At 41.9% G+C, this 144179-nt stretch overlaps 1 protein-coding gene across 1 annotated transcript; it reads right to left on the reverse strand.

Annotated features, from left to right (window-relative positions):
* Positions 1 to 29827: 29827 nt before the first annotated feature.
* BASP1 (brain abundant membrane attached signal protein 1) lies at positions 29828 to 105670 on the reverse strand. Its single transcript, XM_038770309.1, has 2 exons — positions 105551 to 105670; positions 29828 to 31480 (listed from the first exon to the last, which is right to left on the reverse strand). The coding sequence occupies exon 2, from the start codon at positions 31468 to 31470 to the stop codon at positions 30745 to 30747; it is 726 nt and encodes a 241-aa protein (XP_038626237.1). The 5' UTR covers positions 31471 to 31480; positions 105551 to 105670; the 3' UTR covers positions 29828 to 30744.
* Between the last annotated feature and the right edge of the window lie 38509 nt (positions 105671 to 144179).

A 144179-nucleotide genomic window follows, 5' to 3' on the forward strand; every position in this document is an offset into this window, starting at 1 on the left:
CCATAATCTTGTTGTAATCCTTGACTCCTCTCTCTCTCATTCAACCACATGTTTAATCCACCACTAAATCTTGTCGGTCCCACTGTCACAACAGTGTTAAAATCCGCCCTTTATTCTCCATCCAAGCTGCTACCATGTTAATACAATCACTCATCCTACCCCACCTGGATTACTGAATCAGCCTCTTTGCTGACCTCCCCGCCTCCTGTCTCTCCCCACTCCAGTCCATACTTAACTCTGCCGCTCAGATCATTTTTCTGCAAAAGTGTTCAGGATATGTTTCCCCACACCTCAAAAAAATTCCAGTGGGTGCCCATCCACCTCTGCATCAAACAAAAACGCCTCAGCATTGGTTTTAAAACACTCAATCATCTTGCCCCCTCCTAACTCACCTCCCTAGTCTCTTCAAAGCCTTACTGAAGGCTCATCTCCTCGAAGAGGCCTTCCCTGACTAAAACCCCCTTTTCTCTTCTCCCACTCCCTTCTGTGTTGCCCCGACTTGCTCCCTTTATTCATCCCCCTTCCCAGCCCCACAACACTTATGTGCTTATTTGTAGTTTATTTATTTATATTATTCTTTGTCACCCTGCTTCTAGACTTTAAGCTTGTTGTGGGCAAGAAATGTATGTGTTAACTGTTGTATTTTACTCTACCAAACAGTACAGTACACTGGATATGGTAAATGTTCAATGAATATGATTGAATGAATGAATGAAAAAAGAAAATACAAGTGAGGCTACACAAACCACTACCACTGCTATCAGTTCCTGAGGGTGGGTTCTTGAACTTCCCTCCTACTTAGACTGTGAGCTCTCTGTGGGACAGGGACTGTTTCCAACCTGATTACCTTTTATCTACCCCAGCACTTAGTACAGTATGGGGCACATGGTACTTGTGAAGTACTGATTTCACTGTCTTCATATATACCATTTCTTCATCCCACCCTGAGGAGCCAAAACAGACTGAAGACAAAGATTGTGTCTTTTACCTCTCTGTAGAACTCTCTTTACCTCCAATGCATGCTGCAAACAGTTGGTGTTCAGTCAATGCCATTGATTGTTTCAAATATTTACTAAAATGGGGGCTTTGACGAGAAAGGAAGACTGAAAAGAGACTCAGGGCACCTGGATCACGTAATCTAATGAGTGTGTGAGTATGGTTTTGTGTATTTGTGTGTGTGTGTGTATGTGTGTGTCTTTTGTAAACCCTGAGTTTATTAAACTGGTTGAAACATCAGCTCCTTATTCCATGGATGACCGAGCCCAAATACTGTGTTCCAATACTATTGCTGTGGGTGTCAAATGTGAATTTGTTTCAATCTTGGTAGGAGAGTATCCTGAGCTTTTATTTCTAAGGGTATTCCGCATGAGAAATAATCTATCACTCCACCACACCCAAGGACATCTCTGAAGAGACCATGAATCCTATTTTGCACTAGTGACAGGGTTTCAGAAAAACCAACATGGAAATTTGGTCTTTGTCCAGTCTCCAAAGAGAGGGCCAGAAAGAGGAATAGCTTAAGAATTTTCATGTATTTCTTTGCCCCTGCAAAATAATGCCTTTGGATGGAAAACATTCACTTTAATCCATCTTTTTTCAAGAATGTTCACTAAGAGCTAGACTTGAAACCTTATTTGTGAGTATCTTTAAATAGCTTATAGCTTAGCATGCAATATGTTCAACTGAATGAGAAGAGCATAGCAGCTGTTACTTTGTAAAGTGCATTTAAACTGTTATGGCCATAGGACATATCAGAAAGAAGAGGATATAGTTAGTGTCTTTCTCAGATCAAACAAATCAAAACTTGCATTCTTGAAAGGATTTATTTCAATATATTGCTCTCTCAACAAGCAGATCATCATTATTATTTATAGCTCACGTAATTAGGGGTGGACTATTAGCATCCAAATGCTAATGTTTTCTTCCCAAAGTTTCCAGGTTGAAATGATCCGGAGAGAATCTGAATTTAATTACTTATCAGATTAAATTACTTTGGGATTCAGGGACCTAGTGGGAGAATTTTTCATATGTTTTTCCCTTGAACCTGTGTCACCCTAGTTTCTCACAGTCATTCACCATTTAAAGCTCTGATTGTTTAGATTAATTGGAGTAGTGTGTTTACATCCATGCAGAGTAACACTAAACAAAAGGAGATTTGTTGGAAAGCTTTTGAAAGGAAAAAAGAAATCAAACAGACACCAACTCTAAAGTATCTTGTATTACCAGAAACAGCCGTGGTATATCAGTGAGAATCAGTCAATAGTATTTACTGAGTATCTACTGTGTGCTAAGCACTGAATCAAACTCTTGGGAAAGTACAAAAGAAAAATGGGGATTAAGACTGCTAGCCCCATGTGGGACAGGTACTGTGCACAACCTGATTATCTTATGTCCACACCAGCTCTTAGAACAGTGTCTGGCACATAGTAAGCACTTAACAAACACCATAATAAAAAGAACAGGTACCGAATCCCCGTTGAGGAAACTGAGGCACAGAGAAGTTAAGAGTTTGCCCAAGGTCACCCAGCAGACCAGTGGCAGAGCCAGAATTAGAACCCAGAATCTCTAACTTCCAAGCCCATGTTTTTTTCCATTAGGTCTCTCTGCTTCCCTGTGGGCTCCTTGTGTGAAGGGAGTGTGTCTGTTTGTTGTTGTATTGTACGCTCCCAAGCACTTACTACAGTGCTTTGCATACAGTAAGTGCTCAGTAAATACGAATGAATGAATGAATGAATGAATGAATGAGTGAATGAATCACCATTGCTGTAAGCTTGTTATGGGCAGGGAACTTGTCTGCTAATTCTGTTCTATTATATTCTCCTAAGCAATTAGTACAGTCTTCTGCACCTAACAAATGCTCAATGGATACAAATGAATGAATGATTACTCTGTCACAACAGAAAATTAAGTTTAAAACAATGCAGCAATCACAGTGCATGTTGAAGCTATTTGATCATCTCATTGTTCAAAGATGTCCTTGTCACTTGAGTTTAGTTTGGAACAGAAAATCCCTACAGTAAAAACTGGTTCATTCGCTTGGTTGCCTCCCTTAAAATGGTTTCCAAAACACAGCTGTAACTAAAGCAACTTCAACAGAAAATCAATATCAGAGAACTGAAAGGCCTAATTGGCAGTCTGTCTTCTAGTGGGTTCTCTGGAAAAGGAAGCTAAATTTGCACTACCTGTGTGTCTGCTGTCTTCACAGCCTGTGAAAAGCCAAAAAGCAGCTAGTTTTGCAAATTCTAAATATCATTTAAAAAAAAATGATTGCCAAATGAGGTCATGGCATGGAACGTAAACAGTGGGAGGTGAAAGGAAAAACCCGTGTATGAAAGCAAATAGTAAAATTAAAGGAAGCCACAGAACTCGAGCCATGGTCCAAAACTAAACAAACATAAATTCACGTTGAAGATTTTATACGGGGCCTCCAACCTGGACCCAATGTTTAAGTCATGAGGGAAATCACATAACTTCATTTAGTACTTTGAAGTTAGAAGGCCAAATACCTGGGGGAAACCAGGGCTGTGATATACAGTGAAATCAACCTACAGCACATAGAAAGGAAATTGTGTGAAGGGTCAAGTACATTACACAAAAATCACTTTATATGGAACGAATGGACAAACAAGAAAGAACAACAGTTTTTAATATATCATAAATAAATGATCCTCTTCAATTGTGTCATTTTTCCAAGACAATTTGTCAGTTTTACTATGATAATATTATATTTAGTTTTTCTCCCTTCAACTTTAAAAAGAACATATATTTTAAGTTATACTGGATTTACCACAGGCTACAAGATATTAAGAGTTTTCCCGATATTATGGGCATGTTACCATTTTGGTCACTTTTCTGGAGAAACAATTTTGATCTTCATTATTGGCAATTGAAATCCATGAGCAAATTTTGCTCATCACCATTTCATTCAAGGCCACAAGTTCTGAGACATGCAGCTTTCCTGCATTCTTTTTCATCTCCACCAGCTTCTGCTTTTGATGACTTTTGTCTCAGCTGGAGCTCCAAGGATGAGGCCCAAATTCTCCTCAAAATATTTAGGTTTCTTAATTCTCAGTTCAAAAGAATCCAGAGACCACTTTGTGTAAAGTAGCTTGGCACCAAACATTATTTTTTCCAATCACAAAGCTACATGTAGCAGCATTTTTACAGTTATCCACAGCGGGAAAAAAATAGCATGAACCTCAAGCTCAAGCTCAGCTTTCCAAACTCAGTGGTGGTCTCCTAGATGCTACACGATAAAAGGAGAAGAAGGAGAAGGAGAAGGAGGAGAAGGAGAAGGAGAAGGAGAAGGAGAAGAAGAAGAAGAAGAAGAAGAAGAAGAAGAAGAAGAAGAAGAAGAAGAAGAAGAAGAAGAAGAAGAAGAAGAATCTGTATGCTTCTGCCCTTTGATCAGTCAGAGATGAAATTAGCAGGTGGAAAATTTCTTCAAATGGTCTGGTTTAGCCAACAACATTGCTCAAATGAATCTCTCCTGCTTATGGACCTTGGGACATTCCCTGGTCCCCAATTTCTAGCTGAGAGCCTTTATCTGATGTTAAGAAAAGGCCTCCTTCAGAGACTTCCAAGAAATTTGCTGGGGCACTTTGTCACAGGACTGACTAGTTGTAACATCAAAAGTAGCTGAAGCAACTCAGGAACTTCAGATGTTAAAGCTAGTGCAATTACCCAGAGTTTACCAATACCTCTGGCCCATTATGTGACATAGGGCAAGCCACCCTGTGTCTCAACTGCCTAATTTGGAAGATACAGAATAAGATACCTGGTTTATCTTTCTATTAGACTGGGAGTCCTGAATGGAACAGGAACTATTTCCAATCTGACTTTATTGTGTCTATCCCACTTAGTGACTCTTTAATAAATATCATAATAAAGAATAAAGACTCTGAAACCCAAATATTTCTGGTCATTAACTTATTTTTGATCCAGGACAACTGGAGATTGCTGATGGGTTCACACTGGGGACTAATCACGGAAGGCTTGATGGAGGAGGTAGGATTTTTTGGAGGGCATTCAATGTGGAGAAGGTTGTGGTCTGTCCTATTCAGCAAATTAGCTGAATAGCCCCCTGTTGTAGATTAAATTTGAAGCTGCTTCCATTTGATCCATCATGAAACACACCATTTCGGGTATTTCATTTCAACAGGGCATTTGTTTGACTCTAAACAGACATCAACCAAAAAAGACCTACAGTTCATGTTTTTAAAGTATTAAAACTGCCTCAACTGCATTTCTCAAACTCAGGACCTCGCCCCCTCAGCTGCTGGGTGCCACAGCGACCAACAAAACCCTTGCGCGGTGGTTAATTTGTTTCATAACAATCTACTGGGCCCAGTAAAATGTGATAACAAGAAAGCCTCGGTGTGAGGCAAAAACAAAAGGTCTAAACTACGATTAAAGCAAATCACATACTAAAGGAAGAAAAGCCAGGATTAAAGCAGTTGATCCTAGGTTATGAAGTCTGATTGGATAGGAGCAGGGTATTTGGATAGAAACTATTTGAAATATTTGGTGAGCTAAAAGAGTTGCTTATCATAGCATTACTAAACATAAATGCAGTTCTAGAAAACAAGCTGAGGGCCAAACACAAAAAGAATTTAAGAGGCATGGCCTAGTGGATAGAGCACGGGCCTGGGAAATCAGAAGGACCTGGGTTCTAATCCCAGCTCTGCCACATGCCTGCTGTGTGACCTTGGGAAAGTCACTTAACTTCTCTGTGCCTCAGTTCCCTCTTCTGTAAAATGGGGATTAAGTCTGTGAGACCCAGTAGAACAAGGATTATGTCCAACCTAAGGAACTTGTATATACCGCAGTGCTTAGTACAGTGCCTAGTACATCGAAAGCACTTAACAAATACCATTTTTTTTAAAAAGCTTCCTTATGTTCAACACGGTTAAGAAAAACACTTATTCTATGAGGTGTAATCAGTTTCTCTCAAGCATTAATTGTTCTGCCTAGAATATACAATTTAAAAGGTGAACAGCTCTGAAAGTAACATAAAGCCGCACAAGGGTGGGAGTTGGAGAACGGATTGGCTTGATTTCCCAACTCTCATCCAAAGTGGGTTAACCCAAAGAAAGTTTCAAAAGAAAGGAATTTCACTTCAGAAGATACTAAATCACCCTTCGAGAAAGCAGCGGAGTCTTAGAATAGGCCACAAAGAGGGGGAGGTGCTGAGAGCCATATGGTCATCATTTAGAAAATAAAGCTTGTTCCTTTGCTACTAGAGACAGGAAATATTTGGCAGTGGCATCTAACGGTTTGTATTGTGGATGGCAAAAGACCACTTCAAGAGTTGCTGCTGATTTGGAAAACCAATTTGGTGAATGACAGCACAACTATTTTTTCTGTGCTCACTCTGAACTCCACTCATGCGGCAGACTTCAAACTTCAGGAGGAGTTCAATTATTGGGGAGGGTCTGGCCTGTGTGGGTTGAGTCACTGGGGATTTTCAGTCACTGGGGGTTTTCTCAAAGAAGGGAAACCAGAGTAGACTGAAAACTCCTCATGGGCAGGGAGCATATGGGCTAACTCTGTTATAGTGTGCTCTCCCCAACACCTAGTACAGTGCTCTGCACATAGTAAGTGCTCAATAAATACCATTGATTGACAGATTAAAAGCATGTTTTTCTGAGGCCTAATAGATAAACAAAGATAGCAAAGAAATAAATCAAACAAACAAAAGCCCAACATTACCTTAAGCCTGCAGGAATCTATGGGTAGTCACTGAATAATGCAACATACTCTTCCTGAACCATGTTTTGAATTTTATATTCTACCTCTTATGGGGCTCATATCCAAAGCCTCACTCAATCCTAGAACTTTATCCCCCTTCAGATATGACAGAACACCATTCTCCTCACCTTCAAAGCCTTATTAAAATCATTATCTACCCCAAGAGGTCTTCCCGATCAAGTCCCATTTTCCCTACTCCCTCTCTCTTTCTTGTCACCCATGCATCTGGATCTGTATTCTTTAAGTATTTGATATTCACCTCACTCTCTTCTCCCCAGCACTGATGTGTATATCCATAATTTATTTTAAGGTCCTGTCTGCACCTCTGGACTATAAATTCCTTATAGAAAGGGAATGTGCCTACTAAATCTGTTGTTTTGTACTCCCTCAAGATCTTAGTACAGTGCTCTGAATGCAGTAAGTGCTCAATAAAAACCACTGATTGATTAATGGTTTCATGCCATTTAGGACACTCTACATTATCACTGTTTCACTAAGTGGCTGGGTTTCTTTTTCGTCACCAAACCAAATCAATTTTTCTGAAAGGAAGACTCTGGAGCCAAAAGGAAAGAGGGCTTCTGAATCAGTCAGGCATCTTGAGGAGAAGTAAAACCCACAGTCTTGCTGAAGTAGAAATGACTTCTATTAATAATTTTGACATCCAACACTACTTACTGTGGGCAAAAGTCTGGGGACAACAGAATTTGTAGTTTTGAAGAGAGCCAATTTCCCTGTGCAGAGAGAACTTGTTTCAAGAAGAGATTCATTTAAAAAAATCTTACCCAATGCTCTCTGATACCCAAGGCACCAAGTGAGTCTAGGTTGGCAAATTTGCCATTGTTTTCCTTTTCTTTTTTCCTGAAAAGAAAACGAGCGCAGGCAGTCCTGAATGGCTACATTACACTATTTCACATTTTCAATCTCCCATCAGTAGGATGACAAAGGAGCCACAGTGAGAATCAGCATGTCCTAGTGTATAAAGCACTGCCCTGGGATCAGAAGGACTTGGGTTCTAGTCCCATTTCTACTGCTTATCTGCTGTGTGACCTTGAGCAAGTCACTTTACTTCTCTGTGCCTCAGCTACTTCCTATGTACAGCAAAGAAATACAGGAAAAAGACTTTTCCTGGATTGATTGATTGAGACTGTGAGCCCCATGGGGAATATGGACTGTGTCCAACGTAATTGTCTTAGATATTCCCCAGCACTTAGTACAGTGCCTGGCTTAACAAATACCATTTAAAAAAAAGGAAGAATAATCAGTATTTTCACCCTTCATTATCCTTCCCCTATCAGGCCTACATTAAAGAAGTTTAGGGTCCAATCCCTTTACCTTCTCCCCTCTAGTGATTCTCTTTTCAAGGAAGTGGTGTGGCTTAGTGGAAAGAGCACGGGCTGGGGAGTCAGAGGTCATGGGTTCTAATCCTGGCTCTGCTATATGTCTGCTGTGTGACTTTGGGCAAGTCACTTAATTTCTCTGTGCCTCAGTTACCTCATCTGGAAAATGGGGATTAAGACTGTGAGCCCCATGTGGGACAACAACCTAATTACCTTGTATCTACCCCAGGGCTTAGAACAGGGCTTGGCACATAGTAAGTGCTTAACAAATACTATTATTATTATTATTATTATTATTATTATTATTATTATTATTATTATTATTGTTATTGAAACCCTAAATTTCTTGTGTCCAGAATCCTCCTGGATATTCCCCAGTTGAAAATGCCAGACTATACCATTATTCCTCCCTGCCTCTCCCTCCTAATCAACCTAATTTGTACATGGCTCCACAAAATTTACAGCTAGTCAGACAGCTTCATTTTATTATTCTATGATAGGGGGAACTAAGCCACAAGGAATATTTTATAATAAATATTTTACCTCCAGGAGGCCTGAAGTAAAGTAAATGCATCAGTTAGTCTTACATGACAGGCTTTCAAGATTAATGAATTCCAAATTAAAGCCAGGCCTGCAGTTTTCCAAAACCATAAGGCCCACAAAATGTCTGCTCAAATCACTATTTGTTCGTCAGCTCTACCTGCATTTACCACTGGCATTTCTAACTACTCCTATTGCTTCCTGTCTCATTAACCTAAAAGTCATGGGCCTGTTCCTCAGATGGTGAGCTCTTAGAGGTCAGTGACTCTGTCTCAGACTCAGTCGTACACTCCCATGTGTTCTTCTTACTCTCGGGGATTAGTTCAGTCACCTCACAATCTCTACTAGGGCTGCTTTTACCTCAAAGTTAATCTCATCTTCCTCTGACTCCTGTAAATGTTTTCTGTATTGTGGATATTTAAAAGAATTCATAGCCAACCTAGAAAAAGTGAATACCATCTCTGAATCCAGTGAATTACTATGACTCAGAGACCTGGGCAAGTCACTTAACTTCTCTGTGCCTCAGTTACCTCATGTGGAACAACCTGATTACCTTGTGGTTCCCCTCAGCGCTTAGAACAGTGCTTGGCATATAATAAGCACTTAACAAATGCCATCATTATTATTATCATTATTATTCATCTGAAAAATGGGTATTAAGACTGTGAGCTCCAGGTGGGTCAGAGATTGTGTCCAACCTGATGATCTATCTACCCCTGTGCTTAGTAGTGACTGGCATATTATAAGCACTTGAAAAATAACATAAAAAAGAGAGAGCATGGCAAGGACTCATGGTACTTTGAAAATCATACAAGCAAAGAAGTTTGAGACCAATTTCATGGCCACAACTCTCCAAGGCTTAGAGCAGGTAAATCAGCATATTCTTAAAGAAGCAGGTAGGGCACTGCCCCTAAGATCTTCTGAGGAAATTTCAATAAAAATGTTTATTAATAAGCAACCTTTATTTGCAATATTCTTTTATGCCCTTAAAGTAAATATAGTGCTTTATCTGATTTGAATTACATCCAAATATTGTCAAGTGTAGGAGATAATACTATGATGAAAGATATGGTTTCGGGAAAGAACGTTGAACTTCTCCTCGCTTCACAATATTTAAAGGAAAGGGCTTAACTTGTAAAATGCCAGGCTAAGTTACTGGCCAGTGGGCCTGAGACCAGCAGACCGAAGGAGCATTGGTGGTTCATCAATATCGACAGAGAAAGGAGCTCTGCTCCAAAATGCAATCTGTGATTCCACAAACCAGCAAACAGAGGTCCTGCTGGCTTCAAAGGCCAACCTTGGAATAATACTTGTAACAGCTGTGGTCATTTTTAAGCATTTATTAGGGGCCAAGTACTGTACTAAGTGCTGGGGATATATAAGATAATTGGGCCAGACACAATCCCTGTCCCACAGTCTGAGCAGAAGGGAGTAGGAATTAATCCCCATTTTTCAGATGAGGAAACTGAGGCACAGAGAAGTTAAGTGACTTGCCCAAGGTCATACAGCAGGCAGGTGGCAGAGTCAGGATTAGAACCATCATCCTCTGATTCCCAGTCCCTTGCTCTTTCCACTAGGCCAAGCGACTTAGGACTCTGAGGAGGGATAAGAAGTGGTCCCTGAATAGCAAATAGCCTTTACAGTATAAGTATGTGAAATATTTAGAAAAGCTAGGCACAGGAAGTCATTTACCCATTCTAGAACGTGTTGTTCATGCAGCTAAATTCCTAAAACTTGGGATAGCACAGAGTCTTTGAATAATACAGATGCCCAGGCGAGGGTTTCTTGTCTGGGAGGCCAATTAAACATTTAGGGAATGCACATTTACACATGCAGATTTGTCTTGAAAGCATAAAAGGCCTTTAATCACTTTGGCATAAAACCTTGCCTGGCTAGACTACCTTTCCAGAAAACACTCAATTCACTACCTCCACTTAAGCAATAAATACCTAAGGGTTCCTCAAGTAATGGGTAATCTAATTACAGGAAATGCTGATGAGCCCTTCCTTTCTCTTTCTTCGGCCATTAATCAACTGCCAGAACACGCACTAGAATTTTAAAACATTCAAAAAAGCTCAGCCAGTCAGCATCCACCATTTCAATCACACACTAGCCCATGGATTCTCAGTTCTAAGACCCCATAAATAAAACATTCAGATGCGGGTAGGAAGCAAAATGAGATTGCAGCTGTAAATATACAATGAAAGTCACACGGGTCTAAAGGAAACAATAAACAGGTTTGTTTAATTGATCCCCGTGGCTGACTTCATGAGACATCTAGGACAGACACAATCTGCTGGAAAATTAATTATGAAACAATGGGTTCAAGATTTTGCATTCCTTTTACCCAAAAATTAACATTAATAATAATAATGTTCTTTTCTTTGTCACCTGCCACCTCCGTGTCTTAGTTAATTAAGGCTGGGAAAGGATTTTCAGCCCCTAAGCCGACCAGGGCAGTGTGCACTGTTGCCTTTTGTATTTAGAGATGTTGTATCTGACAGCTTTTATTTCCCTGATGGGCCTGCGGACCTGAAGCAGATGATGCGGATCTGGCAACCCTGGTGTGTAGGTTCTATGTACAATTTGTCCTTTGGTGTGCAGCGGCTCATCATTTTTGCAACTTTGAAAATGAAACACTGGAGGTAGCTTTCTAAGAGTTTCCCACTCTATCTCACATCAGCCTATGACATACTTCTCCAACCCCCGCCCACTAAGCCACATTGATACCCTTCCCCAAATCATTACAGATAGAGAGCAAACTTGCTTTTTTCACGGATCTTCTTCTTTCAGGTCAAGAATTTGCTGAACTATGCCCCCAACCTAGTGATGCTGTTTGTTTAGCCCAAATCGATTCCCCAGTGACTGGCAACTCCCACTCCGAAAGGGGATGCCAGGGTCCCCAGTTTCACTAGCCATAGCAGAGTCCAAGACCCTCTGCTGTCATAATGTCACTAACTGCAACACAGTCCACAGTGGAGGAAGGAATGCTTGTTATTTGTTGTTGTTTATTTGTTTGAGTGGTCCTTATATCTCCAATATCTCCAATATCGGTCCAATGGTCCAATATCTGTATATTGTCTGGATAAGATAGGGGTAGGCAAGGGACAACCATAAGATACCCAAAGAGCTACTGTGTCAGAAATTAAATCTGGGAAACTGAAAACAGGAGCACAGAGAAAACATTTTAAAGACCCAGGAAAGCGGTGGCTCAGAAAATCCCGCTTTGAAAACTGGGAGGCAATTGCTACAGAGAGAAAAGCCTGTTGCAGTGCAATCAGGAAAGGAGAGTGCAGGGTGCATTCTGGATGTGGGTCCCGCATTGTCCTTAATAATAATAGTGGTATTTGTTAAGCTCTTATTGTGCCTGGGGTGGATACAAGCAAATTGGCTTGGACATAGTCCCTATCCTAAATGGGGCTCACAGTCTCAATCGCCATTTTGCAGATGAGGGAACTGACACAGAGGATTGAAGTGGCTTCCCCAAGGTCACACAGCAGACAAGTAGTGGAGCTAGGATTACAACCACCATCTTCTAACTCCCAGGCCCATGCTCTACACAGACACCCGCCCACTCTCCTAGGTGAATTTCACTTTCAGGAGCATCTTCTTTGAGCATAAAAACAGCTATTGGTATGCAGTCACCCTTTTCAACATTCCACTGTGATACTGCTGCTGCTCCCCACTAAATGTCTCCTAATGGTTTGGAAAGTAATAAGCCATTCTAAGCATCCAACCTACTCTCAAGTTGGAATATGGCCCTGGGAAGATTGGCTCAATATTTCCACCTTGGAACAACCCTGGGGGATAGGCAATGTCTGTGAGAAGGAATGGGAACTTTTCATTCTGGGATTATTGACTTTTCTCTATGGCATTTATTTAGCACTTCCATGTGCCAGAAGTGGGGTGGTGATGCCAGGACTCTACAGGAGGGGGAAGTTCTAGTCTGTGCTCCATCTCTGGGCTGCAGGTTGCTCCTTTGCCAGTGGCCGAGAGAGGGAGAAAGTCAGGTGTGGAGGCCCAAAATAATTTGATCCGACACAGCCCCTGTCCCAAAAGGAACTTAGAATCTAAGAGGTAAGAAGAGCAGGTATCATCCCCATTTTACAGATGAGGAAACAATGCACCAGGAGGTTAACCGACCTGCCCAAAGTCACACAGCAGGCCAGGGTCAGAGCTGGGACTAAAATGCAGGTCTCCTGACTACTAGTTCTGTGCTTGTTCCACTGGGCCATGTTGCCATCCTTCTTATGAAAATTAAATTATTACCAGGCATCAAGGATTTATCAATCAGTCAATTAGTTCCATGTTTGTTCCACTGGGCCATGCTGTCATCCTATTTATGAAAACTAAATTATTGCCAAGCATTGAGGATTTATCAATCAGAGACATTTATTGAGCCCTTAGTGTATGCAGAACACTGTACTAAGTGTTTTAGCAAACTAGAAAAGCTAATTAGACACAAGAGCTCATGGGGACCATAATGATCAAGGGGACAAAAGGGAAGTAGAAGTTTTAGCAAGCCACCATTTCTAGTCTTCAAACTCCCAGGAATGGGCTGTCTTGGAGACACCTATTCCAGGTGGTTTTAGCCAGGGGCCTTCCAGCAAGGAGGCCGGAATTTCTCCCTGCTTTTCTCACAGCAGATGTACCATCATCCCTGTTCCCACCATAGCCCCAATCCTCCCAGCAGGGAATTGGGAAGCCTTGCATTACTCTCATCAAATTGAAGGTAAAAAAATCCCTCTGGAGCACAGGTCCACTCCTCTCTCCTCCACCTTTTGATTCCTCCTCCTCCCCCTTTCCCTATTTCATTCAAAGTTGAGGATATAACTCCAACTAAAGGGTAGCAGAGGCAAATAATGGGGTACAACTCCACAGGGCTCCAAACCATCGGCTCCACCAAATCAGGAAAGTTTTGCAAACTGCCAGAATTCTCAAAACAACTGGGTCTGCTGACAATTTCAAGCTTTGAGTCTCAGTTCTGACAAGTATTGGGAAAACAAAAAATGTCTATGTTTTCCCTTACTAGACTGTAAGGTCCTTGTGGGCAAGAATTGTATCTACCAACTCTATTCTATTCTCCCTAGTGCTTAGTACAATGCTCTGAGCACAGTAAGCAAAGAGTAAGTGCCACTGATTGACTGATCAATTTTCCCGGGTGACACAATGGGAATGATCCTATCAAATCAGCTAAGACAATCTCCCAGTCCCTCCCTCTCCTTTTCCCTGACCACCCTGCACCATAGACTAACCACAAACATGGAAGTGACAGCTAAAGGAGAACATTTTTTAGAAAGTTATGAGCAAGTGGATGTGGAGGTTTTTAATGCAAGTGACATTACAGCCTTAACAAGAGCTTTGCAACCATAAGAAGACTAATCCAGATAGACAGGCAGTTTGGGAAGTGTCCTCTTCTGGGAATCTTGGGGATCCGGAGGTGAAAGTTAGTTTGCGAATGTCATCTATTTGACTTGGCCATTCAGTCATCTCCCTCAACTCAGCACAGGAAATTCAAGTTCTTTAACATGAACTAAGTACCAAGTCCTATTGAGTGACCCATAGAAGAAGAACAGTGCTCCGTGTTGTAAAGTATTAGACTCTGGAAGGAAGGAAACTTTCCTGGGTGAAGTCCATGAAGCTGCAAATCACACTGCTGAGAGTTCTGGCTCTGGCTTCCCTTTCCCTAACATTATCGATCAATCATAGAATGTATTGTGTGTCTCATGGGTATAGAGCACTGTGCTAAGTGTTGGGAAGTAGAGTTGTAAAACATGATCCTTTCCCTCGGGAAATTTAAAGTCTAGTAGGAGAGATGAGCATAAAATAGTTTACAGATAAGAGGAAAGAGAATGGAAAGGTGCTGTAAGAAAATGGGGTAGGCAGGTTGCTATGTACTGGAGTGCTATGGGTGGTTGTGCTGGATGTGGCATGGTCTAGGAGAAAGAGTATGGGCCTGGGGATCAGAGGACCTTGGGCAGATCACTTCACTTCTCTGTGCCTCCATTTCCTTATATGTAAAATGTGGATTCAATAACTGTTCTCTATCCCCATTAGACTGTGAACCCCGTGTGGAACCTGATTATCTTGGTACAGTGTTTGGCACATAGTAAATACTTAAAAGTAACAATAACAATAATATTAATATCTGTCCCCCCATCTAGACTGCAAGCTCATTTTGAGCACAGAACGTGTCTCCAAACCCTAGTACAGTGCTCTGCGCAAAGTAAGTGCTCAATAAATACCACTGTTAAAGATGATGATGATGAATACTTATTTGCAGAACCTTCTTCCTTACCATATTTCAACTTCTTGAAGGAATAAAATAATATTAAAAACCTACTCTTACGTATTTTGGACTGAGTCAAGATCTTTCTGTTTCTATCACAAAGAAATTTTCAGCTACGGAACATAGTGTCAAATGTGCATAGTGCCTTGGCTAAATAAGCTAATGTCTTAATACTTTATCCATGCTTCCTGATCACAGCAGCCAGAGTTCTAAATCAGGACCTGAAAGGAACCTCTAAGTAAGATTATGATAAGAGAGAGGGATTTCAGAGTTGGTGAGGGTGGACACAGTGCAGAGGCAGGAGATGATGAGGTCGAGGGTATGACCAAGTTGGTGAGTGGGTGAGGTGGGGTGGAGAAAGAGGTTGGCAGCATCAAGGAGAGATAGAAGGCGGGCAGCAGAGGAGTCATCAGGGATATCCATGTGGATGTTGAAATCTCCAAGGATCAGAGTGGGCACGGAAAAGGAGAGAAGGAAGGTGAGGAAGGGGTCAAAATCATTAAAGAAGTTAGAGGTGGGGCCGTGGGAGTGGTAGATGACGGCTTGTGCGTAGCACCATGTTTGGCACAAGGTATGTATTTCATAAATACCACAATCATTATAAAGGAGCTCATTAATTTATGAGGAGTACATTTTTGAAGTTATGGTGCTGTCAAATAAAAATAAAGCCTGCTGTGTTGCAGTTCCCTTCAGGGGTCAAAAAATAATTTTACCCAGTTGGCCAGGACCAACTTAGGCTATTTTCATTATATTCCTTTCTATTCTTGAACTTAAAAAAATATAGGAGAGAGCCCTCAGGAAGCAGGATCTGGAAATCAACAGGCCAATAATCTGATGTAGAATGGCACCTGCCAAAGTCCCTGAAGTACAGGCTTTGATATCCGTAGAGGACAGTTCTCAGCCAAAGACCTCCAGGAAGAATCCTGAACCGGGTGAGCAGAAACAGCATCTTTTTGTGGGCCAGTGCTCAAACTCAGTCTATTAAAATCGATTGCAAAATCCAAACATAGAGACAATCTTACCCCTTGACTCTAAATCAGGAATGGGGGCTACAGATCAGGGATGAGCAGTGCTCTTTTAGATGAACCCTAGTGAATTTCACTTTCAATTTGAAATCCTTGAAATCCATGGACCCATTCAAAACCACTGGATAGAATAGAAATAAATACTTTTCATTGGAATAAATTGCCTTGCTCTATCATACAAAGATAAATATTCAAGAGCTTATCCTTTGCTATATTTCCTCAGAGTTGCAGGAGACTTATAAAAATCTACAGGGCAATCTCGCATCCTTCAAGCAGCCCCAAATTCAACCCAAACCCGGGGGAAAATAGAGAGACAACTTCCTATAATAACCCACTCTGACTCTCAAAATTTAAGGAGCGCTCTGGAATAAAGAGGTCCATCTGAAAAGCCATCTTACCCCACCAGATGGTTAAATCCTTGGGGATGAGGATCACCGATACTAATTTCCCAATCACTTAGTACAATGTTCTGCAGAGAGTAGGGTCTCAATGCTATCGCTTGATTACACCATAGTCTCTTCTACAGGGCCATTCATTCCACTGTTTTTATGAACAAACTAGACAATCCTACGGTTTAAATTTTCCTTTCCTCACAGGTTCTATTTGCACAGCTTTCATCAACCTTGAATTTCCTCTGAGCTGCCTCTGAAAATTCTCTGCACCCTCTTCAGTGGTGGAGTTTGTCTCAGGAGAAAGCTCTCTGTAGTTTGAACCACTGCATTCCATCCCAAGATTAGATAAATGAAGAAAACGTTTGTAAAATTCACTTTCCATTATCTGGGCTTCTGGTTCTCTTAAGACTGCCATAAAATCATTCCCGCCTGTGGTATTCTGAGAAAACCAGTTCAGATTAAATATAATGCAATACAAACCTCCAATTAATGCTGAAACCAAATCCAAAAGCATTTGAAATGAAATTCCTCACTGCTCATTCATTCTTCATTTTCTTGATGTACTCCAGATCAGACAACAGGAAAGAAAAGAAGAATGGCATAGTGGATAGAGCACGGGCGTTGGAGTCAGAAGGGCCTGGGTTCTAATCCCAACGCAGCCACTTGTCTGTTGTATGACCTTGGACAAGTCACTTCACTTCTCTAGGCCTCAGTTACTTCATCTGAAAAATGGGGATTAGGACCATCCTGATGAACATGTATCTACCCCAGAGCTTGGTAGAGTATCTGGCACCTAGTAAGACTTAACAAATGCCATTAAAAAGAGAGTATGGTATTCTGATGACCTTTAAGCATGACTCAAAAGAAAATGTCTTACTTCCTTTGGTCTCTTTTCACATATGTATGACACACACATTAAGGGCTCAGTAAATGCAACAGATTGATTTGTTTTCCCCTCACTTTAAATCATTGAACCCAACTTAAGTAAAATCGATGAACGTAGTATTATAGTATAATATGCCCAGAATTTCAGTTCAAAATCAACTCTATAGATTATTGATGTACACACCAGAGAATAAATTATCTGCAAAAAAATAATTAATTATGAAGATACTGGAATTTTGTCAATCGAACTGGTGTTAAAAATCAATTTCAAACCATTTTTTTTAAAGGCTGTGCTAAATAAAATCCTGGATCCACCATTTTACTTTTAATTCCCAGGTCTCTAAATGTCCCCAGCACCTTTACCCAACCTGCTCTGGTTGCTTCTGGCTATTTAGTTATGTTTATTCTTCTAAGTCAGATGCACTAGTAATGGTAGTACTGGTATTTATGAGCACCCAGTGGATGCAGTGAACTTTAGTAATTTAGGAGAATGCAGCAGAAGCCCAAGGTCATTGCACTACCTTCAATAAGCTTACACTTCTATATGCATTTACAAAAAGTAGGATAGGAATAAAGACCTAATGTACAATTGGATATACCTATGCATGCAGATTTACATATATTTACAACCATACACACACACACACACACACACACACACACACACTGAGTAAACTGTTTTGTCAAATAATTGAACCTATGCACCCAACCTCCATTGGTTCAACACTCAAAACCTGTCAAAGCTCTGTGGTTCTAACATGGGCAAAATCAAATCTCATTTTCCTTGGGAACTCCTGACAAACACCTAATTTCATTAGATATTTCATTCCATTATTTGCAGGCTGAAAATGAATTTACACATTAAATACAGCTGCTATTCAGCTGTTCCAGGGAATTTTTCTTTGTGGTTTCTGATGGACCAGAATAATAATGATGCCTTTTCCAAACTGATAAAGATGGTGAATTCACTCTGATGATTATCTGTCAGGCTCTGAAGGAACTGACAAGAATATGCTAAATAAATAGGACATGCTCAAGGTTCTAATGTGTGATTAGACCTGAAACATAAACTAACTTTAAGGGCCTATTTTGGCTGTCAGTTCCTTTGTATAGAGCAACAACCTCATGCCAGAATGCTGAGCTATTAGGAAAGAAGGAAACTGAACCCTTTTGTGTCTCATGCTCAACCTTAATCCATTCTGACAGGTGGGTTTATTGTAACTAGGGCAAAAATAAAAGATCATGCTCGGAATTGGGTGGGCATGTGTGAATTGTCCATTTTTCAGACTTTCTCCCTTTAATGGAAAACAGTTTCTATAAGACATAAAAAAGTATATGTCTATAAAAAGCCTGAGGAAATAAATGGATAAAATTGACGATGTTGTGGACCAAGTTAGAGATAGAGTGGTAGAATTCCATGTAGCAGCAACTCTACAAGGAACCCTGGACATCACTTTGTACTCTGAAAGAATCTGAGTCCAAGTCGGTTGAATGGCAGTTAAGAAGAAGAGGGTTGTCTGGTCAAAGGCAGAGTTATTCCTCTTTTATTATTATTATTCTAATGGTGTCTGTTAAGCACTTACTATGTGCCAGGTAATATTCTGAACGCTGGGATAGAAGCAAGCTAATCGGGTTGGGAACTGGGGTTCACAGTCTTAATCACAATTTTACAAATGAGGTAACTGAGGCACAAAGTTAAGTGACTTGCCTAAGGCCACACAGCAGGCAAGTGGAGGATCCGAGATTAGAACCCAGGTCCTCTAACTCTCAGGGCCATACTCTTTCCACTAGTCCATGCTGCTTCTCCCGTTTTTTTGTAATGGTATTTGTTAAAGCACTTGCTATGTGTCAAACACTGTTCTAAGCCCTGGGCTAGGTACAAGTCAATTTAGTCAGACACAGCCCCGTCCCTCATGGGACTCACAGAAAAATGTGGGGGTAACAGGAATGACAGTACACAAAAATCAAGGAAATCTGTCGTCTCCAAAAGACGGCCATGTGGTGCCTCCTCAAATTGGAGGATACTCAGTTCTTCTTGAACATGACCACACTGCTGCCCTTCACAAAGTTGGTTCTATTTGTTCTGACGATTTTGACACCTATTTACTTATTTTGTTTTGTTTTCTCTCTCCCCCTTCTAGACTGTGAGCCCGTTATTGGGTAGGGACCGTCTCTATACATTGCCTACTTGTACTTCCCAAGTGTTTAGTACAATGCTCTGCACACCATAAGCGCTCAATAAATACAATTGAATGAATGAATGAATGGTGTCTGATGAGCTTTTTAAAAAAATAGTTACTGCACAGCTTCTCTCAAACATAGCCACGTCACTGCCCTTCTCAAAGATGGGTAACTGCTCAGCCTCTCTTAAAAATGGCCACACTCCTGCTTTCTCATTAGCTGATGTAATGGATGAAGAGGGAATGTTTAAAATGTATTCATAAAGGGGGCTAGTTTTGAAGTCAGATCAAAATATTATGACCTCCATATTTGGTCATCTTGGCTAAAAGTCTCACTTTGTTACAACTGACAGGCTTTCAGGGCCCTCAACTAACTGCTCTGCCTTGAGAAATATTTCATTTCAATAATTTTGGCTATTTCCCAGCTTGCCCATTTCCCCTCCATAACATTCCACTTTGAGTCATCCGTCATCACCATCAACAACAACAAGTATTGGCTCCAAGTCTTCAGGGTCCACTGTACTCGACTCAGCATTAAGCTTTGAAAATGTTTCTGATGCCCAAAGTTTCCTATCCTCCAGCTTGACTAATTTCCACAATATATTTTCTAAGATAGGAAAAGGGAAATTTCACTTTTACAGATGAAATGTCACAGACGTCTGCTCTATAATCTGGCAAATGTTCTTCAGAAGGTTGTCTCTGTGTGGTTATTTCACAGATCTACTCTGAGAAATTTGGAGAATCTGGGTGTGAAACAAAAGCAGGCCAAATGTGTAATAGTAGTAATAATAACAGTATTGATTGAGTGTGCACTGGATACAAAGTACCACACTAAGTGCTTGAGAGAGAGTAACAAAAAGAATTGTCAAATTAGGGGCTTACATTGTAATGGGGAGACATGGATGGGTCAACACCAGAAAATTAATAATAAAAATAATAACAATAATAATAATAACTGTGGTATGTGTTAAGCACTTACTATGTACGAGAAACTGTACCAAGCACTGGGGTGGATACAAGCAAATTGGGTTGGCACCATCCCCATCCCACATAGGGCTCATAGTCTTAATCCCCATTTTCCAGATGAGATAACTGAAGCCCAGAGAAGTTAAGTGACTTGCCCAAGGATACACAGCAGGCAAGTGGCAGAGCTGAGATTAGAACCCAGGTCCTTCTGACTCCCAGGCCTGTGGTCCATGCATTAGGCCACGCTTGGGCCCTACTTGGTCTCTTGATTCCTTTTTCAATATCTCTGTTTATGATGTTGAACGATGGATATCACTGTTAGTAAATTCCCTGCACTGAGAACCTTTAGGAAATGGTCTGGGCAAGACAAATTAAGCAGAGCAGCAGTGTGGCCTAGTGGCTAGAGTACTGGCCTAGGCATCAGAAAGACCTGGATTCTAATACTGGTTCTGCCAAGTGTCTGCTGTGTGACCTTGGGCAAGTCACTTAACTTCTCTGGGTCTCCACTACTTCATCTGTAAAATGGGGGTTAAGACTGTGAGCCCTATGTGGGACATGAACTGTGTCCAATCTGATTAGCTTGTATCTACCCCAGTGCTTAGTACAGTGCCTGGCACATAGTAAGCACTTAAGAAATGCCATTAAAAAAAAAGATGAGTTCAGCTTGGGCCACCATCACCATCACTGCTGTTCACAATGCATCCAGTCTGAATGGAGGCAGTGATGTTGCCGGCTGAAGATGATGGTGAACTGGCCAGCCTGTCACATCCTGTCTTCTTCTTCTCTGTCTCCCCACTTTTCCATTCCCTCTCTTTTTCCTCCCAACCCTTCCTCTTCCTTCTTTCTTTATCCTTTTTTTCTTTGCTTTATGTCTTCGTTTACCCTTCTCAATGTCTCTCTGCTTCTCTTCTCCATTCATCTGGCTGTCATCTCCTCCATCTCCACTGTCAGCAGATTTCCCCCAGTGACCTGTCCATCACCCATTCTACTGCCACTCACTCCTCCTCTGTCCCCTCTCTGCTTTCGGCTGTGGTGGTGATTGGGTGACCTCTGTCACCTACCCCTTCTTCTATCTTCACCATTGGTCTTTCTCTCCTCCCACCTTGAGCGCCAAACACCTGAGGAACTGCGGAAGAAAGGCAGATCTGTAGCCTGTCAGTGGGCCGGTGGATAAAAAGTCCCTAAATCCCTGCTTTCTGAGAGAGTGATATGGAAAGGCAATTTTCCCACAAGGAAAATAACATTTTGTTTCACTGTCAAGCCAAATAAGTTCCTCCTTAAGCCTGAGTCTTCAGTAGGGTGGAATTTCATAACTGCTAAGCCCAAGCAAGCTTCAGCAGAGTTGGAAGCCATTCTTTTTCTGCTTTCAACTTTCACCTCAAGAATTTTGACTTCATACTTGGTGACTTTTAATTCATAATTGATTATTGTATGCTAAGATATAATTTTCTTTAATTCTGACTTTACTTCCACTTTCCAATTAACCCTTAGCTGATATCATATGTCAAGCATTTATTTGGCCAACTTTATTCAATCTATTCTCCTTTAGAAAAAACTGAATTTAGATGAAAAGTTACTGCCTTGAAAAGATACCTTGTAATAATAACAATAATAATGATAATAATAATGATTTGTGGTATTTGTTAAGCTCTTACTACGTGTCAGGCACTTTGTAAAGCACTGGGGTGAATACAAATGAATTGGGTTGGACACAGTCACTGAACTTTCCTAGACTTTCATTTCCAATTTTAAGCTTCAAGTACAAAAAAACTCTGCCATTCTCCACCTTTGCCTTAGTCATCCTGTAAGAATAGAGCTACAGATAAATGTATTTCCCACTGTATTAGAGAATAAATCATTTTCATCAGTCTCCCCCTTCAAATTTTAAACACCTTTTCCCATTATGTGAGCTGTTTGCCTAATACTCTCCTACACACTTAGTATATTACTTAGTATAGCCCACCTAGGAAAAACCTTGAGAGCAAGTTCCAATTTTATGGTCAGGAATGGTTTTTTTCTAATCCATGGTGGTGTTCCATTTTGGAGCAGTAAGAGCTTATATAGATCAGGTTTAGACTACCAAGTTATCCAGAAAACTCAAGCCCAATATATTAATGAGATTAGAGTCTTGAAATATCCAGAGAGTTAATCCCAAAATGGGTTTTGAATTTGGACTACCCAGATTAATTAGCTAATAAAGTCCACAAAACCCTGTGAGATTTTGAATGCTTTTCTTGAAGCAGAAACCAAGGTTTAAAAATGCTCCCCAGAGCTAAGTGGGCTGAATATTTGCAGAACACATTATTTCCTCCTTGGTATGCAGAGTTTGAGGTCTCATTATCAGTGACAAAATGCCCATGGGTTTTTGGATCAGCTCAAGGAGGTGTTCAAAAGCTAGGTTTCCTTCCATTTCTTTGATCTCTGAACAAAGTTGGCACTTCACAGAAACATATTGTTTTTGTTAAACACATAATCAAGTTAAATACATTTCCTAAAAATATGTCCTTTAATGAATACATTCTGCTAGTTAACTCTGAAATTCTTTTGGAATTCACAGACTGGTATACCAATTTGTTTTCATGTCTAAATAAGGTTTTTTCTGAAAAGCTAATAGCCATTTAACTGGCTAAGTGTTCATATACAAGATATTTTTGTCTTGAGAAGTAAAATTTGTAGTTCCAATTTGTGTGAAGCTGACTAGACCCCCAGTCACATACAAAATACAGTTTATTTTTTATGTGACAAGAGTTACCACCTTGTTGGAAGCAAGGTTGAAGTTCATTATAATTTGTCAAGTTCAGAATGCTTAGGAACTTTTCAACACCAGTTCTCTCAATTCTTTCTATATCTGCATTAGTATTATAATCATCATCATCATCGTGCTACAATCATTAAACCTAGGACACACAAGAGACAACCATTTTGTGGACACAATGTGGTCAGGACTGTGGATTCCACGTTGATCTTTTCAGCCACACATGCAATCACAGATAAATTTAACTACCAGTAATGTCTTTTACACATGCAGTTACAGATAAATTTCACCACCGGTAATGTCTTTTAGGAATACAAAGGACAGCTCTCTCTCTATACAAACTATTATCCATGATTTTCATTATTTTGGATTTAAATCTAGGCTTATTTAAATGCAGAAATAGCAACAAAATGCAGTCCCTCGGTTCCTAAATATAAGAGCTTTTGCATAGCTAACTTGGAAGCTGGTTCATCTTTTGAAAGGCCACTCTAATGATCTGCAATGTCTTTTCTTATCTGTCTTGGGAAAAAACTTCAACATTACCCCACTACATATGCTATGATTCCTCAAATCACCCAGGCAGATTGGCAAGCCTGACATAAATAAACCTTCTCCATATTAAGATTCCATGTGAGGCAAATACTTGCCGTGGTACCAAACCTCGCTTAAAAATGCAAAATTGCCATTACTGAACATTGCCGAAAGAACATGGTTGTTTTGTTTTGAGTGAGCAAAAGGGGCTAAGTAATATTGCAGCAGTTGTAAGAGACAAAGCTGTAACACTCATCCCTCAAGTACCATTAGGCTTCTCTTCTCTGTCAGCCATCTGAAAACCAAGGGTTTGGGAGATGTAGGAAAAGCACTGGAGTTGAGGCATTTAAGAGCTAAACTCTTGGAGATTTTCAATGAATCTTCACATACTGGCACCAGGTTTGGTGTGAGAAGCAGACACCGAAGGTGGTTCTGTGTTTGTGTGTGTGCGTGCGTGTATGTATGGGTGTGTTTTCTGAGGACAAGGAAGAGTGAGCCACCACTGAAATTACTTAGTCCATCAAGGCAACCGAAGAGAAAATGTGACTTTCAGTAGAGAAAAGACTAAAAAAGGACAGGTAAAAGAGATAAAGGAAGTTTTGTAGGGACTTTTAAATAAGTACACGAACAGTAGCATTTTGGGATTTGGTTTTAAGGAGGGTACTTTGAAAGTTACAATGTTATCTGAAACAACCATGGACTACTGAAGAGGAAACAGAAGAAAAAGATAGCACAAAAAAGTATCTTCTCAGTCTCTCAAGTGGTCCAAAAAATGGTTTTAATATTTAGACATGAGGGAGCTCGGGTGGGCGGTTCTGGCTGAGAATCAACTCTATGCCAGTATTCTATGTCCAGACCAACACACATGCACACACACACACACACACACACACACACACACACACACACACACACTGCAGAATGTGTGGGGACAGGGATTGATTTTGGTTGGGGACTAGGGGCTCAAGTGTAAGCAACAATGTTGCTCACCAACAAAAACGTCAACTGAATTGGCTGGTGAAAAGTTTGTATTGAATTGGATGATGCTGGTTTGCTTTGTGGTGGCCTCTTTTATTATTAATAATAACAATAATGGTATTTATTAAGCACTTACTATGCACCAAGCACTGTTCTAAGCACTGGGTTAGATACAAGGTTATCAGGTTAACCCACTTGGGGCTCACAGTCTGGATCCCCATTTCACAGATGAGGTAACTGAGGCCCAGAGAAGTTAAGTGACTTGCCCAAAGTCACACAGCTGACAAGTGGCGGAGTCTGGATTAAAACCCATGATCTCTGACTCCCAAGCCAATGCTCTTTGCACTGTCACGCTGCTTCTTGAAAGCATGTCTATGGTTGCAAATGGATGTTGTTTTCCATTGAGTTTTAACACAACTCAAAGGTCTAGCTATCAATTTTAGTGTTATTTAGGATTGGTGGATTTGCATAATGGAAAAAGGTGTTGCATATTTTAAGGTTGAGTTGGGTTCTGCACTTTTCCCTCTCATTAAGATCCCAGAAGAGACCAAATGCAAATTGGAAAGGAAAACACAATCAAGATATGTTTTGTTTACTAATCAGAGAAAAAAAGTTAGCTGAATGTTTCCTACATCATGGGAAAAATACTTTATGCATTCTGTTGGGAAGCAATTCAGGTTGCAAAATGTTAATTTAAAGATGCATTGTTCCTCATACCCATAATATGGCAATAAATCGATAACTGGAACTCATTATTCACAAAATGTCAGATTAATTTTGATCATAATGAAAGTTTGTGTGTTTTCCCAAACCATGACCCTGACTTCAGAAATAATGGAAGGAATGCAAGCAGCACAACTGCAAGACCAGAAAGATTTTTCAAAATGGAAAAGAGTTTTAAGAGTCCCAAATGTGTTTTTTATTTCTAAATCAATGTCAAAGATGTTTTCTCTCTTTAAATTTGCTGAAATGCTTCCAGGGTTGCACATCCATCTGTCATCAATCAATCATATTTATTGAGCAGTTACTGTGTGCAGGGCACTGTACTAAGCACTTGAGAGAGTTCATTATGACAATATAACAGATACATTTCCTGCCCACAGTGAGCTTACAGTCTCGGGGGGGGAGAGAAGGTTGGAATTTAGTATGATTGTTTTGTGGTATTCACATTTGAGTGGAGAAAGAATTGGATTGAATGTCCATAATATAAAGAAAATCTTTTATTGCCAGCAAAGCTATCTTTGAATGTGGTCTTCACCTACCTACACTGTTCATTTGACTAGGTGCAAAAATTCAGAATATATTTTGAAATATTTATCAAGAAAATGTCAAGGTCTGACTAACAATCTTACCAGTAAGCTTACTTACTAACTCTTTGCTAAAGTTGACAGAAATTTATAGCACACAAAGGATTTTTAAAATACGATTGTATAAGACTACTGTACTGCTTTTTAGATGATTTTTAGATGCTCACCCAGGAAATGTCTGCATTGGCAAGGGCACGGCTATTTTATTATTAATGATCTGAAGAGTAAAATCCAACATACAGTATATTTAGTGAGCTGAGGTGTAGATTATAAAAATTGTTTTTAATTTTATCCACATGTGCAATTGTGACTGAAAAGATGGTTGTGCTAACAAAAATCTCTCTCTTACTACCACATGTAGGCTATTCAGAGTAGAGTATATTGATCTGATGAGAGATTCTAGTTACTTCATGTCTTTGCCACAATTTTGGATTACTCCTTGTTCTTGTACAAACCTTACATGGTTATTGTGACATCAAAGCTACCAGAACCCCTTGGATCACTGCCTTGCTTAAAAGGCAGTGCTGTTACAACACTTGCTGTCTTATTTTCCTTCTGGCCACAAAATTGCACCTGTAATCTCCCCATCTTTCCAGTACTTCTCCTCAGTAAAAGTGGTATGGTTATGGATAATGGTTGGCTCTACTTCGAAGCAGGGACGAGAAGGTTTGTGTTGTGACTTTCCATTTTTCTTGTCAAATTAGCAGTAACATTCAATTAGGCTGGGATCCAATTTGCACCATCATTTCATGTTTGCTGCCAGTGGCTAGACTGATGAATCATCTTATTTGTACTGTCATTTAAAGTAACCCAGTTCAGCTAAGAAGCAGAACATGACCCACTCACTTATACCCCAGGAAGTACATTCTCTGTAAAATATCCTTAACCCCATAATGGGTCCTTAGATCCTTAACCACCCAGACTACATCTGACCTGATTTTCTTCAATCTATCCCAGCACTTAGTACAGTCCTCGGATCATCGTAAGTGCCTAACAAAATACCACAATTACTCATACAATTCACCACTTGCCCTATCAGGAAATGATTGGCATACATAATGCTGGCTTAGACCAGCAAAGGGAATGGTGAAAATTTAAAAGTCTCCTCTGAATTCTGCTGAAACTGCTAGGATAAATCAATAGCAGAAAAATAGTAAAAAATCTAATTTAGGTGTCTTCCTAAATAAACTAATTGCTCATGTAGAAGAGGCAAGTTACCCATCAGTTAATCAATCAGTGGTATTTATGGAATGCTTGCTGCGTACAGAGCAGAGCACTATATTAAGTGCTTGGGAGAGTATAATTCAAATGTTAGAAATGAAGTGAGCAAGAGAAATGCACAACATCACAGCTCCAAGAGTTCCCAGCCCAGCAATGAGTATCCAAACCATTTCCCTTTTCATAAATGATTTCTCTACTCAGCCAGGGTATCCAGCACAAAAATGTCCAACCCTAACACTGGGCACTATGCATCTTTTATTTGGTACCTTAATGAAATGTGCAGCTACATTCCCCAAAGAGCAAATGGCTCTGTCAAACATGCTTAGTGCGCGGTCTCTTAGGCATCAGAGCCTATACTGCAGTGGTGAAAATGTAGGGGGTCCCCATGGATTTTGAAGATGGATATCCAGATTTCTTCATCCCAACTCTATTTAACTCTTTACCATCAGGGCTGAAAACACCCCAAATGGTGGCTTTCTGGCCTATTAACTATTGGAAAACCATTTCCTTCCAGTCTTCATCACCTGTAAAATCTCTGTTCCCTTTCCTCCTTCTCTCTCCAGTGAAAAAGTTGGTACCTATGATTTGGCAAGTGTTTTTCGGTATGTTACTGTTACAGCTTTGCACCTGGAAATCAACTATCACAGGTACATTTTTTTAAAAAACCTGAGGATTTCCAGCTGACTACTTCCAATTTACATAGGTCTCAGAAACGTAAATTCTGTTGGCTGTTTTGTATCGATCATTGGTATTTATTGAGCACTGACTGTATGCAGAGTACTGTACTTTGCACTTGGGAGAGAACAATATAACAGAGTTGGTAGACATGTTCCCTGCCCACAAGGAAGTCTCTCTGAGTATGACTCTAGGATACTGAAACCCAAGTTGGAGATATACTGTTAAGAATTCTTTCCCAGCCCCTGATCATTTCAAGTCCTAAAAGGTCTCAGTGGGTTTACTAAATCAAGAAATAAAAATAAGAGAAGCAGTGTGGCCTAGTGGATAGAGCCACTTGTCTGCTGTGTGACCTTGGGCAAGTCACTTTAACTTCTCTATACCTCTGTTACCTCATCTGGAAAATGGGGTTTAAGATTATGAGCCCCACAGAGGACAGGGACTGCATCCAACCGGATAACCTTTTATCTACCCCAGCACTTAGAACAGTTCTTGACACACAGTAAGCACTTAACAAATACTATCATTATCGTTATTACTATTACATTATTAAGCAAAAAATGCCCAGTTAATTTATATACTCTAAACTCAGTAACACACCATTCTTTCGGCCATTCAATCATGTGGTATTTAATATTTCCAGGGTTAAATATATCTATTAAATGTTTCATTTCCAATCTGGTATTTTCCACAGGAAGCTGGTTAGAATATGCAAAGCAGTCAGGGGTAGCAATCTGGGCATTTCTCTAGCAACCTCCCTTCCAAAAGAAGCAATTTTCCCTCAGGGGAATAATCTGTTTCCGTATCTGTGATGGCTATGGGCTTCACCCAATCTAGGGCTCAGAACAATGAACTGCAAAGCAAAAGTAGAGCTTTCTCTGAGGCATTCAGCATTGAATGAGATTGATGGGGATCATACCAACTTCTTCCACTCCCCTGAGAATGCAAGTGTGAGATAGAGCCAGAGTGGTCCATCCGGGATTATCCACATGCCTAGTAGAACCTTGGCTGCTTTCAGATTTTCCCTTATGTTTTAGGGGTTTATCAGCATGAAATGTGATTCTTCAAAGAGAAAGACTCTCTAACTGTAGAAGTGATGAATATTTAAATGCTCGACTAAAGCATACTTAGATATGTGACCTTCAATCAACTGCCTGAGAAATGTGGCACTTCAATTTACAGTTTTCTGAAAATAACACAGAATTAATTCTACTATATCTAGGTTGTTTTAGACCTACCTTTGAGAAGAGAAGATGTTAACAAGAGAAGCAGTGTGGTCTAATGGAAAGAGCCCCGGCCTGGGAGTCAAAGGACCTGAGTTATAATCCCAGCCCTGCCATTTCTCTGCTGTGTGACCTTGGGCAAGTCACTTCACTGCTCTGTGCCTCCGTTTCCTCTTCTGTAAAATGGGGATTAAATCCTACTCCCACCTAGTTAGACTGCAAGCTCCATGTGCTTGGCAAGTACCATTTAAAAAAAAAAAGAATCCACTGATTTTACATCATCATCCCATTGTCTCATTTGGGGGATATCACTAATATCTTATTGCCAAGCTTTCAAGGATGAGGAAAACTGCCAAAGCACCTTTACAATTCATGAATGTAATACAAACTCATTCAGGCTGGTATTTTCTCTTCATAGCTTTTAAATTTTTAAATGAATTCCATCCACATTTTTCTAAAATGAAGAAGGATCATAGATAAGGTAAATTATTGGTTTTAGCCCTTCAGAATATATCTTGGCTTTGCTTATGGCCACCATCTATCATAAAAGTCCTAAATGTCTCTAAAGTTAAGATAAAAGGGAAAGAATCTCGGCTTTTAGGGGCTTTCGAATGAATGCAATATCCTGTCCAGCATAGATCAGTCACCTCTGCCAAAATGCACCTTGTCTTGTGCTATACCAGAATTGATGGTTCTTGAATGCCACGGTTCCAGAACTCTTCCTCCAAAACCAACTTGGAAATGAAAGCACCCAAACAAAACTAACAGCCTTATGCTTTTTTTAATTATTTAACTTTATTACTTGTTGCACCATTTATACAATTACATATAATTTCAATGCATCCATTGTACATTTTGTTTTTTTTTTCAGGTTTTTTTTGTTTCATTTTTCCAATGAGTGGTGTGTTGGTGTCTGTGACACAGAATGGAAGAGAACTGGAACTGCAATGAACGCAGACTTTTTTATTCATTTCCACTGACCAATAAACAGAACTACAGGTGCATCCAACCACGGACATGCATTAACTCGTCATGAGAAATCTAGGTAGGCTAAGTAGGATGAGAATGTTTATTACTCCCAAAAATATCTGGAGAGGAAGAATGGAGGATTGGATTTGAGAAAAATGTGGACAGCTAAGTGGGATCTGTCTGAAAGTTGGCATTCATCCACGGCATTAAAAAAATATCAAAATAAGAAAGGCTGTAAATTAAAAAAAAAAACATTGAAAATACTGCTTTCGTATAGATCTGATTGCCTTGGCCCAGAGACAAGGGCTAAAATCAAAACACATCACTCCCATACCCCATTACTGAAGGAAAAGAGATTTTGATACATTGGTGGAGTGCATTAAACAGCAGTTCGGGTACAAAAGATGTGCTGGACTTTCAGACATCCGTCTTTAAAATTGAGGATTATTTGTAGAGTTGACTGAAGGTATAGTAGATATTTCCCCACAAAAATACTATTTTGGATTCTCCCCCACCCTCTCCCTCCCTCCCTTGATGGGACATCCATTTTTTGGGCAATACATATTGTTATTTCAGATCCGAAACAAGTTAGTAGAGCTGGAATAAGAGAGAGAAAGAAAGAGAGAGAGAACAAGAGAGAGAAAAATAAGGAGAGAGAGAGAGAGAAAGAGAGAGAGAGACAGGTTGTTTGAAGTGGTCATTTTTCAATAGGCTGTCCATGTTACTCTTTCACTGCTACGGTCTGATCCGAATTCACCACCGGGGCCTCAGATGGTTTAACTTCATCTGGCTGAGAGGCAGGGGGGGCCTGGGTCTTAGGTGTAGAACTAGGTGCTTCCGACACTGCTGGGGTCTCCTTGGACGAAGTTGCAGCTTCGCTGCTGCTAGGTTTTGAGTCTGAAGCTTGAGCCACCTCAGCTGTAGTTTCTTGGGCTGCTGGTGCCTCCGGAGCCTCAGTCTTTTTGGCTTCCCCTTCCTCTTTGCTCTTGTCATCTACTTTACTAGTTGCTGTGACTTCCGTAGGCTGGGACATTTTAGCCTCGGTGCTGGGCTCAGAAACCTTAGGAGCTTCGCTGGTGGTGGTGGCCGCAGCAGTAGCCACGGTCGGTTCAGGCTCCGTGTTCTTCGGCGGCTCCAGTTTTGCATCGGCGACGGACTCTAGCTTCTCCGGCTCAGCTTTCGGAGCTTCTTCCTTGCCGGCTGCTGCGTCCTTCTCCCCTTCCTTGTCTTCGGTCTTGTTGGCAGTAACCTGGGGGTCTTTGTCACTCTTCTCACCCTTGTTGTTCTCCTTCACTTCGGCGGTCTCCTTGGCAGCCTGGGTCTCCTCGTTCTCTTTGGGAGTTTCTTCTTCTTCGGCACCGGCCCCTTCGGCCTTCTTATCTTTGTCCTTCGCTTTCTCATCATTCACATTGTAACCCTTCTTCTTCTTGCTGAGTTTGCCTCCCATCCTCACAGTTCTGGAACAGAAAAGCAAAAGGGCAGTCGCATTTAAAAAGACACCCAAAACAAAGGCTACACTTTCAGTACCACGCGGCTTCCAGTCCCTAATCCCAAACCGACTGGTGAGATCCGTCATCTCGCCCTATATTGCTGAAGTCAGGGAGAGGCGGGAAGATGCTAGATTTGAAGATGGGCAGCGTTGTTTTCTGATGAGCTCACACACGCTCAAGCTGAATGGCACAATGGCCTCAGCAGACAGCATTTTAGCCTGCCCTGGTTAATCGATGATTGAGCTATCATATTTATTGAATGCCTACGGTGTGCAGAGCAGTCAATCAATCATTCATATTTATTGAGGGCTTACTGTGCGCAACTCACTATACTGAGTGCTTGGGACAATACAACACAACAATATTGCATTAGTATCACCATCACCAGTCATCGAAGAAAGAGAACAAAAAGCAAATTGGCCCGATATCTTAAGAGGGACTTTATAACTCTTGGCAATTTGACATCGTAATAATAACACAATAATAGTAATAATAATATCAATTATTATTATCATTATTATTATTAAGTGCTGAGGTAGATACAAGATGATCAGGTCCCTCATGGTGCTCAAAGTCTAAATAGGAGGGAGAACAGATATTGAAACCCTATTTTGCAGATGACGGAACTGAGGTACAGAAGTTAAATGCCTTGCCCAAGGGCACACAGCAGACACGTGGCACAGCCAGGATTAGAATCCAGGTCCTCTAACTCCAAGGCCCATATTCTTTCTGAACAATCAATCAGAAGTATTTATAGAGTGCCTACTGTGGGCAGAACACTGTACTAAGCAATTGGGAGAATGAAACAAATAGACAAAGAAACTTTCCAACAAGGAGCTTCCAATCTTCCAATCAAATCTAGCTGATTTGATTCACCAATGAACTGATGCATGACAGCAGTACTTAAGTGCAAGCATGATAACTTTCACTCAGATACTCTCAATGAGGAGGTACTACAATCTGGCACAGGAAGTTAATTTGCAGTGGAGAACTGATGTCCTATTAATGACAGCCCCCAAGCTACCCCAAAGAAGGGTAACAGCTCATTTTGAAAATACAGAATCTAAAGTGGCATACAAATAGGGTACATTTTCAAAATACATGCTTAGCATCTGTTTGATTTGTAGACTTCTGATATGAAGTGGCCTATTAGAGAGAGCATGGGCCTGGGAGACAGAGGACATGGGTTCTAATCAGGCTTGGCCACACGCCGAGCCCGGCGGATAACTTGTACCTACCCCAAGGCTCAGAACAGTGCTCAGCACATAATAAGTAATAATAATAATAACAATAACTATAATAATGGCATTTATTAAGCGCTTAATATGTGCAAAGCACTGTTCTAAGCACTGGGGAGGTTACAAGGTGATCGGGTTGTCCCATGAGGGGCTCACAATCTTAATCCCCATTTTACAGATGAGGTAACTGAGGCACAGAGAAGTTAAGTGATTTGCCCAAAGTCACACAGCTAACAATTGGCAAAGCCGGGGTTTGAACCCATGACCTCTGACTCCAAAGCCCATGCTCTTTCCACTGAGCCACACTACTTCTCTAAGCACTTGGAGCTTAACAAGTACCATAATTATTATTATTATGATGCCGGCTGGGTGACCTCGGGAAAGTCACTTAACTCCTCTGGGCCTCGGTTTTCTCAGCTATAAAAGTCTATAAACTATAAAACTAAAAACTAAAAAATGGGGGTTCGATACCTATTCTCCCTCCTACTGAGACTGAGAGCCCCATGTGGGACAAGGATTGTGTCTGACCTGATTAATTTGTATCTACTCCAGCACTTAGAAGAATGCTCGACATTGAAAGCACTCAACAAATAGCAAAAAAAAGTTCCTTTCTTTTCTAAAATGGCTCAGATTACTGGGATGCCTGCTGTCATGAGGTCCCCAAAACAAGTGTACTTCATTATATCAAGGGATCATGTCTACCAACTCTGATTCCCAGGCCAGGGCTCTTTCCACTAGGCAACACTGCTTGTGTGAAACATGATTACATGTATTTCTGAAAAATTGCATCTCTTATTAGACATGTTGTACTAAGACACGGAGGAATAGCCAGATGGACTTTCTAAATGAGGCCCATATGTGAAAAGTGGGAAGGTTCTTTACGTTTTATACTAAGCAACAGGAATATAGATTTTGAAGTAGTTGTGAATGTGCTTCCAATTTCCTAGTTCTTGGCTATACCTCTGGCCATGTCCACATGGGATAAACCTAAGGTCAGTTTTTAAAAAATTCAGAGGCCTGGCCAATGTGAAGCAGGAATCAAGAAGGAGCGAAGCCTAGTGGACCACGGGACTGGGAGTCAGAAAGATCTGGGTTCTAATCCAGCTCCGCTATGGGTCTGCTGTGTGACCTTGACTTTAACTTGAATTCTCAGTGCCTCAGTTACCTCATCTGTAGAATGGGGATTAAGACTGTGAGCCCCATGTGGGACAGGGACTATGTCCAACCTGATTGGCTTGTATTGACTTAGTACAGTTCCTGGCATATAGTAAGCAGTTAACAAATATGGTAAAAAAACCACAAAAGTGTCAGCACAACCGACAGTGCCTGCAGTAACTGTCTTGGGTCACAAAATCTAGAATCTGTCCCCGTCTTCTGATGCAGGGGTCGACTTGTCAAGTCCTACCCTGACAAGTTCCTATAATCAGGGGTGCAACAGAAACTAAGGCGGAGAACATCTGGACATATAAAATAAAATAATGGGCAAAAAGGCATCCAGTGGCCAGCCAGTCCCAGACAAGGGACAGACCAGCTGGAAACCAGATGAATGGCCACGCTTTAAACATCAGGGGGATTTGCAAGCAATCTTATTTCTTTTTATTTTTCCAAATGAACCACAGTCAAGCTGAGGAATATTAGATTGAGCTCACAGAAGCAGGATATTTTTGTTGTAAGATGTTATTCTAGGCACCTGGTACTACTAGCAGCAAATGCCAGGAGTGGAGTAACAGTTCATGACAGTGTGCTCACAATGTGGGTGGGATTATCAGTCACTCATTAGTTTAATCAACTACACTCACACACACTAAAGGTGGTCTCATTTCAAAAATATCTTAGGTGACGTCTCTCCCATGACCGAATCCACCATTCTCAAGTTCCCCCTCAACCGGCCCACCTCGGCCTGATCTGATGAAGTAGACGAAGCAAGCACTGGTCAGCAGGATGAGGTTAGAGGGCTCACATCAGGAAGGAGTCCAAGTGGGCCATCGGGGAACAAGGATGGCCCCCTTTTAAGAAGCCAATTTGAAGGGTGCAGCGGAGGGTATGTCTATGAGTGGGTCCGAGAAATACATAGGAAGTCTGGTGGCTAGAGAGAAAGGAGGAGCGCTGTCTGGGGTTTGGTGTGGGTACCTTCCCCTCTGTCTCTTCCCCCGTCTGAACTCTGAGGGAGCTGGCCTGAGACAAAACGCCCACCCCAGTTTCATAGCAGAATGCAGGATCAGAAGTCGGGTGAGGAGAAAGGGTGTCTTAAGCAATGTTGGCTCTTCTGCATGAAGCTCAATTCCCAGCTTGGAGTTTACTTTTCGGTTGGCTGCACACAGCTAGGCATCAAAGGTGGATTTTTCTAGATAAAAATATTCTGAAAACCTGCTTGCATTAGGCAGAATCAGCAACTTTCCATCACTAGACTGCTGCCCTTCACTTGATTGTAAAGGTCATAATAGCAATATCAACAACAGAGAATATTGCTTAATCAAATAAATTAAAATACTGCTCCCACCCTCAACCATTTCATTACCAGATTTAGATTACAGCTGTAATTTTCTTCTCAAGAAAGACGGGGAATACACCAATATGTAAATAGACATGTGAGGTAGTTGTAAGAAGCAGCATGTAAATTTATTATGGATGCCGAGCATGTCTGCTAATTCTGTTGTACTGGACTCTCCCAAGCGCTCTGCACATAGCGTTTAATAAAAATGATTGATGGATTGAGAGTGGAAAGAGCACGGGACTAGGAGTCAGAAGGACCTGGGTTCTAATCCCAGCTCTGCCACATGTCTGCTGTGTGACCTTGGGCAAGTCACTTAACTTCTCTGTGCCTCAGTTATCTAATCTATAAAATGGGAGTGAAAACTGTGACTCCCATGTGAGACATGGACTGTGTCCAGCCAGATTGGCTTCTATCTACCTCAGAGCTTAGTACACTGCCTGACATATAGTAAGTGTTTAAGAGATACCATTTAAATAAAAAATTCTGGCTTGCCTTCAAAGCTTAACAGCAAAAATGAGCCTTTTGATTTGGTGACTCATGAGTGCTTAAGCACAGACAGTCGCCCACATCTTACAGGAGGAAATAGTCCCACAGACAGAGCTGAAAAAGATGAAGCAGTCATCATTTGTACTGCTTCCTTATCTGAGTGGCTGCTTGACTGACAATAGAAGAAACCATGTCACTCACTTCCTCTTTTGTTGAACTTTCATTTCTTCCATAGTTCCCTATTTTCTGTCAGCTTGCTCAGAGAGCAGTGGGAAGTCTAGCTTATACCTCTCCCCATTGCAAGTCTCTTTTTGTGTCCACCTGGCCGAGCCCTGCACCGACCATGCTGGCTGGTTTGAGGAAAGGAATACACTGTGCCTAAAAGTCCAAACAAAACATGGAACCCCATCCACGTTTTGTTTTCCTTTTTAAAAACAGAAACTAAACTCTGGTTACACTTCACTTGTCTCCCTGGGAGGAAGGAGAGAGTGCCGAGAAGGCCAGACCTGGCTATTTTGTGCATCTTCTAATTTCTGAATTTAGACAAATGCAAACTTGAGATTGTACTTAATGCCCTTACGCCTCCCACCCTGTTAGATTCTGACCAGTTCTAAATCACAGAGTACAGAAAACAAATCTGTCTTTACAGTAAATAAACACTTGAGATGAAATTCAGGAATACCGTTTGCCTAACCATCAGACATACTCTGAACCTGACTTCATTAGATTGTCATTTGCACTCCGATGCCAAATCACTTTGCTCTCTTCTATCCCAAGGCAGGCTCCCCTTTCAGTAGCATGTTGAGTAGGCTGAGATGATTATAGGGCTTCAGGAAATCTCCAACTCCTAACAAGCATATGCTTAGAAGGGGGCGGGGGTTGGCAGGAATATTTCAAGGCAGTGATGGTTGGGAGAAAGGGTGGCCTCATAGGAAATAGAACATGTTGTCTAGGTTGGAAGCCATAGATAGGCTGCCACACATCAGGAAATCCTCTTAAGTGATGCTTCTCACATAACTGAATCGACCGTTCACAGGTTCTCCCTCAGCCAGCCCACTTCAGCCTAATCTGATGAAGCAGACAAAGCAAGGACTGGTCTTCAGGATGAGGTCACGTAAGGAAGAAGTGCAAGTGGGCCATCAGGGAAATGGGATTGGTCCCACTTAAAGAAGTCAGTTGGGGCGGGGAAGGGCAGAGAAGGGGGTGTCGATGAGCAGGTCTGAGAAATATACAGGAAGTCTGGTGGTTGGAAAGAAAGGAGCACTTTAAAAAGGTCTACCTAAATATTGAAATCACTGGGTGTGATTTTCTGTCACTGTTGACTCCGACGAAAACTTGGGGCAGGGCTTTCTGAGCAGTGGGATTCGTTAAAATATAACAGAAACACACACATAGGGCAGGACAGAAAATCATGGGCACAGGTGGGTCAGGGGAACACAAAAATCAGTCTGTAGTCCTTATTTAATGTCAGCCATGGGCAAATTGTTGTTCTAAGTGCTTGGAAGAGTACAGTGAGGAAGAAGCCTCACATGTTTTCAACCTAACAAGGGTGGCAGATAAGACATGATTTATTTATAATTAGAAGGAAAAACAGAGGTACACTGGTCATAACAAGAGAAGAGAAACATAGACACCTGCCTGCTGTAGGACCTTGGAAAAGTCATGTAACCTCTCTGTGCTTCAGTTTCCTCATCTGTAAGATGGGGATAAAAAAGTATTTCTCCTTCCCACTTGGTGTTCAGAGGGGTAGATACAAACTGATCAGTTGGATACAGTCCCTGTTCTAAAAGAGGCCCACAGTATTAACCCTCATTTTACAGATGAAGTAACTGAGGCACAGAGAAATAACTGTGGGGGAGGGGGAGTTCCCTCATCTATAAAATGAGGATTAAGAATGTGAGCTCTACCTGGGGCAGGAATAGTGTCCAACTTGCTCAACTTGTACCAACCCTGGTGCTTAGTACAGTATCTGGCACATAGTAAGCACTTAAATACCATTTAAAAGAACTGGTAGGCATCCCAGGAGATTGGTCTCTCAATCGGTCCCTCAATCATTAAGAGGCTGCAGCTCTGTTTGGTACCACTACCTCTTGAGGGCCAGGGTCTGAGCCTAATTTCCACCTGTACACTCTTTCCTAGTGTTTAGTACAGTGCTTAATAAATAATATAACTACTACTACCCACAGGGTCTGAGCAGTGCTAAATCAGGAAAGCCCTGCTCACCCCAAATGTGAAGGAGTCTAGAAAAGACACCCATAAACTCTGCCTGCTTATCCCAGAAAGTTTTGCTAGACTAGCACCGCAACTGATGAGCCTTAACATGGGAGAAGCAGCGTGGCTCAGTGGAAAGAGCCCAGGCTTTGGAGTCAGAGGTCATGGGTTCAAATCACGGCTCCACCCCTTATCGGCTGTGTGACCTTGGGCAAGTCACTTAACTTCTCTGTGCCTCAGTTCCCTCATCTGTAAAATGGGGATGAAAACTGTGAGCCCTCCGTGGGACAACCTCATCACCTTGTACCCTCTCCAGTGCTTAGAACAGTGTTTGCACATAGTAAGCACTTAAAAAATGCCATAATTTTTCCCTTCTAGACTGTGAGCCCGTCGTTGGGTAGGGACCGTCTCTATATGTTGCCGACTTCTACTTCCCAAGCTCTTAGTACAGTGCTCTGCACGCAGTAAGCGCTCAATATATATGATTGAATGAATGAACATGGGAGTGCAAAAAGGAATCTAAGTGAAGAAAAGAACAGCAAGTCTTCCAATAGGGAGAACGATGTTTGATGAGCTAACATCCAGATCTGGTCCCAAGTGATGACTTCAAAAATGACTAACTGCTCACAGGTCTAGTCTTCTCAGTCAGACAGTGTGTTTGTTTCAGTTACCACTCAGAGGCATTCATGACCTTCTAATGATTCTGTCCCTAGTTCCCCAACAGAAGCACTCTGCCATATGATCAGTTCATATGTTCCACTTGAAAAGTGGGACATCAAAAAGGAGCAACAAAGACTCTATAAGAATCCAGAGAGACGCATCACAATAGTGCCCGTTATGGGCAGGGAACATTTCTGCTAATTCAGTCAATCAACCAATCATATTTATTGAGTGCTTACTGTGTGCAAAGCATTGTACTGAGCACTTGAGAAGTGCAATATAACAATATAACAGACACATTCCTTGCCCACAACAATTTACAGTCTAATTCTGTTGCACTGTGCTCTTCCAAGCACTTAGTACAGTGTTCTGCATATAGTAACCATTCAATCATTGAATATCATTGATTGAGTGCTGGTATTCTCACTGGACAGTTCAGGGCCCTGATACTCATGAGATTTCAAGAGAGTGGCACTGAATCATGGAGAAAAATCACTGATAATATGGGACAGGTAAATTAAAAAGAAGTGGCCTATTAGGGTTGTAAGACCCCCGAGAGAGTGAGACTATGTCTAATTCCCACCTGGTAGTCTTTCCTTGTACTTAATAAAGTGGTCTGCAAAGAGCAAGTGCTTAATAAATACTATTGTTACTACTTTTATTCAGAGACTATGCCGTGCATCAGTTCATAAACAACACAATCTTTCACTTAATGAACAAAAGAAAGCCTAGAACTATGCAGTGGTCCTTTAATGAGTATATCATTATTCAATAGTGAAGTCTAAAGGGAGTTCCTATTTCTAGACTGTAAGCTTGTCCTCTAGACTGTAAGCTCACTGTGGATGGAGAATGTGACTGTGTCTGTTTATTGTTATATTGTACTCTCCTATGCACTTAGTACAGTGTTCTGTATACAGTAAGCCCTCAAATAAATGACTGAATGAATGACTAGGCAATGCACCAATTCCTGCTGCTTGAGAATTGGCCTGATACAGTCCAAATTCCAATAATGATACAGGAAAGGTATCATAAAGTGGCATCCAAACCACCCAGGCAGTTTAATGTCAAACGCCTGGAGAATGAAGACGAATGCAATGAAATTCATGGCAACATCAAAGCAGGCTTATTAGCACAAACATTTCTATCATCTCTACCAAAAATACCAACAATTGGATGTCTCTATGGGATACTTTCCAGCAGGAAGACTAAGATGTGACTGGAAGAAATACCAGGGTTCTGAGATAAAAGAGTTACTGCAGCAAAACAAGAAATTCATCTGCAGATCCAGAACAGTGTGGCCTAATGGAAAAAACATGGGCCTGGGAATCAGAGGACTGGGTTCTAATCCTGACTCTGCCACCTGCCTGCTGGGTGAACCTGGACAAGTCACTTCACTTCTCTGTGCTTCAGTTACCCCATATGTAAAATTGGGATTAAGACTGTGAGCCCCAAGTGGGACAGAGAGTGTGTCCAACCAGATTTACTTACTGCTAATCCACCCCAGTGATTAGTACAATGTCTGGCACATGGTAAATGTTTAACAAAGACCAAAATTATTGTTACTATTAATATTATCACCATGACCAAAAGATTGATTATCTCAGGATGCAGAGAAAGGTAAAACACCTATCTGACAAGGTATAAAGATAGATGCCTTAGGGAAACCCAAAGCTACACAAACTCAAACCAAAGCAATATTTTCAGCCATTGCTGAAAAGAGCTTTGGATCCATCAGTACACCAGTGAAGATTAGAGCTGGCTCCACTCTCTTTACAGACAAAGAGGAATTCTAAAGAATTGGCAATTACACTTTCATGATACCCTCAAACACTTCTTTCACCACTGACAATGACTCTAAAACATCAGGTCCGCTGACTCACATTGGAGGACTCGAACTCTCACACCAACACTTAGTGAAATCAACCCTTCGGTTACAGCCACCAAGAGCAACCCAAGTCTGGGAATTAGTGGAATACGATCAGAGATCTACAGAGAGAAAATGTGTTGTCTAATCATCTTCATGGGCTCGTCAACATGTGAAATACGGAGGAAATGCCACAGGATTTACAAGAAGCTACCAATACCACATCTATGAGAAAATGGGAAAGAGCTGAGACCCAGAGATGTTAGGTGACTTGCCTGAGGTCACACAGCAGACATATGTTGCCGGAACTAGAACCCAGATCCTTCTGACTCCCAGAAGGATCCCCTGGGATCCTTCTCCTCTGAAACTCCTCCAGACTCCAGAGGATCCAGACTCCTCTGAAACTAAATTATGTTAACTGGTCATCACATTGTCCAGTGACACAACGAAAGGGAAGGCAAGGGTGTTCTTTGGAGGGAAACAGATAGAGTCTGGACCCAGCATGATAGTTAAGAGTCAGACCAAACTGAAGGAAAAGGGTGATTGCTCAACTTTCCATAAGGATGTAAGACCTTGTCCACCCACCAAATGCCACATCCAGTATCTCCAGTAGTTCCAAATATTTCACACCAAGCATCACGACAGAATCACAAACACTGAGACCCTAGAGCACGGTCCAACCACTGCTGAAACATACACATCACATCTTTGCTGCAGGATAAATGACAACAAAGTACCAAAATATTGGCCCTCCAGGGAGCGGAAATGGAGCAACTGCAAAGAAGGTGGCAGAAGAAACTCTTTAAATTTAAAGACATGGTCAAATATATCATTTAATGACAGGGTAGAAACACAAACAGTTAAGACAGGTGAACCTGAAATCCTTCAGTCAAAGTGGGTAAGCAAAGGGCTTCAGGAAGATGGTGCTATTGATAGAAAAACTAAATCTGTGTCCAACCCATCAGGTGGTAAATGCAACAGTACAGCAAGGAGTAACTTTCCATGCCTGTAGAAGGAATTGTCATGGCCCACATTGGCATATCTACCACCCCTGCACACCCTGCTTAAAATCTCCCCAAAGGATAACTATAGCTCTTGCCTCCTCTGAGTATACTCACATATAAAAGCTGACCTTCTTCATGGTTCATTTTGTAACCTATGACAACTTCCTCTTCCTTTGGAGACCCAGAAATAGGAGATTAATTTTAAAGGAAGGGAGTTTCCCTGAGTCAAATTCATCTGGATGTACTCTGTTTTTCTGCAATTCCCGGAACCTGTGTCATTTGAATGGAGATTCTATCAATTAACCAATCAGTGAGACTTATCAAGTGCTTACTGAGTGCAAAGCCCTGACCTTGGAAAGTACAACAGAAGTAATACACATGTTTCCTTCTCTCAAGGTCCTTAGAAAATCAGGAATTTGTAATCTAATTCTCCCATCCCAATATTCAAAATGTCTGAGTAGTTCTGAGCTATTTCTTTGATGAGCTTCCTTATCCCTTAAAAATCCTGGATTTGTCATTCATACCCAATCACAAAATCATACAGAGAAATTCTTATAGCAGTTTTTTTAATGGTGCTTGTTAAGCGCTTACTATGTGCCAAGTACTGTACTAAGTGCTGAGGTAGATACAAGATAATCAGGTTGGCTACAGTCCCTGACCCACGTAAGGGCTCCCAGCCTAGTTAGGAGGGAGAACAGGTATTAACCCCTATTTTATAGATGAAGTAACTGAGGCACAGAGAAGCTAAGTGACTTGCCCAAGATAACTTTTTTCCTATTTAACATTGGATTCGGTAGTCTTAGGTTAAGCTGGGACATGATTTTCTTTGATGATGATGATGATGATGGCATTTGTTAAGTGCTTACTATGTGCAAAGCACTGTTCTAAGCGCCAGTATTGAAGTTCTCTTGGAAGACCTAATACTCAAAATAATGGACTCCACTGCCTACTTTCTAGACTCTGGAAAGTTTCCTGGTGGTGGCAACAGTGGGGGAAGAGAAGCACTGTGGCCTAGTGGATAGAGCATGGGCCTTGAAGTCAGGAGGACCTGGATTCTAATTCCAGCTCCATCTCTTGTCTGCTGTGTACCTTGGACAAGTCAATTATCTGGGCCTCAATTACCTCATCTGTAAAATGGGGCTTAAGAATATGAGCTCCATGTGGGACAAGGGCTGTGTCCAACCTGATCAGCCTCTATCTACCCCAGAGCTTAGTACAGTGCCTGGCACACAGTAAGTGCTTAACACATACCATTAAAAAAAAGAGCAAATGCAGATAGACAGGTTGGAAATACAGTTTCTTAGACAGGCAAATATGCTGACATCAGGGTTCCTAGGATGGGCTTAGTTAAGACTTGTGGTACAGAGCCCCAAATTGTCTGAACACTGTGATCCATATTTAGGGATGTGATTCCCGCGTAAACAGCTGAGTTTTTCTAAACGACTCCAGAAGCTTCATGTTCAAATGTACTGACCCTTCCTTCAGTCATAGCTCTTTCCTAAAAGCAAACCACCTCTTCTCCCCTCAAAGGCCATGGTAGTGAATTTTCTTCACTAACAACCATCAATACACATTAGAGTTTATGGTTGCAGAAACCCCTTTGAAATGAACTGACACAGCAATAGACTCCCCCTGCTCTAGACTGCAAGCCCTGTATGTGCAGGGATTGTCTCTCTTTATTGCTGAATTGTACTTTCCAGGGGCTTAGTACAGTGCTCTGCACACAGTGAGTGCTCAACAAATACAATTGAATGAATGAATGAAGTAGGGATGGTTCTGAACAGCATTAGGCAGGGAGATGCTCCAGTGAGGAACTGTGGTCAGTAAGATGCAGGGAAAAGGAAGCAAACCTTCGGGAGCAGACTAGAAATTTAGCAAGGTGGCAACCAACATCAGTTGCCAAGACATTTCCTGTCTAGCGACAGAGATAATACGCCTCCATGCTGGCCAATTGAAAGGGTGAAAGCATCAACTTTTGACTCAAAATCAAGTTTCTCCCTGCCTGCTCTACCCTTTCTACAAGCTATCAATACCAAACATTACTCAAAGCTCAACCAAACAGTTCAGACGATTATGATCTTTCTTTCCATATAGTTTTATGCCTGTGGAGAACTTCAGCTGCCAGTAGTTGTCAATGTATGACTAGCTATTAGGGGTATTTCTTGAGAAGCAGCAAGACCTAGTGGATAGAGCACAGGTCTAGGAGTCAGAGGGACCTGGGTTCTAATCCCAGCTCTGTCACTGCTCTGGGTCTCAGTTACTTATTCTGTAAAATGGGGATTGAGACTGTGAGCCCTGTGGGAAAGGGACTGTGTCCAATCTGATTACTTTGTATCTACCCCAGCTCTTAGTAATAATAATAATGTTGGTATTTGTTAAGCGCTTACTATGTGCAAAGCACAGTTCTAAGCACTGGGGAGGTGATCAGGTTGTCCCACGGGAGGCTCACAGTCTTCATCCCCATTTTACAGAGAAGCAGCATGGCTCAGTGGAAAGAGCCCAGGCTTTGGAGTCAAAGGTCATGGGTTCAAATCCCAGCTACGCCAATTGTCAGCTGTGTGACTTTGGGCAAATCACTTCACTTCTCTGTGCCTCAGTACAGTGCCTGGCACATAAGTGCTTAATAAATACCACAATTGCTATTATTATTCTTATTATTAATGATGTGCTTCCCATTTTCCAGAACCTGGAACATTACAAAAGATGGCTGAGAGTTTAATACCAGTTAAGACTCAAGAAAGACTGAGACCTCACTCTCCCTTTCACACCCCATGGTACAAAGCACTTGGGAGAGAACAGTATAACAGAGTTGGTAGACTCATTACCTGACCACAAGGAGATTACAGTCTAGAGGTCATGACAGACATTAATATTAATAAATGAATTGCTGATATGTGCATAAGTGCTGTGGGGTTGAGGGTGGGGTGCTAAAAGGTGCAAATCCAAGTGCAAGGATGACACAGAAAGGAGTGGAAGAAGAGGAAGCGAGGGCTTAGTCGAGGAAGGCCTTTCGGAAGAGATGTGCTTTTAATAAGTTTGAGGGTGGGGAGAATGATCATCTGTAGGATATGAAGGGGGAGGAAACTACCCCTTTCCTTTCAGAGTATCCCAGTTTAGGTCGGAGGCAATTGTGAGTCTCAATAGGAGGAATAAAGGACAAGAAAGAGGGGGAAGAGGAGGAGGAGAAAGGACAAATTTGAATGTATTTCAAATTAGTCTGATCTGATCACCTTTGACTTTCAATTTCAAATGTGAAATAAGAAAGGATAAAATAGGGAAATGGAAAGAAAATCAGAGTAATATTATTTTCCTCTAATGGTACCATGTATAACCACACACATTTAAATAGATAATGGACTCCAGTATGAAACTGTTTCACACTGAACTACAACAGTGCAGTCATACTTACATGTGGGTACACTTCCTTATTCATCCTTCTGGCTACCTTGCAAACATTTCGTTGATATAATTGACCAAGTTGCAAAACCAAAGGAAACATATGCTTGCATGCAAAGTATGGTTTCTAGATTGGGCAAATGAAGGGTTTTTTTTTTAAAGAGAATTGCGATTTCATAGGTTGTGGGGACTGAAAATATCTAACCATGTGATCTGTCTTCCTTTTGGATGCACATCATTTAGCAAAACAGTGTTTACTCCAATTATTCCTGCCAAATCAAATCAAATGAAGAGCTGAATTTGGTTTGGTCTGAGGTCTTTGCTAAATGGTCTCCTCATTACCTAAGAGCAGAAATTTTCAGCAGTAGACATTGGCAAAGCAAGCTGAACAGGAAGCAATTGTGTTTGCAGACACCAAGGACAATTCGCAGTTTCCCCATTCATAGCAAGTGTAATTTTTCCAATGAACAATGAAATAGACAAATGTTCTTAGGCCTTGAAATGTTTCATAGATAAGGCACCATGTCCTGTTTCCAAGCTATAAACCCCTGTTTCCCAGAATCCTGGAGTAACACGGGGCCCATTTTTCTAAACAGGGAGTTTAAATGTCCTCCAATTTTATTACAGTTCCGAAACTTCTCCTGGGCTCTTAAAATAAAATATCTTCAACTGAAAATGACAACAAATGAATGCAGTCTCTCACAATCAATATTATTTTCTGTTAAATCAATTTCAATTTATCACCAACTGATTTACAAATGATGGCTCTGGGAAAACTTCCCTGCATCTTAGCAATATATTTAGGACTTCACCAAACAGATCTGTAGGTATACAGTGGTAAGTTGTCTGTCTATCACTCCAGGTCCCTGACTGCCTGGTACAATGAGAGCCAAGATTGGGGTAATCTTTCATTTTGAGCAAGGGGACGGAAAGGGGTTGGGGGGAGATTTTAGGGGAGATTAAGGCTAGAAGGGAAGAGGCTTCGAAGAGCCAATGAGCCAGAGATTTGGAGGTTTTCCAGACCTGACTGGAAACTTTTCAGGTCTTCTCGGAGACCTGGAATGAGTGAGGCTGGTGGGCGAGCTCGAAGAGCCGTTGCCACCATCTTCCCTGCGATGCAGGGAATTACCTAGGCAGTTACCTCAGCCCTTGGGAGAGTACAGTTGCATTAGCAGAGGTGACCCCTGCCCTATGCTGTGAAACAGCATGGCTCAGTGGAAAGAGCCCGGGCTTTGGAGTCAGAGGTCATGGGTTCAAATGCCGGCTTCGCCACTTGTCGGCTGTGTGACTTTGGGCAAGTCACTTAACTTCTCTGTGCCTCAGTTACCTCATCTGGAAAATGGGGATTAAGTCTGTGAGCCCCACGTGGGACTACCTTGCATCTACCCCAGCGCTTAGAACAGTGCTTTGCACATAGTAAGTGCTTAATAAATGCCATTATTATTATTATTATTATTATGTGGCCACTCTGCAGAGTCCATCTTGGTGGAATGTAGTTGATTTTTCCTGTGATTTCTCCTTTAGTGGATTTCTGGACCCAATTTCGTCACTACCATTCACTTTCATTTTATCAATCAGTGGTATTTATTGAGTGCTTACTACGTGCATTTCCCCACTGAACTTCACTAACATTTCAAAACCTCTAGAGGAATGTGATCATACAGGATGCCACCTTTCCAGTTTTCCTTCCTGCTTAACTCCAGCTCCACAGATTGCAAACAAATGTTAGCGTTGACTTGAAAAGCTATTAACTTTCTCTCTTTCAACACTAGTCTTGTTGCTTCCACATTCTCAGTATTTGTGCTGAAGCTCCTTAGGAGATGGGTGCTCTTTTTATCCTCTTCTCCTTAAAATGTAAAAGTCAGTTCTTTGCTCTTTCCATATGTGAAAAATCATTTCATAATCCCATGAATGTTACAAATAGAGAAGCAACTGGGCTGGTGGATAGAGCGTGGGCTGGGAGTCAGAAGGATCTGGAGTTCGAATATCGGCTCTGCCACTTGAACCGTGAGCTTGGACAAGTCACTTCACTTCTCTGTGCCTCAGTTTTCTAAACTTTAAAGTGGGGATTCCATGCCTGCTGCCCCTCCTATTTACACTGTGAGCCCTATGTTGGACAAGAACTGTATACAATCTAACTTGTTTTTACCGCACCATGTACAATAGTGCTTGACACTTAAATATGACAACAACAGTTGTTACCTCATCTGTAAAACGGGGATGAAGTGACTGTGTCCAACCCAGTCACCTTGTATCTACCCCAGCACTTGGCACAGTGGCACATAGTAAGTGCTTAACGAATAACACAATCATTACGAGTACTATCATTTGCAGTTCCTTTTCTTGTGAATTTTACCCCCAAATGACCCCACGTTTGTTCTGGCATGGGCCCAAAATTTTAACCCTGGCAAGGGTCTAGAAGAGCAAATGGGAGTAGGTGGGTTTTCCTGTTGGCTTCAGACTGCTTTCAGTGACTTCTGCATTTGTCTAAGTCATGAATCCAAAGGTCCTAGATCCTCTTTTCTCCCCCACCTTTTCAACTAATCGATCCACAGTTACTGAGCACTGACTGCTTGCAGGACACTGTACTAACTAAGCCCTTGGGAGAGTACAGTTGCATTAGCAGAGCTGACCCCTGCCCTATGCTGTGAAGCAAGTGGCTTAATGGAAAGAGCACGGGCTTGGGAGTCAGAGGTCGTGGCTTCCAATCCGGGCTCCGCCCCTTGTCAGCTGTGTAACTTTGGGCAAGTCACTTAACTTCTCTGTGCCTCAGTTACCTCATCTGTGAAATGGGGATTATGACTGTGAGCCCCACATGGGACAACTTTGCATCAATCCCAGCGTTTAGAACAGTGCTTGGCACATAGTGAGCACTTAACAAATCACCCTATCTCCCGCCTACCATTCCGTTCCAAACTCCTTAAACGAGTCGTCTACACCCACTGCCTCGAATTCCTCAACGCCAACTCTCTCCTCGACCCCCTCCAATCTGGCTTCCGTCCCCTACATTCCACGGAAACTGCCCTCTCAAAGGTCACCAATGACCTCCTGCTTGCCGAATCCAACGGCTCCTACTCTATCCTAATCCTCCTCGACCTCTCAGCTGCCTTCGACACTGTGGACCACCCCCTTCTTCTCAACACGCTACCCAATCTTAGCTTCACAGACTCTGTCCTCTCCTGGTTCTCCTCTTATCTCTCCGGCCATTCATTCTCAGTCTATTTTATGGGCTCCTCCTCCTCCTCCCATCCCCTTACTGTAGGGGTTCCTCAAGGGTCAGTTCTTCGTCCCCTTCTGTTCTCTATCTACACTCACTCCCTTGTTTAACTCATTCACTCCCATGGCTTCAACTATTATCTCTATGCTGATGACACCCAAATCTACATCTCTGCCCCAGCTCTCTCTCCCTCCCTTCAGGCTCATGTCTACTCCTGCCTTCAAGACATCTCCATCTGGATGTCTGTCTGCCATCTAAAACTCAGTATGTCCAAGACTGAACTCCTTATCTTCCCTCCCAAACCTGCCCTCTCCCTGACTTTCCCATCACTGTTGATGGCACTACCATCCTTCCCGTCTCACAAGCCCGCAACCTTGGTGTCATCCTCAACTCTGCTCTCTCGTTCACCCCTCACATCCAATCCGTCACCGAAACCTGCCAGTCTCACCTCCCAATATCGCCAAGATCCTCCCTTTCCTCTCCATCCAAACAGCTACCCTGCTGGTTCAATTTCTCATCCTATCCCGACTGGATTACTACATCAGCCTCCTCTCTGATTTCCCATCCTCCTGTCTCTCCCCACTTCAATCTATACTTCACACTGCTGCCTGGATCATCTTTCTGCAGAAATGCTCTGGGCATGTTACTTCCATCCTCAAAAATCTCCAGTGGCTACCAATCAATCTATGCATCAGGCAAAACTCCTCACTCTCAGCTTCAAGGCTCTCCATCACCTCGCCCACTCCTACCTCACCTTCCCTTCTTTCCTTCTACAGCCCAGCCTGCACCCTCTGCTCCTCTGCTGCTAACCTCCTCACTGTGCCTCATTCTTGCCTGTCCTGCCATCAACCCCCGGCCCACATCCTCCCCATGGCCTGGAATGCCCTCCCTCCACACACCCGCCAAGCTAGCTCTCTTCCTCCCTTCAAAGCCCTACTGAGAGCTCACCTCTTCCAGGAGGCCTTCCCAGATTGAGCACTCTCCTTCCTCTCCCCCTCCCCATCCCCCCTCCCTACCTCCTTCCGCTCCCCACAGCACCTGTATAGATGTTTGTACAGATTTATTACTCTATTTTACTTGTACATATTTACTATTCTATTTATTTTATTTTGTTTATATGCTTTGTTGTCTGTCTCCCCCTTCTAGACTGTGAGCCCACTGTTGCGTAGGGACCGTCTCTATATGTTGCCAACTTGTACTTCCCAAGCGCTTAGTACAGTGCTCTGCACACAGTAAGTGCTCAATAAATACGATTGAATGAATGAATGAACAAATACCATCATTATTATTATTACCCGCTCAGGAAAGAGTTATGCCTAAAGGAATCCACCTGCACTCCAATGCACCTGCTTTTTCTTGCAGTTGCATTAGCAACAGCAGTGATTAGAAAAAACCCAAGAGGAAGACGGGTCTGTGGATGCAAATTAGTCATAACAATTGGCTTTATTACTAGCCAAACCCATGGCATTATGGTTGTGCCATTCCATGAATCGAGCTTTGGACCGGGACTAATAGCCCGATTTCGTATTACTGGGTTTGCCAAGGCTCTACGATATGACTCTGGCCAAAATCTACCTCGAATATGTTTCCTCGTATTTAATGTCTAATAATAAATGTCTCCTTCCAGAAATGCTGTGCGAGTTCAATAATGCCTATATTTACAAAGTGCCAAGTTAGTACAAAGAATTTTCTCTAGGCCTCCTTAAAACCAAACACTATTTTCTGAACCCTTGATCCTTTTTCACTTGATTGGTTTTCAACATCTAACTCTAAGTGTCACCACACAACTTCTCTTTGGTTTGCTTCGTAGTTCTTGAAGGTTTCTTAAAATGGAGTCCAAACTTGTCTTGTTTATGTCATTTAGGCCAGCGGATATCGTAAGAGGGAATTCCTTCTTTGCCAGTTTGGAATATAAATATCAGTAACTGAAAACAACCCATAATCAATCAATTCCCACCCAGTTATAAAACAAAACCACCTCAACTAAATTCTCAAGGTCACATTGCATTAAAATATTGAATGGAAATTCTTGTTATTTCCTCTGTTACATTGTATGAACAAGGATATTCAAAATACAAAAACACATGAAGCCAACAGACCTGATAATCTGAATCCTGAGAGATCCAGCAAAATATATAGCATACTTACTGAACTTCTTACAAATTTTATTGTACATGACAGGAGGTTCTAAGAAATTCATATTGAAAACTGATCATTATAACTCATAGACATGCGACTGATAGCCTAGAAAAATCTGGTGCCCATACATCATAAAAGTGATTACATGAGAAGCAGAAGCCTGGGGTATTATTTCATTCCATTGAGAAGTAGCATGGCCTAGTGAAAAGAGCATGGGCTTGGGAGTCAGAGGACCTGGGTTCTAATCCCACCTCTGCCAATTGCTTGTTGTATGACCTTGGTCAAGTCACTTAACTTCTATGTGCCTCAGTTTTCTCAACTATAAAGTGGGGATTATATGCCTGTTCCCCTTCCTCCTTAGCCCTATATGGGACAGGAATTGTGTCTAATCTGATTAACTTGCAGCTACCCATGAGAAGCAGCGTGGTTCAATAGAAAGAGCACGGGCTTTGGAATCAGAGGTCATGGGTTCAAATCCCACTCCGCCAATTGTCAGCTGTGTGACTTTGGGCAAGTCACTTAACTTCTCTGTGACTCAGTTACCTCATCTGTAAAATGGGGATTAAGACTGTGAGCCCCCTGTGGGACAACCTGATCACCTTATAACCTCCCCGTGCTTAGAACAGTGCTTTGCACATAGTAAGCGCTTAATAAATGCCATTATTATTATTATTATTACCCCAACACTTACAATTGTGCTTGGCACTTAAATAATAGTAACAACAATGTGGTATTTGTTAAGCACTTACTATGTCCCAGGCAATGTATTAAGCCCTGGGGTGGATACAAGCAAACAGGGGTGGACACAGTCAACAATAACAATAACAATAATTATTATATTTATTGAGTGCTTACTGTGTGTAGAGCACTGTACTAAGCACTTGGGAGAGTACAAAAGAACAGGGTTGGTAGACATGTTCCCTACCCACAGTGAATTCTTAGTCTGGAGGGAGCTTACGGTCTATAGCCTAATAAGAAGAAGAAGAATAAATAAAATGCATTCATAATTCAAACTCAAGTTAAATTGAGAACAGGTATGCTCCCCCTATGGAAGGGCTAGATAGTGAATCCTGGCTGACATAGGACTGGTTCAGGGAGTACTGAGGTTGGGTATTGGGGAGCAGGGGGATGATCTAATCAATCAATCAATGGTACTGATTGAGCACTCTTTGGGTGAACTGAACCACACTAAACGTTAGGGAGAGCACAACAGAAACACAAGACGATACCTGCTGCCAAGGTGTTTAAACGTTAAAGGGGAAACATTAAAAAAAACATGTATAACTAATAGAATCAGAACAATTCAACACACATTTGTACAGGCTTGGAGGATGATAACAAATAAATCCCTGAGGGTCTGTTGGCTTGATGTAATATGGGGTGCTGAGAGACAATCAGAGAGGGCTTGGAGGAGGTTCCATTAAAGGAAGACTTTCGAGAGAAGGGGCGGGTGTTTGGAGGGAAGGAATTCTAGGCTACAGCAACAATATGAATAAGGTCTTCTTCGGTCCCACATCGGAATAAAGAATATAAGGCCAGTTCTAGGCTACAGCGACACCATGAACAAGGTCTTCTTCGGTCCCACATCAGAGTAAAGAACATAAAGCCAGTTAGAAACTGCCTTAGAAATTTGTATTGCTGCAAGGGCTCCAAGCTGAAATTGGCTACAATGCTGTGGTAGGAAGTACAGTGTGTGATAATGATCACACACATCCTGCTTTGGTCGACTGGCCCTACAAAGCTCAGCACTGGTCTAGCCTCTTTGTCACTCTTTGGCAAGAGTATATTCAGGTACTCAGCCCTTTCCCCAATTCCCAAGTCATCTCCTTCTATACATTATCCTTTTAGACTGTGAGCCCACTGTTGGGTAGGGACTGTCTCTATGTGATGCCAATTTGTACTTCCCAAGCGCTTAGTACAGTGCTCTGCACATAGTAAGCGCTCAATAAATACGATTGATTGATTGATTATCCATCCATCCAATCTCCAGGTCTAGTCCTGCCGGAATGAACATTCCATGTCCAAGCAATCGACTAAGGAGGCCTAATGTAGGTTATGGAACAGCCAGCATGCCTTTGAGAATAATGTAAATCATGTTAGGAAATAGGAGGTAATATTCACTCCCAAATTAAAAGACATCACTATGCCTATAAGGAAAAACTCTGGTAAGTTCAATCTTGGGTTACCCCTCCAAGGAAAATACAGATGATTGCACTACATTGCAAACTCCTTGAGGGCAGAGATAGCATCTACATGCTTTATGTTCTCTCTGAAGTATTCAGAACAGTGTTGTGCACACAGTAGATGCTCAAAAATACCATTAATTTACTGGACTTAAGAAGATTTTGTTGCTCGCTGTTGCCAGGAAATAAGCCTACCAACTCTGTTTCACTGTACTCCCCTCCAAGAGCTAAGTACAGTGAGAAGCATCATGGTGTAGTGGCTAGAACACAGGCCTGGAATTCAGAAGAACCTGGGTTCTTATCCTAACTCCACCACTTGTCTGCCATTTGACCTTAGGCAAGTCACTTAATTTCTCTATGCCTCAGTTACCTCATCTGTAAAAAATGGGGATTGAGCATGTGAGCCCCATGTGGGACAGGGACTGAGTCCAACTTGATTAACTTGTTTCTACCTCAGCACTTAGAACAGTGCTTGGCACAAAATAAGAGTCTAAGTATCATCATTGTTATTATTATTATCATTACAGTGCTCTGCACACAGTAAGCACTCAATAAATATGATTGATTGATTGAGTGTCTAGGATTTCTGAAGAGACACAAAGACTAGAGAAAATGGAATGAAAGCTCAGAAAACAGAACACTCTGTTTATAGAATCTTTGTGATTTGTGTTACAGTGGCCCTTGCTTTTAATAACTCTTTTCTCACTCCTCTCTGAACTATAAACTCCTTGTGGGCTGGAATTATGTTTGTTGTATTGTACTTTCCCATATGCTTAGTACAGGGCTCTGCAATTACTCAATAAATATGATCGATCGATTACTTTGACTTTCATCAAGGCTTTTTGAGAATTTTCATTGGAAGAATTATCGTTGTTTTAGCCTGATTCAGTCAGGCTCTTATTTATCAGTTTAGAAGTATTACCAGAATTCATGGGCTGGATAGAGACGTCAGTTATGCTGTAGATTACTAAAACAAATGGATTAAGTCTTTTGGATAAGTACCCATGCTAAATAGAGTCACATCCGGGACAATTTAACTACCAGGCATAGGGGAAGTCCAAACAAATGCAAAAACCTGGCTCATTTGAACAATTATTCTGATCACTGTTCTCCCTATTCAAATGTGTAAAAAAAAAACAAAAGAATTATGGCAGGCTTCCTGCTGTATGGATTATGCCAACTCGTTGCCCATTTCTATGAAAATGGGCAACCAGCTGTTTTCAATGGAGTAAATTGCTTGAGGTCAGGATAGTGGTTATTGATTATTTGAGATGCCTTGGTTTCTGGCATTTCAGTTGTTTTTTTTCTAACTGAAATGTAAGATTAAACACAGATCCACAATATATATGGGCAAAGAGTTAAAAGCCAGGGACAATGAAATCATACAACTTATTGCTCCACCTTCTTTATTTGCACAGATCAGAAATCAGATCACATAGGGATTAGTCCAGGGAACAGAGCACAGAAGCAAAACTCAAGTGAATGAAGCATAACAATTCTGCAATTAATACAATGTGATCTTAGTCTCAATTCCTCCATTTACTCCTCCATATTTTGAAACTACATTCAGTGCATTTCTCCTTTAACCCAGGGGCAGTCAATCAATCCATCAAACAATGCAATAGTGTTCTAGAAGGGCCTCCTGTTGCAGTCATTATGAACTCAATGGAAATTAATGGGCTACAAGGCTGATGGTTCAAACTTACTTATGACAGACACTTTTAGATCTAAATTTCTTATTATTGTTAAGTCAAATCCCAGCAAGATGTTCTTCACCCTGGCCCCTCAGTAGTATTTGACTATATCAAATGCTACTGCAGTGTTTCAAAAGCACAAAGCAAAGGAGTCATGTTTCGTCCCAAAGACCGAGCAAAGCGGGGGAAGATGCACTATCAAATCCATGCCCCTGCAACACAAACTTTTCTTCCTATGTTGAATCTCTGAGTGCTAATGGTTGGGTTATACCAGAACACACATATGTTGTGGGAAGAACAATTTCTTGATTCTCCCAGGGTATTCTATCCACATGGTGTAGAAACACATGTACCAGCAGAACAGAGAGGACTTGTATTTTTGCTGATTTGAGATAAAAGGTAGTAACTTTTCACCTGATGGGCTGCCCTGGAGTTACCTCTGGTGAGCTCTGGATCTGGAAAGAGCCCTGTGTGAAGAAATCTTTGGTGTAGATGAAAAATGTATTCAAACACTATTATACTTCCAAAGCCTCACTGAAGGCCTAGAGTTCGGGTTCCCCCCAAGAGCCTGGGCTTGGGAGTCAGAGGTCACGGGTTCTAGCACCAGCTCCGCCGCTTGTCAGCTGTGTGACTTTGGGCGAGTCACTTCACTTCTCTGGGCCTCAGTTCCCTCATCTGTAAAATGGGGATTAATAATAATGGTGGTATTTGTTAAGAGCTTACTATATGCCAACCACTGTTCTAAGCGCTGGGGAGGATACAAGATAATCATGTTGTCCCCCGGGGGCTCACAGTCTTCAACCCCATTTTACAGATGAGGTAACTGAGGCGCAGAGAGGTCAAGTGACTTGCCAAGGTTACGTGGCTGACGAGCAGCAGAGCCGGGATTGGAACGCACGACTTCTGACACCCAAGCCTGTGCTCTTACCACTGAGCCACGCTGCTTCTCAAGACTGTGAGCCCCACGTGGGCCAACCTGATCACCTGGTATCCACCCCAGCGCTTAGAACAGTGCTCGGCACATAGTAAGCACTTAACAAATGCCATCATCATTATTATTATTATTATTATTGTAGCATAGCACATTTAAAATGCTTGCAAATAAGGCAGAACTGCATTGGAAAGGGTCTAGGACAATAACTTAGATTTTCAAAGTATTGATTCTCTACAACCATATTGTAAGTGTAGAGACGCTGAAAATTCCAGATTAAGTAGTGGGAAATGTGTTGTAAATCATGTTTCCAGATAAATGTACTTTGCCAATTAAAGAAATGAGAAGACTGATAAATAAATTTGAATCAAAGACTCCAGATAATACTTAATACTTAGTTCTCATATAAGCAGCATGGTATAGTGGATAGAGCACAGATCTGGGAGTCAGAAGGTCATGGGTTCTAATCCCAGCTCTGCCACTTTTCTGCTGTGTGACCTTGGGCAAGTCACTTAACTTCTCTGGGCCTCAGTTACCTATCTGTAAAATAGGGAAGAGATTGGGAGCCCCACTTGGGACAGGAATCGTGTCCAACCCGATTTGCTTGTATCAACCCCAGCCCTCAGTAACCATGCCCTGCACCTTGAAAGTGTTTAATAAATACCATAATTATTATTAATAATCATTATTATTTGAATACACCTAGCATCACACCTATGTGTGGAAATGCTGATGTGAAGTTGTCATGGACAGAAGTAACAATTTTTCCATGGGTGCCGTTGCACAAACACAGATGGAAGGCTATTCTTCAAGAAGAATAACTTCATCCAAACTATTTCCTGAGTGATGTGTTGAATTTTTTTTCTGTTTAGGACCAGAATCCGGAGATATGGGATGGAGTTATTAATCATTTATAATAGTACTGGTAGGTAGATACAAGATACAACAGTTCCATCATACCCAGGCCTTCACCATCTAAAAAGGTAGGGAAACCAGGTCCTCATTTTACAGATGAGGAAATTGAGGTCAGAGAAATTAAGGGATTTGTCCAAATACACCCAGCAGGCAAGTGGCAGAGCTGGAACTAGAACTCAGATCTCCGGATTCCCAGTCCTGTGTTCTTTCCATTGCCTGTTAATCATTTTATAATGATAATTTAGGCACTATGTGTCAGGCACTGTGTGCTAAGCACTGTGGTAGGTATGAGATCATCAGATTGGTAACAGTCCCAGCCCCACATGCGGCTCACAGTTCAAGATGGAGAGAGGAGGATTTAATCCTCATTTAACCAGCAACATAACTGATGCATAGAGAAGTTAAGTGACTTGGCCAAAGTCACACAGCAGGTATATGGCAGAGCTGAAATTAGAACTTAAGTCCTCTGACTCCCAGCACATACTCTTTCCCCTAAGCCACATTCTTCTCATATCAAGAATAGTTGACCTTTGCAAAGATGACCCGACAGATGAGACACAGCTTGGCCGAGTGGACAGACTATATGCCTGTGCCTCAGCTGCCTCATCTGTAAAATGGGGATAAGACTCGTGAGCCCCATGTGGGACACGGACTGTGTCCAACCCGATCAGTTTGCTTCTACCCCAGCACTTAGTACAGTACCTGACACATGATAAGGACTTAAATACCGCAATCATTATTATTAGTATTATAAATCTTAGTATGCAACAAATCAATGAAGGCATGTTTCAGTGAAGAATTTTCTGAAGGAAGATTATATGGCAAGAGAGAGCTGTGCAAATCATAGCTCTGAATCCTCACCACATGAATCTTTGAATAGGTTGAGGTAATGGTTTACCAGAGTTTGAGCTTTTCTTTGATCTGAGGTTGTGTGGAAGGTATTTTACAGGGTGATTTTATTTTTCAATTGTCCTGCTACTAAGAAGTATCATCCTAATGTGTCTCAATCATGTGTATCAGTTACTTTCATTGATAGGCTGCAATTTTTAGTGTCATGGTTTTGAATTTCACTTCATTATGTATTTGCACTCGAGCTGTAGATCCTTTAAAAACCCTACTACAACCTCATCATCCATTCTAACCAATGATTCTATAATGTAAGTGAATGACAGTTCAGGGAATTTAACTTGTGATTTGTCCCTCTTTCCCCTTTTAGAGACTCTGGGGCAGCTGCTGCGATCTAAAAAATATCCAAAGTTGAAATGAATATCACTCAGTAGAAAAAAAATAATCTGCCAGAATATTTTCTGGTTAAGATCAAGCCTCTGCTGACATGCTCTTTTTATGGCTAAAAAGCAGAGGCACTGAGGACGGCAGGAATTGTACTCTCCAGCTGCTTAGTACAGTGCTCTGCACACAGTAAGTGCTCAATAAATATGATTGAATGAATGAAGGATTAGTAATGGAAATCCAAGCATATGATGACCAATTCAACTCACTGAGGAGCATATGCCCTAGTGGAAATGCACGTGAGCAGGAGTCCAATCACCTGGGATCTAGTCCCAGCTTCATTATCTGCCTTTGTATGACCATGCACTAGTCATTTAACCTCCTGGAGCCTCAGTTTCCCAAACCACAAAATGGGGATAAAGTACCTGCTCTCCCTCCTTTCACAGTGAACAGCAGATGGGACAGAGACTGTGTCTGATCTGATTATTTTGTACTGAGCCCAGTGCTTTGCAGAATAATAATGACGATGGCATTTATTAAGCGCTTACTATGTGCACTGTTCTAAGCACCGGGGAGGTTACAAGGTGATCAGGTTGTCCCACGGGCACTCAGTCTTAATCCCCATTTTACAGATGAGGCACAGAGAAGTGAGGTAACTTGCCCAAAGTCACACAGCTGACAACTGGCAGAGCCAGGATTTGAACCTATGGACCTCTGACTCCAAAGCCCGGGCTCTTTCCACTGAGCCACGCTGCTTCTCTAACCACAATAAGGGCTGAATAAATACCATCATTAGAGAGGTCACAATGTTCCTGTAACCAAGGTAAAAAAGTCTTACCTTTTTTTTTTCTTTTTGGCCCCACTTACACTGAAAAAGACACCTAAAGTTCTTTTTTAAAAAATTTTCCAATATGAAAGACAAAATTACTGCTTTTAATGCCATATATAAATAGCCTGCTAACCCTACCTAGTGAAAGATGCAAATGAACCTATTTGCATACCATCTTCTTGTATCCTGTTGCATTTTCAAACCACCCTGTGATGCAGCACAGCCAAAGAAACCAAATTTAACGTGTGGCTAATGCATTGAAAAAAATTCTGCCAATTATTTTCCAGATTCCCACAGCCACAGACCGAAAAATCATAGGAAATCTAATTGTAAAGAGAGTTTGTGCACTGATCTGTGACCAATGGGCTTAAAAGAGATTTAACGGTGAACTTCACAGAAGTTCAACTGGCCTGCAAGGATTCTAGGTTGTCATTAACCTGACATCCTCAAGTCAATACTATTTAGTTGGTGAGCCCCATGTGGGCAGGGAACATATTGTATTGTACTCTCCCAAGTGCTTAACACAGTGCTCTACACACACTAAACACTCAGTATCATTGATCATTTATATTAAAAGGACTTCCAAGTCCTTTCATGTTAATATTGTCCCCAAACCCCCTTGAAATCTCCTCCTTCTCTCTAGCAAACTCAACACTGTCCATACCAATAACATATCACGTCTCTTATTTTGCTGATTTTTTTAAATCACCATGCTGGTGCCACCAAGAAAATTCCTGAAGCCACAAAGACCTTGGGTGACTCCATGAATGCAACCAGATGTGTTAGAGTCGAGCATGCTTCGACTCAGAAGAAGCAGAGGTAAAAAAAATGAAATTAGGTAAAGAGGAGAATGCAGAAAAAGGAAACCCTGGTTTCTAATGAGAAACTTTCTGCTTTACCTTGACATAGCTGAGCTTCATAGCTCCTCTACTGCTAGCCTTCTCACTAACGGGCTCGTTTGTCTCACCACTGACAACTGGCCCACGTCCTACCTCAGGCCTGGAACACCCTTCCTCCTCAAATCCGATAGACAATTACTCTCCCCCTTCAAAGCCTTATTGAAGACATATCTTCTCCAAGAGGCCTTTCCAGACTAGCCTCCCCATTTCCTCTTCTCCCACTCCCTTCTGCATAGTCACCAACTTGCTCCCTTTATTCTTCCCCCACTCCCTGCCCCACAGCACTTATGTAGATACCTGTAAGTTATTTATTTGTATCGATGTCTGTCTCCCCGCTCTAGCTTATACTCCTTGTGGGCAGGGAATGTGTCTGTTTATTGCTGTATCATATTTTCCCAAGTGCTCAGTGCAGTGCTCTGCACACGGTAAGCACTCGATAAATACGATTGAATGAATGAATGAATCAGAAAGGGATAATTTACTGTTCCTGTAATGAGCAACCTGGTATTTACATCTCACTCCCACCCTTACAAGGGTTTATGTGCATTACAACACTTCCTGAACAATAGCCGTTAGGTTTGTAGCAAGAGACTAACAAGCCGCCTTTACAACCTGGGATAAATAAGGTGCTGTGACTAGTTTGCTTTATACCCCTTCTTTGCTTTCCCTCTTGTGGTCTCTGTCTACACCTCTCTTCCCTCTTCCCCTCACCCCCAACTCCTCCAGACCTCCTTACCTCCAGTTACTTGTGCCCCTGGGACTGAACAGTACATAGTCTCATCGCAATAATAAATACAATAATTGTAGTTTAAGTGCTTACTATGTGCTAAACACCATATTCTCACCCAGTGCTCTGCACACATTAAGTGCTTAATAAATGGTATTTCTACTATTAAGCTCTGAGATAGATGCAGAATATCAATCAATCAATCAAATGTATTGAGAGCTTACTATGTGCATTCCTCTTTAGATCGCGTCTACCAACTCTATTGTACTGAACTCTCCTAAGTGATTAGCAGAGTGCAGAGAGTAAGTGCTCAGGAAATGTCACTGATTGACTGACTCACATTCTAAGTAGGAAGGAGAACAACTATTGAATCCCCAATTTACACAAGAGGAAACTGAAGCACAGAAAAGTTACATGGCTTGCCTAAGGGCCCAGAGCAGGGAAGCAGCAGAACCAGTATTATAACCCCAGACTCCCGACTCCCAGGTTCGTGCTTTTATAACTAGGTCCCACTGTTTCTCATGCAAAAGTAATAATAATAATTGTGATAATTGTGGTATTTGTTACACCCTTACTATGTGCCAGGCACTATACTAAGCGCTGAGGTGAATATAAGCAAACTGGGTTGGACACAGTCCCCATCTCACATGGGGTACAGTCTCAATCCCCACTGAGGTAACTGAGGCACGGAAAAGTGAAGAGACTTGCCCAAGGTCACATAGCAGACAAGTAGCGGAGCTGGGTTTAGAACTCATGACCTTCTGACTCCCTGTCTCTAAAAGGAAAAGAAGGATCACAGGCCTGACCTACTCACTACCAACATCTGTTGCATCCTCCCAGGAAAACCTGGCTGGGTGGGGGAGTGACATCCATAAAGAAAGACAGCCCAAAGTAAAAATGATCTGCAACTGGAAGCTGGTCTGCATATGGAAAATTCAGTCCCTGGAGGCTGCCTACTCCGATTTTTTTCCAAAGGCACCTTTAAACCTCATTGAAGAGGAACACAGATCAGGAAGCCCTCTTCCCCTTCAGGCCCCCACAAAAAAAGACAGTCCTAAACACTCTCAGGTGCCCCCAGGGCAATGTCCTCTGCTAAGCTGTCTCTAGACTGTAAATCAATCAACGGTATTTATGGATCTCCTACTATGTGCAAAGCAATATTACTAAGGCTTGGGAGAGTCCAATAAAATAGTTTTGGCTATGTCCTGTGAATTCGCCTCCAAACTAAACTCCTTGTGGGCGGGGAACATGTCGACCAACTCTGCTTTATTGGACTCTCCCAAGTGCTTAATACAGTGTTCCACACCCAGTAAGAACTCAATAAATACCACTGATTCATGGGCACAGGAAGGAGGGAGCATGAAATGTCTTTCTCCCTATTTCTACTCAAGGCCACATGGACTTTTCTACAAAGACCGGCAGGGAGCAGAATGAAGCTCCTCAATATGAACCCATTTGTCTCCAGAAAGGACGGACTTCCATCCCCTGGGCAGATCGAGGAACCAGAGCTGATCCTTCCCAAGTTTGGCTTTCCTTCATTGGCTGTTTCAGAGGCAAGTGGTTGGAGCTTCCTGGGGAATCTGGCCTAGATTTGTTCCAGGAAACTGGGAGAACTCCAGAACACACCGGATCCCAAGAGGCTATTCCCAGGTTCTTGAGTGAAGAGGAGAGAGGAAGAGGCTACCAGGCCTAGGAACAGGGAATAGGGTGAGTTGGGCCTTAGACTCTGTGACCTGCTGCTTAGATCACACCTCACGCTTACGCAAGCCCCTGTCTTTCAGTGAATCAAGACTATTAACTGAGCACCTTCTGTAAACAGAGTATCGTACTAATCCTTGAAAGATGAAAATAGAGTTAGTAGACATGATCCCTGCCCTCAAAATGTTTACAGTCTATTTTACAATCTAGCTCAGGATTGCTTAGACTCCAGACCTTGGCTATGGGATGCAGGAGGGTCGCAGCTCATCAATCAGTGGTCTTTGAGCAGGACTGTGGTGGGGTAGAGGGCTGAACTCTCCCTCCTCCCCCACCAACTCCTTATGAAAATTACATTGTCATTTCAACTAGTAAACTCAAAACACCACCACACAACTAGACATAGAAACTAAAAACCTAGTAATTAACTTTCCAGATTATTCTTTGGATGGTTGCAATCTAATCAATTCAAAGTTCTGCTGTCCAGTACTTTATTCATTCATTCAATCGTATTTATTGAGCATTTATTGTGTGCAGAGCACTGTACTAAGCGCTTGGACAATACAATTCAGCAACAAATACCGACAGTTTACAAAAGTCATTACACGCAAAGAGTGAAATTGCCTCTAGACTACAAATCTTAACCTTTCCACTTAGAGCTGTTGTAACAGACAGTTAAAGAGTCTTGTTCATATGAAAAGAAACCAACTGCAGTTCAGTTCTCAAGCACCTTAAGATGTTTATAAGTGATTTGCAGACACACCTGGGCATTGGAAAAGGACTTCCTGCCAAGAAAATCATCTAAACTCTCAGGCCCAGCAGAGTTGATGGGATGTTGTAATACACAAATGAAACATTCTTTCTACCCAACTATGACACGCAAACCAACAAAAGCTACAATTCACTCAGGATCATAGCTGCTAGAAACAGTAATCTCACCAGTTCTTGCAGTATTTATTGGTTTGGAAAGAATAATGCTACAAGATTCTGGAATTTTAAATGACTGATAGGTCAGTGCTTTTGAAGTGGAGACAGGGCTTCAAAGGCTCAAAGCGATGTCTGGGACTCTACCATGATACCCAAATGGGGAAGCATCAAGCAGGGCCTTGACACTTTTAATCTGAGTTTTCTAGCCAGGGGCCAGGCCACTACCCTGGACTGACCCCTCTCTATGTAGCATTTAAAGAATCACTGACAGCACTCTGAAAGGTGAGTCTCTGAACTGCAAAATGCTATCAACAGATGATAATCTTCTTGAGGGTCAGGGTAAGGTCTATTGGGAGATTTGATAGTTTGGGGCAACACAATAAAGGACTTTTAAACCTTTTTTTAAAAAAAAGTGTATTTTATGGACCAATAAAAATGGCAATTTTCAATGCTGAACTCCTGGCATTCATCTTTCTTGGCCAAAACAAAAAATTATTAAGGGCTAAAGCATGCATTAAGTGCTTACTGTGCTCACAGCACTGTACCCAGCACTTGGAAGAGTATAATAAAGTAAGTAGACAGGATCTTTGCCCTGAGATACTTTATATCAAACTTAATATAGCAAGTCTAGACATTTTAAACTTTCATTTAAAAAAAACTTGAAAAAATGTATTTTAATTAAATCCAAAGTATAAGCATAAACACTGAAATAAAATAAACCTATAAGCATCGATTTGATTTTCATTCATTCATTCCATTGTATTTATTGAGTGCTTACTGGGTGCAGAGCACTGTACTAAGCACTTGGAAAGTAAAATTCAGCAATAAAGGGAGACAATCCCTAACCACACCAGGTTTAGTCTAGAAGGGGGGAGACAAATATCAAAAAAAGTTAACAGGCATCAATATAAATAAATAGAATTATAGATATATACACACTAAAACAAGTAAACAGGCACCAATATAAATAAATAGAATTATAGATATGTACATACTGTATCCATCCCAGAGATTTATTTTGAAATTTTGCCTGGGACCAAAAGGATTTTAGATAAGGTTATATGGCAAAGTGATTGAGTGCTTTAGAGCTGACGGAAAGGAGTTTCTGTTTGATGCGGAGTGAATGGGCAACCACTGGAGGTTTTTGAGGAGTGGAGAAACTGGACTATGTTGCCAACTTGTACTTCCCAAGCGCTTAGTACAGTGCTCTGCACACAGTAAGCGCTCAATAAATACAATTGATTGATTGATTGATTGGACTAAATGTTTTTGTCGAAACACAACCCGGACTGCACACTTCACTCTGCAAATATCAACCTCTTCATTGTACCTTGAACTCATCTATCTCATCACCTTCCTCTCTCCCATGTCCTCCCTCTGGCCTGGAACTCATTTATTCTCTCCACATTCAAAGCCTTATTGAAATCACATCTCCTCCAAGAGGCCTTCCCTGACTAAGTCCTTGTATCCCCTACGTCCTCTCCCTTCTGCATCACCTTGCACTTGGATTTGTACCCTTTAATCATCCCACCCTCAGCCCCACATGTAGATATCTGTAATTTAATGTCTGTCTCTAGACTGTTAGCTCCTTGTGGGCAGGACACATGTGTCTACCATATGTGTTATATTGCACCAGCTGTTTAGTACAGAGCTCTGCACACAGTAAGCACTCAAGATATATGATTGATTTTGTTGATTGACTGATTGATATTTACCTTTCTAGCTCAAACAGCAACCCATACATTAGTACAAAACACAGAGTACATAATAGACAAGGAATAGAAAGGTTATTAGACAATCCTATTCCCTTTGCAACTGAGTTGATTAAATTTTCTTGGGGTGCTAACTGGAATCTCCAAGTGCATTACCTACTAGGCACCAATAATACTGCTTTGGGTTTTATATAGCAATCAGTCAATGGCATTTATTAAGTAATTACTGAGTATGACGCACTGTACTAAGCACTTGGGCGAGTGCAACAACACCAAGACACACATTCCCTAACCTCAAAGCACCTTAGAATTTAATGAGGGAGGACAGACAAAAAGTACACTACAGAAGTCCATCTCCTTCAAAGAACTCACAAAGTCCTACAGACATACTGGACTATGTTCTCTCTCTTTCTTTTCTGGTAACTGTGGAAGGGAGTACTACAAAAAAAAAAAATCAAAGCATCTATCGAGTGCTCACTGGGCAAGGAACACTGTTCTAAGTGCTTGGAAGAGTTCAATAGAGTTGGCAGACACGACCCTCGTTCGAAGCCACCAGGAGACAAAAGTCATCTAAGCAGCGACTTGCCAATGTCTCAACCTTAATGAGACCTCTACCAAACCTCTCTGGTTACGCTGTTCCCAGAGGCCTCAGGACGGTCTTTAATGTTCCACCAAAACAGAGCAATTCAACCACAAAGAGAGAAAAGCTCAAGGGCTCTGCAGACAGTTCAAAGACGCAGAATCCAAATGGCCTTGCTTTTACCACATGAGATAGTTCAAGGAAAGGGCAGGAGAGGAAATGAAACAGAAATGAACGATGACCTAGTTCTTCAGAAAACTTTACAGCAGGCAAACGTTTAACTAATAAACATCACCTCTAAAATGTACAGGAAAAAGCAAGGTTTTCAGGAGTCTCAGATATCTTCGTTCTTAGAGAACCTCTGCTAATTCACATTAATGATCTATCTCAAAAAGAATGGGAAGAAATGGGGTTTTCTGGGAAACTGCCATTTTTCAGGAAGTAAGAAATCAGAACATTGAGTCAGTTCTTTGCATAAATGAGCTCCATGCTAGTCTCTGGAAGTCAGCAAACTGTCATTCAGCAGAACGGCCCAATGTTGCATCAGTCGGTCAGTTGCTGCCTAAAGCTGAATCACTGTGTAAATTATTACAATGAAGACTCAGTGTTTCTATTTGGTATCACTGTTCTTTTTCTCTCTGTACCTGGCAGCCACTGTTCAGTACTATGTATCTATTTTCGGAAAGTGAACTGTGGTAACCCCTGAAACCAAGTGGGTAAAGTCACAAAGAAACCTTTTGTCTTGGGTGGTTTTTCAAGCTCTTGCTCTCCTTGATAATAAAAGACCTTGTCCATCAGTATCAATCCACTAAAGAGGGCACCTTGCATTTTAGATTACTCTCACAGGTAACAACAAAAATCAACAAGCAAAATCTCTTGCCACTTATCTGACATGGTTTGTGATTTACTAGATTACCTAAAACTTGGTTATGGTTTTTTTCAACCTGATTTCTGGATGTGCTGATAAATTTCTGCACATTACTAGATGTTGGTATCCTTTTGTCTTGTGAACCTATAGTGAGTTATTTCAGGAATAAGTGGGTCCTGTAATTGAAAAAAAATATTACTCTTGTTTATATTGGTTCTACATCTGCTAAGATTGTCTAGTCAACCTACTGTGTGTTTCGGCTGTATACATTCTTATTTTTAAATTTGTTCTTTTGCACAAACCCAAAGACTCTGGTGACACAAATCTTGCTTTGAAACCACCTGGGAGGAATTGTAATCATGCAGCACCATTATTTCTTAGCAATGAATAGCAATAGATAATAGACATTTAGGATAATCATTATAATTCAAATTTCCTTAGGAATGCCGGAGCAAGTCAAGTCTTTTAAATTTGGTGTTACCTTACTCATTCATTCATTTATTTGTATTTATTGAGTATTGTGTGCAATGCACTGTACTAAGCACTTGGGAGAGTACAATATTACAACAGACACATTCCTTCCCACAACAAGCTCACAGTCTAGAGGGGGAGACAGACATTAAAATAAATAAATAATTAGACAAATAAATAAAAATTAATAACAGATATATATATATAGGTATATACATATGTGCTGTGGAAATGGGAGGGATGATAAATGAAGGAGCAAGTAAGAGCAGCTCAGAAGGCAATGGGAGAAGAGGAGAGGAGGACTTGGTCAGGGAATGCTTTTTAGAGAAGATGCGCCTTCAATAAGGTTTTGAAGTGGGGGAGAGCCATTATCTATCTGATATGAGGAATGAAGGCATTCCAGGACAGAGTTAGGATGTGGGCAAGAGGTCAGTGATGAGACAGACGAGATCAAGGTACAACAAGAAGGTTAACATTAGAGGAACGAAGTGTGCGGCTGGATTGTAGAAGAACAGTGAGGTGAGGTAGGAGGGGGCAAGGTGATTAAGTGCTTTAAAGCCAATGGTGCAGAGTTTTTGTTTGATGAGAACTTTTTGATGTACATTGTAAAAAGACACTATAAAAATAAGGATTTAAAAATTGTTTTTATAACTACCATATTTTGTATGATGATAAATGAAATAAATCCATTACAAACTGTTCATCATCCTACCCCCTTTTTGGATACTTGCTATGAATAATGTTTTCATCAGGTGTGCCCACATTTATTTGACCTGCTGTTCAGGTGCCCGCAGCCCATGGAAGTCAGCTGACCACAATAGGGAAGCAGGAAGAGAGAGTCATCCCTACCGGACTCAACCCAGAACAGGAGTGGGGAAGCCAGGATGTGGGCAGAGGGAAGGGAGAGTCAGCCTTGATCGTCTGGCCAGCTGTATTTTACCATTGCAGTTGGTTCTCCTCCTTGGAAAAAATAAAACAATCACCTGAGTGAAGGCATGTATGGTGACAGGGAAGTGGAGGTTTTGCTCCATATCATCTCTCTCCCTGTCCCTCTTTCCCTCTTCCTTTTCCAGCCTTCTACTCCCCACTAATCTTGGACCATTGCCCAGTCCCATGGGAGACCCTGGCCACTAACATTCTACCTACAAAATGCTCACAGGATGCTTTGTTCATCAATTTCACTTATTTCTGTTTCAGTTGGTAAAAGAAGATTACTAATCGTTTTTCAAAAATTTTAGTAATTTGTATCTAAGAGTCCATCCTAGGAAGAATAGAGGAATGGCACACCCATAAAATTGAGTTTGACCTGCCTGGCTCCCATATTAAAAAATCAGGATCAAAAGCCACAGATGTCTGCTTTTCATTTACACACCTTTTGAAACACTCTTCCTGGGTGGTCTTGGGCACACTTACTTAACCTCTGTGATTCAGTTCCTGAGATCAGAAATGTGGGCAATGTTCATCCCAAAAGAATGCAACAAGCACTAACCAGGAGTTTTTTTCCTCACATGTAACATGTTGTCACTACACAAAAATGCTCTAAGGCAGGGGTTGGCGACCTTTTTGAGCAGAAGAGTGACAGCCAATCAAACAATCTGAATGCACATTAGAGGAGACTATTTCAGTGTGAACCAAATTCCCTGTTTAGAAACTTCTACCAGTAGTACCTGAAAGCTTGTGAAGACTCATCAAAAAGCTGATGGTTTCAATTCAAATAAACACCTTACCTCAAGAACTTGAATTCAGCAAAAATGCTTGTAACTTCCATATAATGGAACCGACTTGGGCAGCCTCCAGCAGGAACTTCACTTTTCTAGCTCCTTTTGGTCTTTTCTTGGATCCAAGCATCCAATCACCTTTAACTGCAGCTCCCTCCTGGTCCACATTAGGGTTCATGAGTGGATCCAATGCTTCCCTGACTCTGAGGCAACTTCCCCCATCTCTGGATCTCAGAGAAGTTGAGAGCAAATGAGAGAAAGTGAAGGGCTTAAAGTTTGTAAATTTAGAGTGTAATCTCCTCAAGGGCAGGGACCAAGCTTTTTATTGTGATTGTATGGTCCCAAGGATGTATTATAAACACTTGGCATCCTGTCGGTACTCAACAAACACTGATGTTGATGAAGATAATGACTGTTCTAGCTTCAAGTACTTCTGGATTTGTAGTAAAGATATAGTGGAGATACACAGAAGTTGTAATGGCATTTATTGAGTGACTAAAGAGTTTAATACTCTGTACTGAGCACTTATGAAATTACATCTGAAGAATGAAACATGTGCCAGGTCCAACAAAATGGGACTGGAAGCTCTCTAAGGTTATAAAGTGCATTTAATTGAGAGCATCTATGGATGGATAATCTGTGTGCAAAGCACTGTACTAAGCACTTGAGAGAGTACATTAGAGTAAGTAGACAGGATTACTGCCCTCAAGGAGCTTACTGTCTAACATGGGAGACAGGCACTAAAGTAGAGGCGTATAAAGATCTCTGTATATGAGCAATGGGGTAGGTGTGAGTAATAATAATAATAATAATGATGATGATGATGATGGCATTTGTTAAGCACTTACTATGTGTGAAGCATTGTTCTAAGTGCTGGGGGGGAGATACAAGGTGATCACATTGTCCCACGAGGGGCTCACAGTCTTAGGAAGAGAGAGTCATCCCTACCGGACTCAACACAGAACAGGAGTGGGGAAGCCAGGATGTGGGCAGAGGGAAGGGAGAGTCAGCCTTGATCGTCTGGCCAGCTGTATTTTACTATTGCAGTTGGTTCTCCTCCTTGGAAAAAAACCAACAATCACCTGAGTGAAGGCATGTATGGTGACAGGGAAGTGGAGGTTTTGCTCCATATCATCTCTCATCCATTTTACAGATGACGTAACTGAGGCCCAGAGAAGTTAAGTGACTTGCCCAAAGTCACACAGCTGACAAATGGCAGAGGCGGGATTAGAACCCATGACCTCTGGCTCCCAAGCCTGTGCTCTTTCCACTGAGCCACACTGCCAAGTCCACGTATGGAGTCATGAACACAATGGCCTGGCCAATGTCAAACCAGTTTTGGAGGCTGGGGAAATCCCAGCTCAGTGGCAAAACCCTGAGACTTTGGGGACCAGTTCTCTCTTACCTTCAGAATTGCTGCTTCTGCCATTGGCATTCGCCACCAGTGAAAACCAACCAAGTATAGGAAGAACAAGAAGGAGCTTGGCCAGAAATCCAGCACTCAGAGGTAATTTGGTGAGGAAAATCCTGAAAGGGTTATGTGTTGCCACAGTGTCCTTGGTGTCCAGAGTCCCTAATGCCCTGAGATGCAGGTCCCGGCGGAGGGCTCTGCTGCTCTTGGACCTTCCCTCGAGACTGGCTCAAACCTGCTTGAGCTCTACAGACCTAGGATTTCAGCTTGACACTGGGGCAAGCTCACAGTGCAAGATAATGTGCTTTTCCAAATTAAATATTTGGATTTGCTTCTTTTCAAAATCTCCCTCTCATGACAGAGTCCGATCCCAGCGTCAAAATAAGAAGGATGGGCAATGGAGATTGGGGAGAGGTGGAGAGAAGTAATGAAAATTCCATCATTTGAGATTGCGTACTAACTTGAAATTGTACCCACTGTAGATCTCGACACAATTCAATCCACATTACAAACCAGCGAGGAATGTCTTCCATTCCCAAGATGGTGACCTGATGACAAACTGCCCCTATTTCTATTTCCTCCCCAGGCTATATGGCAGTCACTGAGCATGGGACTGGCTGTCATGAGATTCCAGTTCTAGTTCCGGCTCTGTCATTTGCCTTCTGTGTGACCTTGGCAAGTCACTTAACCTTTCTTGGCCTCAGTTGTTTCATCTGTAATAAAGGGATAAGCTACCTGCCCCTTCTCCTTCTTAGATTATGAGGCCCTTGTGGGATGGTGGGGGGCAGGGGGCGGTTACATTTGATCATATCATCCTGTACCTATCCCGGTGCTTAGCACAGTGTTTAGGACATAGTGAGTTCTTAATAAATATCATCATCATTATTAGGGTCTCTTTGGACCTATACATATACATTAGTAAATTCATGTAGGCAGGGAAGGTGTCTACCGTCTCTGTTATATTGTATTCACCCAAGCATTTGTACACTGCTCTGCCATACAGAAAGTACACATAAAATGACTGATCTAATAACTTTGCTTCCAGGACTTGAATGTATAGGGCAGAGATTTTCAAACTTCTTCCAAAGATCTGTTGCACTCACAAATAGTTTTTATAAATGAACACTTCATATAATTTTCACCAACCTTCAATCCTATCATAACCTATTTATTCCTACTCCCCACTCAATCAGTCATATTCATTAAGTGCTTACTATATGCAGAGCACTGTACTAAGCACTTGGGGGAGCACAGTGCAAAGGAATTAGCAGATTTGTTCCCTGCCCACAATGAGCTTACAGTCTACATTCTACTGAATATATGCTCAATAGGAATGAATATCACAACTTATTTAATTATTTTATATATGGTAAATATCAGCAATCACAAATGCTTCAGAGTCACATGGAATTAAAATGATAAACGGTTTTACCTTCCCACTCAGTCATTAAGGCATCTGGAATTTTGGGACACAGTCTGCATGCAATCACAATAATTGGCTGCGTTCAACAATCCTGACTTTTAAAATGCACATATCTACAGACTCCCCAAATATTCCTTCAAATGAATGTACAAATCAATATGCATATTGCTTACTCTACTGTATGTATAGTGCCAGATCAGTGATAATTAATAATTGTGTTTTTGTTTAAGCGCTTACTATGTGCCAGGCATTGTACTGAGTGCTAAATACAGTACTAAGAGTCTAGGAAAGTACAACAGAAGTACACATATCCTATCCTCATGGAACTTACAATAACAACATAATAACTCAGATGAACATCTGAGTGCCACTACAGTGTGTAGAATATAATGAAAATCTCCTCAGGGTGGGTGAAAGCAAAGACATTGTCCAGCGGACTGCCAAAAAGAGGAAACAAGCACAGATAAATCAAGTGAGAACTATCACCCAGTAATCCCCTTGTAACAAGCTCATCAAGGTAACATTTATTTTTAACTGAAATTTCAACTTGAAGAATGGAGCCTTGAGGACATTAATTCCTGATTGGACCAGACCTCCTAAGGCTGACCAAAAGTAACCTCCACAGTGAGGGGAAACAGATTTTAGAGAACTCAATGTGAAGCAGACGGCAGGGCTCGAAGAGCCATTAAGACAGATTCAGACCCTGAAACCAAAGGCACATAAGCATCTGCCCCTCATCCAACCATATTTTTGTTCTCACTTTATGTTTTTCATTTTCATACGTGACCTGGAGACTTCTCTGGGAGGAAGGTCAGACCCCAAAATTTGAGGACTGTCTTGTCAAAATCAGGATGACTGAGCACCTTTCTTTCACCTACACCAGCCAGCGAGATCCAACTTCTCATGGAGTCGCACGGATTTGCTGGAATTCTGCTCTGACCTCTCAGCTACCTGCTTTAGCTTCATTTCTGGCTCCCTGCATTAGCTATAAGCATCTCAAGGACAGGAATGGCACCCTATCTTCCAAGAGCTTAGTGCAGGGCTCTGCACATAGTAAGTGCTCCTTGATTGAGTCCCATCCCCCTCGGGACTCTGCATTATCTATGTGCTCATCCCTAACTTCTTGCAAACTCTCTGTTCCCTGGCTCACTTTCCAGTCCAACCCTATAGTCCCTCCGTGAACTTCCATGCAGTATTGAGCTGTGTGGGAGCTAAGAGAAATGAAATCCCTCATTTCTAAGGAATCTCCAAATACAGCCTCCTACTAAGCCATAGAGAGTTTTGATCTAGGGGGCTCTTGATCACCAGAACCCCAGTACCCCACAGCATAGAGAAGCTGCATGGCCTAATGGAAAGAGCACAAACCTGGGAGTCAGAGGACCTGGATTCTAATCCTGACTCTGCCAACTGCTTGCTGTGTGACATTGAGCAAGTCACTTCACTTCATTGTGCCAGTTTCCTCATCTGCAAATTGGGGATTCAAAACCTATTCTCCCTTTTAATTAGACTGTGAGCCCCATGCGGGACAGGGACTGTGTCCAACCTGATTAATTATATCTACTTGAGAAGCAGCGTGGCTCAGTGGAAAGAGCCCGGGCTTTGGAATCAGAGGTCATGGGTTCAAATCCCGGCTCTGCCAATTGTTAGCTGTGTGACTTTGGGCCAGTCACTTCACTTTTCTGTGCCTCAGTTACCTCATCTGTAAAATGGGGATTAAGACTGAGCCCCCCTTGGGACAACCTGATCACTTTGTAACCTCCCCAGCACTTAGAACAGTGCTTTGCACATAGTAAATGCCATTATTATTATTAAATACTTTGCAGACTTGGCAGATAAGAGGGCTGTAGGTCTTCCTTAAATTCCAAAGGAATTCCAAAGGAATTTAAGGTAAAGGTAATAGTGGAGCTGGATTATAAAATATTTTGCTAGGTGTTGTAATGTTCATGTGAAAAAAACAACCTGAAACCTTTGCAAAAGGTAAACGCTTTTAGTCAAACAGCACCAGTTTCTACCTCACCAAAGTCAAACAGACTTATAGCAGCAGATGCTAGCACGGACTTAAATGGTCCCTTGTACTTGCTGAAGGATGAGAGATGGAGGGGGAATACCTTTTGGTCATTCTTTTGGAAGGTTTGACAACATTAGAAAAAGAAATCTGTGGGGACCACAAGTGAATGATGAGAGTGTGTGTAGGTAACGTGTCTACTAACTCCATTGTACTGTACTCTCCCAAGCACTTAGGGCAATGCTCTGCACAAAGTAAGCACTCAATAAATACCATTGATTGAAAAGGTAGAGTTAATAGCAATAATATGTGTTAAGTACTTTGTGCCGTGCACTCTACTAAGCCCTCAGGTAAATATAAGATAATCAAGTCGGACACAGTCCCTGTATTCCTCATGGGGTCACAAGCTAAGAAACTGAGAGAATAGGTAGTTGTATAGAAGGGGAAGAAATATACGTAATGGGAGGAAAAGGGGATGAAAAGCAAAAGAGAGAAAGCAAAATTCATTAGTGGCACTTTAAAGCAACTAAAAGGAGGCTGTAATATGTGCAGCAGATGAAGTTAGAGGATCAATTGTGTATGATTAGCTTGCATTGGGACTAGGTAAATAGGTCTGTGAATAGATCGATGGACAAAAGTGGAAACCCTAGAATAGCAAGAAAGATGCATTGCTAGAGCAATGCCCTCATGAGGTAAAAAATCAATCGATCATATTTATTGAGTGCTTACTATGTACAGAGCACTGTACTAAGTTTTTGAATTGGTAGATATGTTCCCTGCCCACAACAAGCTTTCAGTCTAGAGGGTAAAATCAGCTTCTTCCTGGAAACAGCACCACTCTGGGAGTCAGGTGATTCAGATTTGAATCCCAGCTCTGTCCCTGGTCTGCAGAATGACCTGGGATGAGTCATTTTCCCTCTCTAGGCCCTAGTTATCTCAACTATGAAATGGAGATGATTCTTGTTTTCCAAGCCTGCTCAACAATAAGCACTCAGCAAATACTATCCGTACTGATTGATGGATCTTAGACTGTGAATGTTGTGTTGGACATCGACTGTGTCTGATCTGATTGCCTCAGGTCTTCACCGATGCTTAGCACTGAGATTTGGCACAGAGTGAGTGCTTATTATTAAAAGCAAAACCTGCCTTGAATACTAAGTAGTCACCATCTCACCAATCCCCTCCGTAAATCTCAGCTTGTCCAGGTGACAGCAGCAGCAGATGATGATCCAGGGGTGAGAAACGGCAGAAAACCGGCGTTAGCTGGGGTTGCTCACCTCCTCTCCTTGGGTGTGGCGGAAGGGAATGAAGGCTGAGGGCACCCAGAAGTCAAACATCACACTATACACCTCACTGACCTACTCATCAAACAGGAAAAAATCTAGTCGTGGCTGAGATTGAGCTCGCCCAAGTTTAATACAGAGTGACGCTCTAAGTGGTCAATAATCAATCATTTAATCAGTGCTTACTATGTGCAGAGCACTGTACTAATCACCTGGGAGAGTACAATATAACAGAGTTAGTATATATATTTTCCCTGCCCACTACGAGCTTATAGTCTAGAGAGGGAGAAAGACATTAATATAATGGGTATAAATATTTGCCAATAAATATTGTGAATATATACCCTAAATAGGGAAGGTCTAGTGGAAAGAGCATAGGCTTGGGAGTCTGAGGTCCTGAGTTCTAATCCCCGCTCTACCACTTGCCTGCTATGTGACCTTTGGCAAGTCACTTCACTTCTCTGTGTTTCAGTTACTCCACCTGTACAAGCTCTGAGCCCTGTGCGGGACACGGACTGAGACCAACCTGATTATCTCTTATCTACCCAAGTGCTTAGTACAGTACCTGGCACATAGTAAGCACTTAATGAATAGCACAGAAAAAGTGGAGGGGGCTCTCTAGAAAAGGTACCTTCATAACAATGCATGTTATTATACCTTTTCAGTCACACTCCCACATGTTCGCCATTGAATCAATTCTTCATTGTGGGCAAAGAATTTTTCTACCAACTCTGTTGTACTGTATTCACCCAAGCACTTAGTACAGTGCTCTGCAAAGAGTAAGTGCGCAATACCATTGATTGATTTTCCTTACATATAGCATATAGTTTCTATATTTCCCATTGATAGAGATCTTCGCTACATGCACTGTTCCAACTGAAACAGTTTTACAAGGTTTCAGATCCAAATTAAGCATGTGGCCAAGTTATTTGCCTATCCATTCTTTGTTCCTGCGAGTGACTTTACCTGGGGAAGGTTCTCTGTTTGTCTCCCTGGCCTTGTCTCTAGAAGCAAGAGCAGAAGCAGAGTTTTTTTTTCAATGCCATTTCTTAAGCGCCTACTATGTGCAAAGCACTGTTCTAAGCACTGGGGAGGTTACACGGTGATCTGATTGTCCCACGTGGGGCTCACAGTCTTAATCCCTATTTTACAGATGAGGTAACTGAAGCACAGAGAAGCTAAGTGACTTGCCCAAAGTCATACAGATGACAAGTGGCGGAGCCGGAATTTGAACCCGTGACCTCTGACTCCAAAGCGCACGCTCTTTCCACTGAGCCACGGCCCTTTCCCAACTCCACTGCTACCCTCCCTTGCGCTGCATATAGCTTACCCAGGAAGGCAAAGGTCAAGGGTCTGCCCAAGGGGCAGAAGCAATGAGGCCTATTTCAGTTTCCTTAAGTCCATTATGAGGAAGAATCTGGGAGGGGGCTAGATTATCATCAGATCTGAATCTTCCCAGCTGCAACAACTGTAGAACCAGTTGTGCTTCAACCCTTTTCCCCATATTATTTCACATTCTGCCCCAAGGGTTAAGACTGGGGAAGCCCAAGTCAGGTCTTTCTCATTCCCAGCTGATACGGTGAACAATCAGTCAAGAGTGGGTCCAGAGAAAGTACCTGTTTCCTGAGGCATTTCCCCAAACTGAGTCATTTTAGGGAAATCCCAAACCAGGAACTAGAGGAGAAAATTGAGCTGTGCTCTCCACTTTGGGATGACTCATAACTCTTAACAATGCCCCTTTGGGATAGGGGAACACTAAGTACTAGTCCTTTATACAAGTGATGAAACTGAGAGATGAAAACTCAGGAATTTGCCCCTTGGCAGAGTATGAAGTAAAGAAAGGTGAAAGTTAGTGATCAGGCAGGGTGCCTAGGTAGACTCCAGGAAAATACAACATGCTACTTTACTTCTGCTCTTTCACTCCACAGCACAGAATATTTAGCATTTACTTTTTATCATTCCACTCCATGCCTAGAATATGGATTAAAATATTCATAATTGTCTAATCTGTGTGGGATTGGTGAGTCATTAAACATTGAGTACACTCCGCTCTGCCAGAAGAAATGGTTTCGCTACGCAATGTTGATAGAACGCGACAGCAGGACGGAAGCTTCTTCCAGGAACTTGCCTGAATACCACTGTGTTTCCCTTAATATGGGATTCAGCAAGAACCTAACTTGTGCTATAGGGGAAGTTAAATGCACTATTTAGACAAAAATGCTGATATACTACTTTTAAAACTATGATAATAGCATTTTATTTTATACTGCATAAGGGTGGGGACTAGGGCAAAGATCCAAAGATGGAAACTGACATGGGCTAAGACAGTGAAAATCAAGGGCTCGAACGTGATACATACATTTACTGTGGTTTAGTGAAAATGTCTCCCGTATGCTGTAAATTGTAAACCTTGTATAATTTAAGGTATTGTCTCTTGCGCAAGCCATGTTTGTGCCTGGTGCCTATTTGGGAGAGCAGCCGTAATTAACCTAATTTTCTAGAAGTAGAAAGCGTGATAGACAATCAATTCTGGGCACCAAGATTTGGCATACCGAATGTCTTCAAAGATAATAGTCAATCAATCAATCAACCAATAACCTAGCAATTGTTTGTGTTTAGCACGTCTGATGTGCACAATGTTGTGGTAAGGACTGGGGACACTATGTCAGAAATAAGAGACTTAATCCCTACCTTCGAGAAGCTTCCTGGGTCTTCCAAGGAACGTGAACTAAAGAACCTCTCTCTAACTTTGATCCAAGGTGTTTTACACAGCTTTCTTGTATACCCTCTAAAACTCGATTTAAGATACTATGAAGACTGCAGGTTCATTCCCAACATTTTTTTTATGAAAATATATCTTCCCCTTGGTTGTATTGCAGGCCTCCCATTAATAGACGGTGAATGCACCAATAGTCTCAGAGTAGAAGGAATTTTATAATTGCCAATCAGCTTATTACAGAGAAGCTGCGTGGCCTAGTAGAAAGAGCACCAGACCAGGAGTCAGAGGACCTGTGTGCTGTGTGATCTGGGCAAGTCACTTAACTTGTCTGTGCCTCAGTACCTCATCTGTAAAATGAGGATTAAATCCTGTTCCGACTGTGATGCCCATGTGGACACAGACTATGTCCAGCCTGATCATTTTATATCTAATCCAATGCTTAGTACAGTGCTTGGCCCACAGTAAACACTTTACAAATACCACCATTATTTATTACGGAATACAATACAGCTTTTAGCATCATCAAGTCTGAATACTGGCCATTCCAATTCTGCAAGCAAGAATTAAATCAACAAGATCTTGTCACACTGTGCTCATTACAGGTAAATTAGTCATTAATGATCATGTGGGATATTAACAATAATTTAAAATGACAATGAATTGATTGATGAGGCATGAACTTACATATCAGGGTTTGAATTTATTTCTATGAACCCTTCTGGGATCAGAGGTTGCCATGATTCTTGTTGCTGTGTGTTTGTAAAACTTTGGCAAAAACCTTATCAAACTGATATCCTGGATTCAGAAACATAAATTCTTGCCAAAAGTCAAATACATGCTGCTTGAGGGAAAACCTCCGATGAGATCTTGGAAAAAAATGCCTAAGCCCAGTGACATATCCAACCCTAACTCAGTGAAATCTGACACTGGAGAAATCTTGTGAAGAAAGTTCAAAATATTCTGGGTACAAAGTACTCTGCCACTGTTGCCACCAATGATTATGAAGAAGCAGGAGAAATCTTAAGTGCAACAGCCCCGGATCCTCATTTAGATTACGTGGCATTCAATTTGGTCATACATAGTCACAGTCTAATTTAAGACAGAGTTTCTTAATAATAAGAATAATAATAATGGCATTGTTAAGCATTTACTACATGCAAAGCACTGTTCTAAGCGCTAAGGAGGATACAAGGTGATCAGGTTGTCCCATGTGTGGCTCACAGTCTTAATCCCCATTTTACAGATGAGGTAACTGAGGCACAGCAAAGTGAAGTGACTTGCCCAAAGTCACACAGCTGACAATTGGCAGAGCTAGAATTTGAACCCATGACCTCTGACTTCCAAGTCCGTGCTCTTTTCCACTGAGCTATGCTGCTTCTTGCAGTATGACCTACACTCAATGTAGCCATCATTGTAGTTTTCAGTACAAGGTTTTGAATTATAAAAGTTATCATACTAAGGTGTTTGAAAGGACCAGAAGACTACTGCTCTCCACATGCACAAAATCCCTTCTTTTTCATCTAGACCAATCCTTTCTCTCAGACCTTGTGTTGAAATCTGTAATTTACTTATTTTGTCTGACTCCCCCTTTAAACTACAAGCTCATTATGGGAAGGGAATGTGTCTGTTATATTGGTATATTGTACTCCCCCAAGCTCTTAGTACGGTGCTCTGCACACAGTGAGCATTCAATAAATAAAACTGATTGAATGACTGACATTTCAAAGTCCTTCAGACGTGCCATTTTCTCAGTCATATTAACAGGACCCTGTAAGGCTCACCCTTCTTTCTTGGGATTGTTTGCCCTAGGACCAATAACAGTAGTAGCATGTATAAACTGAGAAATGACGTATTTCCTGCCCACAAAGAGTTTATACTATAATAGCAGGATTTACAGAGTTATGCAAGGGTCTCCTTTGAAAACCATAGTAAAAATAACTGTGGTATTTGTTAAGCACTTACTATGTGCCAGGCACTGTATTAAGCGCTGGGATAGGTACAAGTAAATAGTGTTGGACACAGTCCCTGTCCCACAAGGGGATCCCAGTCTTAATCCCCATTTTACAGATGAGGGAATTGTGGCATAATGAAGTGACTTGCCCAAGGTCACACAGCAGACAAATGGCAGAACTGGGATTAGAACTCCGGTTCTTCTGACTCTCAGGCCATGCTCTATGCACAGGGCCACTCTGCTTCTTTTACCCATACTGTTCGGACATCACATCAGGTGAAATCTATATGGTCACTTGGCCCCAAAACTCTTTCCCCTCCTTCTCAAACTTCCAGAAGTTCCAGGCTATTTACATTAGCATAAAAGGATGTTAATTATCTGTTCTGTTGGCACATTACCCGCTGGGCACCATGTCAGCCAGAACGTTTACATGCATGTTTGCATTTTTGTTTTCCAAACCTTCTCCTGTTATTATTCCAGCATGAATTCTTGGAGGTGGCATATTGAAAGTTGCCAGGTATCCTGGCACTGCAACCTCATGGAAGTGGAATGAGGCCAAACACTCAATGGTTGTTCCTCACGTCCCACTGTCATATTAGCACCTCCCTTCTTGGAAGAGCATTAGAACAGACCTCAAGCCTTCAGACGTTGCTAAGAATTAGTCTCTCGAAGAGAATCGAACTGAAATGTCCAGATCGGGAGTCTGGTGTAGAATGCTGTCCGAGTTGTAGCAGCAATGAGGTGATTCCATCATAGATCTTACTGCCAGTGTGGATCCTTCCTAACCATGAATATCTACTATTGCTACTACTAATAATAATGTAATAGTGGTATATCATAAGCAAATTGCTGTGGTATTGTTGGTTAGGTTCTATTCCAAGAACTGCGCTAAGTGCTCGGAGAAATATCAGCAGATTCAATAAGGTCCCTGTCCTACATTGGACTTACAGTCTCAGGGAGTTAGAGTTGGGCAAAATATTGATTATCAGGTTGACAGAATTTGCTATGACACAGACACATGGCCTCATTTCTGCTTGTGAATTAATCCAGAAACTAAATTCCATATTTTAAAAAAAGAAAAGCACATAGCCTCTGGAAAAAACCCCAGAACAAATCCTAAACTTCCATCTAATCATTTGTATTCTCGTGAACTTGGCAAGCATCCATACTCGGCAACTATAACAATGACCAGGCATCAGCTAATGAGCGTGAGTAGACAAAGGCCAATGACCCAGGTTTCAGTGTCCTAAATCAGAATGTACAATGTGAGCTCAGTGACCCTCAGCTTCTTGACCTGTAAAAATGGAACAGGCCCCACTCCACCCCTCAAGCTCAAGAAGCCTGAGGAACATCCTATCTTCCTTTCAAAGCTCCCTTGAGCAGAGATCGAAGAAGTCCAAAATGGGGCTACACACAGGGCCCCTCAATGCTAACACTGAATAGAGAGGGTGCCCAGACCCAGGAACCTCTTGCCTTCCTGAAGAGGGGCACCTGGAATTGGTAGGGTCAGGCTACCCACTCCTGTCCTACGGCATTTATGTAAATGTCTTTATATACTCTTCAGCTTTCCCTACCTTTAATTTATTTCAATATCTCTCGTCCCCCCGCCGCCCCCCATAGATGAGGGCAGCAGTAATGTCTACTTACTACTGTGTGCTTCCCAACCGTTTAGAACAGTGTTCTCACACAGTAAAAACTCAATAAATAATATTGATTAATAGATTGGAACAGGACTTAGAATCAGGCAGACTCCACGCAAACCACAAACAAATTTTCACTAGAAGAGAAAAATCATCAATAGTATTTACTGAGCGCTTACTGTGTGCAGAGCACTGTACTAAGCGCTTGGGAAGTACAAATTGGCAACATATAGAGACAGTCCCTACCCAACAGTGGGCTCACAGTCTAAAATGTGATTCTCTTCACGTTCACACTATTAAGTTCATGAATAAGTCCAAAGTACTACTCCATAATGCAATAGTAGACCCTGCTACCTAAATGGATTGCAGTGCCAGTTTGAGGGCTCACCTCTTCCAGGAGGCCTTCCCAGACTGAGCCCCCTCCTTCCTCTCCCCCTCCCCATCCCCCTGCCCAACCTCCTTCCCCTCCCCACAGAACCTGCATATATGTTTGTACAGATTTATTACTCTATTTTACTTATACATATTTACTATTCCATTTATTTTATTTTGTTCATATGTTTTGTTTTGTTGTGTGTTTCCCCCTTCTAGACTGTAAGCCCGTTGTTGGGTAGGGACCGTCTCTATATGTTGCCAACTTGTACTTCCCAAGTGCTTAGTACAGTGCTCTGCACACAGTAAGCGCTCAATAGATATGACTGAATGAATAAATGAATGCTTATATTTGAGCATGACAACCAAGAGACATAACTTTAATGTATCATTCCAAGTAAGAAACTAAGTGGGTGGCGGGTTGGGGGTGTGTCTCGGGCTCTGTTGTTTTTATTGAATGACCTCTACATTGTTTTCAATCACACTAATAGAAATTAGAAAATGCCCCTTTTCTTTTACTAAAATAAATGACAAAACCCCACCAGGACTGAAACTAAGCAAGGTAATCATTATGAACAGAAAAAGATTCTTTTTTTGTGCTGTGGGCTAAAATGTTTGCATGAAATGACTCTTGATTTTCCAGTTCCCTTTCTACCCATACTTTTTTTATGGTACATGCTAAAGTGCTTGCTATGTGCCAGGCACTGTAATTTGTGCTGGGGTTATATATGGAACATCCATGGAATATCAGTTTGAACCATTAGATTGAAAGCTTCTTGAGATCATTTCTTCTACCTCTTCTGTACTCACACATTCTTTTTCTAGTGCTCTGCACAGAGTAGGCAACATAATATTTTTTTAGCCATCTAAAGAAAAAGAAGCAGGCATTCATTAGAAATTTCCATACAAATATATTCACATATTATATAAATATAGGTCTCTTTGCTAGAAGCGGTATACGTATTTCTAAGTTAAATCAGACCACTGCTGTAAGTGATTTGTTTCATCAACTTGGATTGTTTGTTGCCTAGGAAACAAAATTATATATGTATTAATGTCCTGCTACACGCAGTACTTCTTGACAGACCTGACAATGAAATGTTCACTGAAAGACAGATAGCCTCTACTTTACTGAGACTATAATTGTGATTGAAAATCTGTAAGTTCAATATTATAGGGACCATGTTTAAGAGGAAGCAGCATGAGGACGTGGGTTCTAATACCACCTGTGCCACTTGTCAGCTGTGTGATCTTGGGTAAATCACTTCACTTCTCTGCCTCAGTTCTCTCTTATACAAAATGGAGAGTCAATATCTGGTCTCCCTCCTACTTAGAATTTGAGCCCCATGCAGGATTCAAAAAGGTTTAAAGAGAATTTTGCTATGACTTACCAATAATTTCACCTTTGTCTAAGTGGAAGAATATTTTCCAGTTATATTTATGTAGATAAGGAATCACTTCAAGCAGTTGATTAGGAGATGAAGAAAAGAATACAGCTTCTCATAAATATGTAGTAAGGTATTTTAAGTACAATGTCATAGTCCAAAAGGAAACCAAACTGCATTAATGTGCTGTGCTTTTATTTTAAGTTAACAGTTTCCAGGTCCGGAGTTTTGGGTGCCCACTCCAAGAACAACCACTAAAAATTTTACAGTGAATTTCTACAAAAACTGTACCCGGAACTAATAGAACTTTCAAGTAATTATAAAATTCACTAAAAGCACTGAAAACTTCTGTCCAAAGACTATAATACCAGACTAGCTAAACAACTGAAAATGGGCCCTGATATTTAAGAGTTGCAGCCTCTGTGTTTGTGCGCGTGTATGCACACACACACACACACTGACACACACAATTGTACAGCACAAGCATATGGAAGATATGATTTCTCCACGCAGATTCTCTCAGTAGGCTGGAATGGCTGAATCCACAGCATTGGTTATGTAGACACACCTAGTTGCTTCAGGAACAATCAAGAAGACAATTTATACTGAGGAATACAATCAAGAGTTGTGATTTTTTTCCCCAAATAATAAAATTCTCAGGTTGTCAACAACAACACACTTTGTACACGGCTCCCAACTTTTCAAAGCACCCCTGAAAAGGGGCCTAAATGAAATCTTGAGTTGGAAAGGACAGTTCTTTACATCCCTAATTGGATGGACACATCAATCCTTGTTAGAGAACATCCACAAACCATTTGCTGCTTACTGAGGCATGGCCTGGAAGATTCTGCTTGCATACTTTCAAGGGTCACCAAAGAGTCTCCATCACTACCATTTTAAAAGAAGACCCACTGCATATTTTGACTATCCTTCTGATTTTTAAATAAGGTATACCTGCAATTTTGCTTTGGAATTTAGACCTCTAAGATACTGGCCCTACCTGCAGAGTTCATAGGCCTAATTGAGCATTTGTGGTAAACTACCAGGGGGACTGAATGATGCTCCCGTTGATATTAAATACTGAATCTAATTAATGGTGCTACCTCAGTCATGCAGATGATAGGGTCCCATTCAACTCAGCCAATGAAGGAGAATGGGTAGGAAGGGGATGAAGAGACTAGGATCAGAACTGTATGACCACTTCCAATGAATGAGAAAGGAAAGCAGTCGATGTTGCTATCATTTTTTAACATTTAGAGGTGGATAAACGGAGACTCAATAAGTTAAGAGATTTGCCTTCAGACAACAGTCAGTGACTGAAAAAGGTCTGAGACATATTCTCTCTGACTTCAAATCTGGATTACTTAATAGTAATAATGAAGATTGTCCCTGTCTTTCCAAATTCTTCCTTACGAGAAATCAAAACCAGTCTCAAAGATGACGTCTGACATAATGGCAAACTGTAACAAAAAGACACTGATGGAAGGAAGTTCCCAACACTAGCATTGCAACACGTTCACAGTGAGACCTTCAGTAAGCTACTCTGTATCCTCATTTGACTATCTTTCAATGAGTCTAAGGAGATATGACGTGAGTAGGAATGTTGAAAGAATCCAAGATGTCGCTACATTATTTTTTCTTAGGCTCTCAGGAAAATTTCTGCAAGTGGTGAAGTAGGTGATGGGATTTGACCTGGAGCCCCTTGATGGACAGGATCTGTGGTAAAACTCACTCATTCCCTTCGGCTGCCTCAGTATAGCATACGAATTGACTACCAATTTAGCATTCAGCAGTATTTAAATGATTATACCACCAGAATCGATAATTAATTATGGTGCTTGTTAAGTGCTATGTGCCAAGCACTGTTCTAACTGCAGGGGCAGATACAAGTTCATCAGGGCGGACACAGTCCCTGTCCCACGTGGAGCTCACAGTTTTAATTCCCATTTTACAGATGAGGTAACTGAGGCACAGAGAAGTTAAGTGGCTTGCCCAAGGTCACACAGCAGACATATGGCGGAGTCGGGATTAAAACCCATGTCTTTCTGATTCCTGGGCCTGACTCTATCCATTAAACCATACTGCTTCTAAAATGAAGAAAGTAGAGAAAGGAAGTACATCTATCAATCAGCCCCTTCTTTCCTCTCCCCCTCGTCCCCCTCTCCATCCCCCCGTCTTACCTCCTTCCCTTCCCCACAGCACCTGCATATATGTATATATGGTTGTACATATTTATTACTCTATTTATTTATTTATTTATTTATTTTACTTGTACATTTCTATCCTATTTTATTTTGTTGGTATGTTTGGTTCTGTTCTCTGTCTCCCCCTTTTAGACTGTGAGCCCACTGTTGGGTAGGGACTGTCTCTATGTGATGCCAATTTGTACTTCCCAAGCGCTTAGTACAGTGCTCTGCACATAGTAAGCGCTCAATAAATACGATTGATTGATTGATTGATAGTACTTATTGAGCACCTACTGTGGCAAAACCCAGTACAAACTAGTTATGAGAGTTCCACATAATTAGTAGACATGTTCCCCACCTTCAAGGCATTTATAATCTAGTCAGGGAGACAGACACAGCTCACTGTGACAGGGAACATGACTGTTATATCTTGTTTTGTACTCCCTCAAGTGCATGCCTTTAACTGAATCCATTTGCCCAGCTCAGGATTATTACAAGGAATTGTAAATGTAGCTTCTTAAATTGGCAGGCAGCAACCTCAGAGAATGCTTTCCAAGGAAAGAAAATTTTGTTTAGACTGTAGGCTCATTGTGGACAGGGAATGTGCCTGTTTATTGTTTATTCATTCATATTTATTGAGCGCTTACTGTTTGCAGAGCACTGTGCTGTACTCTCCTAAGTGCTTAGTACAGTGCTCTGCACACAGCAAGCATTCAATAAATATAACAATGAATGAATGGTGAAAAATGTAGAGTTAGTGGGATTTCACTGTACGGTTTGACTGGAACATTGTTAGGGAATTAGGGAAGTAGCTTGGACTAGTGGTAAAACCACAGCCCCGGGAGTCAGAGGACATGGGTTCTAATCATTATTATTATTGTGGTATTCGTTAAGTACTTACTATGTGTTGCATACTGTTCTAAGCACCGAATATATACAAGTTATTCAGGTTGGACACAGTCCCTCTTCCACATGGGGCCAACAGCCACTGGCCTGCTGTGTTACCTTGGGCAAGTCACTTAAATCATCTGGGTGTTAGTTCCCTCAACTGTAAAATGGGGTTTTGAAATCTGTTATCCCTTCTACCTTCTGACCTGATTGTCTTGTATCTACCCCGGAGCTTTGAACAGTGCTTGATACATAGTAAGCACTTAAGTAATACCATAATTATTGTCACTTAACTGCCTTTGTGAGCCTATTTGGATTCATTGCACTGCCATGTCATAACAAACAATTTATATGTACAATGCAACATTGAAACAAGTGAATACTACAGTGTAGGTCTCCCTTAAGCACTGTTTCAGGGTACTCTGGATTTGAGTATCACTATAGCAGTCAGACTAACAAACTATTTCACTGCAACAACCCCACAAAATCATCTTCACTTCAAACAAAATCCAGTGACACTTATGTATTCTGGTTTAATTATGAGAAACCAGGAGGATGGTCAACAGTTCCCAACCTAGTTAAAAAAAAATGGAAAATAACCCAAAAAAATTTGACTACATCAAATTAGACTTGTGAAAACTTGGCATTAAATCTCCAGCTCAGTTGCACAGATAGATAAGACATTCAGAAAAAGGTGTTAATTTCTCGTTCACTTGATGTTGTTGAAATAATGTGTATGGTGAAAAGGGGCAGTGAAACAGGAAAATCTAACATTCTCGTTTTAAAAGGTGAAGTGATCATTTTTATGCCTTTAGTAATTTACTGCCACCATACAAACTAATTTTTTTTTTTTTACTTGAATTATTGCCAGCAGCCTGACCTAGTGGAAAGAGCATAGGACTGGGCACCAGGAAACCAGCATTCCAGTCCTGACTCTATCACTTGTCTGAGTGTGACCTTGAGTAAGCCACTTAATCTCTCAGGACCTCAGTTTCCATTTATGGAAAATGGAAATTAAACAACTGTTCTCCCTCCTTATTAGATTGTGAGCCCCAGTGGGACAGGGACTGTGTCCAATCTGATTAACTATCTATGTTAGTGTTTAGCACATAGTAATGGAATAATGGGTACTTTTTATGGTACTTGTTAAGCGCTTATTATGTGCCAGGAATTGTATTAAGTGCTGGGGTAGATGGGAGATAATCAGGTTGGACACAGTCATTGTGCCACATGGGACTTGGATTCTAAATAAGGGAAAGGAGGATTTAGTCCCCATTTTACAGATGAGGTAACTGAAGTGCTGTTAAGTGACTTGTCCAAGGTCACATAGCAGAAAATCAATCAATCCAATGTATTGAGTGCATACTGTGTGCAGAGCACTGTACTGTTTGAGAGAGTACAATATAATAATATAACCAACACATTCCCTGCCCACAGTGCAGTGACAGAGCTAGAATTGGAACCCATGTCCTCTGGCTACCAGGCCCGTGATCTTCCCAGTAGACAATGCTGCTTCCCAGCGGGATAATGTTGGCATTATTTCAATAGGATTGAACTGGAATTTCTGAAAACATGACAGCTTTAGATAGAAAGGTATACCTAATGACTTACTGGGGTGAGTGTGGATTTGAGGACCAAGCTTTTATTTCTGAGTCCAGCCACTCAACAAACCCAAGAACACATTTTTTTGCCTCCACAAGCTTGCACGGAAGGGCAAAGACACCATCAGATTACTCTTGAGCAGTTCAATGATATTGCGATATTTATTTCCTCACAAAGGATATGTAAATTATTTTTTCTTTTAAAATAGCACCTTGGGATTAAGAATAAAATGGGATTAGTTAGTGCTAATTGCTTCTTAATGTCTCAGAACTTCTCAACAATTATTAATAGAGTTACGTGTCTGTTAACCAGCTGATTAGAGTAGTTGGAATTCATCGTTTATTCATCAACATAGTAAGCATATTCAATGGGTAGGTGAAACTTGGGGTCCACGTATGAAAAGCCACTGACTCTCAAGGCTCTTCTTGGTGAAGACATGGTTATATCAGTCCTCCTTATAAAATGTAATGCATGTTCTTATTTCTGATGAAAATAAAAGGAAAGAACTACTAAGGGCACAGCCTCAAGAAAAAACACTAGTTTCAAGCCTTTAAAAATGACCCAAACTTTCAGATACCACATTGCACAATACCTATTGATTCTATTGGTAATTCAAATGGTTGTGCTTAATTGTCTTATGTTCACAGTGGCAGAATTAGGAGTGATTTGTAAACTAACCTATGGCCCCTGGGGTAGAGAAAATATTGGCAGAGAAGAAGGATTCCTTTATATTAAAACTATTTTTTTTTTTGTTTTAACCCTAATGGTTTGAATGATTCTAAACACAGATTGGATGTAATGGGGGTAAATGATAAGAATCCAGTCCCTAACCATCTTTAACTGAATCCTCTCCAAATCACAGGAGGGGCAGTTTGGAGACCACCTTTCAAGGCATCGGATGGGAGAGGGAATAAAGCCAAGCAATTAAGGCAACATTCTGTGCCCACCCACTAACAGTATAGGGTAAATTCTGGCTCTTGTGAAAAAAAAACCCACCCAGGTAGCTACCCTAAAGGCTATTAGTGGAGAACTGAGGGTTTTGCCATTGAAATCTAAGCAGAAAACATATTCGAGATGAATTGGAGAAAGATGAGTAAATTCTATAAATCTAGCCTTCCAGATTTATTCTAAAAAACCCTGGGACCATAAAAATTTAACCAATCCCATCCATACTTGGTATTCCAAACACACCTCACTGCGACATCAATATCAAAGGCAGACTATTCAGGCATGTGCCTATTAGTAATACAAATGGTATCTGTTAAATGCTTACAATATGCCAGACCCTGGGCTACGTAGAGATAATCAGATCTGACACAGGCCCTGTACTACAAGATCCTCACAATCTGAGAGAGCAGATGTTTTGCCTCCATTTTACAGATGGGAAAACTGAGATCCTGAGAGATTAAAGTAACTTACTCAAAGTCCAACAGCAGGCACGTGGCAGAACTGCAACTAGAACGTGGATCTCCTGACTCTCAGGCCTGCGTTCTTTCTACTATGCTACAGTCCTTATGCCCTGAACACTAAGAATTTGGGTACCAATTTGTAAAAGCCTAACCGAAACAAAGGCAGCACATATGCCTCAAATTTCCTAATTTTTGCAGTCCATTTCAGGAAATGAGAAAATTGGCTTGGCTTCTTTACAGTGAATTCTGAATCACTACAATACGATATCATGGAGTCTGCAAAAGTGTTTGGTTTTGTTCCTACTTGGATATCCAGGTAGCCCAACTACAGGAAGAAGCAACTCTAAATGTCTTATGTAATGGAAACTACCACAGCAAAGATATAAATTCATTTTCATCAACTGTAGTTGTTCTGAAGGGACAACTCTCATTTTTTATTGCCTTTGAATATAACTGTATGGTGACCATTAGATAGATGAAAAGATTTCCTGCATCAATTGTCCTGAAATATGCAATGACACAAGAAACTCAAAGAGCAATGTACATGCATTCTCAAATACGGGGGCCAGAGAAAAAGAATTTGAGACATTAGAGGTAGAATTTCACTGGGGCAGATATAACCTTCTCTCCCCCAGACTTCTTATGCATTCCTTGAATATCATTAAGGCGTGTTTTATTACCCAGAAAAATCTCAATAAAACACCTGTCCTCTAATAAAACTTAAGCCATCTCCATAAATCAAGTTGGTCCAAAAAAAAGACATTTTGAAATGTTCCAAGTAATTTACCTAAAAGATGTCCTTTTTCACTCTCAAGACTACTCACTTGGTAGGTAGTCCAAGCTGTGGTTTACTACTTTTTTTTATTAGACAACTAGCGACAGTAGAATTATCTCTTTCTTTACTATCAGCTGGGCTAGGTCCTCCATAAAATAATTTCAAGACAGACAGGATTCACCTAACTGCCAAACGCACAATTGAAGTGCTGAAACTGCACCAGGGGTGATGAAGACCAATTATTCCTTATAAGAAGAGGTTTTCCAAGCTGGATATTTAATAGGAGGCACTGCTCACCAACAATTTCTAGTCTCTTAAGATTTTAGGTTAATTATCTAGGGATGTAGTTAAACATGATACCAGAATCTGATTTATATTTAACTGCATCCCCAGATAATTAAACCTCATGCCAGCATCACAGGGCTTATTAAATTGTTCCAAAACATTTATGCTGTCAGATATTTCCTCTACCAAGAAAGCTTTGCAAAATAGATTTAAAGCATGTCAGGGCATGCAAACTGTTTATCACCTTATGTCTTTTACTATTCTCAACCAAACACATTTTATTGTGGGAATAATTTGTACTTCTCACATTAGGTTTTGCCTTCTTTCCACCAGACCCAGTGCCAAATTGTCTTTAAATTGTTTCTTTTATTCTGTCAGGAAATCCAGAAACATTTTGCTGTAAGATTACACTGCAAATTGATTTGGCCTTGTTATAGTAGTGCCTCTGATGGCATTCACTCAGCAGTAATCTGTCATCCCTCAGTTCTCTCTGTTGTCCTGAAATCTAGGGAGGAAGTGCCATCAAATACTTGAACTGAAACAGACCTAACAGCTTCTTTGCTAACCAAAACAAACTAAACCATTGAGAGACTAAATTAGTTCTGCACAAGCATAGTTCGCAACATCTACCTTTTCTGCTTTCTCCTCTCCACCCACCTGGCTACCATTTTATTTCTCCAGCTGGACTGCTGTTGCAGAAGTAAGCATCCTTGAAAGAATGTGTCTCAAGTGATTTATAAGCTCTAAGGACTGAAGGGCAACATGCCCTATTTAGAAAGTTTGGGGTCACTGGGGTTTATGTTTTGTTTTAAAGCAGACAATTCACATCCTCTTGTTTTATATATTTAGGATGCCAGATTTACTTAACCTCTTTGGGTCTCATCTCTAAAGTGGGAATGAGATTCCCTCTCTCCCTATATATTGAACTGTGAGTCTCATGTGACACAGGGATTACCTGATGGTTTTATGTCTAACCCAACACTAAGCATGTACTATGCATAGAGAGGAATATCAGAACAGAATTAAGGGTATCCTTATTGAGGACGACTCACAGAGTAACCAATTTTAGAAAAAGACAAAGCCACCTTGGGTAGAAATGTGGACTGCTTTGCTGTTCTTATTTGTCCAGCATCAGGGAATGGGTCTTCTGTTGTGTGGGGCGGTGTAAGAGTTGTTTTTTTTTTTCCTGAATATGTTTGCTAGATCTTATTCCCACTGTACCGGAATAGTCTTTAGAGACTCGATGCCAAGCAATAATAATACTAGTACTGATAATAGTTGTGATATTTGTTAAGCACATACTATGTGCTAAACACTGTACTAAGCCCTGGGGTAAATACAACACAGATTGGACAAAGTGCCCATCCCACTTGGGGCTCAAAACCTAAGAGGGAGGGAGAACAGGAATTTCATCCCCATTTTACAGATGAAGAAACTCTTGCACAGAAAATTTCAGTGACTTGCCCAGGGTCATACAGCAAGCAAAGGGCACAGTCGGGATTAGAACCCAGGTAGTTTGTGAATCTTTTTCCTCTGTCCTTGTCCCCCCTAATCCCAATCTGATGGGAGCAAATTAAAATCATTCAGAGTCAGTGTGTTTGAGGAGTCGAGAACTCTCCTACCTAATCAATCAATTGTGTTTAGTGAGCATTTACCATTTGCAGAGCACAGCATTAAGTGCTTACGAGACTACACTATAATAGAATTGGTAGACACATTGCCTTCCCACAATAAAAATAGAGTTTAGAGAGGGAAACCACTGGGGGGAGGTCCCAAGGCTTCCAGACAATTTCCCAATACATTAAAATAATAACAATATTAATAATAATGGCATTTGTTAAGGACTTACTATGTGTCAAGCACTGTTCTAAGCACTAGGGTAGATTACAAAGTAATCAGGTTGGACAGAGTCCCTGTCCCACATGGGGGTCAGTCTTAATCCCCATTTTACAGATGAGGTAACTGAGGCACATGGAAGTAAAGTGACTTGCCCAGGGTCATACAGCAGTTAAGTGGCAGAGTTGGGATTAGAACCCAGGTCTTTCTGACTCCCAGGCCAACGGTCTATCCACACTAGGCCATGCTTCTTCCTTAAGATTCATTCATTCATTCAATTGTATTTATTGAGCACTTACTGCGTGCAGAGCATTGTACTAAGCGCTTGGGAAGTACAAATCAGCAACATATAGAGATGGTCCCTACGGGCTCACAGTCTAGATGTTAGTATCAGTCTTTTAGTGTTAGTGAAGTCTCCAGTGAAGTTTAGGGTGTTAATTATTCAAGTGGCCAAGCTTATTCAATTCAAAGAATGCACACTCATACGGTTAGGTCAATCCCCTACCCCTTGTAACACTAAGAAAATATAGAAATTTCTATGTCAAAGCTTTATTAGTATTCGGGAGAAATGAAATGCAACAAAACACCAGTTACTATGCTGCCGAAAAGGAAACCTAAGATTCTAGTTCCAAGATGGAATGTTTACAAGACAAATGTGTGACTACTTGGATATCAAAGGCAACAAGGAAGAGATTCAGACAAAAGATCACCAGGGCTACTGAGGAAAACTGTAATGTCGCAATAAATCTCCCGTCAATAGTGAATAGTGCATGGAGATTCAGTAACTATGAGGAGTTCCAGAACTTATTAATACCTCTAATTGTGATTGTGTCACCACATCCTCTACTTTTTTATTTTTGAAAGATATTCAGAGAAGATTCAGGGCCATCTTACCAAGACAGTTTAACAAACTGGAATCAGTCTTCTTCCTTGGATATCAGGAAAGGGGGATGGCCTCAGATGTTACCTTCCCCTCAATTCACCTGTCCCTCAAACGTTCTAAAGTTCAGCCTTTTCTTCAGAATGATAATTACAGTGTAAGGCAGTACTGGGAGAATTGTTTGAATACAGAGCTATCCTCTTTCCCAGAGCACACAACATTTTAATATTGAAGATGTTTGGGAAATAATCAGTCAGTCAACAGTATTAATCAAGCACTTACTATGTGCGGAGCCCTTTACTAAGTTCCTGCGAAAAAACAACAGAAGCCAATAGAAGTCCATGCCCACAAGTTTATAATCAAACAGACAGATCCAGGTACAGAGTTGATCTAAAATTAGGTATTCAGCAGCTTTGATTTCCAGAAACTTCTAGATATTCATCTGACATTCTTCTGTGTAAAGAGCATAATCTTTTTTTAAGAATATTTTTTTACAAGTGTGGATCAGGAAGCCCACGGATTGTGACTTACCATGTAAAACTGCCAAGGAAAATAGTTGCAATGTTCCAAATATACAAGGGTTACCCAGCTAAAATCCCAATCTCATCTCTTGGCTTCAGATATTTACAGAGAAGAAGCGTGTTTTGATAGATGTTTAATTTTCCACTTCACCGTCTACAACTGTATTCAAATATATACCTGATGTTAGCCAGAAGAAGGAAAAAGAACACTTACCTTTAAAAAGGAATGGGAAAGTAGTTTTGACTGCTTCTGCAGCGACATGAGGAAATGGTGATTTTTTTTTCACATGCTGAAGTATGAGCTATAATCCCTTTTCTCACTCCCAACCTTGGCATTGTTTGGGTGGGACGAATTCTTTCAGTTGGATGCCTTCCTCCCACTACTCCAAAGGGACAATTTGTAAAATTTGTAAAACGACATTCCTTAGAGATTTTAATTCCATAATCACTTTTATTCATTTTTTTCTACCCCAGTGAGAAGCTGTTCTCAGCGAGTCAGACCCCAGTCTCAAGCTGTTCTCAAAGCAAGTCAGAATTTGGTGTCAACTTTCCAGGTCTCTAAACCATCTTGGGGGGAAAAAACAAGACAGAGTAAAATTTTAAATCCATTTAATGGAAAGGAAAGTTTAAAATATGGAGTAGGTGCTAAATTAAGAGGAAAATTTAAACTTAACATCTTACCATTCCAATAACATAATGGTTTCAAGCCTCAAAATTAAGCAGTAAAGAGATTTTTACAGGTCGAAAACGTGAACTCTTTTGAGTGATTCACTGGAGACCACCTCAGTTCTTTGCCATTTTTTTAAAATTACACACTCATCTCTCCCCTACTTGAACACATGCTTTTAAAAAAGAAATTCCAAATGCAACTCCAATGTGAAGGAATAATATTTAACCTTAGAATAACCTCCTAGGTGATCTCCCCACATGGAGAGCAACTAAAATGACAGAGCCAATAGTAGTTCTCATCAAGAAAATATTCACATTCATCAAAAGCATTTCTGTAACAAAGCTTCCTGCACACTCTTAAGTAACCTCATTATGATTTGGGGTGTTTTACTCCATCAGGCAGCTACACCCACCTAAAATTTAATCTAAAGTAAGATTGGTTTATTTTGATTTCAGACAAAGAGCTTTCCCTACAAGTTATAAAAGTGGCTGCTTAGAAAACAATCAATCAAACAATGGTATGTATTGACTGCCTACTGAGTGCAGAGTGTTTGGGAAAAGTGCATTAGAGGAGGCATCAATCACCACTTACTGAGCACTTACTGTGTGCTGTACTAAGCACTTGGGAGAGTACAACATAACAGAGTTGGTAGACATCGTCCCTTTCCCACAATGAGTTTACAGTCAATCCTCTTCCCATCTCATCCTTTTGACCAATATTTTCTCCCTGATCTTCTGCAGAAAAGTGGAGGAGAAATAAGCAGTCCCAACAAATCCATCTTGGATACAACAAAAAGAAGTGAAAGCAGCATGGCATAGTGGAAAGCAGAAGGATCTGGGGATCAGGACTTGGGTCCTAACTCCGACTCCACCACTTATTTGCTGTGTGACCTTGGGCAAGTCACTTAACTTCCCTTTGCCCCAGTTACCTCTTCTGTAAAATGAGAATAAAATACCTGGTCTCCCTTCCTCTAGACTGTGAGTCCTGTGAGATATAGAGATGAGTCCCATCTGCTTATGTTACAGTTACTTCGGTGATTGGCATACAGTAAGTATTTAAATACCATAGTTATTACTAATTTTTTTAATTACCTCTGAGAACTGGTGGAGAAGGGAATGTTTAACCAGGACGAATATGGTCCCAATTCAGCCAATGTGGCACCGATTTCATTTGTCAGACAATGGAGCCTCTCCACAGATACTGTTGAAAAGACTGTTCCAGATATTGTGAATGTGTCAAGAGCCAAAAATAAGACCTTCTCTCACTAACTTAATATAGCCCTCTGCCTGGATCTGTCCCATCTGAAAGTGGCATTCTTCACATAAGGCACTGAATTTGGAGCATTCAGTCACTCAATCATATTTATTGAGCGCTTACTGTGTGCAAAGCACTGTACTAAGTTCTTGGGAAGTACAAATCAGAGTGTTCATTTCAGAAAGATGGCCCACATTCAGTGCCTGGTTTTCAGAGCTAATCAAAGTACACCTGAGAAGTGCAAATAAGCAGTGTTGCCTAGTGGAAAGAGCACAGGACTGGGAGTATGTAGAACTGAATTCTAATCCCCACAGCCATTTTCCTACTGTGTGACCTTAGGTAGTGTTCTCTCCCCACTCCAGTCCATATTTCACTCTGCTGCCTGAGGCATTTTTCTGCAAAAACGTTCAGGACATGTCTCCCTACTCCTCAAAAAACTCCAGTGGTTGCTCATCCACCTCTGTGTCAAAGAAAAACTCCTCATCATTGGCTCTAAAACATTCTACCACTTTGCCTCCTCCTACCTCACCAACTCTCCTACTACAACCCAGCCCACACACTTTGCTCCTCTAATGCTAACCTTCTCACTGTGCCTCGTTCTCATCTATCTCGCTGTTGACCCCTTGCCCAGGCCTCTGGCCTGGAAAGCCCTCCCTCCTCAAATCTGACAGACAATTACTCTAGCCTGTTTCAAACTCTTATTGAAGTCACATCTCTTCCAAAGGTCTTCCCTAAGACCTCCTTTCCTCTTTGCCCACTCCCTTCTGAGTCGCCCTGACTTACTCCCTTTGTTCTTCCCCCCTCCCATCCTCATAGCACTTAGGTACATATCAGCTATTTATTTATTTTTATTAATGTCTGTCTCCCCCCACCCCCACCCCGCCCCCGACTGTAAACTCGTTGTGGTCAGGGAATGTGTCTGTTTATTGTTATGTTGCACTCCTCCCTTTGCTTTGTACACTGCTCTGCCCACAGTAAGTGCTCAATAAATACAACTGACTGAAACATCATTATTATTTTGACAACTTGGGGGCACGTATAGTGTTGACTTCTAGTCTTTCTAGAGTCAAGCTCGAGGCCATATCGAATCACGCTAAAATCGCATCTCCTCCAAGAGGTCTTCCCTGACTAAGCCCTCATTTCCCCTACTCCCTCTCCTTTGTGTGTCACCCTTACTCTTTTATTCACCTTACCCACAGCCCCACAGCACTTATATACTGATCCAAAATTCATTTTACGTCCATCTCCCCCTCTATTAACTGTAAGCTCACTGTGGGAAGGGAACATATCTACCAACTCTCTTATATTGTACTCTAAGCTCATGGTACAGCTATCTGCACACAGTAAGCACTCAACACATGATTGACTGATTGATTGAATCGAGATTGTAGAGCAGGAACATGACTTTTAAACTGATTTATACAGCACCCAACTCAGGTCCATGCATGTATGGGTTCTAAATAAACCTCTCCGATGATGGGGATGAGAATGAAGAGACCAAATTGACAAATGCAGAACTACGCACCTATTTTGGAAGGATTTCTGGAAGAAATGATTCAGTGTTGCTAGGCTGCATAGGTTTCAAATTCAAAGACCACATTTAACTTGTCGAAAACAGGTTTTTTTGAAGAAATAATAACATGTTTCCCCTTGGAATAAGGTTCCTATTCGGTAATTTTGTTATCAAAAATCCCCAATCTAATCTAAATGGCTAGCTCTTCAAAGGGGCAAACTCTCTTTTCACATACAGTAGGAGGTTAACAAAGATTGGCTGAATACCCTCCTGCCCAATCCAGATTAGATAAGCATCTTGGCCAGCACTCCCCCAGAGTTTCTCACAAGTGCTAATGAGGACAGATCTGAGTCAAACAGGTCGTTTAACTTCTGTCCACCCAAATTGAAGCTGTTTTCCCATTGTCACTGGAGTAATATTTTCAGGCTTGTAGCAGATTTGTCCTAAGTAAAAATCCCATAATGTAAAGGACAAAGTAAATCACCTGCATCCCTTTTAGGGGGATGCTAATCAAAGTTCACCAGAGAAGTACAAATAAGCAGTGTGGCCTAGTGGAAAGAGCATAGGACTGGGAGTAGGTAGACCTGAATTCTAATCCCCACAGCCATTTCGGGCTATGTGACCTTAGGCAAATCACTTAACTTCTCTGTGCCTCTAAAATGGAGATTTAATACCTGTTCTCCCTTCTATAGTCTATGTGGGGCAAGACTGTGCCCAGACCAATGATTTTGTATCCACCCCAGTGCTTAGACAGTACTTGGCACATAGTGATCACTTAAATACCCCAGTTGTTATTATCTGAGCCTTGACACCTGAGAGGGGATTCCTGATTCTGAAATGGTGCAGACACGGTCAGACATGTACAACAAAACTCCATCTTAACATTTTGCTTCCGGTTGTTTTGGGGGCCAGAGGAGTCAAGATGGAGCTGGGAAGAAGGGGAAATAAAGTGCCTGTCATTTAAAAGAGCTGAAGTTGTCAAGGTGAAACGTAAGGACCTGGACAACCCTCAGCTGGGAGAGGACAAAGGGGAGATTGAGCCCCAGGAGTTTGAGGAAGACAGGCTGCCTAATGTGGCCCAATAGCTCTCTCTAATTCAGTGAGAGAGATGTTAGCCTTGAGTCTCCCAGCATGCTCTTTTGTAGATAACATTTATCCAAATTCAAAACCTCCAAATCATGTACTCTAGAAATGATAGCAGGTATACAACTTCAAAGATCCCAAGGAGCAAGAACTATCCTATGGAGATACCCCAATAGAAATTTACATAATCATGATGGTATTTATCAAGCTTTTTTATATATGCCAAGCACGGGGTAGATATGAGAAGGATGATGATGATGAAGGCATTTGTTAAGCGCTTATTGTGTGCAAAGCACTGTTCTAAGCACTGGGTAGGATAAAAGGTGATCACGTTGTCCCACGTGGGGCTCACAGTCTTCATTCCCATTTTACAGATGAGGCAACTGGGGCACAGAGAAGTTAAGTGACTTGCCTAAAGTCACACAGCTGACAAGTGGCAGAGCCGAGATTAGAACCCGTGACCTTTGACTCCCAAGACCGTGCTCTTTCCACTGAGCCATGCTGCTTCTCGTGGATCAGACAGAGGCCCTGTCCTATGTGGGGAACCACAATCTAAGAGGTAGGAAGAATTACTTATCTTCACCCCATTTTAACCGTGAGGAAACTGAAGTACAAAGAGGTACAGTGGTTTGCCCTAGGACACACATTGGATCAAAGGCAGAGCTAGGTTTTAATATCTAGGTTTATGACTCCTAGTCCCTCACTTGTCCTCCAGTTAAGACTGCCTAGATCACAAACTCCTAGAGGACAGGGATCATATCTAGTACTAATTCATTTGAACTTTCCAAATAAATACTACTGTCTCCCATTGAGGTCTATACTACATAACTAAGGCTGACTTGATCTAAATGAAATTTTTAAACTCCCTCCAGCTTTGTTGGTGTTACTAGGACATGGCTTACAAATGTTAATCAGTAGTTAGTAATGAATGGTAACATCCTCACACTATCTCAGTGAAATTGGTAAAAAAAAAAAAAGGCATGAAAGGAATTGATCTCCTGTTTGAATGCTGGGGAAAGAGGCCTAGAGAAGCTAGCCTCCAAGGTCACAATTAGTTAGGGATAAAGATCGGGCCTGGGAGTCAGAAGGTCCGGGATTATAATCCCAGCTCCACCTCTGGTCTGCTGTGTGACCTTGGGCAAATCCCTTCACTTCTCTAGGCCTCAGTTACCTCATCTGTAAAATGGGGATTGAGATTGTGAGCCACAGGTGGGACGGGACTGCATCCAACCCAATTTGTTGTATTCACCCCAGCTCTTAGTACAATGCCTAGCACATAGTAAATGCTTAACAAATACCATAATTATTATTATTAAAGAGGGTTTTTTTGTTTATCAACCATATCAGCATCCCCATCATCCACGTCCCTCTTCTAGACTGTGAGCCCATTGTTGGATAGGGACTGTCTCTATATGTTGCTGAATTGTACTTTCCAAGCAGTTAGTACAGTGCTCTGCACACAGTAAGCGCTCGATAAATACGATTGAATGAATGAATGAATCAATCAATTAGTGGTATTTATCGAGCACTTACTTTGTACAGAGCACTGTATTACACATAATAGAAGTCTTTCAGGCAAAAAAGAAATCAGAGAAAAAGGAGAGACCCCAAACAAACACCTGCATTTGCTGTATGCCTGCTTTTCACACATATTCTCCCCATTTCACACAAACTGGTAAGAGTGTTATTAAATACCAGAAATAGCATGGCCTAGTGGAAAGAGCACGGGCCTGGGTGTCAGAGAACTTGGGTTCTAACCCATATAATCTTAAATATTATTATCATATTCAAAGAAGAGCTCCTGGTTTAAATTTAGGAAGGCAAATGCTCAATCAGTAGTATTTACTGAGCTCCTGCTGGGAAGAGTGTTAGGTACTTGGGAAAGCACAGTAAAATTAGTAGACATAATCCCTGACCTCAAGGAGATGACAATCCACTATACTAAGCACTTGGGAGAGTACAATACAACAACAGTCACATTTACAGTACTCTGCACACAGTAAGCACTCGATAAATACAATTGAACAATTGAATTCCCTGCCCACAATGAGCTCACAGTCTAGAGATCAAAACCTTTTCTGAAAAATGCAATCAGCTCTAGGAATACTCACTGGGAAGAAGCTTGGGAGTCAAAGGACCTGGGATTTAATCCAGGTTCTGCCACGTGCCTGCTGGGCAACCACGGGCAAATCATTTAGTTTATCTATGCCTTAGTTTCCTCAACTGTTAAATGGAGATTTATTAGTTGTTCTCCCTCCTACTTAGACTGGGAGGCCCATGTGGGGCAGGGATTGGTTCTCACCTGATTAGACTGTATCTACCCCAACACTTAGAACAGAGCTTGACATACAGTCAGCGCTTAAATACTACATTATTAATTTAGAGTCCACTATGGGAAATTTTCCAAAAGAGTTAAAAAGCATACTGCACCACTCCTTCCCATCTTTTGCCTTCTTCTGAACACCATTTTCCATATAATCTTGAAACTGATTCCTCATGTATCTAGCCCCTCACCCAACAGATGGTTTCTGTTTATAAATCTCCAATATTTTCAAGAATTTCTTCCGTGACTTCTCTTGTTAGTAAAATCCTCCTGCTACTGATTACCGTAGCACTGGCTTGTCAATGTTTCCTGACTCTAGAGCTCGGCACAAAAAATCAGGTCCTCTAGAAATGTCTGATTTGAGTTAGGTAGATCCTTAGAATGGAAAGATGGAAAGCACACAGAAGGAGACCTTGAAAGAATATCTATTCTCTGGATTCAGATTTGGACATGAATGGGAAAAAGATAGCTGCCATTGTTTTCTATTCAGAAGGCTCAATTGATCAATGGTCTTTATTGAGCATTTACTTGGAGCAGACTACTGTACTAAGCACTCGGGATAATATGATGCAAAAGAGTTGGTAGAAAATCCCTGCCCATGATTAAAATGATCTTTGGAATAACCCCGCCTCTTCTCAAATAGTTTTAAAAGGGCCATTAATAGCTGGAGGAGGTCTCACAAAGTAATTCCCCAGGTTAAGACTTTAGATTTAACATGTTTTTTAATTGCTTTCTGCTCTTTTTTCCTTGCAGATCTCTCTGGACAACTGTTTTCTCAGAGGCCAAAAATTAATGGTGGTATAAGAAAACACTCCTCTCCAAAGGAAGCAGTTTGGCAACTGAGTTCACCTCAATGAGTTTGTAATGGATTTCACTCTACCACACAATTTTTTTAATAAGAACTTCAATGACATGTCTTCAGTCACAGCAACCAGAGAGGCCCGATGATATATACATGCAGAATCCATACATTTCAGTTTGAATGAACCAATGTATAGAAATTGCATCTCTCTGACAACCGCCTGAAAGCTTTATTTTATCATTTTCTAGGACATCTATCCATGTTGACTTAAAGGCACACTAATTTGGAATGCCTTTTTAAAACTACTTCATTCCATAGCCTTGAATTTAAAAACACAAAATTGGGTCTTATTTTGAGTAACATGAAACCAATGCCTTTTTCACATTGTTCTGAAATCAAGATCAAGAAATCTTCCCTAATCAGAAGAACAGGAACAGTGTAGGTCTAAAAATATAACTAAATAAGTCCCAAGATCATACATAACAAGAATAATGGTAGTACTAGGTGTTTATTATATGCCAAGCACTGTGATAAGTGATTTCCTTCATGGGGCTCACCAAGAGGGAGGGAGCTCAGATTTCTTATCCTCATTTTACAGTGAATGAAGCTGAGACATAGAGAAATTAAGTGACTTGCCCAAGGTCATGCAGCAGGCAAGAAGTACAGCCAAGACGAGAACCCACTCTTATGCCCACTCCACCAGGCCTCGCCGGTTTGTTACAACAATGATTTCCTTTTAAGGTCAAAGAAAATATAGAATAAATACATACTGTCTTGTCTAAATTTATAGACACAATAAGATGACTCAGGAAAACTACAAATACTTACAAATGTCTTTCAGATAGCAACCTTCTTGAGGTACATCACAGGACAACCTGTGGATGGATACACACACACACATACACACTCATGCACTCTATACAGGAAGAGTACAAACTTCTACCTTGCCCATATATTCAAGATTACTCTTGAGCTCTTTACATGTTTTCCAGTTTCACCAGCTAAAGTAGTAAAGTTGATAGACAGATAATGGTAAACCGATAAGGTAAGAATGCAAGCTTAGGGCAGACTTGTGAGCATTGTTCTTTCAAAACTACCTGCAATAAATACTAGTGTAAATACTAGAAAGAATTTTAAGGTTTTGTTGGGGGTTTTTTCTAGGGTGGAAGAGGGAAGTGCTAAAATATTACAGCAAGACCACAAGTGCCAGACAGGATAAGTTTTTTTGTCCTTTATTCATTTACCAAACATTATTTATTCCAGATATTCACCTCACTTGAAGCTGAAATTAAATATGAACGATATCCAAAAATTATCACCGTTCAAAAAAGTGCACTTTTTGGGTGCAGTAACAGGCTCACATTTTTAATGGGAATCATTTCTTGCTGTTAGCCTGGTTATCTAGACCATATCACTATTAAATATAAACACTGGTCACAGCAATAGGAAGGAAACCCATCCACTTTTGACGGCACCAGGAGCATACTGCAATTGACTGGAGTTCTTTCATGCTACAACCCTGACTTTATTTTCAAAGAATACAATTACTAGTTCCAGAGGTCAATTTGATACAAAAATGCTCAGGAATGTGGAGCTACAGCAGTTTTAAAAAAATACGCTGTATCATACCATCAACTATTTTACAGACAGTATTCTTGCTAACCCTTCTAAAACCAATGTTGTCCTGTTAATGCTTACTTATCTTGACCATGGAATGTGGCTAACACGCTCTTAAGTTGAAACAAAAAACTCAAGACACAGTACGCGATGCATTTCAGACACATATGCTTTTTGTTCTGAAGGAAATCAGCAAGAAAGGTCACGAACCAGAGGGCTTTGATAAAGCTCAAGTAACTGAAAGTACAAAAAAGGGTGCCCCCCCCCCCTTTTTTATGGTGATGTGTTTGTGTTCTCCTTGGGAAACTGAGTTACCTTCAAAGCCCAGCTAAACATGCTGCATCACTAGTATCCTCAGTGATAGACTAAAGGCCTGGAGGAAACTTTGTAGACATCAGCAAGTCAACCACGTTTCTGATCCGAATCAGTCATATTTATTGAATACATATTACGTGTAGAGCACTGCAGTAAGTGCTGAAGAGAGCGTAACAGAGTTGGTAGACCTGTTCCCTGCCCACAGTACACCAAAGACATGCCTTGTCAAAAATCTGCGGTTGATATAGATTCAATAAAGGGGCTTGGAAAATTGGTCCAAGCTTCTGGAAAATTTGAGCCACATGGACTACCAACCTGGATAATTCAGTCAGGCTCTGTCGTGGATGAAATTCACTGGACATTTGATCTATTTTATAAACGTGGACCGACCCTCTAAAACTCCACCCATATGAGGAACAAGTGTGTCCCGAAAATAAGGGTCCTGAATTGGACAGGTCAGCTCGTGAGTTCCAAGTCCAAAGGCCCAGTCGCACATGGCCAACTCAAACCCACCTTGATGTGAGCCAGGATTAGACCGGCCCCAATTTACTGGGTGGCTTTGGGTTGAGGAGCTCCGTTTAAGACTATTGAGCCAACTCACCTTTACATCATTCCTACCAGGAAGGACGATTGATCTGGGACAGACCCAGCTGCCATGACCCTTGAACTCAGGTTGAGTCCCATCTGACAGACCAAGCCACCATTCTTCTGTCTACCTGGAGCTCTCAGAGAAGGGCTTGGAGAAGCAGCTTGGAGAGCATGGCCCGGGGAGTCGGAGGAACTGGGTTCTAATCCCAACTCTGCCACTTGTCTTCTGTGTGACCTTGGGCAAGTCACTTCACAGTGCCTCAGTTCCCTCATCTCTAAAATGGGGACTAAACTGTCAGCCCCAATTGGGAAGTAGACTGTGCCCACCCTGATTACAGTTTGAATCGACCCCAGCGTTTTGTGGCGTCTGGTACATGGAAAGTGCTTAACATATACCATTTAGAAAAAGGATTTGAATAGCATGATAAGATGATAATGATGGATAAGATGATAATGATGATAGGATATCAGTAAAGTGAAGGTGTGACCTTAGATAAGGTACCCTTAACACGGATATTTTAGCAGGAGAGATAATAGTAACTTCACCATCAAGGTCCATTCCCTACCATTCCCTAAGATGATCTGCTAGTGCCTATATTTTTTAAAAAGTCCATTTATTTGCACTGAAAACCAAAGATCCATACTCTTTCTTCCTGAGGAAAAAAAAACCAGGTCAAGGCAATTATCCATCAGTAATTGTGCTTTATTTCGTCTTGATCCTTTATGAGACCCTGTAATGATATTTGCATTTCTCCCTTGTCATCTTTAAGAAGTCTTTCTAGATATGATGCAGGCAATTTAAGGGCTAAGAAAAGGAAAGGCTCAATATTCCGTTTGTTCTGAATTGGTAACCATTTTCTCAGCGCTAAGTCTTTGAAGGCCATCTTGTCAGTGTGATTTTCAATACATTGTTCCATTCCCTTAGCAGCAATCTCTAGAGGCAACACCCTCATCACATCCGTGCTTCTTAATCAAGACCCAACTGCAAACCTGTGCGACGGTGAAAGGAGAGGGTTGGAGGCAATTAAAAAAAAAACCATCTACTCCCAGGGCAGGGTGTTGCAGAAGACCTTTACTAATAAGGAGGATCCGTGTATGATTTTTTTTAAAAAAAAACATGAAAATACGTAAGATGATGGTTTTCTTTATAGCTCTGGCTTTTCATTAGCACAAGGTAAAATCCTGGAAAGGAAAACGGGGGAGGAAAAAAAAAAGTCCCTGCATCCAGGAGTCTAATGCACCATTTAGGGAAAGCCTTTGTTCCACCGCTTCTGATATGAGGTTGGTTTAGTGATGGAGAGATGAGGCTGCCTGCCCCTCTCCACGCCCTGCTCTCCGGCGCATGCGTGAGGCAAAGACAAAGGAATAGGTAATTACAGTCCAGTTTCATTCATTTTCACCGCAGTCCTGGTCTATTAGCATGAGGAGCAATACTATGATCTCTATTCACACCCTCCGAACGCGAGCGACCTATCCATAGGCGGGGAGCGCCTCGCACCCGCAGCCAACGGCCGGGAGCCTCGGGGTAAATCGAGGCACGGTCGCCTATCCATCCCTTTCGATGTATAGGCGCGCTTGCCACGATTCTTTCCGAAAAGTGACACCTCCAGGGGCAGGCGGTGCTCATGGAGTTTCGAGGCTGAAATGAATCCGGGCCCCGGCAAAGCATTCGATGAATATTCATGGGGTGGGGAGGTGGAAGAACGCGCTTTGGAACCATGCACTTGGCTTGCACTAAAGGGATGCAGTGGAGTCGGAGGCTCAGCAATTTGGGGTTCATTTTTGGGTTTTTTTGGCTGGGAGGGAGGCTCGTTGCAAGCCTCGGTTCGGGTCGCTAAATTTCTGACAAAGCGTCGACCCCAGTGCCAACGAAACCAGCCAGCATGCTGTCACTAAGCACACGTTCGCGATGGAGCAATACATTGTTCAAAGCCCTGAGCGCCTTCCCCGACTGGTGGCAAGGAGAAAGTCGATGCCCAGTTGCCACAGTGGCCACGCCACAGTGGGTCTAGAGCTCTTTTCATGGTTCCCTTTTTTTTGGGGGGGGGTCAACCCACCTTCTGGGTAGGCCTGGGTTCGCCGAAATGACCTATGCTCCCCCCCATCAATCATTTCATCGTTTCCTGAACGAGGCCCCTGTATTCCTCCTCCGCCCCCTCCACCTTTCTTCTCGGTGGGATGCGAGTTGCCACTAGAAGATGGGTCTCTGAGGGGCTCACCCGGCGACTTGGCTCCCAGTCACCGCCCTAAAAATGATTTCTGGGGTTCGAGTGGCCACTAGAAGATGGGTCTCTGAGGGGCTCACCCGTCGACTTGGTTCGCAGTCACCGCCCTAAAAATGATTTCTAGGGTTCGAGTTGCCACTAGAAGATGGGCTTCTGAGCAGCTCACCAGTCGACTGGGTTCAGAATCACTGCCCTAAAAATGATTTCTGGGGTTCGAGTTGCCACTAGAAGATGGGCTTCTGAGCAGCTCACCAGTCGACTGGGTTCAGAATCACTGCCCTAAAAATGATTTCTGGGGTTCGAGTTGCCACTAGAAGATGGGTTCCTTAACAGCTCACCAGTCGACTGGGTTCAGAATCACTGCCCTAAAAATGATTTCTGGGGTTCGAGTGGCCACTAGAAGATGGGCTTCTGAGTGGTTCACCAGTCGACTGGGTTCAGAATCACTGCCCTAAAAATGATTTCTGGGGTTCGAGTTGCCAGTAGAAGATGGGTTTCTGAGCAGCTCACCAGTCGACTGGGTTCAGAATCACTGCCCTAAAAATGATTTCTGGGGTTCGAGTTGCCAGTAGAAGATGGGTTCCTTAACAGCTCACCAGTCGACTGGGTTCAGAATCACTGCCCTAAAAATGATTTCTTTGTAATTACAGGGAGCTGGCCTCCCCCCTCCTCCTCCTCTCCCCCCCCCCCCAGCAGGGCCCCCACTCCTTCACCCTGCCCATTTTACCCCCCAGCCCCCCAGCCCCACCCCGGGATCCTGGCCCCACTCAACTTTGGAAATGGATTTCGGTGCCTTTGGAATCCTCGGCTCTCTCCCCCCTCCGCGGCCCCGAGGACGAAAGCGCCCCCTTTTCCAACCCAAAGCCCCCCTTCCCCGCTGGGAAGGCGGGGGGGGGGGGAGGGGGGGGCGAGGAGAGGGGCTGGGGGATGCGATGGTTTCCAATTGTGCGATCCCGCCCCGGCCCACCTTCCCGGAGCCGGTCCTTACCTCGGTGTGGCTCCTTTTCCTGGCCCCTCTGCGTGCGTTCTGCGGGGGTCCGGGGCAGCTACAGTCCTGGGGCCCGGATCTCGGGGAGGGGGCGGGGAGGGGGGGGTCTCCCCTTCTCGGTGGCTGCGAGCGAAGTGACTGGAGCCCGTTATAGCGCTCTCACCGCCGCCGCTGCCGCCACTGCAATTCTCATCCTCCTCCTCCCTCCTCCTCCTCCTCCCCCTCCCTGCCGCCCCCTCCTCCCTCCCCCCCCTTTTTCCCCCAGTGACAGCCTGGGCCGTCCAAAGCCCCCCCTCGCAAAGGGGTGTGTGCACTGAAGGCTTTTTTTTATTAGTAGTAGTATTTTTTTCTCTCTCCCACCCCTCTCTTCATCATCATCAATCGTATTTATTGAGCGCTTACTGTGTGCAGAGCACTGTACTAAGCCCCTGGGAAGTCCAAGTTGGCAACATATAGAGACAGTCCCTACCCAACAGTGGGCTCACTCTTTTTCATCCAGCGCACAGTAAGCGCTTAACAAATGCCATCATTATTCATAAAATGCATGTATTTATTATTTATTGATAATGATGGCATTTGCTAAGCGCTTACTACGCGCGAAGCACTGTTCTAAGCGCCCCCTTCTAGACTGTGAGCCCACCGTTGGGTGGGGACCGTCTCGATTGGTGGCCAACTTGGACTTCGCAAGCGCTTAGTACAGTGCTCTGCACACAGTAAGCGCCCAATAAATACGATTGAATGAATGAATGGGGAAGATAAAAGGTGATCCCTTTGTCCCACGTGGGGCTCACGGGCTTCGTCCCCATTTTACAGACGAGGGAACTGAGGCTCAGAGAAGTGACTTGCCCAGGGTCACATAGCAGACATGCGGGGGGGCCGGGATTAGAACCCGTGACCTCTGGATCCCTCTTTCCACAGAGCCACGCTGCTTCTCTAGCCACGCTGATGATTATTATTATTATTACTGATTTTCAAGATTGGGGAGGGCAGGAGGATTGGAGGAGCCCCCGCCCCGGCTAAGGTTGAAGCGGTGTTTTTCAGTCGGGGCGATGAGGACGCGGGGGGGAGAGGGGCGTCTAGTACGCATCTTGCACAGAGCTCGCCGCCTGCTTTCTGGGCCCGCAGCAGGGGATGGAAATGCGGGACCATCTCCGCCCCAGCGGCTTTGGAGTCGGAGGTCATGGGCTCAAGTCCCAGCTCCACCACTTGCCAGCTCTGTGACTTTGGGCCAGTCACTTCACTGGGCCTCAGTTACCTCATCTGGAAAATGGGGATGAATAATAACAATAACAATGGAGTTTTTAAGCGCTCACTATGTGCAAAGCACTGTTCTAAGCGCTGGGGCGGTTACAAGGTGATCAGGTTGTCCCGCGGGGGGGGGGCGGGGGGGGCTCACAGTCTTAATCCCCACTTTACAGATGAGGTAACCGAGGCCCAGAGAAGTGAAGTGACTTGCCCAAAGTCACACAGCTAACAAGTGGCGGGGCTGGGATTTGAACCCATGACCTCTGACTCCAAAGCCCGGGCTTTGTACATACATACCTGTACATATGTATATATGTTTGTACATATTTATTACTCTATTTATTTATTTAATTTGTACATATCTATTCTATTTATTTTATTTTGTTAGTATGTTTGGTTTTGTTCTCTGTCTCCCCCTTTTAGACTGTGAGCCCACTGTTGGGTAGGGACTGCCTCTATATGTTGCCAATTTGTACTTCCCAAGCGCTTAGTACAGTGCTCTGCACACAGTAAGCGCTCAATAAATACGATTGATTGATTGATTTTTCTACTGAGCCACGCCGTGAGCCTCCCCGTGGGACAACCTGATCACCTTGTAACCTCCCCAGCGCTCAGAACAGTGTTTTGCGCATAGTGAGTACTTAATAAATGCCATCAACATCATCATCCGGCCGCTTCAGTGGACCCAAGGAGACGCAAAGGCGAGGCCCGCGCACCGGGGAGACTCAGCCGAGATGCCGGGCTTGTTAGAGGGGGGAAGATGGTTTGCAGAGGGTTTAGCACCTCCTCCTCCTCCTCCTTCTCCTCCTTAACGGGGCGGCCGGTCCTCTGCAATGGGTTGGGGCCGGCCAGGCACTCCTGACTCCCGGGGGAGACTTTCCTCGAACATCTGCTCCGTTTGAGCGAAGCCAAAACGACCCCTCAGGCTCCAAACGCGCAAACTGGCGAAGGCCTCGCAATGTGCGAGCCGCTGGCGCCCCCTGCGCTGCGCTCCGCGGCCTCTGCAAGGTCCTAATTGGGGAATAATAATAATAATAATAATAATGGCGTTTATTAAGCGCTTACTATGGGCAAAGCGCTGTTCTAAGCGCTGGGGAGGTTCCAAGGTGCTCAGGTGGCCCACGTGAGGCTCACAGTCTTCATCCCCATTTTACAGATGAGAGAACCGAGGCCCAGAGAAGTGAAGTGACTTGGCCAAAGTCGCACGGCTGACAATTGGTGGAGCCGGGGTTTGAACCCATGACCTCTGACTCCAAAGCCCGGGCTCTTTTCCACTGAGCCACGCTGGGCGAGGAGACACACACGTGTGGTCATCAAGCCCCCCCCTACACACACATGTCCTCAGTTGGGGGGTCCTCAAACCCTCTAATAATAATAATAATAATAATGGCATTTATTAAGCGCTTACGATGTGCAAAGCAATGTTCTAAGCGCTGGGGGGAACACAAGGTGATCAGATTGTCCCATGGGGGGCTCACAGTCTTAACCCCCATTTTACAGATAACTGAGGCACAGAGAAGTTAAGTGACTTGCCCAAAGTCACGCAGCTGACAAGTGGCAGAGCTGGGATTTGAACCAACGACCTCTGACTCCAAAGCCCGGGCTCTTTCCACTGAGCCACGCTGCTTCTCTACATACACACACGCATACACACACGTGTGGTCACCAAGCACCTCCAACACACACACATCCTCAGTTGGGGTCTTCAGACCCCCTACACACACACACACACACACACTCAGGTGTGGTCCTCAAGCCTCCTACACATGTACACATTCAGGTGTGGTCATCAAGCCCCCTACACACATACACACACACACACACACTCAGGTGTGGCCATCAAGCTCCCTACACACACACATCCTCAATTGGGGTACTCAAACCCCCTACACACGCACACACTCACTCAGGTGTGGTCATCAAGCCCCCTACACGCACACGCACACGCACACACACACCCTCAGTTGTAGTCCTCAAACCCCCTACACACACACACACGTCAGGAGTGGTCATCAACCCCCCCCCCCCCAACACCCTCAGACGTTGTCATCAAAACACACGCGCGGACACACACGGTAACCCTCCCAATCCCCCAAGAACTCAGATATATCAACCGCATTTGCGTTTTGGCTGGGAAAGGTAAGTCCCGCTGATATAAAGAACAGTAGGGCTTCAGGGAGTGAGTATTCAAATTGTCAAAGAACACAACACTGTGCGTCGCCCAACCTTTTTAGCATTGCAACCGTTTCCTTTCGCATAAGGAGAAGGGGAGGAGGGTTGGGCGGGGCACGAGTGTAATCAATTCGAAAAGATGTAACACAGTGTAGTCATGCAAACAAGTGGAGGGCTACACAATAGCCGTGTAATTAGCATGATTAAAGTTTTTTTAAAAAAATCCGGAGAATGCGGGACAACGTCTTTGTTTACAACAAAATAGGATGGTCTCCTTATGTGACAATGCGTTTCTGGGCAGAGCTTTATGCAGCAAACACACCCACAAGGAAATCACAGTTATCCGAGAGAAGAGGCATCATCACTGCAAAGTGTATCGTTCTCATATCAGGAGAAATACTAAATTCGTGGCACCGCAAGTCCAATCTCGTGCGCAGTTTGTGCTTCTTTGAACGGTTTGTAACCTGACCCTTTAAAACAGGCATGTTATAATCCAATTAGGTCTTATCAAAAAAGATATTGGACCCTATTATTTTCTATCAGTACTTTTGTACTGAGTGTTAATTTCCATGGTCCTTCAGACAGCATTATGGAATTCAGAAATTTTGGTTAAGTATGACTGTGCTACCGACTCGGTTTTCCTGATTGTGGCAGGCCCTTCAGGCAATGTGATTGGAATACAGATCCCCGGTTTCCATAGAAACTGGAGGAAAAGTCTGCACTAGCAGTATGAAATGCAGGTTCAGTGAACTGCATCTTGCATCACTGAACATTGGTCAGATGTTCCCCGAAACTTCGAAGAAGCAGCATTACTTATGATGCAGTGATTAAATTAGTGCAATGAGTCTCAAGAAAGGGAGTAATGAATTCAAATTTAAATCCTATTCAGAATGTTAGTCTCTAGCTGAACCAAATCTCCTGGTGAATGCAAAAACCTAGTCTGTAAAGTTACTCTTCGTGTTTTCAATCAAGAAGATTCCTGCTAGCTAATATAGTTCATCTTTTACAAGATGTCGGTCCTTAGAAAAAACAGACATTTATATTGTGGGGGTCCCCAGAAATTGTATTTGAAGTCCTGGAGTTAAAGCAGATTGATAAAGGCTTCTATTAGAGTCCTAATGACCAGATTTAGCAGCTAGTTTACCCAGCAGAATCGCTTGAAAACATTAAATTCCAGCCCACATTTAGTCAAATTTCTTGATATATTACAAATGCTTACATTAACAAAGTGTTAGTTTTGAACTATTTCATTAGTCACCCTTGAGTGCCATCGAGGATCTGAACTGACCCATCTGAACTCCCTCACATCCCAGCCTCATTTACTCAGCCGTACCCACCTTTTCACAGATTTCCTTCCTTCACACTCTGCTCCCAACGGAAGCATTAGGAGGTATGTGTATTTCCCTGTGGCATTTGGCAGGGAAGGGAGAGCGAGAGGTTCGTAGGAGGAGAGGGAGAAGAATCAGGTCTGAAAAGTTATCCAATGAGAGACAGTGCAGCTTGGAGCAGGGATGGAGTCTCCAGTCATGAAAGACCGACGAAGCTTCCATCTTGAGACTTAAGGGCTGAAAACCTGAACAGAAGAACTGATGATAGTAGTAGTGGCTTGCACAACACGATTTGCACTTTCTCACCCCTGTCAGCCATGCGGCATGGCTCAGTGGAAAGAGCACGGACTTTGGAGTCAGAAGTCATGGGTTCAAATTCCAGCTCCGCCACTTGTCAGCTGTGTGACTTTGGGCAAGTCAATTAACTTCTCAGTGCCTCAGTCACCTCATCTGTAAAATGTGGATTAAGACCGTGAGCCCCCATGGGACAATCTGATCACCTTGTAACCTCTCCAGCACTTAGAACAGTGCTCGGCACATAGTAAGCGCTTAATAAATGCCATCATCATTATTATTAGTATTATTATTACTAAGGCAAAAGTTTGGGTGCAGAGAGGTATAGCACATTCTGAAGGGCCTATATGGTCTTCATCCATACTAGTCTGCAACAAGCAGAACTGGAACTACCACCCTGGTCTCCTGATTGACCAAGCAGTCCTTCATCCCACTTGACCAACAGCAGAGCTGGGGTATACCAAGGAGACCCACCCTGGACCTGGAGATGTAGAAGCAGGATGGCACTGCTGTTCTCTGAAAGGCATCCTCAGACACCTGCCTCCAATTTAGTTTCCTCAAATCCTGTGATTCAAAATTGTATACCCAGAAAAATTGAAATTAATTTTCATTCAAGTAATATAATAATAATGGTATTTGTTAATAATAAAAAAATGACATTAAGTGCTTATGATGTGCAAAGCACCGTTCTAAGCGCTGAGGAGGTTACAAAGTGATCAGGGTGTCCCATTTTACAGATGAGGTAACTGAGGCCCAGAGAAGTTAAGTGACTTGCCCAAAGTCACACAGCTGATAAGCGTTTATTATGTGCCAATCACTGCTCTAAGCACTGGGGTAGACACAAGGTAATCTGGTTGTCTGTAATCAGATCATCCCAGGTGGGGTTCCCAGTCTTAATCCCCATTTTACAGATGAGGTAACTGAGGCACAGAGAAATTCAGTGACTTACCCAAGGTCACACAGCAGATAAATGGCAGAGCTGGGATTAGAACGCATGGCCTCTGATTCTCAAGCCCGTGCTCTTCAACAGAATCACCTAACGTTGTTGCTAACTTTCATAATGAAATTCAACAATATATCATTATCAGTAAAATGTAAATGGTATTTTCCCAGTAACTAAAGTGTCACCTCTCCAATTCCATTTCCCATTCCAGGTTCTTCATTTCATGGTCCCAGGTGCATCCCAAAAGACCGGTCAAGACCTTGTTATCTTGCATCAACCTCTGCACTTAGTACAGTGCTTGACAAATGTTAAGTGCTTAACGAATACCATAATAGTGATTATAAAATACTGAGCATTATCAGGAAGGGAATGGACGACAGAACCAAGGCATTAATTCAACATAATATAAATCCAGAATTTTAGATGAAATGATACTCTCCACAGACTAAACAGACCACAGCAGAACTGAAAATTGCCCAGGAAAAAAAGAAGCTGACCATGAGGAAGTGCTCAGTAAATACAATTCATTGATCGATTGAGGAAGAGGAAAAAACTTCCTAAGAAGAATGGACTGGAAATGTTGGGACCCTTCCACCTGGAAAGATAAAGCCAGAGAAGACAAATAATTGAAATTCATAAAGTCATGAAACATGTGGATGGGGCAAACTCGGAATTTTTGTTCGCCAAAAATCCACAAGACCATGGGGCACCTGTGGAAGCTTAAAAGAAGAAAGTTCAAAATAACAGTAACAAAAAGGGGATAGTTTTTCATGTAGTAGGAGAGAAACATGGAATCCATTGCCAGGGGAAGCCTGGCCAGTCAAAAACATCATTCGGTTCAATAGGAGTTTGAACAGATCGGTGGATGGGACAGATTCCAAACAGTCAAAAGAGGAGAAGCTAGGGATCTCAGCAGTATATCCCTAACCATTAGGCAACTTGTCATTCCATCCACCCAAGCATCTGTTGCCACCACCTGAAACAGAATGCTGGACTGGAAGGACCATTGTCTGACTGAGGTTTGGTGTTTCGTATGTTTTTATTGGAAAACCAGCTTATAACTTGGTGACATTCGGGGTTATGTATATGCCCTGTCTGCTGTACTTTCTCAAGTGCTTAGTTCAGTGCACTACACTCAGACACTCATTAAATGCAATCGCTGCTACTTACTACTTTCAAATCGTGCCCTGATCTCAGCCAGCAATTTACCGTAGTCTCTCAACTTCATATTCAAAGGGAAACGATAGTCCCTTCCAATACCAGTTTAAGGGGAGGTTGGAGGGGACGGGGTGGGGGTGAGGTTGGTGGGGGGGCGGGGGGGGGGCATTAGGGCAGACTCTGGTTTTTGTATGTGCTTCCTCAGGGGTTCCAGCCCCCTGGAAGTGAGGAGAATCCCAGAGAATTGCAACACCTACCTCAGCCCACCCCTCCGAGCCTGCAGATCAGCACCCCTCAGATCCAGGGAAGATCTGCCTCTCCAGGGCCTAGAGTCAAGAGGAGCTTGGGGCCAGTCTGGTGTTGATTAAGCGCTTACTATGTGTCCAACATTGTAGAGAAGCAGCCTGGCCTCATGGCAACAGCATGGGGTCTGGAGGCCTGGATTCTCAACCAGTTCTCCTGCTTTCCTGCTGTGTGACCTTGAGTCTCAGTTTCCTGATCTGTAAAATGGTGATTAAATTCCTGTTTTCCCTCCTACTTAGACTGCGATCCCCATGTGTGAAAGGGACTGTGTCCAGCCTGATTATCTTGTGTCTACCCCAGCAGTTACTACAGTGCTTAGCATATGGTAAATGCTTCACAAATACCACAGCTATAGTTATATTATTGTTCTTTCTTCAACCACAGTGACTGGGAGGCTACAAGTGCAACCTTTATTGCTGTGGAGAGGTGTGCCAGGAGAGGCAAGGACACACTTGCACTCTGGACACCAGGGTAGTCATTTGAGTGGCTTCCGGGATATTCTCTGACCCATACCATAGTAGCTTAATCTGACCCCATTCGACTGGCTGAATTTAAAGTATAGGAGCCCTTTGAAGAAGGATGCCCTAAATAAATATTATAATGCTACACCCTCCTCACCCTACCTCAGCCGCAAAGCACTTATGCACATATTTATAACTTATTTATTTATATTAATGTCTGTCTTCCCCCTCCAGATTGTAAACTCTGTGACAGTGAGCCCTAGGTGGGGACATGGACTGTGTCCAACCTGATTAGCTTCTATCTACCTCAGCGCTTAGTACAGTGCCTGGCATATAGTAAGTGCTTAACAAATGTCAAAACAAGCACAACAAACTCAGGAACACACAGGTGTGAAACCCTGCACTTCTGAGTCAGAGTCGCCCAGAAATGAGGTTTTGGATAGTGCTAGAGTTCCACTTAGTCAATTACCTAAACCACCTTGATATTGTGGAAATGATCCACACAACCTGACAGACAGAGAGTCCTTTATTCTTGCATTCCACCGACAAGGGCATCTTTTTCCAATCTCCTTCCTTCTCTCCCTCCATCCTACGCTTCCTAGCGCCCTTGATTCCCAAATCCACACCCCCCCACCATCTCTCTCTCTTGCCATTTCAGAGACAGGGAGCAATAGCGTTGTCTACAGCATTTATCCTGGGAGCAGAGAATAGTGTCCAAAGATGTGCTGGCTAAAACAACCCAGCACTATAATTAGGTGCTTTTATCAGTTCTCAAGAAGTCAAAGCCACCACCCTGCTTTCAGGGAGGTTATGGTCTAATCATACAATCAGGGGATGATTGTACCATAGTTGAGAGTGAGAAAATACATCTAAATAACAGACGCAAGTGAATATCTGCTTAACTAAATAAATGCCTATGAAATTCACACAAAACACACAGGATACAGATCAGGCTGAGGGGCTTTTTCAGATCCTGGGATTTTTTTTAATGGAATTTGCTAAATGCTTACTATATGTCAAGCACCGTTCTAAGTGCTGGGGTAGATACTAGTTCATCAGGCTGAATACAGGCCCTGTCCCACATGGGGTTCACGTCTTGGGAAGTGCCCATCATCCCCTGGCATCATCATCATCATCATCAATCATATTTATTGAGTGCCTACTGTGTGCAGAGCACTGTACTAAGCGCTTGGGAAGTACAAGTTGGCAACATATAGAAACAGTCCCTACTCAACAGTGGGCTCATAGTCTAAAAGACTTCTCCACCTCTGGCTCCATTCTGGGCTCACCCCTGAGGTGCACTACTACCTGGCCAGTTGTTGGAGAGGTCTGAGGAGTTCGTGGTTCAGCACAGAACCAAAAAGCCTCTTAGTCTAAACCTGCCTTCTCCCTTCTGCAACCTCTAGCCCCTTCCCTGGTAAGTGGGGGGGGTAATAAGTAGTCAATTCCCTTTTTGCAGTTGAGGAAATGGAGGCACAGAGAAGTTAAATGACTTGCCCAAGGTCACACAGCATGCAAGAAGCAGTGTGGCCTAATGGAAAGAGCACAGGCCTTGGAAGTCAGAGGATGTGGGTTCTAATCCAGGCTCTGTTAGATGTCTGCTATGCGATCTTGGGCAAGTCACTTAACTTAGGTCATGGGTTCTAATCCTACCTCTGCCACTTGTCTGCTGTGTGACCTTGGGCAAGACACTTCTCCTCTCTGTGCCTCAGTTACCTCATCTGTAAAATGGGGATTGAGACTGTGAGCCCCACATGGGACAGGTACTGTGTCCAACTCAATTTGCGTGTATCCACCCCAGAACTTAGTACTGTTCCTGATAAACATTAAGTGCTTTAAAAATACCATAATAATAATTATTATTATCTATAAAATGGAAATTAAGGCTTTGAGCCCCACGTGGTACATGGACTGTTTCCAACCTGATTAGCTTCTATCTACCCTAGTGTTTAGTACAGTGCCTGGCATGTAATAAGAGAGTAACAAATGCCATTAAAAAAAAAAAAATTTAAGTGGAGGTGCTTGGATTAGAACCCAGGTCCTACAGCTCTCAGGTCCATGCTTTATCCACTAGGCTATGCTGCTTGAAAAGAGTTCACTCCAGGAACAATCAATCAATGGTATTAATTGAGCACTTAAAATGTGCAGAGCACTGTACTAAGCACTTGGGAGAGTACAACAGAATTAGTAGACATCTTTCCTACTCCTAACAACCTTACAGGGAAGCAGCATGGCTTAGTGAAAGGAGCACGGGCTTGGGAGTCAAAGGTCGTGGGTTCTAATTCTGGCTCTGCCACTTAGCTGGGTGACTTTGGGCAAGTCACTTAACTTCTCTGTGCCTCAGTTACCTCAAACTGTGAGCCCCACATTGGACAACGTGATTACCTTGTATCTACCCCAGAGTTCAGAACAGTGCTTAGCAATGCTTAACAAATGCCATTATTTTTATTATTATTATTACAGGCTAAAAGGGGAGAGCAGAAACATCCCCCAGTGTTTCTTCTCTCCCTCTCTAGATTGTAAATTTGTTGTGGTCAGGGAAAGTCTAGCAACTCAGTTATATTGTTACATTGTACACTCCCAAGCACTTGGTACATTACTCTGCACACAGCAAGTGCGCAATAAATATGAGTGATTGATTGGACTCGGTAACAACTTCCAGTCACTGAATTATTATTATTGTTCTTGTTAAGCTCTATGTGCCAAACACTGTACTAAGTGCTGGGGTAGATACAAGGTACCTGTAACACCTGAACTACAGATTATCCACTCAGATTTGAGTTTGTGGGGTTTTATTTGGTTTTTATCAGACTTTCTATTGCACAGGATTGACACCGGCTAGCATTTTCCATTCAGGCTTTGGTTCCAATTCTTCTAAAGTCCATTGATTCAATTCTGTAGTTTATAAGCTCCTTACGGGAAGTGGTTACGTCTGTGTCTACCAACTCTGTTCCATTATATTTTCCCAAGTGCTTAGTACCATCTTCTACCCACAACAAGGAGTCAGTAAATACCATTGATTGATACGGGGTGAGGTTCTGATTATCTTTTATCTCCTTCAAAACACAGCGATGCTTAACACAGAATAATTGTTTACTAAATCCCATTGTGATGATGCTAATGATTTTGAAATTTGACCCGGTTTCTGGGTCCTAACCAAATCTCCCACAGAGATTTTTTTTTTCAGCTGATTTTTCTCAGCTGAAAATCCTAGGCTTTTTTTCCTGTCAAAACACCTACTCAAATTCCCCTTCTCTCTTAATATCCCATTTCATTTAATTTTCCACAAGAGGGAGTGCTCTACCCAGAAAATATGATGGCAGGTTTCACTGATGCCCCTAAAGACAGACAGAAGACTTTTCTCTACTTTGAAGTGGAATTGAATGTACTTATCTTGTCCCAGGTTAAACAAAACTGTCTATTAAAGTGTTAGAATGTTCCTATAAAGACAGTAGACAACGTATTGTAGTGGCTTTTAAAGACCTTTCCAGTCCCAGTACTCAGTGACTTTCTCTTCTCACAGGAAAAATGGAAAAAGTCACTATCCATCTTCTTTGTTCATTATGTTATGAGACTACACTAAAGAATATATAGTGATGGCGCTTATTATTCATTCATTCAATCATATTTATTGAGTGCTTACTGTGTGCAGAGCACTGTACTAAGCGCTTGGGAAGTACAAGTTGGCAACATATAGAGACGGTCCCTACCCAACAGCAGGCTCACAGTCTAGAAGGGGGAGACAGACAACAAAACAAAACAGATTTCAAAACAAAATAAATAGAATAGTAAATATGTACAAGTAAAATAGAGTAATAAATCTGTGCAAACATATGTAGAGGTGCTGTGGGGAGGGGAAGGAGGTAGGGCCGGGGGGCGTGGAGAGGAAGGAGGGGGCTCAGTCTGGGAAGGCCTGCTTACTATGTACCAAGCACTGTTCTAAGCACTGGGGAGGTTACAGTGTGATCAGGTTGTCTCACGAGGGCCTCACAGTCTTAATCCCCATTTTACAGATGAGGTAACAGGAACAGAGAAGTTAAGTGACTTGCCCAAAGCTGCACAGCTGACAAGTGGCAGAGCAGGGATTTGAACCCATAACCTCTGACTCCAAAGCCCGTGCTCTTTCCACTGAGCCACGCTGCTTCTCAGAGGAAAAGCATAATCTATTCCAGGCATATTTTTAAGCAATGCCCATAAACCTAATGGTCTCCATTAACTGGCATCCAATCAGTCAATCGTATTTATTGAGCACTTACTGTGTGCAGAGCACTGTACTAAGCGCTTGGGAAGTACAAATTGGCAACATATAGAGACAGTCTCTACCCAACAGTGGGCTCACAGTCTAGAAGACAGTGGGCTCACAGTCTAAAAGACTGTCCAGATCCTTGAAATAACCAGAAAGGCATTTGTGTAGATACAAAGTACCTTGGAATTTAGTAACAGGACTCCTATTGTGGGCAGGGAACATGTCTACCAAGTCTGTTATATTGTACTCTCCCAAGGGTTTAGTACAGTGCTCTGCACACAGTGAAAGCTCAATAAATACAATTAATTGGTTGATAGATCCTTTTTTCAGGATTAGGGAATTGGATAGGTTTAAATACAACCAGGCACAAGGGGACACTATGGTCAAACCCCACAGGGTTAGGCTAAAAATATTGGGCCCCCTGAAATCATTGATTTATTTTCTAATGTATGATGATGCAGGTACCTTTGAGGTGATAGGAAGCTAGAGTTTTCAAATTTGTTTAGGCTACAGTCGTGCTTTTGCTCAATAAAAATGTTTCTTTTCTGGACACAGATCCAAAGAAGTCGCTGACTAGCTCTGTGCTAAAATGGCTATATGCTGAGGCCAATATCCATTAGCTCATGTTACATTAGCTCAGGAAAGAAAGAGGACACAGAGCATGAGCTTTGGCCAAAGATTTAAAGTGAGCATTGGAATGGTCATTCAGTGATGGCCAGAATAGTCAGCTTCCCTCTCCCCCCACCCAGGTGAAATATGAGTAAAAACATGTACAGATTAAGAAGTGTTTACTGGAGAAAGGCTTTAGATCTTAAAATACAGGTGAGGCAGTTGCATCATCATAGAACCTCAAGAGTGAGGGTGCATTGAGAATAAATTGAGAAGCTGCCTGGCCTCATGGAAAGAGCATAGGCCTGGGAGCTGAGGATGTAGCTTCTATTCCTGGTTCTGCCACACGTTTTTCGTGTGATCTTTGGCAAGTCACTTCACTTCTTTGTGCCTCAGTTACCTTATCTGTAAAATGGGGATTAAGACTGGGAGCCCCATGTGAGACAGGGACTGTGTCTGACCTGATTACCTTGTATTTACCCCAGCACTTAGAACAGTGTTTGGTACATAGTAAGTGCTTAACAAATACTACAATAAATATCTCTCTTCTTTAGGAGGGAAAGTGTGTTTTCTCACTATAGCCACTCCTAATGAAGAAATGGGGAGGAAGGAGTAGAAGTATAGGACAGGATTCTTCTTGTTTTACCATTTAAGCTCCCGTGCACTGCAGATTATGGCTACCATTTAGGATCCAGCTGCCAGACTCATGGACAAAGCCACCCGCAGCCATCTACGCTTGATCTTGAAACCAGGAAGACCTAGTTTTGTTTCTCGGAGACAAGGGAGAGAAAGCTTAAAATAGCATCAGGTGCCCACAGTGGAGACCTAATTGAGCACTATGGCTGAACAAAATCTTGTAATGACTTTCTAAAATCCAACCAGAGCAAGATGATCAAATATTCACATTATTTTTATCAAATGCGAATCAATGAGAAAGGATGAATCAAATCAAAATGATTCATTGCACTTCTACTGTGTACAGATCACCATATTAAATGATTGGGAGAAAAAGCCAGCAGACGTGATCTCAAGGGGCTTACCATCTAAGTGGGGGAGACACACTAAATTAATTTACATATAGGAGGAAGAAGCAAAAAGTATTGTATTGCTATATTGAACTCTCCCAAGAACTTAGTACAGTGTTCTGCACATAGTAAGTGCTCAATAAATACTACTGATGATGAAGTCATGCTTAAGTAACAGGATATGGAAGACATTCATTCAATCGTATTTATTGAGCGCTTAATGTGTGCAGAGCACTGTACCGTGTTATGGAAGTGAGTTTTGCTTACTGCCCTTCCCAAGCACGCTCTCATTAACACATCCTCACCATTCCTCTTATGGTGGAGCTAATTTCAACATAGTTTGTTTTATTGTTCTCCCTTTAAAAAAAATGCTTTAAAGTAGCAGCCAATTTAACTTCTTTGAGAATCCTGTGAGACAAGTATGAATAGGAACTGGAGTCCCCACACTTCAGATCAGGAAATGAAGGATCAGAAAGGAAAAGTAAGTCATCCAAAGTCCAAGAGCAAATAGGTGATTGAACTGAATCTAGAATCCAGGCCATCTTACTCCCACTGGGTCAGGATTATCACTCCTCTCTCATGGAAAATCTGAGACAGAGAATGAGAAATTTTTCTCCAAGACCTACATTAAGAAAGGGGCAGAAACATTAGTAAAATATTAGATTACAGGCATCCAATTGCTTCTTCTAATCATTGACTTTTGCTTTTGCGTCACATGTTTTCCATTAGCCACTGATTTTATGTCTTTGCCCAACAGGGTTATTTTGTAATTCAACTCCGGTTCTTGGCATGATGATCCGGGGTTAAATCCCTCACTTTACCATATGAGAAGGAGGGAGAGATGGTGATTGAGGAGGGTGGCTGACCTATGAACCCCTTGGATAGCACCCAACTCTCCACTCCCACACCCCCAAGACTTGTGCTCAGGAGCCGGGATCGTTCCTCTACTTCACTGGAAGGAAATAATGCTCCAACTTGAGGAGGGGAGGAAACAAGGGCACTAGAAAGCAGAGACAGAAGATGGCAGCTTTCTGAAGAAAGAGAGAAGTACTGGTCCGTATTTGTTCATTCACTCAATCGTATTTATTGAGCACTTAACGTCTGCAGAGCACTGTACTAAGTGCTTGGAAAGTAGCTTGGTTGATCTTAAATGAGTACAATAAAACATGGAGATATAGAAAAGGGAGGTGACATTTTTTTCCATTCAGACTGCTTTACCTCTATGTTACATAGATCTTAATGATCACTAATGAGAGTCCAGAGTCAATAAATAGTATTTGAGCAATTACTGTATGTAGAGAATTGTACTAAGCACTTGGGAGAGTACAATAGATTTAGTAGACACAATCCCTGACCTCAAGGAGCTTAGAGTCTACCATACAATACGTGTGTATGCATGTATATTGTATCCATCCAAATATTATCTTCTGCAAATCTCTCTTCCTGACAGCATCTAGATTTCAATGAAACCTTTAAATTACTCAAATACAGGAATACACTAGGCTTTCATGTGAACATCTTTAAAACTTTTTCCCTTTTTAACTTCTCTTTCTAGGATTTTTGAATACGCATCCAACTTAAAAGCTCTGTGGGAGCATCTTACTAATACCAAGTGAAACATGTTGCTTTGGAGAGATTATAACTCTCTTCCTTGAATTCCTCTGAGGCTTCAGAAATTTTCCCAGATTAAAAAAGAAAAGAAAAATTGTCAAGGAAAGATACAAACAGCAACTTGATGTTAGAAAAAGCAAGTCAAGAAACCTAAGAGCTGTGTAAACCTTTCTTTGGGGACAATACTTTGAGCCAAAGTGGGTGGATGGAATTTAGGAGGAGTTGGCAACAGCGCCTATTACTGCCCCATTTTATGACCTCAGACCAGGCCCTTGGGATCGTGAGCTTCCTGTCCATTTCCCAGAGGTACTCTGTGGTTTACATTTTGGAAAGTTTATTTAATAATTGCTCACCCTACAATTCACTTGAGGATTTCAGACAAGCTATTTTCAACATCTTTAAATGCCCCTCAGTCTAGATTTCTATGTTTTCTAACTTCTAGCAATCCCACACAGTCCCACCCAAGATGAAATATGAGAAAATGTGGACTTTTCAGAATTTACACAAGTAATTTGTTCGAGTTATTAGAGTGTATGTGTGCAAGAAATTGAAAGTATTGTGAGTAGTTTTTCTTGTTTATTTTGTGCTACTTATATAATCCCCACTTATTTCTTTAGTTTCCAACTTATAAGGATGAGATCTATTTCTAAAAAGAGGAACCAAGAAAGGATCACCAAGTTTTACAAAAGTGAATTATATTTCGTTAACAAAATGAGAGATTTTGAAAAGTGACAGGTACAGTTAAATATGCTTTGTAACATTTCCCTTTATTAATTATAATACAAACTTCAGTATTTGTAATAACCATGGTATTTGTTAAGCACTTACTTTATACCAGGCACTGTTCTAAATAAATACTGGGGTGGATACACATGAATTGGGTTGGACACAGTCCCTATCCCAATGGGGGCTCACAATCTCAATTCCCTATTTTACAGATGAGGTAACTGAGGCCCAAAGAAGTGAAGTGACTTTCCCAAGGTCACCCAGCAGAGTCAGGATTAGAACCCATGACCTTCCGACTTCCAAGCTTGTGCTCTATCCACTACATCATGCTGTTTCTCCTATTTGTTAAGGGCTTTCTGTGAGGCAAGCACTGTCCTAACTCCTCTAGATTGTAAGGTCATTATTAGGGGGAGGGAAGGTGTCTGCTAATTCAGTTGTGTTTTCTTCTCCCAAGTGCTTAGTACAATGTTCCGCACAAAGTAAAGACCATTTACTGACTGCTTGGGCAGATACGAATTAGTCAGGGTGGACAGAGTCCCTGACCCTCATGAGGCTCACAGTATAAGTTGGGATATTGAGTCTCCATTTTAAAGACGAGAAAACTCTCTAAAGGTTTTCCTTGTTCCTTGCCGCTTTGCAAACCACTCAGTCCTATACATAAGCTGGTCTTCACACTTAAAGACAAGATCATGGTTGGCGAAATATCTTTCCTCTGACTGTGCCCAAAGACACAATTTTCTACAGTCTGCCTGCATGGAGAGAGAAAAGGGCACCTTTTTTGAGCCTCTGCCCAACAGGGATTATCATTAAATGGCATATACTGAGCACTTACTGTGTGAAAAGCACTGTTTTAAGTGCTTGGGAAAGTACAATACAACAGAGTTGGTAGACATGATAATAATAATAATAGCATTTATTAAGTGGTTACTATGTGCAAAGCACTGTTCTAAGCACTGGGGAGATTACAAGGTGATCAGGTTGTCCCATGGGGGTTCACAGTCTTCATTCCCATTTTACAGATGAGGGAACTGAGGCCCAGAGAAGTTAAGTGACTTGCCCAAAGTCACACAGCTGACAATTGGCAGAGCCGGGATTTGAACCCATGACCTCTGACTACAAAGCCCGTGTTCTTTCCACTGAGCCACACTGCTTCTCTAGCAGAGATACCTGTGATACCTACCCAAGGGGAGTTTGCTGTCTATAAAGAAGTTATAAGTATGGAATCTCAGGTCAGGGACAAGGAGACTTCAAGACTGAGAACCTGCATGAAGTAATTGATTCTACTGCTAGTGCTGTGTGCCAGTCATAGTCCCCGGAGTCTTTGTGTGTAACAAGCAATCAAACAGGTGTGCAACATATTGCAAATCACATATGCAATCTTTATTCACATTAGCCAACCGCACGCAGAACCAGGACTAGAATTAGGTTTCCTGATTCCAGCGCCATGTTCTTTCCACTTGCCCAAGAGAAGGATTCTAAGGATAAGCAGTTCACTCCCAAACAGGTCTTCTCAGACCCAAAAGTGCAAGAATTGGGAAATCAAACCTTACAGACAAATTTAGAAGCCAAGAGGAGAATGCAAGCCAAACAGGGGCAATGGACACTTCGATGAAAGTGAGCAAAGTGCTATAGGAGCCTGGAAGGGAAGGTGGACAGCTCCAATGCTGAACGAAACCAACAGCTGCCGCTATTCTAGAGCCGTGGGGGGCACCTCCAAATACTCAGTCCTGTGGTGGCTTATTTTTAAACACACACGCCCAGGAGCTACAATTCCCAGCAATTAGGTTCAAATAGCTCTATCAAGAATAGATTGTAATCCTCTTCTCTCAAGACAAATGTGACTTGAAATATCTACCAAACACATTTTAGAAATTCTAGGATTCCCAAGAGGACCCAGTGCATTTAAGTATTTTGCCCATCCCACCTCTAGCTCTACATATATAACAAATGCTACTACATTGCCTTTTTCCTTAATAGTTTGCTATTATCTAATACCACCCTAGTTTGGTCAGTACATGAAGACACTGGTCGGTTGGCTAGTAGTCAAGGTTTAAAATTTTATTTTCAGCCTCTAACTCATAAGTGAATAATTTATTCAACCTCTCTGGGCCTCATCTGTGAAGTAACGATAGCCAGACCCCATCCTTTATTGAATGTCTATCTATACAACAGATCTCTATGCACTTGGGAAAGTACAGACAGAAATGACACATTTCCTGCCTACAAATGCCATATTAGCCCAGGACACTCCAAATATCTGCTCATGGTCTTCCCCAAGTCTGTGAATGCACATTAAAAATCTTTGGCAAATCTAGAACTTTATGGTTCTCAGATCAGTGAAAGCAACAGCCATGTGGTCTTAGTACAGGGCTCTGCACACAGTAAGTGCTCAATAAATACGATTAAATTGAATGAATCTCTGAACTAGTAGTTCTTGAATTATTTGTATCTACCCCAGTGCTTAAAACAATGTCTGACCCATAGTAAATGCTTAGAAAATATTATTATGTTGTAATTAGTGGAAAAAAATCAATCAGTATTTTTTAATGATTTGTTAAGCGTAGGTACTGTACTATGCACTTGGGAGAGTGCAATACAATTAACGTTGATATACCCAAAGGACTTCATTATCAAGAAGATTTTTTACTTTTATCCCAAAAGTGTAGTACTACTACTACTAATAATAGTATTTATTAAGCAATTACTATGCACTGGCTTAGACAATATAATCAGATCAGACAGCCCCTGCCCTACAAAGAGCTCATAACACAAAAGAGGGAGATTTAATACTGGTTTTATGGATGGGGAAACTGAGGCTTAGAGAGTTTAAATGATTTCACAACATCACACAGCAGGCAGGTCGAGGAGCGAGGACAAGAACCCAAGGTCTCCTAACTCCCACGTCCATGTTCTCTCATCACTCTCACCCTGAAAAATATTTCCAGCAACATATTTCCATTATGAACATAGCAGAACCTCTAATAACTTAAATGGTGAAGCCAGATGTGTGGCATACATTATTTGAACAACCCAGATCAAAGTCATCTCTAACGACAACGACCTGGCTTTTATGGCTACCCTGGATGGCAAGAATTGCCAAAATGCAGGATTAGCACCAAGAACAAACAGTGAAGGGGGCACTCCCATTATTTTGGGGAAATGGCATTTAAATCACTTGATAGTGTAGGGCTTGGGGATTCCCATAATTTCACCACTTTGAGTGAGAGAACGTTTTTTAGGCCCTGATATTGTTCTGCAGGAAATTCTCCTAAAACAGTCTCAGCAGTTCCTGGAATTCTCTGCCTCCATTTTCCCAAGCAGATGGCTCTCTCTGATCAGTCTGCATATTTTCCCAGGCTGGAGGGCAACGAGGGAGATGCCATCTCAGCAACCAGTGACAAAACCGCTCAACTGCTGTCAAATCTTAGTCACTGAGACTTCATGGGGGAACCCAGACATTGGGTAACATAACAGTAGAATGAGTACTGGTGATTTTCTTAATTGATTTTTTTCTCTGTCGAGAGCTCTGTTTAAACATGATTCCTGCGTGTGAAGCAGGATGGTCTAGTGGAAAGAGCACGGGCCTGGGAGTTCCAGAGAACCAGGGTTCTAATTCTGGCCTCTCCCCTTGCCCTCTGTGTATCTTTAGGCAAGTCACTTAACTTCTCTGGGCCTCAGTTTCCTCATCTGTAAAATGTGATTCAGTACCTGTTCTCCCTGGTATTTAGACCATGAGCCCCATGTGGGACAGGGACTGCATCCAACCTGATTATCCTATATCTATCCAAGTGCTTATTACAATGCTTGGCATCTTGTAAGCATTTAAACACTGCTATTGTTATTATTATTATTATTATAGTAAATCTGATCCTTTGATACATTCCATTAGATACAACTAACAAGCACCCTCCAGAAGTCCTACCTCACAGCCCATTCCAGGATACTATCTTGATCAGTAAGGGGCACATATTCCCCCATTCTCCACCACACTGGTGTCCTTATTCGCTGTTGGTCTGAGTGAAGCTGGATTGAGAGGATCTATGGAAAGTCTGGGACTAAAAATGGGCTTACCCCACCCCTGGACATCAATTAAGTCTCAGAAGCTATATGCTCCTGAAGGGGAGGGATTGTGTGGAAAGAGCACATGCCTGGGAGTCAGAGGACCTGGGTGCTAATCAACACTCCACCAACTGTCTGCTGTGTGGTTTTGGGCAAGTCGCTTTACTTCTCTGGGCCTCAGTTTCCTCATCTGTAAAATAGGGATTCCTACTTAGACTACCAGCACCACGTAGGACAGGGACTGTGTCTGACCTGATTAGTTTATATCTACCCCAACTCATAGAACAGTGCTGGACATATAGAAAGTGCTTAAATATCATAATTATGACCTCTGTCGTACGGTACTCTCCCACACACTTAGTCAAGTGCCCTGTACATAGTAGGAACTCAAATACTATTGACCTATTGATAAATGCCCCCCAGATTGATCATAAACATGTAAATGGAAGTCATGCCTCAAGTTCTACCCTGGCTCCAAGAGCTCAATGAGACAGTCTCAAAGTAAAGAGTGATGAATTCAAACAAAAACATTCCCCACTAAATTTGAAGCTCCTTGAATACAGAGATCATATGTCTACTTATTCTATTGTATTCTCCCAAGAATTTAGTGTAGTGCTCTGAACACAGTGGGTATACGACACTATCGATTGATGGATTCAGTCAATCAGTGTTATTTTATAAAGCCCTGCCTTCATGCACAGCACTGTATTAAGTGCTTGGGAGAGTACAATACAATTGGTAGGCAAGATCCTTTCCCTCAAGGAATTTACAGTCTAGCAGTGGAGATTACAGTTTAGTAGGATTGACCAGGTTACCGTGCTTTGGAATCTAACCTTGTATGCAACCCAGTGGTCACTGAGTCAGTCAATCATACTTATTGAGCATTTACTGTATGCAGAGCACTGTACTAAGCATTTGGAAGAGTACAATTTAACAAAATAACAGACACATTCCCTGCCCACAAAAAGCTTCACTCATTCCTTTCAAACTGTACTCCATCTGTTGTAGGCACAATAAGATAGCTCTGTTTCATAGATGAAAAGACCACTTAAATACTTAGGTTTCTCTTTTTCAATTTGTTTTTTTTTAGCATGATTATAAAAATTTATGACCTAGTACTTTGCCGGTACTGATTACTTAATTTATAGAAGGACATAGGGAGCAATTGATGGATCTGTTTTTGTTTCGCTAGCTTACAATGTCTCATGTCACTATTCATCTTTATCAACTGCTTATTCATGAAGTCACTTTTCCTTGGATTTCCTTACTGATAAGCGACCATCTTTCATGGGTAGCTAATAAAAAGCTTTCAATCTAAAGAATCAAAATCAACTTGGAATAGCAACTTAAACAATCTGCCTGTCATCTAGGGAGTCAAAAACTTGATCTTGGTTCACTTTCTCTCTTGGCTCCTTAACTTTTGTGTAAAATAAGAACCTTCCTTCATCATTTGGCAAATCTCAGGCCCCACAGGTGATATGAAAATAGAACTCCTGTCACTGATGATCGGTGATATCTGCAGAGTACGGACAATGCCACCAGCAGTATTCAGGGAATAGAATTTCATAGATTCCCAAATAGCAATAGAGATGCTTCTAAGAGTCACCCTCTGACCTCCAAGGTATTGAAAAGCCCATTTTAGAGGTGACACGGTCCCCTTTTCCAGAACTGTGCATGGGGAAGATAAGGATATCTACATTCTATTGGCATCCTCCTCATCAACCCTTAAAATAGTCTGGGGGAGGGTGGAAAGAGCAGCTGTAGACCTATCTTTTCCATCCAGTATGCAGAAGGGGTTGACAGCAACATTGATAATAGGGATAAAATAACTGCTCTCCCTCCCTCTTAGATTGAAAGTTCCGCGTGGTGTGGAACGTGACTTATGTGTATCCCAGGACTTGGCATATAGCAAGTGGGTAGCCAATATCATCATTATTATTTTCTAGGTGCAAGAAGGAGATACAAACCATCTAGAGGAATTCTACTGGGCTCCCCAAGGAGAAATAGGAAAAGGAGCCTGACTGTCATCCTGCCAGATGCAAATCTGGTTATAGTTTTTAGTAACCTCAACCTCAAAGAGCACAAAGAAAGGAAGTTAGTTCAACTGAACTTGAGGGTCTTCCAACTAGACTTTCCTGGCTAAAACATGCAGGGCAAAGGGTATTGGTTACACAAGCAATCGATTGTATTTACTGAGCACTTTCTGTGTGCAGAGCATTGTACTGTTTTGTACTTTCCAAATTCCTAGTAGAGTGCACCGCTTGAAATGGCTGCTCAATAAACAATACTGGTTGATTGACTGGTGGCTCTTCTAAAGAAAGGTGGTGATAGAAAGGAGTTCTTGTGGTTGGATGAGACCTAGCACAGGCATATAAGAGACAGGGAACTCTAACCTCAGCATGGAAACTGCCACAGAGGAAACATGGCCAAGAAGCACTAAGTCTGGGCAAGTGGGAGACCAGGGAAAAAGGAGAGAAAGGATGAATCTTTCTGGACTGTATCATTGTGGGCAGGGAATGTGTCTGTTTATTGTTGTATTGTCCTCTCCCAAGCACTCAGTAAAGTACTCTGAACATAGTAAGTGCTCCGTAAATATGACTGTATGAATGAATGAATCTGAAACCACTCTAAAGATCTCTGTTTTCATTCTTCCTCTGGTCCCAGAACTGTGTTTCCTGGGACATTAAAGACTGGGTCCAGCCTGATTTGCTTGTATCCACCCCAGCACTTAGTACAGTGCCTGGCACATAGTAAGCACTTAAATACCATAATGATTTTTTATTATTATTATCATGGGGAGGGTAGACACTGATGGCACTCGAGAATACTGGGGACACAGGTGATGCCCCATGTTGAACCAAGCATGCCACTTAACAATGATATCCTAAATTCCAAGTTCACTCCAACCTGGAGCCCGTCTGTATGAGGGGTATTTGGCGGGGTGGGAGATCTATTGAAAATTCATGTCTCGCTATGCTGTTCTCTCCCAAACATTTAGTACAGTTTTGCACTCAAAAGACCCTCAATAAATACCACTGATAGCTCGATTCCATCACCTTCTATCAAACCCAATGTACTGCTTAACAACTGTCACATTAAATTTATATTTCTCATGCTGCAGGTTTAATTTGACTTTATAATTCCCACGTCATATACCAATGGCATTGGGTGGTATCTAATTTCTCCATGAACAGAAATGAAGAATCAACAACAAATATAGGACTGAATGTACAATGTGTTATTTTCAGGCTCTAGCTTGGCAGACAGATTAGCTAAAAAGAGATTTGAACGAGGATGGCTAATTCAGAAGACCACTTAGAAAAGGCATGCCTGAGATAGAAATAGCACCAGTTATGTCAAACGAGAAATCAGAGTTTCCTTTGAATTAATGGTCAGAGGTCCTATGTTCAAATCCCAGCTTTTCCATTTGCCTGCTGGGTGGCCTTGGGCAAGTTACTTAACTTCTCTGGGCTTCAATTTCCTTATCTGTAAAATGGTGATTAGTTATCTCCTCCCTCTTCCCCTTGGATTGTGAGCCCCATGTGAGCCAGGGACTATGTCTTAACTGGTTAGGCTGTATCTACCCCCTCAGAGCTCAGTATAGTGCTTTGCACATAGTAATTACTTAAATACCATCATTATTAGAAGAATCAACCCTTCAGCCATCTCTACAACTCTTCTGAATCCAACATGATTTAACTCATCAACATCTGCATCGTCCATGTCCAAATAAAGTTGACTTCCGTTTCAAGAGCTTCTTTGGTTACCTTTTGGGGTTTCTTCAACCATATCTTAATTTCAGTCCAAGAGGGGAGGTATCTACTCACCTGAAGTGCTTGGCTGGAAGGTCAGACCCAGTTTGAGTAGCCCAGTGTGAGCAGGGATTATCTTTGTTCTGCAAACCAGTAAGCGCTCAATAAATGATTGAATGAATGAATACCAGTACGTCAAATGCATCTGACTTTCTGCTGCCCACTGCTATGCCACACTGTTCGAGATTTTACTTCATTGTGTTAATATTTCTTCTATCCATACCTGCTTAGGGTTGCAGCAGCTGAGATCTGATGATGTAATGATGTAGACAGTACTCTGAGGCAGTCCCTTGACTTCCACCTTCAAAAGCAACAAGGACTTTAACACAGCCAGGCTTTGTTAGGAGAATGGATCCAAAGTTCCCATTTTGAGTCCAGTGAAAAGGGGACACAGATCTTATTTATTCATTCAATCGTATGTATTGAGTGCTTAATTTGTGCAGAGCACTGTATTAAGCACTTGGGAAGTACAAACTGGCAACATATATAACATATCAGCAACATGTCTTATGGGGGAGAGAGGGGAACAGAAGTAGGGATCGTCTCTATATGTTGCCAAGTTGTACTTCCCAAGCACTTAACACAGTGCTCTGCACACAGTAAGCACTCAATAAATACGACTGAATAAATGAAGTGGCAGAGAACAGACAGGACGCACAAAGCTAACAGGCCCAAAAGCCATGTTTAGGGATCTTCTCAGACAGATTAGAAATGGTCAGGTCATGTCCAGATTTGGAATAAGCAAGGCAGGGCATCCAGTTAAAATTTCTCCCAGTGAGCTGGCACCTATGAACAGGAGTTAATTTAGACTCAGTCAAAAGAGGCCCAGATTTTTTTTTTATCTTAGAACTATATGAATGCTGCTGTTATGAAGTTTTCCCATTGTTAATTGATCTTGAAAATGACTTCTGTTGGAATCATCTTCTTTCTTACTCCCTTAGGTTGAAGATATAGTCTCCATCCTCTAGGAGAATATAATTTACTTATGACATCCCAGGACCTAGTGCCTGCTGCCCATTGTGACTGCTTAATAAATATTTGAGGGATAGATTTTTCATCTGGACAAGTAGATGGGTTGCCCAAAGCTTTTCTACAATTTCATTTATTTTTCTGCATTTCCTACAGTAATGTAAATTACTCTATTGCTTCTTATTTCTGCTGTGTTCCACACCTTAGGTAGCTCACATTCCAGACTTGAAAACTAGATGGCAAAATGATAGGTACTATGGAAATCAAACTACCTAAGCAGCTGCAATTTCCTGGAAAAGAATTAATTCTATATGTAATTTTGAAAGGCCTCCGGGATAAAAGTTAAAAAAAGAAAAATGTTGCTCCTAATTAAAACTCAACTTGTTTGAACTTAGAAAAGAGCCTGATCCTTCCAACTTCCTTTTCTGTAGAAATAGAGTTTTTCTGAATTAAAGGACCAGGAATCATTACAAGGAAATTGTTTGAGTAATCCTAATTCACTCAAAAGTGGTTTGATACAAGCTAAATGTCACATTTTTGCTATTAGGATGGAAAGTTTTTTCAGCCCAAGGGAGACAAACATCTGAAACTTTTCTAGCGTCTTAGAAATTAAGACGTTAACACATTTAAGATATTTGTTGACATTTGCTCTTTTTTTTTTTTTTGGATGAACCATTTAGGTTGGAAGTGAACTAACAGGAAATTCCATTCGTGAGATAAGCAGCTGCTCACTCAAAGCTTCAGCCAGATCGTGAGGCCAAAAAAACTTCTTTATGAAACTACTGGTTGCATGAATAGTCAGCATTCCACCCTCGACCAAAAGGAAATGCTTTGAAAATAACTCTTATGGATACACTGGACTCTTCTAGGCTTGTGAAATGACAGGAGTTTACAGCTGGTTTGGGAAATAATAAAGAATTTTGAGAGTTGTTTCGCTCTTTGAATTATAAAACCAACTTGTTTTTTTGTAGAGCACTTTCATGTTCTAAAGCATTTTCAATCAGTCAAGTGCTGTGTTCAGCACACTGTACTAAGCATTTGGGAGAGCACATTATAACAGATTGGTAGATCTGTCCCCTACCCACAAGGAGCTTACAGTCTAGAGTAATGTCCAGTATCTCGTTTTAACCTTGCAACAGGTAAGTATTATTGGTCTCATTTTTACAGATGAGAAAATTGAGGTCCAGGTAGACAACGACTTACCCAAGGTCACACACAGTAGGCCAGGTGTCAGTTAAATGCCATGTGGGTGTAGTATTAAGGAGTTTAGGTCAAACTTGGTGGGGTTGATTGTGGTGTAATTTCCCAGGTTTTCTGGCATCATAGTTGGCTTTTTTCTAGACTGAAAGTGTCCTGTGGGCAGGGAACATGTGTACCAACTCTGTTATATTGAACTCTCCCAAACTCTTAGTCCAGTGGGGCTCAATAAAGACTATTAATTAGGTGAAGAGCTGGGACTAGAACCCAGGACCTCCACCTCCCAGTCCCATGTTCTCTTCAGTAGGTGACACTGCTACCAGATCATTCCAAGTTTCAGACATTAATAAGTGCCTTCAGCAATGCATAACTGTACGCTGCAAGACCCATTAAATTGCAGTTCACTACCATGCTCTGCACATAGTAAGTGCTCAATAAATATCGATTGATTGGGAGAGTACAAAAGATATGATCTCTGTCCTCCAGACGTTTAGAATCTTGATCCATAAAAGATGATGAGTTCTTTTTATATATTTAAAACATACCAGTAGAAAAGATGATTCACTGTATTTCAATTATCCTGTAAGCTCATTGTGGGCAGGGAAAGTGTCTACCAACTCTGTTGTATTGTACTCTCTCAAGTGCTTAGTATAGTACTCGGCACACAGTAAGCACTCAATAGATACCATTGAAGATGATGATGAGCCAATATATGTTTCATCTAATGATCCACGAGAAGGAAACACTTCCAAGAATGAACTACTTGTAGTAGCCAAGTCAGAGTTGTGGATTGGCAACAGGATGAACTATCTAAACAAAGTCCAAAACAGGAAGTGTGTGAGCAACCAACATAGACATCTCACGAGCCTTTATGAATTTATTTCACAAGATCACTATAAAAGCCACAGCATTCTCCTCTTAGAATTCCACAAAACTCTGAAGAAACACGGATCCGACAGGTCTAAGATTGGGGACTTCTAAGTACAGGGGATCACCATGTTATCAAGACAAAACTGGCAGGTGGCAAGCTTTCCAACCAGAACTTCTTTGCCTCCAATTCCAATTCTGTAGTACAGCTTTAAATTAGCATTTGTGCACACTCTCCCTAGTATACAAAGAACAAATTCCTCTTCTGCTTTGGGTTTTGTTTTTTGTTTTTTTTGTATTACCTCTCAATTTACTGATTTCTCCTTCCTTGCCTTTTTCCAACACAGCTCCTGAAAACTTCATACCACTCTTATAAATAGCTTTCCTCTCAAATTCCTCTTGCGGCTTTTTTCCCCCTTTCCAGTTCCCAAATTGCTGACTCTTGTTTTAGAATATAAGATTTTGGAGGTCAAGGACCAAGTTATCTAATGCAGTCCAGCACTTAGTCTTCTATGACACTCAATCAGCTTTAAACAGCATTTCTGCCTGTGTGATCTTGGTCATGTCACTTAACTTCTCTGTACCTGAGTTTCCTCAGCTCTAAAATGGAGATGAAATACCTGTTGTTCCTCCCCGTTAAACTGAGTCCCTTGAAGGACAGAGACTGAGTCTGATCTGATATCTTATCTACCGCATCTTAATAGTAACATGAAAGATTACTGACAATCCACACAGTACTGTGCTTATCTAAAATTTCAACATGAAATAGATCAACTAAAAGTTCATTACCAAAAAGAAACTGCTGTGAGACTTTTCAATTTGTTCCGTTAATCACCTCAGCACAGTTTAAAATATATACAAACTATGTAAAGATCATTAAAGCCCATCCAATCTCTTAATTTCCCATACAGAAGAGTTAGAAAGTAGAAAAGATTGGGAAAAACAAAGAATGTTAAAAAGTTATGGGTAATGAGACACCTTGAGAGGTAGGTCGGTAAAATATTTGTTCAGAAGCAAAAGTCTGGTCCTTTGCATAGGGCCAGCAGCAGGAGTTCTAAGTGAACTGAGAAGTTCTTAGAGAACAGGTACTGCAGGGAAGGATGGAGAGAAAATATAACTTCGGGGGACAAGCAGTTAAGGTATCAAGGCAGGAGGCTGCAAGGAAGTCAGTCAGTCAATCATAGGTATTGAGCTTTTACTGAGTGCAGAGCACTGTATTAAGTGCTTGGGAGAGTGCAATACAACAATAAATGGACACATTCCCTGCCAATGTCAGCTTAGGTCCCACAGGGGGCTCAGAATCTAAGCAAAAGAGAGAACAGGTATTGAAAACCCATTTTGTTGATGAGAGATCTAAGGCTCAGAGAAGTTGAGTGACTTCCCCAAGATCACTAAGCAGGTAAGTGGTTGAGTCAGGATTAGAACCCAGGTTCCTGGAGTCCAGGGAATGGGCTCTTTCGCCTTATGCCATGCTGCTCCTTCCCAAACTGGAGCATAGGATGTAGTATCGAGAGGAAGAGAGTTGTGACTCTCCGCTGGCCTCAGAGAGGCCAATAGTCTGTAGCCAGTCCTGCACCAATGTCCTTCTTTATGCCACACTGAGTGCCAGAAAAGGGAGTGGGCCAGAGGCAGCCTCTCTGGGGGACAAACATCTAGCAATCCTGGGAAGTACTAGGGAAACATTTGGACTCACTGAAAATAATACAAAAATCAGTAAACGTTGATGTTTTGGGGACCAATTTCGATTTGTTAATGGGCGATTGTCTCTGTGCTCCTCGGTTCTACCTTTTAGGTAACATCTACCAAGCCAAATAATAATTGCGGTTTTTGTTAGTGCTTACTATGTGCCAGACACTGTATTATGCACTAGTATGGATACTAGCAAATCGGGTTGGGCACAGTCCCTGTCCCATTTGGGCTCACAATCTTAATCCCCATTTTACAGATGAATAGCTGAGGCACTTAAGTGACTTGCCCAAGGTCACAAAGCAGACAAGTGGTCGAGCCAGAATTGGAAAATGGGTCCTTCTGACTCCCAAGCCCATACTCTATCCCATAGGCCACAATGCTTCTGAAGTGGATGGAACTGGGCCATAAGAAGTGATTCTAATTCCTGCACATAGAGAAAGTAGTAGAAAACACCAATCTGTTGGCCATTTTATTGTCCAAATTCTAGATTTGAACTGCAGTAGATTATATGTGGCCACTTACTGTTGTTGTTGTTTACACGAACCATGTTACTGCAATTAGAGCCCTTTGAATTCAGTATTTTGTTATAAGGAAATAAGCAAATTTCTTCTTTCCTTTGGTATCAAGAGCTCTGGCATTTTATAAAATGTGAAACTAGGCTAGAACATAGCAAGTACTACATTATCGAGACGGGGTGGTGACGATGTTTTGGCTAAAGGTGGTCCCACATTCAGGACTGGGAGTTAGAGGTCTGGATTCTAATTCTGCCTCCACCACGTGTCTGTATAATGTGGGCAAATCATTTGGATCCTATAAGCCTCAGTTTTCTCATCTGTAAAATGGAGATTCAATACCTGTTCTCCCTCCTATTCAGACTAGGAGCCACTTATGGGACATGGATTCTGTCCAACTCGATTATCATACACCTATTCCAACATTTAGTACATTGCTGGGTACATAGTAGGTGCTTAGCAAATACCACAGATAATGTCTCCTGCTTCCCAGCCAGAATGGGAGTCCTTAGGTGGCCGGCTTTAGGGCTTTAGAAGACCCAAAATTGCTTCTGTAGGAGATGAACAAGATTCCTTGTGAAAATGTTTGTGGGCAGAACAGCTGGTCTTAGTCCCCACCGTGGCCCCCTCCCTCAGCATACTCCTTTCAGGCAAGCTTCCTATTATGCCCAGCACTGTTTGTTTTTAGGGGACATTCAGTGGGGATTCAGCTACATGGACCAAATTCACCCTTGACAGCCTTTGCAATCAGCAGTCATGCTTGAAATACAACATTTGTGACACTAAAAATCTCTCAATCCTTCCCATGAGAAATATAGCTAGAAACTCAGATTAATTAGATCCAGGGAAAAGCACTGTTTCTGAACATTTGCCTGTGAGGTGACCTTGGGCAAGCTTTTAACTTCTCTGCACCTCTGTCCTCGCCTGGAAAATGGTGTTAAAATACCTGCTCTCCCTCCCTCTTAGGCTGGAGTCCCATGTGGGCCAGGGATTGTGTCCAATCTATCTTGTGTCAACCCCAGTGTTCAGTACAGTGCTTGGGACATAGTAAGTGAAAAATAAATAACTGAATTTTCTCCTCAGGTAAGCAAACAAGTTGAGAATCTGTCCCTTCTCTATCTAAAGTGCCACCACAATAGTCCAAGCACTTGTCCTATCTCCATTCGACCAGTCAGCCTTCTGAATGATCTCATGCCTCCAGCCTCTCCAGCACATACTTCACTCTACTGCACATATAAAACAAGAAGGATTTCACTGGGAAAAAAATGTGTTCCTAGTGAGAAGCAGCATGGCCTGAGAACCTGGGTTCTAAACCTGACTCCGCCACTTGTCTGCTGTGAGACACTGGGAAAATAATTTAACCTATCTGAGCCTGTAAAATAAGGGCAAGACACCTGCTCTCTTCACCTCTCCTGTTGTAAGCCATGTGTGTGACAGAAATTATGCCTGATAGGATTATTTGTATCTACTCCAGCATCCAACACACTATTGTCACCCATCAGAAGCACTTAACAAATACCACTAAAAGAAAAAACCCAAAAACCCAGAGTTTTCCCCTAAAACAGACTTTTGCCAACTCAGAAAAATTTGTCCTAACTAATGGTCTTTCCCAATTAAACTCATTTATTCAATCGTATTTATTGAGCACTGACTGTGTGCAGAGCACTGTACTAAGCTCTTAAATTAAAACACCTTTCTTGTGCTATTAATGGATGGGAAGTCCCATTTCACTGACTTGCTACATCACCCCTTGATAAGTGATCACCATCTCATTGTTATAAAAAAGAGACGTTAGCTGGAGTTCCAAAACCTAAATGATATACACAACTCCATCCTTTCTATTGAGATGCTAGCAATCAATACGTGCATGCATCCTTCAGAGGCAAAGGAAAAAAAAAAACCTTTATAGGCCATTTTTAGGCACTGCTCATTTAGACCTTCAGATAATGCACTTATGGTTTGTCTCTTGTTTTTGTGGAGAAGCTAGAAGGAGCCAGCTTTAACTTTAGATCACTCCCTATCCTGAGCCAGCACGTTTCAACAGGTCACCGCTAACATCTTCCCAACTAAAGTATGTGCACGTCTTCATTCTCTCCACGGTAATTTGAACTTGCAGCTTTGAGCATCTCCAAGCATTTGGTGTCTGTGAAGATTAAAGACAACGAGAGAAAACAGCTGGGAGGGCCTGCCAGTTCCAGGGCTTGGCAACTGTACAAGGTGTTTTTTACAGCTTTTTGCTTTGGGCTATTTATTGTCATTCTTTGCCCAAGCTGCTCGGAAGGGTTGTGAATGAAGTTCCATTCAAACTCAGTGCTAGCATAGGCAGTAACAGAACAAGAGGTGCTAATTTGAGAGAGAGGGAGGTCAGTGCTAAGAGTTTCAAGCATTAAATGGCTTTCGAATTAACATCAGAGGCTTCTTTCCCAAAGGAAACCATTTTAACCAGATGTCACTGAATGGTAGGAATTTGGGCCTAATTAGACAGCCAAAAGAGATCAAAGAACTTCTAATAGTCTTCTTTTGGCTTAAAAACAAGGAATGGACACTACAGAAAGAAGACAATTGCTGTCTGGAAAACTGAGAAGATGTAGTTACTTTTCATGCTCTATTATTTATTTGTTGGGAGATTATGGGCAACTCACCAAGTTTCCCAGTGCTTGGATTTTTTACCAATAAAATTGGAGGAATGGTGTTTGCCTGCTATAATATTATTAAACACTGTTATTCTTCCAAGACGGTACATGAAGCATACCTATATACCAGTAAATTAACCTACATGCCTAGTTTATGAAGGATGTGTTGCATGCAAAACAAATTTACTTGATGGGAATTACCAAAAAACAGGAGTTTCCAAATATTTAACAGTGGTTACCTCATCACCACCCCACCAAGGGTTCTTCGTGAGACAACTGCCTCACTTGCTTACCATCCAAAGCCAGGCCCATTCCCTCCCCTACTCTCTGCCCTTTCTTTGTCCTCTCATGCTGAATGTTCTCCCATGGCTCAAGAGAAGCAGCATGGCTCAGTGGAAAGAGCACAGGCTTTGGAGTCAGAGGTCATGAGTTCAAATCCCAGCTCCATCATTTGTCAGCTGTGTGACTTTGTGCAAGTTACTTAATTTCTCTGTGCCTCAGATACCTCATCTGTAAAATGGGGATCAAGACTGTGAGCCCCAAGTGGGATAACCTGATAACCTTGTATCTAACGCAGTGCTTAGAACGTGCTTGGCACATAGTAAGCACTTAATAAATGTCATTATTATTATTATTAAGTTCCTCTCTGTTGTGCATTAGCCCCAGGGTCACCTCCTCAACCCTGAGCCACAATGTCTAGCTCAAATCTTCTAGACTGTGAGCCCATTGTTGGATAAGGACCGTCTCTATATGTTGCCAATGTGTACTTCCCAAGCACTTGGTACAGTGCTCTGCACACAGTAAGTGCTCAATAAATGTGACTGAATTAATGAATGAAATCCTAAAGACTCTTGGGTGTCATCTCTTAGGGAATATATGCTGAAAAGTCATAGAATCGAGTTCTAACATGATCACCTGCTCCACTCCCCCTCTCTAAGCTCAAAACTAAACTGTGTGTGGCAGACTTCATTGCAAATTGTATCCTACTGCATTGAACTTATAAGGCATCCTGAATAATGCAATTGGATGAATAATCAAGATACTGAGAACTTTATTCCCCAAATACATTCTCCATTTCCTACCTATTTCGATTGGACGGAGTCCTATCCTAGACAGATACTCGGTTTTACAGCACTTGGCCATTACAGAGTGTGAACTTACAGACCTCCAGATTGTAAAATCATGGTGGGCGGGGAATGTTTCTTCCAACTTTGTTGCATTGTACTCTCCCAAGCACTTAGTCAAGTGTCCTACATACAATTAGCACTTACTAAAATATCGCTGACTGACTGTTTGGCTTCAAAAGCATTGGACCACTGCCCTGATGAGTTGATGAGTGGGGAAACATGGTCTGAAGGTTTTTGAAGGACAATTATTTGGGCCACAGATTGGAGTATGGACTGGAGTAGGGAGAGACAGGAGGCAGGGAGGGCAGCAAAGAGTTTGATACAAAAATCAGGGTGGGATAGGATAAGTGCTGGCATTAGAGAAGCAGCGTGGATCAGTGGAAAGAGCATGGGCTTCGGGGTCATAGGTCATGGGTTCAAATCCCGGCTCCGCCACTTGTCAGCTGTGTGACTTTGGGCAAGTGACTTAACTTCTCTGTGCCTCAGTTCTCTCATCTGTAAAATGGGGATTAAGACTGTGAGCCCCACGTGGGACAACCTGATCACCTTGTAACCTCCCCAGCGCTTAGAACTGTGCTGTGCTTTAATAAATGCCATCATTATTATCAATACTTACAGTGCCTCCTTCCTGGAGTGATCCCCGGGGGCAGGCAGACTATCTGGACCTCAGTGTTGACCAAATCCAGAGTGAGAAGCCAGGAGGCAAATTAGGGCTCTCTGGAGCAGAGAGTGTCAGTCGATAAGAGATGTCCTCTATACGACACTGACTGTGGCAGGTAGCCTCTCCCTTTCAGCAGTACCATCTTCGGAATCAAGGTCAACACCTCTCCTCCACTTTAGAGTGGAGCAACCAGGTGATAACTCCGTTCGGCCCCTAGGTGGCAGCAAAGAAAAGCCGCGCAAATTACAGTTTAAAATAATAAAAATGATATTTGTTAAGCGCTTACTATGTGCCAAGCACTGTTCTAAGCGCTGGGGTAGATACAAGGTCAGCAGATACAAGGGCCTTTTTTGTATCTGCTTTTTTGTATCTGGTCGGGAAGGGGTGTAAAGATGGGGGGAGAAATACAGGACATTGACATACTATGGGATATAATAGTCATAATTATGGTATTTGTCAAGTATATCTTCAGATCATGCAAAGTCCCTGTGTCGCAAGGAGCTCACGTCCAAGGGAGAAGTAGAACAAGTACTTAATCCCCATTTCACAGATGAGAAAACTGAGGCACGGGGAAATTAAGTGACTCTGCCCTGGGCCAGACAGCAGGAACAGGCAGGATTGGGACCAGGCCTCCGTCTGACAGTCCTGATCTCTCTCCACAAGGCCGGGCTGCTTCTCGGTTTGCAGCAGGGCAGTTCCTCTGGGGCTGGGCTGGTCAGGGGGTACAGCACAACTGCTGGGAGGAGTGAAGGGTGAGGAGAAACAGACAAGACCCAGATACAAGTTCCTACAACAGGGTATGATCCCGCTCCATTTCTCCCAACAAACTGATCACTGCTGGGACAGGTCGAACATCAGATGCGTCCTCCTTTTCCAGTCTTCAACCACCAGTTTCCAACCTGCCATCATATTCTGCCCAGGGCAGATCCGAGGCAGGACTGTGGCTTTGGAGACTGAGGCCAGGCACAGCTACTTCTGGAGACTGGGTTGAGGCCGTGGACCCCTGATGAGGGCCCCGGGTAGGTCCTCACTCCGACCAGCCTCCGGTGGACACCCTTGGGACCCTATGGATTCCTGGAACCAAATCAGGTTTCGACAGAGCAGACAGCAGGCCAGGAGGGGTGGGCAGGGAAGAGGAGAAAGTTGGAGGATGAAGAAAGGGCAGTAAAGAAAAATGCAGGAAGGAGGACAAGAAAAAAAAGGAAACAGAAGAGAGGGCTAAGAGGAAAGTAAATAAAAGGAGTAAGATAATAGAAAAAGAAATAGCTAGGTGAAAAAGACACAAGGAAGGAGAAGAAGCAGCATGGCCTAGTCGAAAAAACTCGGGCCTGGGAGCCAGAGGACCTGGGTTCTAATTCCCACTCTGCCATCTCTCTGCTGTGTGACCTTGGACAAGTCACTGAACTTCTCTGTGCCTCAGTTGCCTTATCTGTAAAATGGAGATTAAGACTGAGCCCCATGCAGGAGGAGGAGTGTGTCCAATCTGATTACCCTTTATCTACCCCAGTGCTTACAACAGTGTCTGGCACATAGCAAGTGCTTAACAAGTACTATTTTAAAAAAAACAGCAATTGAGTTGGCTATAAGTACGTGGTCCTCGGAGTCAGAGGTTGTGGGTTCTAATCCCAGCTGTGCCACTTGTCAGTTGTTTGACTTTGGACAAGTCACTTGACTTCTCTGTGCCTCAGTTACCTCATCTGTAAAATGGGGATTAAGACTGTGAGCCTCAAGTGGACCAACCTGATTATTATTATCATTATTATTATTATTACTACAAATGAATGGGAAAAAATAAATAGAAATTAAGGGAGAAGGTACCAGAGAAGCAAAAAGGAGGGAAGAACTGAGAGATTTGGAGAGTGTGTGGATTGTAAGGGAAACAATGGATAGGTGAGAGAAAGAAAGTAACAAGATCAGGGAAATGGGGATAGGTGAAAGACTTTGTCAGTTGGTGAAGGTTTCTGAATTTAAGAGCTAGTCATTCATTTTACTATAACAAGTTATTCCTATTTTAAGGACCATTCCCTCCAAACCCAGCCCCTGAAACCTCTACTGTCTCCTCCTTCGGACCTAATGTCCTACCCATATGCCTAGTTTCATTAGTTCTTGAACTCTTCTTCCCAGAAATTGGAAGTCCTATAAACCAATCCAGTTCCAGTGAGTAGAGGCTAGTACTTCAGTGTTTGCTCAATTCATAGCCAATGCTACACTGCATAAGTTAATGAAATCTGGTTAGGAGGTGAATTAGAAGTGACCAAAGAAAAATAAATCATATTTAATGAGTGCTTGCTGAGTGCAGAGCACTATTCTTAGTGCTTGGGAGAGTACAGTAGAACAGAGTTGGTAGACACGTTCCATGCCCTCAGTGATCTTATAGTCTAGGGGCGGAGAAAAAAAATTTTCACCTTCCAAATTTAATTCCCCTCATTCCACAAGTCCACCTGGTTTGAACTGCTTTATCTGGTTGCCCCCTTCTTGTTCTTTGATTTTAGCCAACTAATTTTGTCTAGAAAATGATGCTGAAGTGACTCAACAGGTGAGGGAACCCCCATCATAATCCTTCTCAAGGGCATAGAAGTTTTCATGCTCCCCCAAAAAAGTTCCTGCAGAATTCCCAGAAATAAATTTCCACTGGCACACTATGCAGGAGACCTGCCAATAGTTTGGGTGGTTATAACGGACATTGCAAAATACAATGCCTGGTCCCAGAGGCAACAAGGGGCCATAAGAGTTTAAGTCCTAAAGACAGATATACAGTTTTAAGAATTTGGGGAATGAAGGATCAAGACAAGTGATTTATCGTGGAACCTGGAAGATGAGTCCCCAGAGAGTCAGAACGGTGACCAGGGTAAGATAAAATGTCCAAAAGAGCAAGCTTCCAGGAGCTGAATGAAGACCTTAAAGGAATCATGAAGGGAAATGAAGCCAGGGAAATCAAGAGACCAGGAGAAACAGGATTCAGGAAATAGAGGGACCTGATAAGCAACTGAGATACTAGGTCAGGAAGCAGGAAGAAAATGAGAGGAAAAAAGAGATTGAAATTCTTCTTGCACGCATTTTTAATTTGGATCTTCTGTGGCTTGATAAATTCAGCAGTATGGGAAGGTTGTGGCTAAAAATCATATAAAAAATGGTGGCTTTGTGGACAAGTAACATCTTTCAAGAAGAATTTCAATCATAATTCTAGAATGGTTTGTTCTCTCAGGACCGACAGTCAAAGAAATAGAGAAATTTGGGTGAAAAGATGAGTTTGGAACAACCAAGTTTCCCTGATTGTCTTATTACAATCTACCAAACTATTATTTCAGATTTGGATCCTTTGAGAAGTAAATTGAACATAAACCTAGTGATACATGACAAACCTTTGCCTTAATCACAGGCAATCAGAAGACATAGCAGGCATTCAGCTAAACATTTCTATAGAGAGGCACAACAAATCCTTTCAAACACACAAATTATAGACAAGGCTGAGAAGATTTGCAGTAAACTGCATGACCGAACTTTTTTTCTATTGTACTCAATTGGGCATGGACCCAGACATTTGTTTCTGCTGAAAATAACACACAATGCAAAATTAAAGGCAAGTTCATAGGTCTTTTACCACAGAATTAAACACCACCAGGTTCTGCAATCATTCCCTACTCCTCCATAGCCTGAATGCCTTACATACTCTTATATCTCCACAGTTAGGCTAAGGAATACCAACTTCCTTTTATGTTTGATTTCATTTTAAGATTTTCAAGGGTAATCGTCTTGATGGACTTCAAGGGAAATGGTTATAGAAGACCTGTCCCTGCTTCAGTTTCCCGAGTGATGAGAGAAATCATGAAATTCCCCTGTAGGCAGACCACCCATTAAATTAATAACCAAAAAAAACAGTACCATGAGGTGAGAGGACAGTTCATATTCCAGGCTGACAAGGATTCAGAGAAGTGGCCTAGTGATTAAATGTTTTCTTTGGCATGGAAATGAAATATTTCTTTGATACCCTGAAATTTCTGTTAATCTGGGGAATATGCTGGAAATATCAGGCTCAGAATTGACAATCATGCAGTTGACAGTTGATCCGTTGTAATAATAATAATAATAATAATAATGGCATTTATTAAGCGCTTACTATGTGCAAAGCACTGTTCTAATTGAGCACTTACTGTGAAAGCACTGAATTAAATGCTTTAGAGAGAACAATAGAATGAGTGGACAAGATCCCAACTGTTTACAATATAGCAGGGGGCTATGGACATTTAAAAAAAAAATTAGGCTTAGTGGAAGCAATCAAGTTTAAGACAGTTACATAAGTGTTGTGATGATGATGATAGGGGGTGAGGGGAGAATCAAAGTGCTTGTGGAATAAGGACCAAGTGCATGGGTGGGGAAATGAGAGATTAATGAGGGAAGGCTTCCTGGAAGTGTGATTTCAATAGGATTTAGAAGATGGGGGAAAATAATCAGTCCTCTAGATTTCTGCCTAGTGTGGCTGCAGACTTACAATGTGTTTTTGTACATAATTCAAATTACTCTAAACAGGTTAAATTCTCTCATTTAGTGCTTTAAATTGGGTGGGTGGGGAAAGCTGGAGGGTATGCCTGAAAAGTCTGGATATCAGTAGGAACCCAGATACCAGAAAACAGATCATAGGCTTCAGTTTTTCTCTGCCCAAACCAATCCTCTTTGCAGTCTGCTGGAGCCCAGAGGTCTTCTTTGATTAATTTATCTTTAACCAATCGGATTTATTGAGCTGTTATTGTGTGCAGTGCACGGTACTAAGAGTACAATATAACTGGGTTGGTAGATATATTCTCTACCCACAACGTGCTTGTATTCTAGAGGACGAGCTTACAGTCTGCAGTCTAAAGTCTCTTCCCTCCAGTTTTTATTTGTCCAACTGCCACTTTACCCTAATTTTGCACCACTACCTGTAGTGGTGCAATACATACTGACTTGCATACAACACACATTTCCTTTCCCATTATCTGTCAGTC

This window comes from Tachyglossus aculeatus, chromosome X3 (assembly GCF_015852505.1).
Source record: "Tachyglossus aculeatus isolate mTacAcu1 chromosome X3, mTacAcu1.pri, whole genome shotgun sequence".
Lineage (NCBI taxonomy): Eukaryota > Metazoa > Chordata > Mammalia > Monotremata > Tachyglossidae > Tachyglossus > Tachyglossus aculeatus.

What these genes read in the sequence shown, in the direction of transcription:
- BASP1 (XM_038770309.1), bottom strand. Translation starts at nt 31,470, where the DNA reads ATGGGAGGCAAACTCAGCAAGAAGAAGAAGGGTTACAATGTGAATGAT.